Source organism: Amphiura filiformis, chromosome 8 (assembly GCF_039555335.1).
Source record: "Amphiura filiformis chromosome 8, Afil_fr2py, whole genome shotgun sequence".
Taxonomy (NCBI): Eukaryota; Metazoa; Echinodermata; class Ophiuroidea; order Amphilepidida; family Amphiuridae; genus Amphiura; species Amphiura filiformis.
Window position 1 is genome coordinate 65,889,452 of NC_092635.1, and position 138,486 is coordinate 66,027,937.

Genomic DNA, 138,486 nt, shown 5'->3' on the forward strand with positions numbered 1-138,486 from the left:
AAAATTGGGGCAAATCTTTTTCGATTGAATTTTCAGTAGAAATGATTGATTTTCATTGTTTTCAATCTTTGGCCGTCCCAAATTAGGGACAAATCCTTTCCAGATGAAAAAAGGATTGAAAATATTCACTCTAAAAAGTTTTAACTCTCATTCCAAACATATGCAACACATGCCATTTGGCAGTACATTAGGAGTATAAACACATGATTGGATAGTGAAATCAGTCTACAAAAAGAGTTAGAGTCAAACCAAAAAAAACATTTCAATCTATTTTTCAATCTATTTAGATTGATTCCTATCATCAATCGTTAAAAGATTGAAATATTTCAATCGGCCAATATAAGTGAACATTATTATTACCTAGGTGGGTTTACACCCACCTAGGTATTCTTTTTTAGTCCATTCCTTCCGCTGGCAACAGAGACTCAGAGAGGGTTAAAGTATGAAACCCAAGTTGATGTCATGAAAAATGGTTTTGCCTTTGTTTACTAGAGGCTGTTCCTCTGTGGTAATAGTGTGTGTTAGAACCTGTGAGGGTTAATATTGTGGGCAGTCTCCGTGGGACTTACAAAGAAAGTTTAGTAAAACCATAAATAACTGATGGCACCTCTGGGATAGCTGCTATGAGGAAAGTGGAATTTGTTTTTGTAATTCTTTAACATGTCTAACATCTGATGTTTGTTTGCAGCAGCTATTATCATGATGATGCTCAAATTGTTGAGCCGATTCAAGTGATTTAATGCTTGTGGGTGACAGTTTGGAATTATGTGCTGTGGTCCAGCTTTCTGAAAATAAGGACAAAATAACTTGTTGCAAGTATTTGTTCTTTGCTGTAGCTACTTCAATAGCTTTTCAGTCAGTGCCCCAAACATTTGTAGATTGGTTTTTGATTTGGTTTCTAAAATTTAAAGATGTCTTTTCCAAAATTGCACATATTTGCTAACAAATCGCGGCTTTGCAGCAATTGCAGGCATACTTGTAGTATGTCTTTTTGAATTTGTACTCATTTTGTGGGACAGGGACAAATAGCATAATTTTGAGGTTTACTAAATACTTGCTAGCCCAGCCAGGGTACAATGACATGAACGATCTAGACCCAGGGTCTTTGATGTGAAAATAATGGCATATCCAGTGGAGTAGTTTTCACTTGGAAAATGTGTTTATACCCTCTATATCACTGAATCATGAAAAAATAATAATACAAATTCATGTAGGCCTATACAAAATGTCCCAATTGAAAAATCGTGTACAGATAGGCCTAATACTGATATCAGAGACATGGCACACTAATTACCTAGGTGGGTTTACACAAACCTAGGTATTAGAATCAGTCGTGTTGTACTTCCGCTGGCAACAGAGACTCACCTATCATGGCCCAGTTCTTGAACCCCAATATATTTGTATATTCATTGAATAACCTTTGACAAAAAAAAAAAAAAAAAAACTCATACTCTGTAACAAATTCAAAATGCTATGTCACTTGCACATATAATATAATCATGGAAGTATACTATATAGTGAGCATGGTCAGAACAGAGATCAAAAGTAGAATCAGACTTGCAGCTGGAAGTTGATTCCCAATTGGGTAATAAAACCACCCCTTGCTGCAACCCAGTCACAACTCTAATTTCACTGACCTCCAAGCAGGTGATGTCAGCCACTTACTCCGATTTCACCATTCAGAAGTTCACTGGCGGTTGTCATGGTTGTTGTGGATATTATAATAATGTGCAGATGATGAGCATTGATCATGTTGATTATTACCTAGCTGGGGATTTACAACCCCCCCACCGAGCTAGGTACTGTTTTGCTATTCGATCTTTCTTACCTATCTGGGGGGTTTACAACCCCCCGAGCTAGGTACTGTTTTGCTATCCAATCTTTCTTTTTTCTTCTTCTTTCTGACAATAACTTCAAATTGCTTCTCCTCCTACATGTAATTGAGGTCAAAGGTCATTAAGAGGGCATTTCCGGTATTTAACCAAATACCTTCAAACTGCTTCTTCTGTCACATATTATATATAGTACAATGATGTCATTTGCATGCATCGGCTATACCACACGCCTATAACTTGCATACAGAATTGGGGTCAAAGGTCATTAAGGGGGTAAAATCTTACAATTGTATTATCTGGATATCTGTAAGGGGTATGGGGCTCAAAGTCGGTGACGACAAATCTCATGACCAGGGGGACGTTTTGCAGGGGTCAGGGCAAAGGTCATGCAGATGTGAAATTTTAGAAATGCATTTCCTGTACATCTGTAAGGAGTACGGCGCTCAAACTTGGTGACAACAAACTTAATGATCAGGGGAACATTTTGGGTCAAAGGTTATCTGGGGTTAAATCTTAGAATTCACTTTCTGGATACCTGCAAGGGGTATGGGGCTCAAATTCAGTGACAACAAATCTCATGATCAGGGAACATTTTGCAGGGGTCAGGTCAAAGGTCGTATAGAGGTCAAATCTTAAAATGTCTTTTCTGGACATCTGTAAGGGTACAGGACTCAAACTCGGTGACAACAAACTTGATGACCACGGAAACATTTTTGAACATTTTGCAGGGGTCAGGTCAAAGGTCATCTGGGGTCAAATTTTAAAATTGCATTTTCTGGACATCCGTAAGGAGAAAGGGACTCAAACTCGGCGACAACAAACAACATGACCAGGGGAAAATTTTTGGAAAATTTTGCAGGGGTCAGATACCTCCACAACACCAACACGCCCCACCTAGGTTTGTGGTCTATGACCATCATTTGCCTCTAGTTATTATTTTATTCCCATCCAAAAGTTGTGCCAGATTAGAGCACCCGAATCCAGAAGAAGAACTTGCAACAGCTTGCAAAGTCGAAATGGAAAGTCAAACAGTGTGATCAGGCCTTTAAAATACAACTAGGCCTATTATTATAGAGGGGGCACTCTTGCCAACTTTGTCGATCAGGCCAGGCCTAGGCTGAATTTAGAGTTTTATCGGCTTCCTTAAATTAGAGAACATCCATCGTATGATCAGATCATCAGCAGCCGCCGATGAGATCACTCACTTTCCTTTTTTCATGTGAAACATGGTGGTGAATTCCAGCCTAGGAAGACCAGAAAACATGTATTCAGAGATGTTTTTATCACTATTGATTGTCTTTCTGACATGGAATCTGTCAAGTGCAGCTCCTAACTACCTAATCGGAGCTGGTATAGCAGATATGACAGGACCTGCTGCTGATGTGAATATGGTAAGCTTAAAATTATTATTATTGAATGCTTCATCCCCTGCCTTGGCCTTGGCTTGGGGCTTGGCTCATCTTTAGCTCATCATCTCAGTTGATGTTTAATCATGTCACATAGTTCGGATTAGGATTTATAGATTTAATATAATAATATAACCCTAGCCTGGCCCTAAAAGTAGCCCTAAAACTGATATCATGAGATTATTGATAAAACATTTCTGATTTAAATGTTTTTGGATCATCAAATGATCAATCATTTCCCTGCTGCGATTTTCCTGTAGGGGTGTGCCAAAATGACTTGCACCCCCCTCGTGGCTTGCCAAAAATTGCCCCCCCTTTAGTTGGTCATAAGTTTCTTGCCCCCATCCCATTTTACCCTCCCACCAGGGTTCATAATTATTGCACAGCCCCTCAATTATGGTTTTTATACTTTAAGTTTGATATTATTTATGACGTGTTTCGTCTGAGATCACAGATATAAATTGGTGTTAATTTGGAAACAAATTCCAAGCGCATAATAATAGGCGACTTGTTTGATTAGTAGTCTTGGTTTTCTCTGTCTTACATTGTATAGTAAATAGAGGGGGAAGAATCTTGTTACTCATATTATCTTTACTCAGCATTACAATTTGCCTGCCCACAATATTTTTTTTCATGCATGTTTATAATGCCTGTGGTAAAATCGGTCGATTTTTTAGAATTTTTTTTCCAGTGAGTTTTATGGAAAAAAAAAATATCAAAATTGACAAATATGATGTACGAAAATAAACATCGCTGCGGGACGCTGCCTGCCCATAAAGATGGGAATTGATCAAATACATTAAAAAAACCAAAATTATATTACCAACAAGAGCAATTTTAATCAAAAGCATAATGCAAAACATGACTTGTTTGTAAACCTTTCAGGGCCCATCCCATGCATCCCTACATGCAAATTGTGCAGCCTTCCTCAGCCAAGCTGAAGCTTTTTGCAACAACAATGTTTGACTTTTATTCAATGGGTGCGTCTTGTAAAGAATTCACGTAATTTGATTGGTTTTCTGGTGTATAATATCTCACAATAGTTGATAGTGATATTAGTCAGGGCGCTGCCGCCACGCAAGGGCTGCACACTTGTTGCTCCTCAATGATCGCGCGAAATGCGTTCGCGTAATACATGTGCGAGAACTAAGAACGCGATTCGGCGGCTTAGATGTTCGTGATGGTTTCGTTCATTTAATACAACGGGGATGTCCTCCAGGGTCTTAGCTAGCCACCCGTCTGGCCGTCATTTTAGACGGCCAGTTTGCTCCTGGGACGGGCAAAATTAATGCCTTTGACAGATGCTCTATTATGAATTGTATGTTTTGAGAAGCTAATTAACCTTTTTAGTAGACCCTATTTGTAGAACAAGGCCATATCAGCACATATTTGAACTCTTTGAACCCCCAATGGGCTATAGATGTCTGGGAAATGTTTTAAAGGTTAAATAAGGACAGGCAATTTTATTCAAAATGACGGGCATCCCACAATTTCTAGCTAAGAACCTGATGTCCTCACAAAAGTAACTTTATTTTTTTCTGAAAAAAAGGCAGTTTTCAGGGTCAGAAATTCGCAACCAAGTGGATTCTCTCAGTGGAAATTTGTGAGAATCCATGCATTTTCACCATATAACTTTGTATGATAAACTGAAATATTTAAAATGAGAATCCATTTAGATCCTTGCAATTTTGTTGACGAGAATCTTTGTGAGAATGGATTCTCGGATTCTCGCCGAATTTCTTACCCTGGTTTTTCTCGCAAAAATTACATTAAAACTGAATAAGAATGAGAATAAAAGATAGGATTTTTGTCTTTTGCCTATCAATATCGTGTCATAATGGATGGGCTGGCCAATATTTTTATCGTAGTCGCCGGCATCCACTACTCAAAATATTGGCCAGCCCATCCATTATGACACGATATTGGATAGGCAAAAGACAAAATCCTATCTTTTATTCTCCAATTAAGCTCCCATTCAATGAAGGATTTACCAGCCAAGCTGTGCACTGGTATTTAGGTTTGGGCCCTTAAATGACCAATGTTTAATGAGATCCAAAAAAGGCATTTTTTGAATAATAAAAGTCACAAATTCAATCCAAAATTAGTTTTAGAATACAGTTCATGGTAAATAAACATCAATGCATAAAAGTATAAGATGCAGGGGTGAGAGTTCCTCTTTTCAGCTGATTTCCTCTTTTTTTGTCGCCAAAATTTATGCATTTTCTTTTATTTATAGTACATGACGTTTTTGCATTGGCGTTTTCACTGATTTTCAGCTTTTTAAAGTAAATCTACTTGTTTGGTCTGTGTTCTCACACACCCCTGAAGATGGCTCAATAACAATTAGTAAGTTTTTAGCGGGTTCACTTTTGGACATGTTTGGAACTGTCAAGCTTTTGTCAGGAGTACGGTACATAATGTAGCTCGGACTTTCAAGACAAAGTACGGTACCTAAGAATGAGACATGTAGGCCATCCTACTTTAAAGAACCGTTCACTGAAGACTGTCAACAGAGAACAAGCAGACATGCTTGCCTATCTGTTAAAATGTAAAAGGTTTGGTGGCTCTGAAAAGAGACGTTCATTGAAGAATGTGCCCCTTGTCAACAGAGAACAAGTAGACCTTGCATAATCTGCTGGTGCAATTGCAGAGAGTTTGCAAACTGTTCAGTGAACAGCTCTTTTCAGAGCTACCAAACCAAACTGTTTACAAAGCAGATATTTATACATTGTAGACTGTGAGGTCTGCTTGTTATCTGTTGACAAAGGGGCAGTCTTCAGTGAACGAATCTTTTCAGAGGCATCAGTAGGCAAGGGGCGACCTACACGTCTCATTCTTAGGTATTTTGGTCCTGAAGAAGTTCGACTCGTTACGAAAGTGTGACTTGACTTGGCAGATGGTGAACCTGCTAAAAACTTAGTAATTGTCATGAATTCCCATAGCAAAAGCCTAGATCCCCAAAATGGCTCAATGATTAAAGAATTTCTGTTGAACTGTATAATCTGATACCAAATTTGCCATTGGAGTTCTTATCCCGGGGGGGGGGGGGGGGGCACTCCCATTTTGGAGGTGACGCATATGTAGGGCTGTTAAGACCCCCTTTTTCTGCATTGTTGTCACCCAAAGACCTCATATTTGTTTACAAACACATGTGTCACTCGAAGACCTCTTATTTTTCCATTTCATCTGTCACCCAAATTATACCCTTATTTTTCATTTGAACAGCAACTTTCATTTATCACTGATTTTGTTACATATTTTGAAAAAAACAAAGAAATTTGAAACCATAGAACTAGAATTTCAATGTTGGAGGTTTCTGTGGCACTTTTTCGGCTCTCACCCAAAGGCTCCATTTTAAAAAAGGTCATGAATGTTCTCACCCAATGACCCCATATTTACATTTTCCTCTCACCGAATGGCATGCCCCTTACTGTGAAAGTGCCAGCCCTACATCTATTAGCCCACCGGGCTATTATACACATAGTTCCAAATTTCTAAGCCATACAATGTAGACCAGCTCTACAATAGCATATTTCCATACTACTGCCAGATTCATTTGTTTTTGTGCAATCTTTGCTTTTTGAGCTCAAAACTAAGACCTAAATTAATGCATTTAAAACATTCTGGAGTTTCAAAAATGTTTGCAAATTTGCATTAGTCATGCCCTAAATGAATATAACTTGATTTTTAAAGGTAAAAAGACCTTTAAACCTTTTAAACCAAAACATGTGAAACATTTTTGTGTTTGCAAGGATAAGTTTAAGTGACCGCTTTAATAGGTTCGAATTTCAAACAGCCTTAAATCATGAAGCTCCCGTGGCTGAGTGGTTAAGGCACAGGTCTTGTAAACCTGAGGTCATGGGTTCGATTCCCAGGCGGAATCACTTTTTCTACTTGTCTCCTTTATTATTTGCGACGGCGAACCTGGTAAAAAATCATGTTTATAATTCCTGTCGATCATGCCACTGTTTTATAATTCCTGTCAATCATGCCACTGTTTTTTCTGTGTTTTTGTGTTTGCTGGGTAGGCCCCTAATTTTCTTTTAACATTGTATTCCTTTCAGATGGGCTATGCAAACCCAGGTCAAGTAACAGGAGGAATACATCTACGTATGTATGCTAGAGCTTTTGTTATTGCAGAGCCAGACGATAGCAAGCGCTTTGTGTTTGTTAGTATCGATGGAGGCATGCAAGGACAGGGTGTCACTCTAGAGGTAAAATTAACATAATCTGTATTGTTTTATAAAATCTACAGTATCACAGTAAATTTTGAAATTATATGGGAAGCATAGGGGAGCGGGTATTTCCCTTAGACTCAGGCCAGTGGCATACTGGCCAGAATTTTGTATAGGGCAAAATTGCAAAATGTGACACGATCAAGGGAAATGAGTTGGATGTCGCTAATATCGATTTTCAGATATTGGCAAAGAAAGTGTTAAAATTCTTTTGTTTTATATTGTTTTCAGCAATTGATAAATTGATGTAACTTCGCAACGAAAAGTTGTATCAACATGTATGTAAAACTCATTTTCGATCAGGGTCGACACGTGACTCATTCCCCTTGATCAAGTCACAAATAGTCCTGCAGGTAAGGGGACAAATACACACAACAAATCAGGGGTGTATATTTTTTTACAGAAATACTTATTTTTGTTTTATGTTTATTTTTCCAGTATTTGACATGTTCAGTGGGTAAAACTGACTTTATTTTACTTCCAAAAATGTTTCAAAATGAGGATATTTTTGACCTAAAACAAGCTAAAAGGATGACGCACATCTCATGGTATTTTGAGCCAGAGGCTAACCATAAACACTAGCTTTAATCCTAACCCTAAATTATAAACTTGTACCCTAATATCCTAAACCTAAAACTTATGTTCTTTATGCAGGTTGTAAAACAGCTGAAAGCCAAGTTTGGAGATCGATACACAGAGAAGAATGTAGCTATCAGTGGGACACACTCTCATTCAGGACCAGCTGGGTTCCTTACTGAAGTTCTATTTCAAGTGACATCTCTTGGCTTCATTAAAGACACATTTGATGCATTTGTTAATGGAATCGTAAAGGTATGTCAGCTTCACTTAATTATTATTACCATAACCACACGGGTATAAGCCCACCTTCGGCTATAAGCCCACCCCCTATTTTTCAAAACATTCTGGGAACACGGGCACACTCGGGTATAAGCCCAGTTGTAATTTTGGCTAAGTCCTTTAATGCTTTTCCCTCACATTTATGAATAAATTAAAAAAAATATCAGATGATAACTAACATTCCATACCTATAATTAAAAAACATTGACATAGATGATAGAAATTACTGGTACATCGGGCATATACAAATGGGGATGATTGTTCTTATTTTTAAATTCAAGTACTAGCCCCTCCCCTGTTATAAGCCCACCCCCATTTTTTAAGTGAAATCTGCCATATAGTACCCGAGTGGTTACGGTAGTAGTAGAATTATCTTTATATTTTAACAATCTTGGTGTGTGGATGTTTCATTACAAAGAAACAAGACTGAGTAGTAAAAAAGGGACTATGACTAATGTATTAATTACAGGAGATCGCACTCCACAAAATGGTGGCCTGCCTCAGAGAGTGGTGTACAAAATTTGCTTAAAATATTTTTCTTCACAGATCGATTCAGTTCTTAGCAACAGCTATGATGGTTGAAGCCGTTTCCTGCTCTGCAAAAAACAATAGTATGACTCATTTGGTTTTTTTTGTGTTTTTTTTTGTTTTTTGTAATTTGTTTTTGTTATGACTGGATCGACCTCAAAGTCCATAGTGACTTGCACTCAAGCACAAGGTGTTGCCTGTCCACCTGTCATTTTAGACAGGCAGTTTGCTCCTTGGACATGCAAAATTAATGCCTAGATGTAAAATTATATGCTTGAATAAGTTCTGTGAACTCAAAACAAGACTAGACTAATAAATCAAGGCAATAGCAATAGCTATTTTTTACCAACTGAACCCCCAGAAAGTGGTCTGGTTTATGTTTTCAGGGTCACTTTTCACACAGGTAGTTTTAGTGAAAATGACGGGCATTTGTCAAATCCTAGCTAAGACCCTGCTCATGCACAACCACATATACAGTGTTCGAATTAAGGAAAAATAAATGGTTGTCCCACGGACAACCAGGTTACAATTTTTGGTTGTCCGTCTAAGTTTTTGGTTGTCCGTATAAAGTTTCACATTTTAAATATTACCATTGGCATTGTACAAAGGTGAATTTTGACTACAGATTTATGGTTGTCCGGAGGACAACCGAATCAGTATTTTTGGTTGTCCGGCGACATTTTTAGTTGTCCCGGGCGAACGGATAACCGAAATTTCGAACGCTGCACATATATTACAATGAGAAGTCCAGAATCTTGACATAAAACAGAAAAAATGGATCCTTAAAATCATTTAACGTTACTCACAGGGTTGCCATGGTCCTTGAAAGTCCTTGAATTTGAAAACACCTTTTCAAGGCCTTGACATTCTTGGAAATTTGCACAATATCCTTGAAAGTCCTTGAAAGTCCTTGAAAATTGGAATTTTACCGAAAGTATAATTTTGACAAAATTTGGGGAGTGGAGAGGAGCTATCACTTTCATTAATACGCAGCTTTTTGTGTTGTGTTAAGTCCTTGAAAATCATGCTTTTGGACCTTGAAAGTCCTTGAAAAGTCCTTGAATTTTAAAGGCTTTAAGGTGTGTGAACCCTGTACTCAGGATCTCTCATCTTACATGATGGATACTAGCAATCATAATGGATTCAAATGTTGGCCACAGTTGATGCCATTTTATGCTCTCTTTTGATATTGAAACTTTAAAAAAAAATCTTTAGAATAGAACTGGAAATCAATTGCCAGACTGACAAGATTTTCTATCATCAATCAAATTAACAACATGGTTCAGGAAATGTCATAATTTCCGTTCTAAATGTACTTATCATGTTTAAATGCAAGTTACGTTTGTTGTTTCTGTTTATCTCGTCTGAAAGGAAGAGTTTATGTAATCGCCTTTCCTTTTGTATGTGATCCAAATGAGAACACTACTGTCATAAAAAGGTCTATTTTTAGATTTTTTTTACATGATAAACAACAGCTTTAATTTTAAGTAAATGATATCAGTATCTAGAAAGCTAAGTTATAGTTGAGGTCAAAGTTTAGTGGAGGATTTAATTTTGTTTCAAATTTTAATATTTTTTCTTTTAAAATTATTCTGCAAGGAAAATCGCTTGTGGTAAAATGATGCATGTCATGGCGCCAAAGGTACAACATTAGAAACATGAGCAATATTTAAAATTTTGTTGGTATGTTTACTTATGTTTTTTCTTGCTTCTTCCCTATGCAGAGCATAGTGAAAGCTGATGAAGATTTACAGCCAGGAGACATCTATATGAATCAGGGACATTTGTATAATGCCAGTATCAATCGTAGTCCATCAGCATATGAGAATAATCCAGCGGAAGAGAGGGCAATGTAAGAATTTCTACTACTCTAATGTGCCAAAATTGCCCCATGTCCAATGAAAAACACTTAAAATAGGGATCATCACTTTGCAGAATTTTAAAATTTCCACTTGCCCACCGGGCATGTCCACATAGGAATATACATGTCAGATTTTATTTTACTTGCCCTGCTACTTGCCCTGCTACTCCCAAGTCTGTACACATAAACCTTACCAATTTATAATAGTCGATACGGAAGTCACCAGACAAGGCGCATCATGCAGACTTTTTCTTTTTTAGAGGCACCTTATTTATTATACTGAATTACTGCCTGTTGCTGGGAGTTGGTGATAATACTGAAGTGATGCAATAGTACTTTGGCATGGTTTCTTTTATCAAATGAAAGTTTTTGATAGCATAAGGCCAAATAAAAAATTGATTTGTCTCATGTCCCATGGGAGAAAATATAAAGCGGTATGTGTTTTTTTATTTTATTTTTTAAAATTCAACAATGCCAATTTGGGGTATCGTGTTATATTCCAAATGCAATTCTAGTGTTGTCATAGAGCACACCCCATGTAGGTAATAGTAGAGCCTACAGAATAGTATTGAAATGGCATTTCACCCTACACTGCTCCAATTTCATGGGTTTGTAGTATTCATGTTGCATTTAAGCTGTATGTAATACATTTTTGAAGTTGCTGATTCGATCGGAAGCAAATTTGAAACTGAACATTAATATTATAGCAGATTTTCAGCAAAATTTTTGTTAAAATGAAAAAAAAGAAAGATTGGAATTAAAAATTCAATTTCTGCAATTTTTCATGAATAATAAATCTAATGCACGCGGGGGACATGAGACAAATCCATTTTTTTATTCTGCCTAATATGGGATTTTTTTTCTTCTTGGAATTTCTTGATTTGAAAATCATAAAAGAGTATGACACTTTAATTCCATTTTCCCACCATCAGGCTTGTCAGCCTGTTTTTGGTTGCCCTGATGTCAGTCTGTGCTTTTGGTTGCCTGGCATCGAATTTTAGTTGTCCAGTACAGCCGGGCAAGCCATCCAGCGAGCCCTGGCCACAGATATGCATATGTCCTTGGGTATAACAATGACCCCATAAATAACAAAAAAAATATGGGTTTTTTTTTGTTGAAAAATACCACATTTTCACCTGTTTGGAGCCCAAATTTCAGTTGTTTTAAATCTTGCAAAATTGTGTTCAATCCGGGCAATCAGGTATAAAAACAGGTCATTTTTTTTTGTAAATATGGGTCTACTTGCATATTCTTGGGGCAAATCCCTACCCTAACCAAACCTTTTCAGGCACTGCACCATCCCTAACCATAACCTGAATCTCAAACCTGAAGATAATTTACATCCTTATAAAATTTATAGTATCATAATAATATAAACTGAGCTCAAAAAGAAACTTATAATTTTTTACAACGTGTGAATCACAAGGTCATATCTTAAAATACTGTCAATCAAAATGAACCAAAATTACACACAAGATTACTTTAATACTCTACTCAAAACATATGTCAGTAACCAAGCATTTGTCCAACTGACACAACAGCAAAATGCACTCCACTTTCACAGCCCAACATTTGGCACCCAGCACAAAAAATCTGTGAGAATGCACACAAAATCCTTGCACAGATGATAAAACGGTGCTGCTTTCTGCTTTTCATACACTTTTTTCATGAAGCAGGGCTGGGCTGTGAATGTGTTCCAGGAAGCTCTTCCATGTCAGTACATTCTGCTGTTGTGTCAGTTGGATAACTGCGTGGTTACTGACATGTGTTAAGAGTAGAGTATTGAAGTAAACCTGTGTGTAATTTGGTAGAATTTGATAGACAGGATTTCAAGATATGACCTTGTGAAAGTTTCTTTTTGAGCTCAGTTTAGATATACTAGGCGGTTACCCGTATTTGGCGGTTCTTGGCTGGGCGCGATTACCTGGCTGATGGTGACTATACCCAAGTTTCATGCCCATACGACAGTTTTAAGTTATTTGACCTCAGGTGACCCCAAAATGACCTTCAAAAATTTGGCTCTAAATGTTGACTGTACCCACCAAGTTTCATAGCCATACAACAGTTTCTGCTAATTTGACCCTAGATGACCTTGGGTGACCTTGACCCACTAACCGATACAAACTTGTTTTGTATGGGGTCAAGATGCACCCACCAACCAAGTTTGAGGAACGTGCGGCACTGCGACCCCTAAAGTTTGTTCGGTTTATATAAGGCGGAAATTATTCAGCTTTTGTTACTGCGCGCGTCAATAAATTCCCAACTGACGCTCTCGTAAATTCACATAAGCCTGCGCTAGTCACGCATTACGCAACGCACACCTAGCGTAAGCATTGCGCCAAACAGCATGCACGCCATTCTATATCAATACACAGTGTTATGAGTCATATTTTTTCCGCCTTATGTGAACCGAACAAACTTTAGTCTCTGAGAAAATAGGTGGACAGACAGACTCACAGGCAGACAGAGTCACAGACTACCAGTTTATTATATATATAGATATATATAGCCAACAGCGCCCCCACGTGCCAAATATTGGGGCTGAAGACGTCCAAGAGAATACTGGATGAAAGCTTCCTCTCGGTAAGAAATTTCAAGTTTGTGAGAAATAAGAAAAGTTAAACATATATCTGTTTTTATTTCAGGTATTCCCACAATGTTGATACCAACATGACTGTTTTGAGACTTGTTAGTGAGAAGGGTGAAGACATTGGAATGATCAAGTAAGAATCAATGCATTTTTATGTGTGATTAAAAAATAAATTTCAGATTGGCACCGGAGCTAGGTTAATTAGTATTAGTAGGGTGGTCACATGAAAATTTCAAACCCACCCCTGGAATTACTTTTTCTGTCAGGATTGTTCCCTCTGCAAAATGATTTAAAACACCTTTTGAATCAACTCAATCGGACAATCCGTTGCGAAGATACAGCCTTTCAAAGATTCACAAAATTGGCAATTTTTACCCCATTTTTAGGAAAATCCTGATTTTGTCATAAATTTGCATGTTCAGTATTATTCACGGAGCGATAATTGTGGGAATAAAGCCAAAGAAGGCATGAGATGTATTGTTTTGTTTATTTAATGTTCATTTATGAATATTAAAAATCCAGGGTCATAATTGCTATATTTGCTTCTTTACAATATTTTTAAAATGGCTGAAATCACAAAAATAACTCTTTTGCCAGGACTTTTAAGGTAAATATGTGTGATTTTCACCGTTGAGGGCGCTATTATGTGCCAATTATGACCTTCAAAGGCCTGTATTTCCTAAACTACACAACCAAATTGTCTGATTTTTGCACAGGATTTTGCTCTGAGGGTCTAGATTGTAAAACTCAATATAGCATAATTGTATATCATTGGGAAAATAGTTTTATTTGATGACAAAGAATTATTTTGCGCGTAACTTTTTTATGTGTGACCGTACAAAAATGCTATATTCACCTTCATTACGAGCAGCATATTTTCTATCTAATTAGGTAGTCGGGTTTGCACAGAAGTTACTAGGAGACAAATTATATGGAATTCAATATGCCCAAAAGTATTCCAACTGCTGCCAAATCTGTTACATTTCCACCATACATTTGTGTATGTAGGCAGGGGTACACACAATAGCTAGCATTGTGGCCACCCTAGTATTAGTATTCTTTTCTGTTGCAATTTGGATATTTGTGATGTGATCAAGCTAAATGAGTCTGATGTCGATCGATATCAACATTCAGTTTCATCACATGGGCCATTTTCGGAGCTTTAAAAGTGCATCATAATTAGACTTCCAGAGATATGACCATTTTAAGGTTGCTTTGAACAGTAAAATACAAAGAAAGTTGAGCACTGTTATTGGCTATATGTCAAAATCAATATTCCCGACGGCTGACTCATTTTGCTAAATCACATTACAAATAACCTTACAAGTAAAGCAGAGGACCCAAACTAGCTTCGGTATCAATCTTTCAAAAATGCCCTGTAGAATGCTGACCGTGGCTCAATACTATGGGAAACTAGTGCTGTAATCGATAAGCTTTCTGGGTATCGATATGTCGGGAGGCAAACATCCGACATGTCGATACTATTATCGATACTCACGCAGTTTGAAACACGGATTTGAGTTTGCCAATTTTATTATCAGTAAGTTCCAGAAACAAGTTAACAACAAGTGTATGATGCATGTATTCTAGATGTAAAGCTCACCTTGGAATTGGGAGACGGTAATTTGAGTATTTGACGGTAATTTGAGACCTGATTTGAGATAATCTAACCATGTGTGCCATGTCGTTTGTGTATCGATACTGACATTGAGTGTTTCGAAAGTCGGAAGTCTATGTATTTTCCGACTATCGATACTTACGACAATCGATTACAGCACTATGGGAAACATACCATATGGGCCATTCTTTGGGATGTCAGAAACGTTAATAAAAAGTAACATTGACCCCTATTGTAAACTATATTTCGTTTCACATAAAGTGTGGTAGTACTGTGATGTCAATGCTTTAATATGGAGTTGTGCCTTCAGCAAGCTGACAAGTTGCTCTTGCACATTGTTATATACACTCTGTGAGTACATGATTTGATACAGCGACCAAAGAAATAGGTACATCACTACTAAACTCAAGGTGAATGAAACAAGGCATAGAAGATTGTTAAGAAAATTGGGCTGTTCCAGTAGATATCCACAACCCCCTATATGGAAGACATGACCTTTTTTAAAAATCTCCCACACAGATTGTATGTGACTTTATTTGTCAACAACTTAAAAATGCTAAACATAAGGCCAAAAAAAAAAAGGTTCGTCTCAAAGCTTTGCAGCGTTTGTAAAATCCACGATTTGACAAAAAACAAATGCAGAAATTTTTTATTTCACCAAAAATTTTTTTAGTTTTTTCCAGAAAAATCGGCAAAAATCAGACTTTTTCTCAAAATACCATGAAAAAGTCGGAATAAAAAAAAAAAAAAAAAATCGCATTTCGCATTTGTTTTTAAATTTCTCGTGAGCTTTGAGACAAACCTTTTTTTTTTTTGCCTAATCTATTTCCATTACATGATGTCACTGTTACCTTTGAAAAGTATTTTTGATTTGATTTGATTTGTTCGGCCTTTGACAACACTAGAGTATCCAAGAATGCCTCTATTGAAGCTTATTGCCATTTGAACTCCAGGACGGGTTGGGAACTGGCTGCAAGAACATGTACAAGTATATGGCTTTCTGTACACGGGACCGACAGCTTAACGTCCCCTCTGAAAGATGGAGTACTTTCATGATTCCTTGACCCAATTAACATTATTTAAAGGATGTCTCCGGCAATCACATTATATGAGTTTGTTTTAAATAAAACCATGTGATTCGTGCTTGATAATTATTTTACTAAATATATAAGGCATAATGTTGTGATTGCCGGAGACATCTTTTAACAACCTAAACAATTACCCATAGGTATCTGTGAAACAAACAACATCTCAATAAGTTTCAACTAAAATAACTATCAAATAATTATGTTTTTATTAATCTCAATTTTTGATCGGGATTATTTGTTGTTTAATTTTAAATGCTGATAAATACCCGCTAAGAAATTTGCTTTAAAAATCTGAAAAATGTATTTTTAATGAAACGGAGCAAAGGAAATTTGACATTTAAATTAAATTGTCTAAAATGTCAAAAATATGTCAACTCATATCAAATTGAAATTTTGCAGATACAGTTGTTTAAAACAGATATTTTTAAAAGATAATTTGCATCATATCTCCCAAATTAAACTGCTATTACATATGTAATTTTGACGTTTATCAAAGTTTGATGTTTAAGTAACACTTTTCTTATCTCTTGTTATCTCTTCTGTGTATTTAGCTGGTTTGCTGTACATGGTACTAGTATGAACAATACCAATAAGTTGATTAGTGGCGATAATAAGGGCTATGCATCATATTTAATGGAGCAGTATTACAACAAGGGAGCTCGACCAGGGAAAGTGAGTTGTGTAATTATAGAGATAATGATGTGCTATTGCAGTTGATACCGGTACCCCCTATGGAAGACATGACCTTAATCATGCACACAGGGAGTGTGGATTGTAAATAGGATTACCTGAATGGGTGGCTCCGTTTGAAATCTTCACCCCCTGTGTGGAAGATTAAGGTCATGCAGGGAGTATGGATTTCAACGGGAATACCCCATTGGATGAAAGTTTTCTTGTTGTGTAATTATAGAGATAATGATGCACTATTACAGTTGATACCGGTACCCCCTATGGAAGACATGACCTTAATCATGCACACAGGGAGTGTGGATTGTAAATAGGATTACCTGAATGGGTGGCTCCGTTTGAAATCTTCACCCCCTGTGTGGAAGATTAAGGTCATGCAGGGAGTATGGATTTCAACGGGAATACCCCATTGGATGAAAGTTTTCTTGTTGTGTAATTATAGAGATAATGATGCACTATTACAGTTGATACCGGTACCCCCTATGGAAGACATGACCTTAATCATGCACACAGGGAGTGTGGATTTTAAATGGGATTACCTGAATGGGTGGCTCCATTTGAAATCTACACCCCTGGTGTGGAAGATTAAGGTAATATGTTCCGTCAGGGGGTGTATGGATTTCAACTGGAATACCTCAATGGATGAAAGTTTGTTGCCATTTGAAATAGATATGGGACAGGATTCAAAGTTGTGTAACATTTTAATTCCCAAGTTGATAGTGGACATCGTTTTTTTCTCTAAATTCAAACATTTTCTTTTAATTTGAAAAAAAAAATTTCAAATTTTGATGACTTGTGGAGTGTATGCAACAAACCAACCAGAATGTTATAACAATTCAAATGGCAGCCATGTTGGAGGAAAGTTCTAAGATAGCTTAAGATGACAGAGGGACAGGTCTCTAGAATTGATTGATTGCACAACCATTCATACCTATCACCTGTTTTATTGTATTATCATGCAAATTGCCCAGTGTTACCTTTTGAAGGACAGAATTTTATTTAAATGAGGATGACTCTGTCATGAGTGCGTCATATTGAATATCCTGTATTGAAATTTTTTATCAAAGATTTGTCTACTTTTATATTTTGCCCTAAACTGTTTCCCAGTTTCACAGAAAGGCCCCTTTTTTGGCCTGCACACCAAATGACCCCCCTTTTTTTAGTGTCAAATCTCTCATCGAAAGACCCCTTGAACAGATGTCCACACATCCCAATCACCTCCAATGTTGAGTGCCCTCCCTAGAATTTTTTTTCTTATTGCATTTAGTGATTTGCAGTTATAATAATAATTTTCTAATAATGTCATATTTTACAACATTTCAGGGCAGATTTGTAGCTGCTTTTGCTCAGAGTAATCTTGGCGATGTATCTCCTAATACCAAGGGTGCTAAATGCATAGACACGGGGCTACCTTGTGAACGAAATAGCAGCACCTGTAATGGAAAGGTAAGAAAAAGGTGGCTGTTGGGATTGATTTCATTGAATAAGATTATCTGGGTGATGTATGCTTGGAGCCAGGGTGAAATTATACTGGCGACAGGTGTCGTTCCATGCCTGTGAGTCTTGTATTGTGACCCATTGAGGATAAAAATCATGGAACCAGGCAAGGGTGAAAATAAGAGAGCTTGATCCAGGGACCACTTTGGCAATAGAAGTGCCCCCTAGTTCACCAAGATTTGGAAGAACCAGGGGCCATTTCCAATTACCAAGGGGCCAATAAAAATAAAAATGTGCTAGATGAGTTAAATAAGCACTATTTGCTTGTAATTTGATATTTCTGGTTCGCTATCCAGGGGGCCAGTTTTGTGAGGAAAGTGTCCCCTGGTCAACTAAAATTGAGATGGAACCAGAGGCCATTTCAGAGTTTCTGGGGTCCAAACGGCTCCCCTCTCCCACTTAATTTCATCCCTGGAACCAGGCAATGATTTATGGCAACAATTTGTGACCCAAAGTGTCACTTGTCATGCCGTACGAAAGATAAACAGAAAATACTACACAGTGTCTGTACAAAAGAAAGCTTATTTTTACTCAAAATATTGGCCATTTCCAATGTGTTTTCAACAAAATGCAGTGCCAACTCTTATCTTTTATCTATTTATTTTGCCAACTGTTCTTGTTTTGTGGCTTCAGGGGTCATAATTTGGCAGTATTTTGTAATTTCACTGTTGATATCAGCAGTATTCCCCTATAGAATAAAATGGCAATGTTTAGCCGCTACCTTCAAAATACCGACTTCAGCATGTAGGCTAAGCGTTTATACATGTACGCACATAAGTTCCAGGCATGGTAAATTTTACGTACTCGCACATAATGCGTATGTGCTACTGGAAAAGTGATGATTCATCACCGATTAAAGGAAGGTGACCTGATATATTTGGAAAATCAAATTCTTTAAAACTTATGTATGACATAAACTGTTGTCCCTTTCAAGCATTCATGCAAAAAGATCATGTAAATGTTCATTGTAAATGCGACTAATTCTTTATGGAATTACTGACATTTAATACAGCATAAAACTGGTAGTCTACAGTGTTTTTATTAAATGATACTCATAATGATCAAGAAATAAATTGATATCAAATAAGAGATCATATTTTTCTCATTAACATACTGAAATTAGGAGTTCCAAATCGGTGTATTTCGAAGATATCATCAAAAACTGCTGAATTAGTCAAAATGTGGTATACCATATTTAAGACTAATTCGGCAGTTTTTTGACGATTTCTTCAGAAATATACCTTTGGAACGCCTAATTTCAATATGTTAATGAGAAAAAATATGAGCTGTCACCTGATACCAAAATCTGCATTTTGATAGGTTAAAGTTGGGGATGAGGCTGTCAATCAGGTCACCCACCTTTAATAATGTGTGGCTCCAGTACAAAGGTATAGGAAGAGTTGTTGACACATGAATCGACTCAAATATTTTAGCATTAATTTTTTTTTGTGTGTTTTTACTCTGTACAGACTGAGAATTGTATAGCCTTTGGTCCGGGAAGAGATATGTTTGAAAGCACAGAAATTATTGCTGAAAAGCAGTACAACAGAGCAATGGTGAGTGTGTATTCATGCTACCTACCGTATTGTTTGTAATAAACGCCCCCCTCACAGAAAAATTGACAAAAATTCCATGCTATATCGTGTGAGTAAGCTTAAAACTGGCATCCGTCAGTGTCTTGTCAGGGACAATCGGTAAATTGCATGGACAAAACCTGTTATGACTCACACTTCCATCCATTCCATTGCCTAATTATGGTAGAATTTCACTAGATTCTTGCTTGATGATGTACTTACGGGTGTAATTTTGATGCGTTTACCACAAAAATGATATTTTCCATGGGCGTCGGCATTAGTATAGTAATAAATCCCTCTTTTCTACAGGAGCACCATCGGGAAATTTAACCCAATTTTTAAGGTTTTTTTCACTGACAATTCACCTTCAATAAACGCCCCCTTTTGGAAAAATGCAATGCCCAATTGCCCATGGGGCGTTTATTACAAACAATACGGTATGCGCATCTTCTGTTTAATATACGAGTGAATATTCATATCGTCACTGGGCGGGATAAACCTCATATGCACTTTTTGCCCTTGAATATGGATGAAGCAAACCATTCAATATAAAGTCCACACCTACAAGGCTTTATCCATTTTCAAGGGCCAAAAGTAAATATGAGGTGTTTCCTGCATGTACTTTTGGCCCTTGAACATGGATGAAGTCGGTTTCGATCAGGATAGCAAGCCCGATTGTTGGCCACACTTGACTGTCCTGTAAAAAAATTGCCCCTAGCACCTATCTACGGCGATCCCCTTCGTTCACTTGTGCCTGGTCTAAGATTCGCCAGCGTTATCTCCTAGATTTCAGCTGTTAATGCCTATAGATATGCTTGACATAAAAAAGCAACCTTTTCAATATAAAGTCTATACCTACAAAGCTTTATCCATGTTCAAGGGTCAAAAGTATATATATGAGGCTGTTCCCGCCCAGTGACGATATGTAATAGTATAGAAAATTAGTCAAACTTCAACACTACACTATTTTTTGCTCACCTGGAACATATTTGCTAGGTCGACTAGGATATGCAGGAGATGGTGATGCAGTGATGATATCTTGTCGAGAATAGGGATAGTCCTTTCTGGTGACTCAGAAATGGTGACAACTCTCTAGTCCGAAGGTTCCGTAGTCCGAAGGCTTCTTAGTCCGAAGGTTTGCTAGTCCGAACACATAATTTACCAATTACCATTCGCTAGTCTGAATTCGGAAAAAGGTTCGCTAGTCCGAATATCGGGTTCTCTAGTCCGAGGGTTTGCTAGGGTTTGAATAATAAAGAAGGTTCTTTAGTCCGGATATAGAATAATGCTCACTAACCCTAACCCTAAACCCTAACCCTAACACTAACCCTTATTCTATATTCAGACTTACAAACCATTATCATTAAGGGATTGGATAGCAATGTTTGCACAGTATTTTTTGTGGGACATAGAGAGCATGTCAGACACACCAAATTGCATTCTGAATACGAGGAATGTCCTGATATCAAATAATTTAGATTGTTTGAAAGTAGCATTATAATACAAAGTTAATGGCAAATTATTAAAATTGATATTTTTGCCATTTAACAGTCCTCAAGTACATGTTATAAATCTAATGATATGTATGTAGCTGGGAGGAGAAGCCATCCATCATTTAAAAATTTTGACCTTTCGTATTGAAGATATACATTTTCTTACCAAAAGACATTGAAATTATACTCTCTTTGAGAAAAAATGTATAGATATTGAATAAAATTAAATCCCATCACATCAATTCAAAGCTACACCCTTTTTTGAAATACTGGTTTCCCATGCCTTAAAATATAATGTTCTATAAATTAAATTAAAATTAAATTGTTGATTTGTATAGCGCCTTTTCTCCAGATCTTAGAGGACTCAAAGCACTGTAATTTCTCTGCCATGGTTATAATCATCACAATCAGGTCGCATCAACTAGGCCAGTTGCTGCCGAACGGCGCAAACCTATCAGCATTTAGATTGTAACATCCACCAATTATCTGTGCAGCTCCCCAAATTCCATTGGGTGAAGGAAGTTTTTGATAACCAAACATCTAATCACCAATTTTTGCGATACAGGAGGAAACCGGAGGAAATTGGAGATCCCGGAGAAAACCTGTGAGAGCGAGCATGGAATCGGGACAAACCAAGTGCACATGAGTCCTTGGGCCGCGCCAGGGCTTGAACCCGGGACCTCAGTGGTGCAAGGCGAGGGAACAACCGCTGTGCCAACTCGCTCCCCTTATAGTTTGTTACAGTAAGCATTGTGGTAATCATTGTGTAATTCTTGTTTTCATTTTTTTAGGAATTGTATAAGAATGCAAGCATGAAACTTTCTGGGCATATTGGCTTTGTACATCAGTATGTTGATATGCACAACCAAACTGCACATTACAATGATAGCTTTACGGTAAGTTGATCATGAAATACCATAATTGGCATTTTGATTTGTATATGTACAACATGTTTACTAGCTTGTATCAACATACCATAAAAATTAGATAGTTATATGTGCTTACTATGGAGCGCCTTTAAAACATGCAAACATGAAGTGCCCCATTTTCAAAAGTGTAAAGGGTTTTGAGCAAACCATCAATGCACATACTTATATACAAACAAGTAAACCTGCAAATGTGTGTCTCAATCCCATTAGCTCAGTTGGTAAAGCGCAAGACTTTAGTACAATTTCATGTTTTCAAAAGCACTGAATAGTAAGCACATATAGACAGGTCAAAATTTGAGAATTTGTGCTTTATTAAAAGGTTGGAGGCATTTCAGTGTTAAAAGTGGTTAAACAAGCTTTTTAAGATAATTCGAGGGTGCTGAATTTGAAAATGCTGTTTAACCGGTTCAGTTTTGGAGTCTTAGCCCTCAAAATTCAAAAAACAAAATGGCCGCCATTTTCAACATATTTTTGTTAATAACTTGAATTTTAAACAACATAGGAGGTTAAAAATGGTGGCAATATCCATGTTTATGATACAGAGGAACCTAAATTGATTGTTACTGAAGTTTTAACTGGTATGGTTTTGCTGCCATGTTGAATTCCAAAATGGCCGCCATTTTCATCAAGTTTCTGCATTTTCTGCTATAACTTGGATAGTAGGCGTTGTTTATAGTTTATAAATGACGGCAGTACCCATGTTTTAATACTAAGGATTCCAAATTATCTGTTACCTACTATCTGTTGTAACTAGTTAGGGTTGCCACCATCTAGAATTCCAAGATGGCCGCCATTCATTAGGTAATTTCTGGAGTGTGTTTCAGAAAAACAAAATTGTCATCATTTTCATAAGGGTAGATTACTTTCTCTGGCTAAATACACTTTTAATTTCTTTAGAACAAAAACAGTGATATTGAATTAGTTTTCCAAGTGCATTTTAAAAGGTTAAAGATTTCAAAATGGCCGCTTTTTAGCTCCTAGGCCTATACTTTACACCGTACAACTCATAAAACTGGTAACATTGGCACTTGATTTTACTTACGGCTAATTGTTCCCGTTAGGATCTTGCAACTATTTGATTCTTTCTATTTGACCTTTCACTTCGTAGTACAGTGATTCCAAACTCTGATTAATGGCTTTAGCCTCTTCTGTTTTTGCACTCTTGTTGGCTGTTAAATGTGCTTAGCCTTTTTGCAACTGCAATTGCCATTTATACATGCTTTGGGAATTGGAGGTAGTGTCATCAGTTGTGGAGCCAGGTTCTATCAATGTAGGTCCATCCCATGTCAGTTACTTTGGGGAGAATTGGAGAAATGGTGACTGCTTGTTTCCAAATACAAGCCTGGTAATGTGCATACTTTGTATGAAGCCTTACTGCATCAGATGTTGGTGGTAGATTCTCCTGTGGACAACCCTTGAAAATAGTATCACCCGTGCCTTATCGCATCTGTCCACATCATCTGGCAATATATGGACATGGTGAGCATTCTCTTGCTTTCATCAGAGCACACCGTGATGGTGTCTGGGATCTCCACTTGCATGCCTTCAGTAGGATGCTAACTTTCTTTTTTAGGTATGATCATACCACTATGCCAAATGGGGTACCACTTATATGGCAGAAATGAGCTACCTTCCACCATGTCCACCAAAAGTCCTCCTTGAATTCCAGGCAGGAAATTTCGTTGTAAAGGAGTCCGGGCGGAAATTCAACCAAGTATCCCCTGATTATAGCCAAGAATGGTTGAATGGTACTGGGAAGAGGAGCGGTGGGATTGTAGGTATCACAAGAAGTATCACTGCATTAGGCAGATGGGTGCTCTCTTATATAACATGAGAACTTGCATATCAAGTAAATTAGGCAAGTGCTGATGATGAAACACTCCCAATTGGAAAGTTAGTATGTGTACAACGAGATTACACCATCCAGCGTGACAACCTCGATGAGGAGAAGTCGTCTCAGCTTTCGGATGATTCAATGTTTTCAGCAAGGGGGTACCATCTCCTGTACTGTAGAATATTGCAACCAAAGATTTGGCCAGTGCTAGTGGCATAGATTTCTTTTTGACGACGTGGGGGGGGGGGGTGGTCGAAAAATGTCTTGAAGTATAGTAAATCCAGCACCTTTTGGCAACAGAATAAGATGATGGTACAAATGCACGCAAAAATTTGCACTTTTTACAGTTTTAGGCTAAAATGGCCAAATATCATGTTAATTTGGCTGGAAACACACATATACAGGCGTCAACATTGGGAGGGGATGATTGTATGGACCACCCCTGGCAAAATATTGGGGAATTTATCCCCTATCCCCCATGGATGATTTAGGATCATCCCAGGTCAGTCGATGAGGAAGTTGCTTGATGACCTGATCCCAACCATGTGACAGATTCACTCTAAAGCCCCCGCTCCTGTTGAGGGACGGTTGTTCGGCTTGTACCCACACTTCTTTGACTCCTTGCTCGAACCAACATCATCCAAAATGACAACTTTGTCAATGTCAAAGCTGTGGCCGATGCCCTCAAGATGTTTGTAGACTGCTGAATCGTTGCCACTTGAACTAGCGCGTCTAAGTTGGGATATATGCGACTTTGCAGGGATTGGTCGGTTTTACCAATGTAAAGTGCATGGCACTCCTGATCTTCAGCGCACTTGACACCATAAACAACAACACTAATACGGCCCTTAAAGCAGATAGAAACATTCTACAGCAATTTGTGACAACCTCTAAGGCAGGACGTACAACTTGGACCAGATTCTGCAGCATGAACTTATGCCTGTTCAAATTTCACTTGCTGCCATGAATGGGAGTCTGCATATAAGCAGTGGCGGCTGAGTTTCAGAGGATTGAGGTAACCTTTGACAGATACCAGCATGATTCCATCAAGACTAGAACCAGAACAAAACGAACCTTGCTATCGACCAGTATGCCGGGTAATAGAAAACCACAACGTTCTCTACCGAATAACTGGACTAACTTTCTCTCACTTGGAGAGAATAAAGCAAATCTTGCCGCTCCTATCTCAACAGCTTATGACAAATGCTGTATCAATTGCACCCACAACACTTGCAGTGGCTGAAGGATTTGCACATAACAGAAGTTAGATCTTCAGATTCAGGGATGGACACAACAGCCCTAGACGCCATGAGGAGGCGGGTACTCACTTTGTACTTCATTGCATTAACACAAATGCCGAAGCTGTAGTGGTTTCAGTACGTGACACTGACATACTTGTCTTGCTGGCTGCTTATTTTGATAAGATGCTATGTACTCAGCTGTGGATGAAGGCAGGATTTGTAAGAAGCCCAAGTACATCCCAATGCACAAAATCCATCAGGAACTGCTGCCTTGCCAAGTGAAAGCTTTGCTTCTATTTTATAACTGGTTGTGACAGTGTGTCACAGCTTGCTGGCTACGGCAAAAAGACAGAGGTGTTTCAAGCAATTGTTGACAGCTCTTAGCACAATTCATTTGCAAGGTGCATGCCAGATGATGTGCACAGATGCGATAAGGCACGTGTGATACTATTCTCAAAGGCTTGTCCACAGGAGAATCTACAACCAACATGCAAATGTACCAATGGATGTATAAACAATTGCAGCTGCATGAAAGCTAAGCTAACATGCATAGATGGTTGTGCATACGTGCGCATTTAACAACCAACAAGAGTGCAGAAACAGAAGAGACTTTCAAGTCTCTTCTGTTTCTGCACTCTTGCCTTAAAAGGCATCAATTAAAGTTAGGAATCACTGAACTACAAAGTGAAAGGTCAAATAATTACAAGATCCTAACGGGAACAATTAGCCGTAAGTAACATTAAGTGCCAATGTTGACAGTTTCATGAGTTGTACGGTGTAAAGTATAATAGGTAATTTGGAAATCTTTAACCTTTTTAAATGCACTTGGAAAACTAATTTAATATTAAATTAAAATTAAAAGTGCATTTAGCCAGAGAACGTAATGTACCCTTTATATGAAAACGATGACAATTTTGTTTTTTGAAATACACCCAGAAATTACCAAATGAATGGCAGCCATCTTGGAATTCTAAATGGTGGCAACCCTAACTAGTTACAGCAGGTAGTAGGTAGCAGATAATTTGTAATCCATGGTATCAAAATGATGGGTACTGCCATCATTTTTTAAACTTCTATGTTGCCTACTAATATCCAAGTTATAACATGAAATGCAGAAACTTGATGAAAATGGCGGCCATCTTGGAATTCTAGATGGTGGCAACCGTGACTAGTTACAACAGATAGTAGGTAACAGATAATTTGGAATCCTTGATATTAAAAACATGGGTACTGCCATCATTTTTAAACTTCTATACTGCCTACAATCCAAGTTATAGCAGGAAATGCATAAACTTGATGAAAATGGCGGCCATTTTGGAATTCAACATGGCGGCAAAACCATACCACTTGAAACTTCAGTAACAATCAATTTGGGTTCCTCTGCATCATAAACATGAATATTGCCACCATTTTTAACCTCCTATGTTGTTTAAAATTCAAGTTATTATCAAAAATATGTTGAAAATGGCGGCCATTTTGTTTTTTGAATTTTGAGGGCTAAGACTCCAAAACTGAACTGGTTAAACAGCATTTTCAAATTCAGCACCCTCGAATTATCTTAAAAGCTTGTTTAACCACTTTTAACACTGAAATGCCTCCAGTAAGCACAAATTCTCAAATTTTGACTTGTCTAATATGCTAACTATCGAGTTTTTATGTATATTCAGTAAAGAGATTCATTTGGTAGGATTGTTGAAATCATAAACTGGTATTTTTGTTAGCCAAATCCAAATAGAAATTACTCACGAATCTGAGCTTTCGCCATCTTGGCTGATGGCTTGATCACAGATGAACTGGTCCACTGCTTTTCCCTTGAGACTTGGTTGCTAAGGACGCATCCTCGTTACCGGAAGTGATGTTGATTTTAGCAGTGGGTCATATACATGATCTAGAAATTTGTTTTAACTACGACATACTTCAGCTTCCGTGGATCTATATATCGCCAGGTTTTCGGGGCAGCGATGGGCAGTCCCGTCAGTCCAATTGTAGCAAACCTCTTCATGGAATGGTTGGAGCAGGAGGCTATAACAACAGCGCCCTAGACTGCAAGCCTAAGCTATGGAGAAGATATGTCGATGACATATTGGAAATTATCAATAAAGACTCTACACAAAAGCTCACTGACCACCTCAACACTACCGATCAATCAGGAAACATAAAGTTTACCTACGAAGAGGAGAAAGAGGGCCAAATACCATTCCTGGACACTTTGCTCATTCGTAAACAAGATGGTACGGTCAAACTGCTGAAAAAAAAAAAAAAACCCACACCGACCAATATTTAAGTTTCAAATCCCAGCACCCACTTCACCAGAAACTGGGTGTAATCAGGACGTTGATGGATAGAAAAGACAAGATTGTGACAGAGGAAGAAGACAAAAAAGAGGAGGAGCAAAGAATCATTAAGGCGCTGGCGGTCTGTGAATACCCCCGATGGGCAGTGGACAAGGTGAAACAACAGATGAAGGACAAAGCAACAGCATCAAAACCACAGAAAAAGACAAACGAGAACCCAATTAAAGGCATGGTTGTAATACCCTATGTGGAGGGTACATCTGAGAAACTCCAAAGAGTCTTCCGTAAACATGGGTTTACAACGGCCATGAAACCAACCAACACGCTCAAAAGTATTCTTGTCCACCCCAAGAACAAAAAGGACATTGACCAAACCAGCGAAGTCGTGTATGACATTCCATGCAAAGGTTGCAACAAATCCTATATAGGAGAGACTGGAAGGCCGTTTGGGGTAAGAAAGAAAGAACACCAGAAAGACGCCGACAAGATTGCGACTAAGAACTTTACAAGAGCCAACAGAAAGCTATCCACCACAGAGCAGCACAAATCGGCAATAACCGACCACATAGCGCAAGATAACCATGTCATCGACTGGGAGGGTGCCAAATTACTCGACAGAGACTCTAATGCGTTCACGAGGAGAGTCAGGGAGGCCATCCAAATCAGAAGGAGGGGCAAAAACTCACTCAATCGTGACGAAGGTGCACACTTTCTAGATCATGTATATGACCCACTGCTAAAATCAACATCACTTCCGGGTAACGAGGATGCGCCCTTAGCAACCAAGTCTCATGGGGAAAAGCAGTGGACCAGTTCATCTGTGATCAAGCCATCAGCCAAGATGGCGAAAGCTCAGATTCGTGAGTAATTTCTATTTGGATTTGGCTAACAAAAATACCAGTTTATTTTTATGTATATTGTTTTTAATCATGGGTGACATTTTGTTGCCCATTCGATGATAAGAGTCCACCATTTTGCCTATCCAGAGATTGTTTCATATAGTCTCCTTTAGAGCCATGTCTGTTATATATGTTTAATTCCATCAGTCCAATATAGTTATTGCGTACTGTGTCTACGGCTACGGCCTTCGACATGTCGGTGAACAATAATCTTTTGTCTTGTTTTCTCCTTGAAAAATGGCCAAATATTGGAGTTTGTTCTTGCTAATCTTTTGTCATATGTCTAGGGTGGTCACATTAGGAATCAAGTTGTGTTTTGTGTGGGGTGTTACATTAATTAGACAATAAAGGGGGGGAGGGGTTCCCTAGTATACAAATATTGAGTGCCTGAGCATGAAATGGTAATAAAAAATATAGCATCGTTTCACGGTGAAATGGATTAGATCAATTTTTGACAAAAGTGATATATTTTTACCATTGCACAAACATAGCCAGGCAATATTTGTTTTATATACATTATAATGATACAAAGCAAATGCTTTGCCAACCGTTGAATAGTCACTGTTATATAATACAGAATCATATATAAGGGGATACACACATGTGATGCACACATATGAAGTCCCCACTTTTCCAGCATCAAATAGCATTCACATTCGACAGCTTTGACAAGAATATGTGGGTAAACTCATGTTAAGATACACATTCTCAGAATCTTGCATCAAAACCACTTTTCACTGTATCTGGTGTGTTTTCAACCACTCTCACTCAGGTTTGGATTTCATTTTTCTTGACAGGGCAAGACATGCAAATCATCAATGGGTTTCAGTTTTGCAGCCGGTACAACTGATGGGCCTGGTGCTTTCAGTTTTACACAAGGTAAAGGTATTAAGTTAAGATACTAGTAGCTTACTATGTACATGGTAATAAAACATCCATTTGAAAGGTGTGCGTAAACACAAAACCTACAAGATGGCCATGCAAAGGATCAACAGGAAAAAGCTGACACATGTAAACTAAGCATATTTGAGTGGTATTGTTTAGCTTTCTTTTCATTTTAACTCAAGTATATATAATATTCTGTACTTTCAGGTGATACAGAAGGCACTATATTTTGGAAAATCGTCCGCGATGCAATCAAGACGCCGTCCAAAGAATTAATCGAATGCCAGAAGCCAAAACCTATTCTACTACCCACAGGAGAGGTAAGACATGGATGATTTTGTTTATTAGCAAGATATTTTTGTGAAATTTTTTTCCCAATATTTTTGCATTGAATTTCTGAATAAAAATGTAAATACCCACTATCCCAAAGGGTTTAATGTTACTATATAATCTTTTGGGTCATTGAAATTGTAAATAAATAGCAAGATATTTTTTTGAGATTTTTTTCCAATATTTTTGTGGTGAATTTCTGAATGGCAGATTTAAACACCCAACTGTCCCATAGGGTAAAATGTAACTAATAAAGCATTGGGTCTTTGAAATTGTGAATAAATTGGTAAACAATTGTTTATAAATTAAATATATAGCATGGCACTGAGAGTGCTTCTCGTTTGGTAGCAATAAACCAATACCACAAATGCTATATTTGTTATTGTGTGTATGTAGTCTGATACATAGGATAGTCATAATACACTAAATTACCCTGCTATGCAATAGGCTTACCAAACCCTCATCTCTCCAGGCGGCAGTATTTTTTCTGTGGAAGACATAACCTTATAATTTTCCACACAGGGAGTGTGAATTTCAAATGAGGTTACCTGAATGGGTGATGATTAAAGCCATGTCTTTCACAAGGAATGTATGGAATTTGCCTGGAATAGCATAATTTGACTCCCTATTTGATTTTAAGGGGAAATGGGAATGTGAAGTATACCAAGTAAAGCGTAGTATCCTACTTCAAAGTTTGTTACATCAAACCTCTTTTTTTTTACATTTTCCTGCTATATTTTCACAGATGGACTTTCCATATGAATGGCAAGCTAATATCGTTGACACACAGATTTTGCGTATTGGCTCATTTGGAATCATTGTAGTACCAGGAGAATTCACGTAAGAATGTAATAAACTGAGAACAGTCCATTTCATGGTCAATAGCTTTAAATGGGTGTTTGGGAGTTAGGCATATTATTTAGCATGATATTGATATAATATTGGATGGCTGAGCATGATACCATAACATATCGGATGAGTCATAAAAATATCGGACGAGCCAGCGGCGAGTTCGATATTTGTATGACTCATCCGATATGTTATGGTATCATGCGAAATAAGCCATCCAATATTATCATTATTAGGTTTTCTTAAGGGGGTACTACACCCCTGTGGTAAATTTGTGACCATTTTTGCATTTGTCTCAAAAAATATTAACACACTGGTAACAAAAGTTATGTATATTATTGGGGCAAGGAATCCAATTACTACACTGAAATTTAATTGACTCAAGACAAGCGGTTCAGTATATATGATCGGATCTGAGGTACATCCTAGCGGTACCTCATTTCTTATCCTAAATAACGAACCGCTTGTCTTGTGTCACTGAAATTTTTTTTACCAGTGTGTTATAAGTTTTTGAGAAAAAGCAAAAATAGTCACAAATTTACCACAGGGGTGTAGTACCCCCTTAACTCCTAATAACCCTGAAAACATAATAATGATTGTAATCGGTATATTTGGCCTTGTTGCTTTGTAAACACATACACTTCGAGATTCTTACTACTGCTGCCCCCAGAGTTACTATTGTCATGCAGCTACTTCACTGGTACTCGAGTACCTTTGTGGGTACACACATTGCAATCGCACATGCAGTACACACACTGGTACTGGACTGGTGCTGCACTGGTACTCTAGAGTAGCCACAATGTAGCTGGGTAGCAGTATACCTCTGGCAGGCAGCAGGAAAATGAACCTGGTTGTGTCGTTTTATGATGCTTCATATTTTGAAGTGATTCCACTTTTCTTTGACGTTATACTTATACAGTCAGTCTACTCTGAAGTACAAAGTACTGACGCGGACGCATACATTGTGCCGACTTTGAAGGCACGCATACCTGCAGCAGAGACCCAGCACTACGCACTGTTAACGCGCTGTATACTCGCGCGTTGTCACTTTGTACTTCAGAGTGGACAAACTGTACTGACTTAGAACTGAAAGAGGATTTACATATATTGTAAATTTGCTAAGAGTGATAAACAGTTTTTTGGAATAATTTTCTGCTGAAAATCTCAGTTAATTTGGGAAGAAAAAAGATAGGATCCATTCCATATTACAGGGATGAGATTCTTCCTCAGATTACAGGAATTCCTCCTTTTGGGGTTTTTCTTCCCTGTACAAAAGTATAGGAGATTTTTCCTCCTTTGTGGTGCTTTTCCTCTTTTTTGATTGAACTCATGCCTGGGTCGATCCTTCATGTAATTATTTCGTGTAAGCTAATCCTAACCCTAATCCTAACCCTAACCCTAATCCTAACCCTAAACTAACCCTAATCCTAATTTCGTGTATAATTACATGAAGGAGTAACCCATGCCTGATATTAGTTTGCGCTATCTATTTTTGATTTGAGTTTAAAAAAAATTCCATTTCTTCATTTACAGAACAATGGCTGGAAGGAGACTAAGAAACACTGTCCGTGAGGTAAGATTTGGACAATTGTAGCTTGTGGTGACCAAGAGCTGGAAACAATTATGTATCTGAGTTGACCTATGATGTCACATGTTTACATTCAAGATGCCTCCTCTTAGTGCTTCACACAAGACAAAATAATACAGCAGTGTCTATGGTAGACCACATAAAATCTTTTCAAATCCAAACTTGCAAAATCTTTGTGATATTATATAGTTTGTATCAGCTGTAAGCAAGTTAATAAAATGTTTGGTATTATTTGCTTTGAGGCCAAAGTTAATACACAAAAGTCAACTTCATTCATGTAGACTATAGGGTACCATATGAAAACACATGTCTCTTCATCTATAAAATCTGTGAATTCAAAGTATTTCTTTATATGACATTTCATGGATACAGATGTTGTGAACTTAAGAATTTACACAAATGTTGTACAATGGTAAAAAAATAATGCTTGTATTTCTTTAAGAATTCCAAAGACAAATTTGTGCAAGTGATCAAGCAAAATGAGTCGGATGTCAGGAATATTAATTTTGAGATATAGCTAACAATATTATTCAACTTCCTTTGTATTTTATTGTTCTGAACAACACTAAAATTGCCATATCAACAGAATCGTATTAAAGTCTAATTATGATGTGATTTTCAGCATAATAAAGCTCTGAGAATGTCCGGTGTAATATGTAATTGAAAACTGAATTTTGATTTTGATTGACATCAGAGGGGAAAACTCTTTAATTTAAACTCTAACTTTGACTGCAAATCAAATTCAACATGATCTTAAATTTTAACATAAATCTTAAGATTTCTTTTAGATGCATTCAGTGTCCAAAGAATTCACGGATCCAGTGTTATTAGGCAATTTACTTTACTGTATTAATAGAATGTATAATAGAATTTTTGTTTTGAAATAATTTCTTATCCAGGCCATGATAGCAAGCGGAGCTCCTAAGAACACCACTGTTGTTATCGCTGGTCTGAGTAACACCTATGCTGATTACATTACAACATATGAGGAATATCAGGTACAGTGTGGAGAGGAAAACATTTGGGGTGACTTTCTGTACAAACAGGGTCTGGGAAAACATAATTTTTCTTGACTTGAGAGCAACTCAACTCTTCAAAACTTACATGTTCTCTTTCTGCAATTTGAAGGTCAGGTAAAGACAGCCAGTGCAGATAAAACTTACGGAGTCCTGTGATTTTACGCAAAAAATTGCCCTATAGGCCATACAGCTTATAAGTCAGCTTGAAAATAGCTTGGTGTTTCTGAAATGTAATACATTTTGAAAGTTTTTAGCGATCGTCAATGACATGACTGATGCAAGTTTTAAGCTTACTCAAAGTCAAACGATATGGCATGGAATTTGGAAATGTTTGCATTTTGTCAATTTTTCATTGAAAAATTGGAGGGGGTGTTTATCAGAGGGGGATTGTTTATTACAGACAATACGGTGGGTCCAGTAGTTCTCCAAAGTCGCCGAAAACTTTGAATTTTTTTTTTTTAAAGATTTTTTAAAGATTTTTTTTACATACGTTTACACGGTTAACAGACCGGATTGTGGTCCGTTTAAATGGTTAGACAAATAACTGTTAATTACCACCCCTAGTTATGATGCCCTTAACATCTGTTGTCTCACCACATAGATATATAAATGGGTACCGGCATAATACAGGCATGAGAATATTTCTGTTTAAATAGGAATTCCTATTTTGTTGCTCAAATTTCCATGTTTATTTACTTTTAGTCCATGTTGGAGCACTTTTACCAGACTTTGCATGCTTTTCCCTGTTTTTTCATTGAAATGTATTCTCATACCTCATAATATTGTGCTGGGGAAGTAAAAACAGACTTGTGTGGGAGGACTGACAAACCCTGCACAATAAGTTAATTCAGTAAAATGCAAAGGAAAATGAAATAGGCACTTTGGCCTTTAAGCAGTGCTCTGGCATGACTTGACCTTTATCTTAGCTGCAAGTATCCCCCTCCAGATTAAAGCATGACCTCATGCACCAGAGGCAAGTGTCCTAACCACTTGCTCTGATGCTCTGATATCTAATACAGGCATCCACAAATAGCAGCATGCTCCACTTGTGACGCACTGTGGGTTCCCGAGTTGCGTCCGGCACTTTTGATAATTTTGAAGTGCATTTATCTGTAATATTATGTCTGTTGAAATACTTGTAAATATGAACAAAAACATGATAGGACATCCCTCTATACCCCTTTTTATTAGCCAAAAGCCACAAGTCCAACCAGGGCCCTTAAAGACGGGACTCTGGACCTCATCCATGAAATACTACGCTCTATTTGGTTAACCCTAACACTTGACCCTAGTTTTTGATATCGATGAACAAAGAAGTCACTTGGCACCCCAGGATTCGAACCTTTGACCCCCCGCATGCCAACCACACGAGCACGGACCGGTAGCTAGACGGGTTATTGCTGCCTGGGCAGCAATTCCGTGAGCATGTAACACTTAGGGTGATTGCATCATCGCAGACCCTGGGATTCACGCATGCGCTTAATTTTTCATCATGATTTTTTGTGGTATTTTTGGGTGTTAGGGTTAATGTTGCACTTCACTGAATCTATTTGAGAATGCCTGATCTAATATTTTAAGTACTTCCCCATTACTATTTGCAGGTTCAAAGATACGAGGGAGCATCAACTATATATGGGCCACACACTTTTAGATTTTATGAAAATCAATATGAGAGGATTGCTAAGGATTTGGTCAAGGTATGTGAGTATGTTTGCTAGAATCAAATAGATGTTAGTTTATTCCAGAGGAATTGGATAACAAGAACAGCGGCCCAATAGTCCTGTGTTTTATGCTATGGAAAATCCACCATTGTTATCACCCAACACTCATGGGCATAACAATTGTGGCATTTTCTACCCCTCCCCCCCCCCCTCCCGAAACATGATATGGTTTCATCATGAAAAGAATTATTAAGGTTGTATGCAAGTTGCGTTACATCCAGAACAACCATCTTCACTTTAGGATTTGGTTAAAACTCAAGTTTGCATATATATACTCTGTTGTCGCACATAAACTATCTACATACCTGTCTCAAATCAAACATGTAGGTGATGTAAATTGAGTTTGTTTCAAACTAAACATATGAATTATTTTTTCTATCCACCAGGGTGTGGTACCACCTCCAGGTCCAACTCCACCAGATCTCCTGCCTAGTCAAATCGCTCTTCTACCTCCAGTTGTTTTTGATCGAGTACCATTCCGTAAAAACTTTGGCGATATTGTGACAGATGTAAAGTCCTCATACGTTAAGGTAAGTAAACAAATTTGAGTGTTAACAGGCCTTGTCTTTTGAGGCGAGTGAGAGTGATCACTCACCTAAAATTAATCTGAGGAGAGCTTTTTATCACTCGCCTACATTTGGTGTAATAATTATACAAGTGATTAAAATCACTCGCCTACAGCTCAGCCTGGCAAGTTTGAGGAGAGTGATTTGTCACTCGCCAGCAATTTTCAAAAGACAAGGCCTGGTGTTAAACAAAAGCGCAATGATTTATATTGCGCTATGCACAGGCACACAACACCTAGATGTTGATACACAAGCCTCAGCACACTTCACAGGTTACATTTATGTATTCTTCTCAAAAACTGCTTTCTTGAAATCTTGCCTCGTCCCTAACTCGAACACTAAACATGTGTACCAATCTTACCCTATAAATCTTAATTATTAAATATGGCCAGGCCATAAACCTGAAGATCATTGCGGGCCTGCTGACAACACTTCCCTGGGGCCCGTATGGCATGAGAATTGTGTCAATGGACTCAATGCCGACTTTAACACCAATCCTTCTATTTGGTAGTACATGTTGTTCATTTCTGCAGAAAGTGTCACATTATAATGGACCAGTGTGACATTGAAATATTCAAAGCGTTAAACATGTAGGCCTATTATTTGTCATTTGAGTTCAGGCCCGTAAAATTTTAAGAGGGCTTGTAGGTTTATCACTTTTGCAGTTCGAATGGCCCTTGAAAATGTTTGATTATTTCTAGTGTGCCTATACTTTGAACTGCTCGTAATCGGCGGGACTTATAACATTGCGGATTAATATCAAATTATTTTATTTTAAGAATTGTTATGTGACATCTCCCCAGAAGCATCAAGAATTATAATTAAAATAGATTTGAATGCTACCACCGCCACTGCTCCAAACACTCACTCATTGTCTTTGTGAATTGCTCTTTTGTTTTTAGAATTCTACAGCACTTGTAACATTCCGAGCTGGAAATCCTAGGAACGACCTCAAGGTATGATATAACATGTAGCCAATAATTATAACCTTCATCTGAACATTGTTGAACAGAATGCAAGTAACCACTATTAGCCACTTGCAGTTCCGCCATTATGCACTATGTGCGGGAGAGCCTCGAACTGGCAGCATACATGAATGGGAATTGAACCAGTCATATAACATTCTGTGTAAGGTTACGTAATTCTTCCTTTCATGTATGCTGCCAGTTCGAGGCTCTCCCGCATATAGTGCATAATGGCGGAACCTGCAAGTGGCTAATTGTATTCTTTACTCTGCATATTAATGAAGACAAGTATGCTGTAATTGTTAGTTGTAGGTCTAATCGAAAGAACCATGGTACACAAATCTCTTTGATCATTTATAGGTTAATAACTGTGTATTACTTGTTGGGAGTGGAATTGTACAACATAATGTGTGTGTACTGAGATGTTGATGCATCTAATGCACGAGCGTGCGGGGGGGGGGTGCATTAGACACATCAACATCTCAGTAAAAGTGCATTATTTTGTACAATTTCTACAATTTTGTACAAGTACAATGTACTACTCTCCTATGACAGGATTTTGAATAGATTGCACGGGGGTTCGATACGTACGTTTGGAAATCGCAATCTCTCTATTTAACCTGTTTCTTACACAAGAAACCAATCTCATGATTTTTGCTAATTTTATAACAAAATTGTCACTAAAAATGTCGAAATGTGAGTAAATTATAAATGTATCAACCCGCAAGAAAAATGAACCCATCCGAAAGCAGTGCACATAGTGCGTGTCTGTGCAATTATACACGATTACATATTAACATATCTACTTGTAATTTTACTCCAAATTTATTCTTTCTTATCTTTTTTTTCAGACTGATAAAACATTTTTGTCAATAAAATACCAAGACCCAGTAACCAATGAATGGAATGAAATATACAATGATGCAGACTGGTGTACAAGGTAAGTTCCTCCATGTTAATTTTATTTTACCATACCTCATGAATATTTATAAGGTAATCATGACATCATATGCATGAATTGGAAGGAGTAGCAGACAAGTGCACTATTTTGACTATTTTCTTGCGTGACTAAAAGTTACTTAGTACTTATGCGCATAAATTCACCCAGCTGCGACGCTGGACTTCATGCTTCCAACACAACCCCATACCATACCTTGTTAACTTGCTAAAAAAATGGTGTTTTATTTTTAATACTCCTTGTATCCTGCATGCACAGTGTGGCGCAATCCCTCATTTTTTAAAATTCCCATTTCTAAAGTGTATTTTACAATGTTTTTCTTTCTTCTTTTTTTGTATAAATTTTATTTTAAAATTACAATAAGGGGGCTATCATTTTCTTCGGAAGGGGGGTCCCAAATTGACAAGTCGACATCAACAAAATTGCACCCCTCTATTTCGACAACAAAAATTGTATACGCCTTACCCCCTAAACAGGCTAAAATTGTATTGAAATCAGTCTTTTTGAATAAAATAAACACACTATCTATGGTCATCTTGTGACTCCCTACATTTTGGTCATCAAAAATTTTATGATCCCCATATTTTTCTTTCCAAAAATTTATGACTCCCCCTGTATATTTGGGACCCCCCTTCCAAAGAAAATGATAGCCCCCTAACATTCGACAGCTATGAGGCAAAATTGTACTGCTGTACATTGTTTATCTATTTTATATAATTATAATTTGCATTTGTCTTTCCAACAGGTTTTACTGGAATCGTACCAGTACCCTTTTTGGTCTCAGTGAGGTAACCATTCATTGGGACATCCCTTATAATGCAGCTAGTGGCAATTATCAGATCCATCACTATGGCAATGCTAAGGACTTATTCAGAGGGATGAAGTCCTATGAAGGAATATCATCAATCTTCAAGGTTCAGTAGTAATTGTATGTGTTAAGAAAATCTTCATACTTATATATATGAATTTGGCAGAATGCCAATTAGAGATTTATCATAAAATTCCTGTCACGCATGAATTCTCTTGAATTACGAGGGCAGTTACATTTAGAGAGCCAGCTTATCAATTATGTAACAGTGATTCAGTGCGATAAGAGCAAAAGAGGACTGCACTGGTGGATCCCTGTTTTGTAATTCAAGAGAATTCATGCGTAACATGAATTTAACAAAGGGATGAAATAAAAACTCGACCGGTGGTCAGCAGCCGGTTCCGGGCAGGTTCATCCGGTTGCTATTGTTCTAAACAATGGAAACCAGACGGAACCGGCGGTCGACCACCGGTGGAGTTTTGATTTCATCCCTAAGAGACAAACTGATATTTAGCATTCTGCCAAAGTGATAATATATGTACACATAACTTTATTTTTTCTCTCATGATGGATTATGAATAATTTCTTCCTTTTAGACAATCAAACTGTAACATAACTTGGGTCCCATTTACCAAAGAGTTACGATGCTTTGTACATTGCAAAAATCCAAGTTTTGGCGCATCGTTATTTAGATTTCACAATGAATAAAAAACTTTCATCTTTTGGTTTAAGTTTCCCTGGTTAAGGTTTGTTCAACTCATTATGGTGTATGTAGCAGCTGATCTGGCTATTTGTTTTTCAAATTGATCCTACGGGTCCTATGTTTCAATAAATTATTGACGGCATACATATTGCCGGATCCCTTTCTTGAACGCAGCTGCTGATTTGGTGCTAGAATAATTACTTACGTGGTGTAAGATGAGTGTAAGAATGAACTATGATTGTCTTCTGATGCAATGAAATCTGTTATAATCACACAAGTAATATTTTGAGGATCAGATATTATTAGAAATATTTAGATGTTAAATATCTCGTAAGTTTATTTAAGTGTATATTTCATATTTCTCATGATGGTAAAGGGCTTTTCCATTTAAAATTCACAGATTTTGGAAATATCTTCCATGGGGGAGTATGGATTTCAAATGGAATTAGCATATTAACCAACTGTATTTGAAACTCACCCTCCCTCTGTGGTGGATTTGTGTTGAATCTTTCTCAACAGGTGTATGAAATTCCAATGGAGCTGTCTAAAGTGTTCCATTTGAAATTCATTTCCAAAATCTTCTACAGGGGGAGCATGGGCTTTAATTGGTATAACCCATAATTTCTTCTCAAGTACATTTGTATCCCAGGATTTTGTATGATGGATGGGAAAGTATTTTTTTGTCTTGATGTAAATTGTACTTGAGGACTACATGAATTATATTACACAGCTGTTTTCTGTTTTAAATTTGTATACAAGGTATTGATTTGGTGCTTTAAAACTTATTTTACAATGTAAGGATTACATTTTTTTTGTGGAAAAATTGCTCAAAATAATTTATTTAAAGTGGAATGGCTGTGAGTGTTGCATGAGATAGAAAAATATTGCACAAGGAAAAAACAAGTGCAACATAATTATATGTGTATTACTCGAAAAAGACAATCAGCAGTTTGGGTGATACAATAAATCTGCATATTTCAGATGTCTTCGAAGTACCAGGATGACTACAATATTTAAAAAATATTGTATGCGCAGATGATGTGTATGTGCTTAAGTTTCGATGGTCGGCATTATTTTTACCAAGTCAGTTTGATAAAAATAATAATAATATTGAATGGCTTATTTTCGTGTGATACAAGAATATATGTGACCCCTCAGCACAACTGAGCCCTGAAGTCGCCAATCATCATTTTTGAGATATTCAACCAAAATATTTTGCTTGAACTTAGCTTTAAAATGATGTATATCATGTCTATAGTACTTGATATTTAAGTAGTGAAAAATCAATAAAACAGTCAATAAATCCTTTGTTTCCTATTGTTGTGGGGATTTGGGCTCCTTGCACAAAGTCCACACAAACAGATGTCTCATGTGTTTCTTGTATACAAAAAAGCAGACAAACGAAGGTATTTTTTTCAGTGACACTTTCAGGATATGTCAAGTGTGTGCTAATGATGAAACCTATTAAATTTGAATGGTAGTCGACATCTACAAAAAGAATAACGAAGTATTCAGAATTGTACTAATTTAGTTGGACGTTCACAAAGTCACCCAATATTATACCTTATTAATCTGCATTGGCAACTCTGTATTCCGTTCGATCCAACCAGAGGTTGGTCCATATAGTCGTGCACATAGTCGTGCATAGCCGGTTTTGCCTACCGCTGCCATTGGTTACGAATTTATACTTCTATCTCAGACTGGCTGAGGGCCAATCAAGTGGAAGTTGCCCAATAGTCATGATAGTATATCCCCCATTGACTCGGTCGCTTTTAGAGTCGTGAACGATGTGGTATAGACTTGCCAGTCTCGTGTCGCCGCTTGTACACAGAGACTGGCTTATGCCACTGTGTGTGTCATTGGGATCTATACAAACGTAGCAACATTTTTTTTGCCATTGAGTCAATTTATATAAAATTGGTACTCACATATCTGATTTCTAAATCATAATTATCCTGTTTAATGTATCCAAGTACCTAACACTTGGAATTTGTGATACTTCAAAGATAATTTTGAGCCATCGACCTTACGAGATGAAACAATGCAAGTCACAAGATCTCATGAGATGACCCACCTCTTTTACAGCCGGTTTCTGTCTTCAAGTCATGTTCAAGCGATACAGCCACGTTGCACTCTGGGGTCGAGACTAATCAGTTACGTCGTTAACAACGAGTAAACAAAATGGCTGGGAAAACGGAGGAAATTGTGTCCTTAAAAGTGTTTCAGCGTGACGATCAGAAACCTCAAAAAACTATTTTTTTTTTTCTGTGATTGATATGCTAAAGATATACAGGTACATTGTAGGATATAAATTGGATGGTAAATAAGCCAAATATTGCAAGAAATCTACTCGCTAGACTCCTAGCGACCCCGCAAAAAAAATGACCGTCCATGCGAATGTAATATTGAAATCGTAAAATCCCTACTAGTAATAGACCTACTTGTCACTAATCGTGGCGCGTGATCAAGTCGTGATAAAAAGGTCAAAGTGGCTGATCAATGTGTGGGCAAATGTTCAAGTGGCTTTGTGACCAATCGGCTTTCTAGCAGTAAAATATGGGGACCAATCAGGTTGTATCAATGTGATACCAATAAACTATGATGTATGACTCATCTTGTTAGGCCTACTCAAATAAAATTCGGTTTCCGGTAACCCGCCCGCCCTCTTTTTTGGTGCCGCAAAAAAAATAATTTATGCCACTTTTGGAAAAAATAAAATTTTTCAAGAGTCGTCCGTGTCGAAATTCTGACATGAAATAATTTATGCCACTTTTGGAAAAAATAAAATTTTTCAAGAGTCGTCAGTGTCGAAATTCTGATATGAAGTTGTTGGAAATCACATTATTTTATTTTCCCCCGACTTTCTGCCATTCAATGATTAAAGAAATACAGTTGAATTGATAGATAATATTTATCGCGATATAGGCCTAGGCCTATGCACAACTATTTTATTTATGAAAACAGCGTGCAGCAGGACTCGTAATATTAAGTAGGCCTACAACTATTGAAAAACTATTGAACTACCCAGCAAACACAAAAACGTTTTAAAAACGTTTTAAATAAGTTATATTTTGGCTTTTGGTTTAGAGTCGTCCGTGTCGAAATTCTGACATTAAATAATTTATGCCACTTTTGGAAAAAATAAAAATTTTCAAGAGTCGTCCGTGTCGAAATTCTGATATGAAGTTGTTGGAAATCACATTATTTTATTTTCCCCCGACTTTCTGCCATTCAATGATTAAAGAAATACAGTTGAATTGATAGATAATATTTATCGCGATATAGGCCTAGGCCTATGCACAACTATTTTATTTATGAAAACAGCGTGCAGCAGGACTAGTAATATTAAGTAGGCCTACAACTATTGAAAAACTATTGAACTACCCAGCAAACACAAAAACGTTTTAAAAACGTTTTAAATAAGTTATATTTTGGCTTTTGGTTTAGCTAAAACGTTTTAATAACATTAAAATGTCGGGTTATATAAAGGTCATGATAACGTTTTAAAACGTTTTGTATGAAAACACAATACAACAATATTTTTCAATGTTTTCAAAAAATGTTATTGTAAACTATTTTTACAAACATTTTTGCCAAATATTGTGTCAATACTTAAATAATTAGGGGTTCATTCATATATTTTCATGACTAAACGGTTGTTTATGCCCGAGGGCCGCCCCGTTCATACATACCAGAACATTTTGTGATTCTTATTTCATCAAAATAATGACAAAAGATAACAAGGAACATCATAAAAAACGATGAATTTCCTTCCAACGAGATTGCACATCCGGGCCACCGGGCATAAACGCTGTTTATGCCCGGCTCTCGACCAATCACGCGCGCCGTTATATAGCGAGTATGTATGAACATTATGTTAAAATGTTTGAACCCAGCAAACACAGAAATGTTCTTAAAATGTTTTTTCAAAACCTTTTAATAACATTTAAATGTCGGGTTATATAAAGGTCATGAAAACGTTTTTAAAACGTTATTGAAAATATTTTGGGCAAACATTTTTTCGCAAATATTTTTCAACCCCAAAATAACATTCTGTTTAGAATGTTTTGTATCAAGTTTTCAAGAATGTTTTTGGAATGTTATTAAAACGTTTTTATACCCTTTATATAACCCGACATTTAAACGTTTTCTGTAAAACATTTTTGTTTGCTGAGCAGTAGATTATCAAAAATGTTTTTAAGGTTATGAAAATGTTTTATACTCTTAATATACCCTTTATATAACCCGACATTTAAACGTTTTCTGACAACCTTTTATAACCTTTTGCGAATGATGTCGAAAACGTTTTGTGTTTGCTGGGTATTTTGTCTGTGTCCGCAAAAATTTGATAAAAACGGTAATAGTAGGCCTAACACTATAAGACAAAGGCCTAACGCTCATTAAATCGGTGTTGTTGTCGAACTAATTCCCATAAAGCTCGTATTAAAAAGAGCAAGTAATAAAAAAGTTAAAATGCTAAAAATGATGTAGGCCGAAAAATTGTGTAATCTTGTCCTAGACACTCAACGATAAACCCCTATCAAGTATGAATAAAAGACTGTTCATTTCAATTTATAAACGTTGAGGAAGTTGTGCATTTTTTTAGCACCGATATAATAAAAATTAAAATAACTAACCTGGCAGATTACAGGATTAACCAACATTTATTTTCTCATGCCGCTCGCCCAGGCCTGCATATTATCCCGTCAAGAAACTCAACCCTAGGCCTACCTTTTTCAACATGTAAATATAATTCCATAGCGATAAATAGTGAACGTTGCATTGAAGATGAGGATACTTGGATGATACAGATATTAAGCACATGTTAAATGGGGGGTATGGGGATGTCCCAGTTTGTTTTACAAGGGCAATTATTATTTGACCCAAACTTTTTGGTGGGTGGGTTCATCATGACCCGAGACAGAACAAGTTTGTATTGGTTAATGGGTCAAGGTCATCCAGGAGTCATCTGAGGTCAAATTAGTAAAAACTATCATATGGGCATGAAACTTGATAGGGTAGATTCAATATTTAGAGCCAAATTTGTGGAGGGTAATTTCGGGGTCACCAAAGGTCAAATTAGTAAAAACTGTCACATCACATTGGCATGATACTTGGTGGGTACAGTCAATATTTAGAGCCAAAATTTTGGAAGGTCATTTTGGGGTCACCAGAGGTCATCTGAGGTCAAATTATCAAAAACTGACATATGGGCATGACAATTGGTTAGTACAGTCAACATTTAGAGCCAAATTTTTTGAAGGTCATTTGGGGTCACCAGAGGTCATCTGAGGTCAAATTAGTTAAAACTGTCATATGGGCATGAAACTTGGTTAATACAGTCAACATTTAGAGCCAAATTTTTTGAAGGTCATTTCGGGGTCAACAGAGGTCATCTGAGGTCAAATTAGGTTAAACTGTCATATGGGCATGAAACTTGGTTAATACAGTCAACATTTAGAGCCACATTTTTTGAAGGTCATTTCGGGGTCAACAGAGGTCATCTGAGGTCAATTAGGTTAAACTGTCATATGGGCATGAAACTTGGTTAATACAGTCAACATTTAGAGCCAAATTTGTTGAAGGTAATTTTGAGGTCACCAGAGGTCATCTGAGGTCAAATTAGTTAAAACTGTCATATGGACATGAAACTTGGTTAGTACAGTCAACATTTAGAGCCAATTCTTTTAAGGTCATTTCGGTCACCAGAGGTCATTTGAGGTCAAATTAGTTAAAACTGTTATATGGGCATGAAACTTGGTTAATACAGTGAACATTTAGAGCCAAATTTTTAAGGTCATTTCTGGGGTCACCATATGTCATCCGAGGTCAAATTAGTTAAAACTGTCATATGGACATGAAACTTGGTAAGTACAGTTTACATTTGAGCCAAATTTTTGAAGATCATTTGAGTCACCAGAGGTCATCTGAGGTCAAATTCGTTAAAACTGTCATATGGGCATGAAACTTGGTTAATACAGTCTACATTTAGAGCCAAATTTTTTGAAGGTCATTTGGGGTCACCAGAGATCATCTGAGGTCAAATTAGTTAAAACTGTCATATGGGCATGAAACATGGTTAGTACAGTCAACATTTAGAGCCACATTTTTTGAAGGTCATTTTGGGGTCACCAGAGGTCATATTAGTAAAACTGTCATATGGGCATGAAACTTGGTGGATACAGTCACCATTTAGAGCCATATTTTGGTAAGGTCATTTGGGGGTCACCAGGGGTCATCTGAGGTCAAATTAGTAAAATGTTGTATTGGCAAGAAACCTCTGTCGAGATTTGATCCCCAAGTCAGGTAAACTTAAAAAATTGGTTTGATTTACACTTATTGATTTCACGCTCAAGTCATTAACTGTTTACAAGTTAATATTATATTTGACTATTTTTGGATCCCAAAAGTTTGGTTATGGACCCTATTTTTGGATTTAAGATAAGAGGGTCCATTTGGACTCCTTACTTTTTTCTACCCCTAATTATGGTCATTTCAAAATATTATTTTATCTGTTTAGTGTTTTGTATTGCATAAATTTCCAAATTGTATGTAGCAGTTTTCTATAATTGCACAAACAGAAAAAGCTTTTATATATAGACAAGAACAGTGAATGACAGAGAGTAGGTAAATGATATTGGACAGTACGACACACTTGTGTAGTATGAGAAGAGCTTTTTGCGATTGAGACCTTAGTCATACTGTTTTTCTATTGGCTAGCCTTCAAGTGTTAAATTGGGTGAAATTTCAGTATGTGTAAATAATTTTTTTTCCTTCCTTCCGTCCCAATTTTTTCAGAGCATGTTACCGGAAACATCATTTTATTTTTATTTAGCCTTATTTATATTATGGCGTAGTACGTTTTGTGCATTCCCGTCCACGGGATATTATAAAAGAAAAATCGATTTTGCCCAAACCTGTATAATAAACACATCAAGGAAATTGGTACTTGACTTGATGAATGACTCATCGTGTTGAGCGAATTGATGATGATGATAGCGATTACGTAACGCTATGACACAAGTTTTTGTACATTGAAACGCCTACAATGTTGTATCGGTAAATAATAATAAATTTAAATGATGTTGCGCACGCCTATGCTATATTCCATGTTTTTGTTTACACCACGCCAAAGAAAGCGTCACATGCGCTACCGTCAGTGAGTGAGGATTGCCAAACCCAGCGATTTGGTAGCCCAATTGGGCGACTTTTGAAGATTTTCCCCGCGACTTTTGACAATTTCCTGTCCCATAGAAACCAATGGTTAAGAAAAAAATTGGGCGACTTTTCAACATTGGCTCCCGCGACTTCCGATCATTTCATGTCCCATAGAAACCAATGGTAAAGAGAAAAATTGGGCGACTTTTTCGCTTATTTGACCCATAATTCAGGCTGAAATCTTTTGGCAACCCGGGCCGTCACTTCCCTTCAAAGTATCCACTGCAGACAGACGTGTAATTAATTCGGTCAAATCGGTCTCATTCATCAACAAACATTATACACAGGGTTGCCAAACCCGCGATTTGGGCGCCCAATTGGGCGATTTCCGACTTCCGTCCCGCGACAAAGAAAGTGCTCCCGCGATTTCGCGACATTTGAGCTACTTTGAAAATGTCACCCATGAAATATATTAAATGTTGGGCGATTTGTGACAATGCCGACTTCAAAACTTATTTTTGACCATGATTGCCAATTCTTTCAATGGTCATTCAACAAAAGCACCAAACAACTAGTTCAATAAACAAAAGTTACAAAATATTTTGTGGTAAGTGTGCTTCCCATGACAATGGCACGCACAGGGAGGGGGGCTGGTTAATCGCATCACATGTTGTTGCTCAAGGCCACTTGAGCTGGAGGATTATCCTTAAAATATTCCCCATCTAAATACTCACAAGTGGTTTAAGACGACTTAAGTAGCTTCTTAGATCTTAGTGTCAGCGGGGTGCCAAGTTTCTACCAGGAATAATAGACAAAGGGATAGGCATCCTAGTTTGCTGCCCTCTTTCGAAATATGTATCCTAGGTCTCACAATAGGCGGATTAGCGGCCATTTTGTCTTCGACATCACGTGTCCTTATATTTTAGTACACAAATATAAAAGTTAACAGGTTTACTATTTTAAAATTATATTTTGAGTATACAATATATTCTGTGAGTAAATAGATCATATGACGATGATTGTTTAGGTATTATATGCTTGATAGAATTAAACTGTTTGACCAGCTAGTATTCTCCTCCGCCCGTCAGTGTGATTCCAGTCACTCCACGCACTGCCGTGTTGCGAAGGTGGAGGAGTCTAAAGCTGTATTGACGAACACGCATGCGTTAAAAATATGTAGCCTAGGTCGAACAATAGCGTGGCGTAGTTTCCGGCATTGTTCCTATGCACTTTCACCCTCCTGTTTCTACTTCAACATAAGTTTTTTTTTTCCGTTGGCGGTTCTTTTGAAATAAAATGTGCAAACACCTACCGCATATTATCATTTGAAATAGCATGATGATCAAAAGTACCACTGAGTCATTATCCACGGACCTGGCCATTTTAGGGTTGATTATAAATATACATGCACATGTTGTTATCACTCGGCTGAAGGCAAATTTGTGTAGGCCTATATTGTAAATGAATGGCATGTCTATAATAAATGTGTTTGTTTTCTTGGCATTTTTTTAAAATAATTTTTGTTCGTTTGTTTATAATTGTTTCAGCATTTCCCCAAAATTAAAAAGGTTGTGCAGAACCCCGTCAAAAGTCAACATTTTATTTTCCTTGCAGTTTATTTTTTCTTAAATTTTTGAAAATGTTTGTTAGTTTTTCATTATTTCAGCATTTCCCCAAAATGTCACGTGTGTTTTCTTGCAGTTTAAACATTTTTTTTTTTCAGTTTTATTAGTTTATAATTTATTTCAATATTTCCACAAAATTCACAAATAAATTTTTCTTACAGTAAGCCTATAACAAAAAAATCAGTTTTTGTTAGTTTATAATTTATTTCAGCATTAAAAAAAATAGAAAGAAAGGGGTGTAAAACCTCCTGAGCCGTCTTTTAATTTTTCTTTTTTTTAAACTTTTTTTCATTTTTTGTTAGTTTTTATAAAATTTCAGCTTTACCAAAAATTCCAAAATAAAGTGGGATGTAACCCCCCCTTCAAATCGACTTTTTTATTTTTTATTTATTTTTTCATTTTTTTGAGTTTTTGTTGTTTTTTAGAATTTATTTCAGCATTTTCCAAAAATTTCAAAATAAAAGGGGGGTGTAGAACCCCTAAATCGACTTTAAAATTTTGGGCGATTTTTTGGCTATTTGGGCGACATTTCAAGGCTAATACCCGCGACTTGGGCTAAAAAGTTTTGGCAACCCTGATTATACATTCAACTTCTATTCAACAACTATTTCACCAGGTCAAGTGTCCATGCTCCTATGTTTTCCCTTCAACCTTTACAAACCTCTACCGTCTACCTCATTTTAACTCTCTAACCTCTCACTTTCCCTTCTTACAAACATTTAACTAATTACCCCCACCCATCGACTCGCCTAAATCCCCACAAGGTTCTGAACAGAAACAAAACATACATCACCCAACCTAAACCAATCAATCACAAACACCATCAATGATCACCCAAACACATGTACCATTCAGTACCAAAACAAACCACCAAAGCAGAGAACCGCGAAGCCCGAGAACCGCTCTAGTTTATTGTTAAGTTCGATGGAGCATATCTCAATAATGGCACTGGCGACATCCGGGCTCAGTTGTGGAGGATGGTCACATATTGCACTTGATAGAAAAATCAACTTCAACTCATGCAATGTTTTTCTATCTCATTCAATATTTTTCTAAATATTGCACTCGTCTTCGACTCATGCAATATTTTCTATCTATTGGACTTTTAACTCAGTGCGAGTGTAAAGCCCATCAGCGAGCTGTGTGCGCATATCTTGGCATACAATATTTTGTATACTCTTAAGAAACTATGCGAAATGCTGATATTGAGTAAAATTTGATTGTATAGTATTATGTCTCGTGGAATTTATCATATCACATTCAAGACATTTCAGAGTAATTTTCTCATTTTTTGATTCATGAAATCCAATCATGAAATATTTATTACACAAGTTTACACATAACAAAGACATATATAATATAAACTATATAATGAGCATTTATAGAAAGATTGATCGCGATACTAAAATATGTACCTCCGTATTTACGTAAGGTCTATGACCCGATCATTATGTCACACTTCAAAAAACCTAGATCGGGTCATTCTGCTAACAACCACTGGAAATTACGGCTGTAAATATTTTTGTATTGAGATCATACAGATTCTGCTCATTCTCAAACATAACAATTTTAAAGCTATGCAAACCTTGTCAATGTGCTATTTTACAATATTAATTTTAATGACATTGTTACCCAACCCAAATGAAGAGATGCATGTACTTACTATTAATGAATAAAATGATAGTTCTGAAGCTTTATATTTGGTGGCAGTGTTTTTCCTGAGGTCCATTTCACTAAACTTTTAACCCTTTGTAACTCAAGTAACCATTTGTAAAGTTACAAATACCCAATACTAGACGTAACTTTACGAAAGGTCCCTATTACTTACGAAGGGTACTGTTCGTAAGTTTACTGAAATGGGACTTATGATTCATCGTAAGTTACAAACAATTTCGAGACTTACGAAGCTTCATAAAATTGAGTGAAATGGACTCCTGGTATAGAATCAACCCTTGTGTTTATTTATTTATTATTATATAAATATTGCAAGATGATTTTTATATGATATTGTAATCATGCTCACCGATGTGAAATAAAATTTATTTTTTTTGTCGTAAGTTTGTGTTTATTGCCTTTTATTTATTACAAGTTGTATCATGGATACATGTAGCAATGTAGCATCACATTTACTGGGATAGTTTTTGACTTCATATTCACCATATCCTTTAATTAATGTAACAAAAACAGGCATATGAAAGTATATATTAGAAAAGAAATGTCATATGAACTGGGAGGTGGGGGACTGAAGTTTGGTTTGGGTCTAGAGAGGTGCTGCTGAGAATCTCATGAAATAGTGAGTCTCAGATTTCTCAACCAAATTTAACACAAATTGGCAACATTTTTGTATTCTCCTGTTTCGTTTCAATCGAAATCAATGTGGATATAAACACCTATATACAGATATAAGGCAACTGAAATTGTCCAGATATCAGTGCCTGTTGTGCATTGTGGACATATTTTGACACATACATATGAAGAGTCGGATAAACAGATAATACCATTTTTGAACTTTTTAAATTCGGGCCACCAACATCTGCCAATGCTGGCTTTAAACTAACACCCAACTTTAAAAATTCCAAAAGTAAATATTTCAAAATATGATCCAAGGTAGCACATATTTTGTTATTATTTACTGTATATGTGACTACTTGTGAAAAATAGATAGGTTTTTACATCTTAACCTATATATCTCAAGAGCTCCAGACCTTTAAAGCAAGATAAAAATGTTTCTATGATTTTGTTCCATCATGGCACAAGAAGTCACTCCCATATATTAAATGTCAAACAATTTTTGATCTTAAGATGCAGGGTTCTTTGATCATTTGTAGACGGGGAGCTGGTTATATCGTTGTTGGCATAGCTGTGGTCGGTATTGGAGACTCTCCACGTTTGTAGTTTTTGCGAATTACCTGAAAGAGAAACAAGAGAGATGAAATGCAATTTAGGCAGGTTTTTATATTGTTTTGTGTATGTTAAAGCCATATTATAACATTTCCAAACAAAATAGATTAGCATTTCTTTGCCATAAAATGTTAGCTTTTACTGTCAGATATATCCCATTTTATTTTTGAGCGAACAACTAAGCCAAAGCAAAGAAAATTGGAATTTACTACCAGCGCACATGTCGCCAATACGTACCACTCCTTCGGTCATGTTATGGTACGACCCTTTGTTGTGTATATCACCTCCCGCCCGCCGTGTGTTATGAACATCGTGTATGCGTTCGACTAATAATTCCATCGTAATAATAAAGCGCTGGTTCCGGCGTTTTATTCAAAATCTCAGATTTTGACAAAACTACAGCACCTAGAGCCTTGATTTTTGCAGGGTATATTGCTTTAATAAAGTACAATTTAATCTTGTAAAAAAAAGAATTTGAAAAATTCAGTTGAGGGCGTCCTTCTCAGCAAATGTTATAATATGGCTTTAAGATGCGTTAGCATTAATTGGTAACAAGGTCAGCCAACAAAGGAGAAAACGGTTTGAACTGTGATGTCCTCCTTGCCTAATAGTAATACACAACTGGGCGTTTTTGAGAAAACGAGACAACAGTAGCAAAATGAGTTTCTGCTCAATCAAAATTAATGGTTTCCAAAATGAAAATAATGCGCACACTGAAAACAATCAGCTAAAGTCATAGGCAGAGCTAAACTTGGACGTTACATCTGACGTCATCTTTGAGGGCCGTCGCAAGTTTCCGCACTCAAAGGATGTGGCACATACGATCCATATCCATGTATAAGGTCAATTGGACAACCAATCATAGCACTTCTTTTCTACTTTGAGTGTCAGGTGATGTCAGACCCAACATTCCAAGTTGATCTGTGCCGGTGACTATATTAGGCAAAAAAAAAAAAAAAGTTCGTCTCAAAGCTATGCGCTTGTAAAATCCCACGATTTGACAAAAAACAAATGCGAATTTTTTTAGTTTTTTCCAGAAAAAATTGGCGAAAATCTTTTTTCTCAAAATACCATGAAAAAAAGTCTGGAAAAAAAAAATTTTAAAAATCGCATTTCGCATTTGTTTTTAAATTTCTCGTGAGCTTTGAGACAAACCTTTTTATTTTTGGCCTAAGAAGAGAATAACTTTTTTACTTCTCTTCACTATTCCAGGCAAAAGTTAGGTCCAATTAATGCCTTCCAACAGGCCCGTAGCCAGGGGGTGCGACGCATCCCCCTAAATTGGCAAAAGTATACAAAAAGTCTAAAAAGTTAAGAATTTGTGAGCGTAGCAAGCCAAAAATTTGATTTTTTTTGAAAGCTTTTTTGGTTAAAAAAGGTCTAAATTTGGGGAAGAAAGTCCATTTTTCACAGAATTGCCACCCCCCTTGGAAAAAAGTCCACTTTTTCAAAATCAGCACCCCCCCACAAAAAATCCTGGCTACGGGCCTGCCTTCAAACCCTTTTTCCAAAACTGTAAAAATCAATTGGAATCTATCATAACCCATGACAATCCCAATGGATTTCTGGATTTGCATCAAGCTGTGTTTCTGCATCCTGAATACTTTAAAGAACACTTGGGACGCATTCATTTTGCTGGACAATTTATTGCATCCATGTTGACGCAAGAAAATTCACCAATGAATAGGTTGATTAATACGAAAGGGTATGTCTTTGTGCTCTTGTGCATGCGGTCTTGAATATTAAAATCTAAGCACTGTAAGTCCGTTTCAATGTCATATTGTGATGGACAGCGTTCAAATTTTGTTGTCCGGTTGCCGGGACAACTAAAAAGTCGCCGGACAACCAAAATATTGATTCGGTTGTCCGCCGGACAACCATAAATCTAGCCAAAAGTCACATTTGTAGGCCTACAGACAACCAAAAACTTAGACGGACAACCAGAAATTGTAATCTTGTTGTCCGTGGGACAACCATTTATTTTTCCTAAATTCGATCACTGGTGATGGATAATAGATATATCAAAAATGTTACTCCAGAGGAATCTATAGGCAAAATCCCATTGTTGGATATTCACAAGTACCGATATAACCTGCATCAATGTTGCACTCAAAGAGGAAGTGAACTTATTCTGATAGTCAATATAGAAGCATCACATGCGATGCCCCATACATACATAGGGGAAGGTGCTACACATATTTGAGATTCACTACCAGATCCCAATTGCTGCTACTGCCCCCAGAGGTACACTGCTGCCCAGCTACTTCATTGGTACTCTGGAGTACCTGTGTGGGTACTCTAGAGTACACACATCAGAATCACATGTACAGTACAGACACTGGTGCTGGATTGGTACTGCACTGTTACTCTTTGAGTAGCCACAAAGTAGCCTGGATGGTGTACAGGCCAAAATGGGAGTGACCCCCCTGGGCAAAGTAGCTGGGCAGCTGTGTACCTCTGGGGTCTGTAGCAATATGAATCTGGTAGTGCAGACATGATAGACAATTCAACAACTCGTCCTATACCTTTGTGCCAACCATTGTTAATCTGTGATGAATCCACACTTTTACTGTAGCGTATACACGAAAGCAAGCGAGACTACGCATTACGCGAGAGCGCATATGAATTCGTCATGCCTGGAACAATCTGTAAGTTGAATTCAGTATTTTGCAGGTAGCGGCTAAACATTGCCGTTTTATTCTGTAGTTTTACTCGCGTCCGGCATGTCTGCATGGTTTAAGCAAAGTAAACCATGCAGACGACGCAGCCACATCATTGTTAAATGGTGATGAACAACGGTGAAACATGATTGAATCCCTAATTAATACCTCAAATGATGAAGAAAAGCCTTCATAATGTTGTAAATTTCCATCCTTTGTCTTATAGAATCCTTGATGCCTGATGCGATAGGTCCCAAGAGGCATGTCTGATGGAATTTCAAATCGTATTGTTGCTAGACTCTGAGTAGAATCCTCTGTAACCACTTTCTTTTCCCAATAAAATCTATGAAGTAAACAGAGGTTAAGTCAAAGTAAAACATGGAAATTAGCATGAGAAATCCGCTCTCAACTAAATTGATATTAAGGGCATTGGCTCTAAAAATGTTAGGCCTTATTATGTAAATAAGACAATTTCATGCTCCATGACTTTCACGCTGGATCTCGGAGCTTGTTCCTTTGTTATGCTAATCCCTTTCCCTATTTTCTGTGCCCATGGTCCTTCCTATACAGGTGAATGCACATGAAAAGAGTGTATCGCACAAGTATAAAGTGCGATGTAAATATCACAATAGTAGTGTCAAGAAATGTAATGTGCATGGAATGAGAATTTACAACGACGATTTCTGAAAATATGACACAATTTGGTAAGTAGGACTTGTAAAGGATCTGTTCCTTAAATATAGTAATTTCTATTTGTATGTTGGTCCTCAGAACACAAGTGAGTGTTATAGACGAATCCGACGAGCCAAGTGATGGTCAGGATTAAGTCGGCCATAGCTGGGGGCTATCCACACCAAACTAGCTTAATTCGTTTGGATTGCGATCCAAGACATCTACTATCGCAAGCGCATCGGAGTGCATAGCAATTGTGCCGTGTTACTGGAGCGGTAAACGCTGCACGCCTATGATGCTGCCGTCACATAAAATAGATGGATGGCCCCAGCTATGGCCGCCAGTGAGGTGTAGGAATACCGTCTATACCAGGAATAGCAAATTTATACCACAAAATGAAGTAAAGTATTGTGTCACGCAAAGTGGACCAATTTGACGAGGAGAGCGTGGATCGGGTCCTCACTTCCGTTTAATGAGGTCTCAGGTTCAATTCCTGGTGGTGGAAAACTTGCTGGGATATTGACTTGGAAAAGAAAAGTATGAATTTAATTGGCAGCATCAATAGATTATTTAGAGTGGAATAAAATGAACCATGAGAGAATACTGTCCTTCAGAGGGGCTGTTAAGCCGTCCCATGTACAGATGAGCCATACCTGCACATGTAGCTTGCAGTCAGTTTTGAGAAGAGTAGGGTGTTAACCCCTGACTGTCCTAAACCATTCCGTGTTCAAATGGACCCCAATGGAAATAAGCTTCACAAGAGGCTTTCCTGAGTTATCCTGGGTCTGGTTGTTGAACCCGAACATGTCAATAAAAAAAAGACAAACATTACGATGTTTCGGATTCAAATGTGAGCTTACCTTGTACTCCAATCTGCATCATTGAACACTTCTATCCACAAGTGTGTATCACCTGTATGATGTAATTCCTCCACTGATACAAATGTGCTGTCAATCTAAATATTAAACAAGAAAAGAAAGACCATTTAAATAAAAAAAATTTAATTACTCTGCAACTAATCAGTTCTTCATCAGACTGATCAGGGATTTGATTGGCATTTAGACCATGTGATAGTAATGGGCTAAAAAGTATTCCAACATTGATTTTCACATGTGCCACAACAAGAAAACATCCTCCTTTCTTTTTGAGCTCTACTCTTTCCTAAATGGCTTCTTTCATCCCCCATTTTGGTATCATCTCCTGCTCAACAAGGATTTAAAAATAGGATACTCAAGTTGCCACACTTTTGAAAACTCTTTTCTCAGCTTATTTAGAAATGTTTTCATCTTTTATTTATGTGACAATTTCTTACCATAGCTTTTGCATCATGTCGTGGACTACCTGCCCAGAAGGTAGCAGAAGCAACACCTCCCTGAAGAAGAAAGAGATAAAAATATGTTGAAACCAGGCAAATGTGGTCCCTAGTTTTATCCAAAGAGGAGCTATTTGACAGGCACTGACTAAAAAATTGTGGTTTTTTTTAATGTTAACACATTCTGAATTCAATAATTTGTATCATCTATATTTTGAAATCACAATTCTGCTGTCCCCCTGATGTTCAGCAACTGAACCACAGGTGTTTTTTCTTTCTTTCATAGGGTGGTTTTAAGCTGTGTGTGATCACAAGACCAAAAAGAGACACACATGTAGCTAGCAATGTGTTTTTGTAAGAGTGGTGCTTTCTGACATTCACTTCTGACATGATGGCTGAAGTTCTACAAGAATTAACATATCCAATCAAAAGCAGCAGTACACTTCTGCCAAAAAGTGTCTATTGGGAACAGTAATACTGGCCCTCATGGAAGAACAGAGGATTACTATAAGCATTATCCACTGAATAAGTAACCCAAGTTAAAGAAGAAATAAAGCAAACAAACAGTTTAACCCAAGAACTGTGAAAAAGACTAACCTGCCTATACCTACGATCCGTATCGATATACACATCACCAATGGACACACCTTTTGGTACAGCATCTACAGATGGTGGCTCTAAGAAAGACTGCTGCTCATCCAAGTAGTTCTCTGATGGTGGCCCTGGGTCAGGGGAAGTATTGTCCACCAGGAATTCAGCTAGCATTGCGTACTGTTGTTGATAGGCTTGAAGCGTGTACTGACCAAACACGGTGGAGGCACCTTCGTATCTTTGAATCTGAAATAAATAATCACAGCCTTTTTTTAATCTTTCTAGCCTGTGAGGGTCTTTATTAAAGTGACACAAAAAACAACATGTATAATAACAAAAATCACAAAAAATACTACATCAGCCAGCAATGATTTTTACATAATAAACGACAAAACAATAATCAGCCTTTGCTATATTAGTAGTCAACTTAACCCTAATACATGTACTCCCAGTATTACAAAATATTACATGATAGGCCTATATGATGTGATGTGATGTGATATATATGCACGCTTTCATTAACCAAGCCAGCGAAACATCCATGGTTATACCAGTCACCAGCCTTGTGCTTGGCAAGCGAGGTGTCTCGGGTTTGAATCCCGACCAAAAAACAACAACTTCTTTGTTTTCTCTCTTTATTCCTTCTTTCCTTTCCAGTTGCCAAAAACACTAGCACTGAGCATTAGGGTTAGTATATATTGGATCTCCATATACTCTCTTAACCCTAACACTCCCAGTTACAAAATACTACATGATACATGCACTGTGCATGCATGCATCTCACGTGATGTTATAATGCAATCACCGCAAGTGATATATGCATGCTTTTGTTGGCCGCACCAGCTACAATCCTCCAACCTAGTGTTTGGCACACAAGGGTCTAGGATTTGAATCCCTACCAAAACAAACAACTTCTTTGTTTGTTTCTTCTTTATTCCTTCCTTCTTTCCCTTCCAATCGCCAAAAAGCACTTTGGGCGTAAGTGTTAAAATAGCTGAATCACTGATAAGATGTCATGTGCAAAGATGTCAGTTTTTAGTGTATCAAACAAATCCTGTTGCAAGTTTTCTATAGATTTGTAAAGAATGTATTGGGTAACATAGTCCTTAAAATTGGCATCCTGGCTTTTTACTTGTTTAAAAATAGCTAACGTCGCCCTCTGCTGATGGAATAAAACAATATAAAGTGTGATCTGTATTCTTGCTTGGCGAATCACATGTCTTGACTTGACATGTTAGGTACGCAAAGTTTATAGCAAACTATTTCTTGTCTTTCTGCCAAATTCATAATAATATATGTGAAAAAACATAACAGGATTACAGATACTTGATAAACTCTTCAACAAAATTTTGGAAAGTTTTTTCAAGCATCTGTATCTCAAATTATTTATGACATATTCATATCGTTTTGCATATCAATGGATAGCTACAATACTCCCCTTTACAATGACACCCCATTTGACCAGTGGTTTTTCCATTTGCTGTTGAGGTTAGTGGCTAGCGTTGTTTGGGCACAGAATAATGGTCAATTTGGCAAATTCTGTTTGAGACCCCACTACATTTACAAGGCGTGTACTCAGCTGTGAAAAATGTTATTGTTTCAAACGGGGTGTCATTGTAAAGGGGAGTATTGTAGCTATCCATTGATATGCAACACGATATGAATATGTCACAAATAATTTGAGATACAGATGCTTGAAAAAACTTTCCAAACTTTTGTTGAGGAGTTTATATGACACAAGGAAAATAAATGAGGCTGATACCTCAGAAATAGGTCTACACACACATGAAGGTGTTACTTTTTCAGATAATATAATCTATAGTGATTTGAAACTATTTTTCCACCTTGAAAGAAAGGGGGGGTCAGATTTGAATATTTTGAAAGTGGCAAGCATCACAAACTTCACTATAATTTGGTTCACCTCAAGTTTGGTAGTGACGTATGTGCGTATTTCGTTGGCCTAAGCAGTGAATCGCGCGTGTCAAGTTAATCACGCAAAGTGTACACTCACTCGCACAAGAGCGATTTGTCGGAACGCTTGCGGCGCAATCGTGAAAAAGCATTGACGTCACTACTGAACTTGAAGTGAACCAAATTATAAAATACACTTTATGGTTAGTTTTATTACAACAACAGTCGAGCATAATGAAAGCAATATCAAGGTATGAGTTCTTGAAGTTTCCACTCATCATGCATATGTTGGCTGGAAATTTCTTTTTTCAATACACCCCTACTTACTTGATATTCTTCAAATGTTGTGACATAATCAGTATATACATTGGCTAAACCAGTCAGTACTGGAACAACATTCATCACTCCATTTTGTCGGAATACCTGCCAATACGAATCAATAAAAAAAAAATCTAAAATATAATGATGCAATTATTAAAGAAAATACATAACCTCATGATCATGCGATCCAATCATTTTTATTTATTTGCCAAAATGCAGACGCTAAACGCAGTTACAGTCAACAGTGGACATCAGCATAAATATTAGTAACCTCTGCACGAAGCATTCGGTTCACTACATCATCGATCAGTTAAGACATAACCATCAAAATTGATATAGCATTTATTTATTTTATTTTTTTATGATAAGGATTAGGCATAGTAACCAAAGTCACTCACATCTCTAACAGAATCCCTCAACCTTCTTCCAGCCATGGTCCTGTATTATACAAGAATAAACATTTGAAACTCAATGATTTCAGATAAATACAATGTACACCTCATGATTCAAAGTGCCATCCAAAGTTTGAAGAGTCCCTGATGGTATTGAGGAAAAGTGAATTTCAGTGGGGGCTCTGATGGGGAAAAGCCTGAAGTGTGTGTGTGTGTGGGGGGGTGTCCCTATAGGCCCTACTGGTACCCTCTCCCGTATGTCCCATGGTGCTGCAACTAAATGTTGCTGACACTAAAATAATAAAATAATCATCAAGTTTATCATACTTTTTTTTAAGTTGAGAGTAATACTATTTGTGTATTTCACAGTGGCAGTTTTGAATTGTTTCGTATTATACACACAAAAAATCCGCCATTTTAGTCCACGGTTAGGCGATGAAAACATCATACACACGTCCTCGGTTAGATAGCAAAACACAATGTCCACATTTGGAGGCAAACACAGACAGGGGTGTGTGTGTGTGGGGGGGGTGTCCCTATAGGCCCTACTGGTACCCTCTCCCGTATGTCCCATGGTGCTGCAACTAAATGTTGCTGACACTAAAATAATAAAATATTCATCAAGTTTATCATACTTTTTTTAAAGTTGAGAGTAATACCATTTGTGTATTTCACAGTGGCAGTTTTGAATTGTTTGCGCTAACCTAAGCCCACAGCATATACACACAGAAGGGTGGCTTGTCTGCACGTTGGCAACACACCCCCACTGACGACACTCTCAACTTGAGATGAGACAAGGTATAGTGCAGGTCGTCAAATGCCTGCAGATTCTTTTAGGGATTCAATCATGTTTCACCGTTGTTCATCAGCGTTTAACAACAATGCGGCCGCGTCGTCTGTGTGGTTTACTTCGCTCGGGCAGCTTTAGCTGCCCTCGCGAATCAGGGACTTGTTTTCACTCGAACATCATCAACCGGAAGTGACGTGACACGGACCGACAGAATATCAGCAATAAAACTAAGAATAAAACGGCAATGTTTAGCCGCTACCTGAAAAATACTGAATTCAACTTGTAAGCTGGCATACGCACAAAGGTTCCAGGCATGACGAATTTTACGGCGCTCTCGCGAACGCGTAGTCTCGCTCGCGTTCGCGTATAAGCTACCGTAAAAGTGTGGGTTCATCACGGTTTAACAACGGTTGGCTCCTGTACAAAGGTATATAGGAAGAGTTGTTGAATATAATTTTAATCACAAAATGTTGATGTAAATGACTTACGTGAATTCACCCGGTACTAAGTTAATAGCCAGTTGACCGATTCGTAAGATTTGTGTTTGTACTACGGCAGGGGCCCAAGTCCAAGGTGTAAACATCTGAAAAAAATTCACAAAACTAAACTTGTGATCAAATATTTTATAATAAGGCCAAAAAAAAAATTGTTCGTTTGTCCACGTCCCACCGACCGTGTACACTGGTCCCGGCCGCTTTTTTTTTTTTTTTTTTTTTTAAATTTGCGTTGAATGTGCTAGTAAAACAGTGGTTACTATAAATTTAAAGAAAGAACACGTAAAGAAAATGAACAGTATAACATGCAGAACCATCTCAAGAGTTAAACCAGTACTGTGTGTTTTGACTTTTTCAAATTGTCGGTTTCAAGTGCAATATCTGTAAAAAAAAAAAAATGCGACCTACCGACCCAACTGTTTCATAAGCCTCTATGGACAAACAAACAATTTTTTTTGGCCTAATAATAGATATGATCATTGTGCACTTGAGACCAAAGAAAGATTGAAGTATTTGAGGGCCAATTAAAGGTGTGTGATCCTAGCATTCTCTTTTTATGTTATATTTCAGTAGATATCCGCAAAAAAACTTCTTCCAAATATTTCAGTTGATTTTGATTTTGCGTTTGCGAGTTATGGATGATTATGTGTATTACACTGCTCCATAGATAGGCCACTGTTGTAATTTCATTCTGGTACACCAGAACATAATTTTAAACTATTTCAGTGGCTAGCACTGCTTTCCAAGCATGCCCTCATGCATTAAGTAAAATGATATTTACCAGATTCATACAGAATGTTTACAAAATAACATATTTACAAGAGTATACAAAAACAAAGACAGTTAAAGTTGTTTTTTTAAAACTTCCGTGGTCGGGGTACGCGCTGGTGAATTGCGATCGCGTAAAAGTGACAAGGTCGCCTACTACGCGCCGAACAGACAACCAATGGGTCAACGGACTTGTTGTCAAGTGCGTTGATCAGCCAATCGGCGTGATTGCTTATTTTTTCTGTGTGTACGCTCGTAGACGCTTGGCGCACAGCTCGGACCACAGAAGTTTAAAAAAATTAACTTTAATCAAGATCTGCTTTGATACAAGAGCAAACAAGAGTACAGCGATTTCACATATTTAACATATAACGTGATATTCTGCTTAAAATTAGCATTGGCATCAAAAATTGCAGTCTCTCAAATAGCAACTTACCTCTCCAGTTGGCAAGAGTACAGGCTTAGGTGCTTGACATTGAATTAATTCATCACTTGGTTTCTTTATCAAATCTCTAATAGCATCCCATAAGTCATTGCCTGTTGTGTCACCTGCGATATGAAAAGAAAATATTATTTTGTATTAGTATTATCATACAGTGGGAAGCGGCTGTGAAAAGGAAAGCATCTTGGTCATTTGGAAGGGATAAAGTTTGGTCATTGAGAACTTAATCCAACTTGAGTATTAGCTGAATGAGAGAAAGGAAAAATATATACACATTATTTTATTTGAATCAATGAAAATTTTAACACTAAAATCAATAATATATACATTTATATATGTGACCCATCACATCAAAACCAACCACCTCGAGGCAGAAATGAAAATTGAGATTTGTGACGTGTCATGTCAAAAGGAGACACTTTTGGGCAGGATCGTAAATGGAGAAATAGCCAAAAATCTGCCCGGTGATTTTTTTTTTTTCACAATTTGGGTTTGTTGCGAATTTGTGATGCTATTAATATTTAAAATATTGTCTGAGAGTTTCAGACCGGAATATAACTGGCATCTTGTATTTTTTGAGACATTTTTCAAAGCTAATTCCTACTCTCAACATTGTCAATAATATTTTTAAAGGCCGATATCTCAATTTCCAATTTTATAATACCATAACTTACGAACTCAATATCTTTGCTTAGGATTGTCCGATTCCATTGGGAAAACCGGCGTTGTGGAGCAAAATATCTCTTTATTTAAGATATGTAAAAAGCTCAAAATTGATAACCTGCCCAAAAGTGTCTCCTTTTGACATGACACGTCACATTTAAACACCAGGATAAACCGCTGTTTTTTAGCTTTAAAATGACACCTTATGTTGAAATCAGATACAGTGAAAATGTTTTATGCGGCAAAACAACCTCAAAATTCTTTTTATTTTCTTCATATTTTCTCATCTTCTTCATTGTTATCTGCCAAAGAAGCCAGCCACGAAGTGGACAGTTTTGATGTGATGGGTCACATATGTTGTAATGTTACAAGCAAAATTTCTTGCCCCCCTCAATTTACTCTCCCACCAGGACTCATAATTATTGCACAGTCCCTATCAAAATGCACTCACTGGTTTAGGATTGCCGAAACTGAATGGAAAACGTGAGTTTTTTCTTGGAATTTGTACTATGAAAACTTTGATATCTGATAACTGTATTCCTGATGAATCTCTTCAATAACTCACTGGTTTAATAAAATGAGGAAACAGAGAAAGGGCAGTCCAGGTACTTCACAAAAAGAATAGACTACCCCGTAGTCCACTTGCCCATTCTGCATATACTCTGGATATTGTATTTAAGCTTAAAACTCTGATTTAATTTATGTGTGCACAATTGATAGATTTTCACATCTGATCTTTTCAGTCACCATACACCCTCTGTTTGTTAGCTCCCCAAGTGGACTACTGACATTGGATTGCGGTCAGAGATGCTTAACACGGCTGTCTATGAGCTTCTATGGATGAGATTGTCGGAAATCTGGCCTACTAAAATTGGCAATGATGTAATGCATCTTTAAATGGATCTGGGTTGTGATTGGTCGCCCAGATCTCGTTATGGTTTAAATCCTCCGGGTACCTATCATTACCATTAATAACTACATGGTACACAAGTATGCCGCCATTGTGATGTGTAATTGCATGAACGCGTCAATATGTGCATGAGCGCGTATTGTATTTGCTTGCGGTTAAATTTGATTGATAAACAAGTATGATTGACAGTGTGAGTGTTAGGGACTTTGCCGGCTCAAAATCCCGTTTTAAATTGAAAGTCCATAGTCTATTTTTAACCTGGAATTTCGCGATTAATAAACTGGCAGATTTTAAAATCAGAATTGTTCAGTGAAGTGCCAATACAATCATGACATTATGATATGTTGCATTCAATAATATAAGCCTACGTACACTTGACTTTTACTGTCACTAATATAATTATATAAACTTTTTCATAACAATTTTATACTAGTATATATTTTGATGTAATAAATATCAGTATAATTTCGAGTTCAACTGAATGCTTTCATCATGATTAACATTAATAACATGCTTTTATTTATCAAAAATAGACTATGGCATAATCTACAAAAAGAACGGAAAGTCGCAACAATATTTTTATTATAATGGGAATGTTACAGCACTCTGCATGGTTTGAATAATTGCAACAATGATTTTAAAAAATTTGTAAGAAATTTTTCCACAATTTTCAAACTAACCTTGGTAAAAATCAAAGAATCCTGCTCCATCAATGCAACCTGCTGCAAATGAATAACCCATGGCTGCTGCACAGGTGTACGCCTACATGACAATTACAAAACAAGAACATCAAACATGCACGCCACACAAAAAAACTTACCCTGGAAAAAAGTGAATTCACCCGGACCATCAACGGTACCTGCTGCAAAGGAATAGCCCATTGCTGCAGCACAGGTATATGTCTGAATATGAGGGGAAGTGGAATTTGAAAAAACAATGATGAATCAATTTGTACCGCATTTAACTTGAGAATCAAACAAACAAATTGACTGCTCAGTGCCAGAAGTGGGTAAGTGCAATAGCTGCCCTGTGAACATTTGGCAATTTACACACTTCGCACATACACACAGCCTTATTAGAAATAATAAAAATCAGGAAATAAGATGGTTGCACACTGTCTTTCTTTTGTCAATTTCGTCATTTTTTGACATACTTTTTAAATTATAATACAACGAAGTTTTTGCTCTCAATGAGAGAAGACACAACTTATTTTGCTCTGAGTTTGCTGTCTTTGTTTGCTACTTATTTCAATTTGAACTTGCCTTCAATTTTTGACTTGAATTTGTTTTTAAACTACAGCATGTAGTTCTTGTTGTTTGCTTTATATTTTGTTGTCTGTCCCTGAAGAAGAGCAGTTTATCTGCTTGAAACGTCAGTTGTTTTTTGTCTGTTTAGTGTTTGACTGCTATGTACACAGTGATTTTCATCACTTCCAGTGTACTGTTTTCCTGACACTTTTGTGGGCTCTGGAATTGGCAGTTTTTGGCCATCGAACTTTGCCTGTTTTGTGCCTACTCTGGATGTTTGGTTTAGCGTGTCTGTTTATATGCACAGTGATTTTCATCACTTGTTCTAGTGCAGTTTTGTATTACCATTGATCCTTGTTGTTTTTGCAGGTTCAGCACTTACTTCTGTGGGCCTTGGAAATGGTAATTTTTGGCTATCGAACTTTGCCTACTTCTTCTGCCTAAGTTTGCTGTTTTTGTCCCCCTGCATACTGTCTAGTCTGCATTTTACTTGTTTCCCCACATCAAGTTGGTGTACCTTGCTTTTTTTCTTTCCTATAATACAACGAGTATTTAAAAAATACTTACTGTATATGTTTCATTTATTTTTACTGGATAATGAGTCATGTTGGCATTTTGGTAAACGGATCCAACAGGCCCAGCAACTTCTGTAGTCGCACTGTTATATAATTCCTGAATGTGGATGATAAAACAAATTGAGTGCTTGAATTGTTAATTTAAATAATTTACATAAAAATGATTAAACAATAAGCAGAATTTAAAAATATGTTCACATAATGTACATTGGCACTGTTTATGATCCCAATGTTTAAGCTATTCGTATCCTCACCCAATGAATGATCTTTCCAGGGCCGTAGTAAGGTTGAAAAATGTGGGGCGGCCATCACAAATATGGGGCGGCCAAATTACAAATATATGACCAAATTGAAATAAAGATATAAAGAAAGACATAACAAATTTCTCAAAAGGTGGGGCGGCCATGGCATCCCCGGCCACCCCGCTTGCTACTGCCCTGAATCTTTCCATATATTTAGTGTTATATCTCACACCAAAAGATCCCATTTTAAATTGCTAGTTGCACATCACTTCAAAAGTTGAGTGTACCTGGTCTATTACCATTTGGTCTAATACCATTTGGTCTAATTGCCGTTTAGTCAATTCAATTGTTCTATTACCAGAAAGGCTAATTGCCTCTTAGTCTATAAATCATTTAGTCTAATGTCCATTTAGTCTAATATTGTTTGGTCTAATAACCAAAATGTCTACTAACCATACAGTCTAATAACCATTTGGTCTAATATTTTTGAAATAATCATTTGGTCTAATAACCATTTGGTCTAAAAACTGTAAGGTCCAATACCTGTATGGTCTAATAACCAATTTGTCTAATACCATTTTGTATATTTGCCAATTTGTCTAAAAAATTGGCATTTCGTCTACTACTGGTTATGGGCTATAATGTATCAAAAAAATATGAATTTATAGTAGACTGAATCGGGTCACATATAGGCCTAATATTTATAAGTTAATGAACGCGTTGAATGTTGATGCGTCTAATGCACGAGCCCTGAAGGGGGGAGTGCATTAGACTCATCAACATCAGCGCAAGTGCATTATTTTGTCTAATTTCTCGAGCAATAAGTAATACAAGTTTATTAATCTATTTCATACACGAGAAGAAAAAACATGTGGTTTTTACTTTTTTTTTATATAACAAATTATCACTAAAATGTTGGAAAACAGAACCAAATATAAATCCATCAACCCGCCCGAAAAATGAATCAATCCTACGCACAATATACACAATCAATGCATGTTTCGTACTTTTCTAACAGCTTTTCTGATTGGCTGCTTTGATATAAGAGTGTATGAAAGGCTCATCATGCATCACTGGGGTGTCACGGGTGCAGGACATGCGCTATCTGCCATTCCAACATTAAAACACAATGAGGGTTTCCGGTTTTTGTCAGTCATGTGTAGATAATACATGTATAGACCTGTTACACTGTTTATGAAACCCCGAGAGCAGAGGCCATGGTGACCCCGGACTATGACCTCATAGTATGTATAGTAGCGTTATTGCCCATATGCAGCCTCACATGTGCTATTAGACCAATCGGTTTGTAGACCAATTGGTTAGTAGACTAAATGCTTGTTAGACTAATGGGTATTAGACCAAATGGCTATTAGACTTATTGGTTATAGATCAAATGGGTATCAGACTAAATGGTTGTTAGACTAAATGGTTTGACTTATTGGTTATTAGACTAAATGGTTATCAGACCAAATGGTTCTCGGACCAAATGGTTATAGGACTAAATGATTATTGGACATAGTGGATATAGACCTAATATAGACCTTAAAAACACATCTGTTTAATATCGCTTTTGCTGATGACTTGTAGTGTAGAATGTTTTTTATGGTATGTTGTATATTATCTGTATTTGCTCTGTTCATCATGTTCCCCTTTGTGGTCATATTCCTGTTGTTGCGCAGTGAGCGGCTCTGACGGATACTTGCGCATTATAAATTTCCATATTATTATTATTATTATTATTAATGGGTTTAGATGAAATGGATGTAGACGAAATGGATATTCGACGAAATGTTATTAGACCAAATGACAAATCCCTGTGTGCCCATACCCTCCTTTTTTAGTGTCAAATTGGTCACTGAAAGGCAAATTTGGAATTGTTGAGTCTACATCCTGTTATCCCCCTCCCCTGCCCCCTCCATAACATATTTCATTTTCCAACTTCCAACATACCTTAGCTTTGACATACTGGTTTTCTCCTATGATACGTGTGCTGTCAAACATATCTTCACCTGGCCCAAATGCTATACACAACTGAGCCTGCATAAAAACAAATGCACAATATCAAAAGCTAAAATTATAACAAAAACAATCCAGTACACAAACTATAGGATATCTGCACATATCATATCAACACATAAATACCATGAAATTTATGTAAAAACTAAATCATAGGCAAGAAAGCAGAAAGGAAAGAGAAACAAGTATAGTAAATAATCTTTTAACTGGGCTCTAAAAGCACAACCAGAAATGACAAGCGAACATTTCACACAGGTATACTTATGTGTCTGTGAGACTTGTGTGACTTTTCTTGTGTATGTGTCTTTTTGACACAACTGACACGCATGAAGGACATCTTGTGTGTCTTTTTTTTTTCCATCTTGTGTCTTTTTTTTTGCTTGTGTGCCTTTTTCAATACCTTAAATGGCCTCTTTACCCCCTCTATACCCCCTCCGAAAGACCCTGGTTCTGTGCCTAGACACACAAGAAAACAATGACACACAAGCATATTTTGTACACAAAAAACAGGCATGAAAATGGCTTTTTTGACAAATGCCTGAAAAAGGGTGTTAATTCAGCCTTAAAAAGGCCCAAAAACAGGCTAAAAAGAAATAAAAATGCATAAATTTGGACAACAAAACTGTCAGAATTGAGGCAAAAGCCTGAAAATTCACATGCCTGAAAAAAAAAAGACACACAAGCATAGCGTCATGAGAACAGACAGACAGAAAAAAAAGAAGACAAACATTCCATAAAGACTTACCCTATCATTACAAGTGCTAGTTTGATATCTACATGGTCCTCCTGTATCAATACATCTTGGTCCTGCTGTATTGGGGCTGGTATCACCATGATTAGCATTGGCAAATATGGCAACAAAATCACCCTGCAAAATCACAGCAGAATAAAAAGTACAAAAATTAACAGACCTACTGGTATCTAGACAGCGCAGTGACATACAGATAATTAAAGGAATTCAATAATATACCGAGGGGTCAGTGACACAAAGACTTAACTCCATTTTTTGCGAAAATGAGATTTTGGTATCAAAATTTTCAGAAACATGAGCACTTTCCAATAAACACATAGAGGTAACTTCATTCAGCACCCATTGAAATCAATGGCCAGTGAAACATAGGACTTAACTACAGTCAATATGGATCATTATGTTTAAACTCATTTTTCTCAGAATGGCCAAAATGGAGTTACATCTTTGTGCCACTGACCCTTGATATATCATAATGCATATTGTTCCTCTGTACAAGAAATATTTTTAGTTCATCATATTTATATTTTCAACTTCCAAAGTTTATAATTTTGACTCTTGCATCACATAAATAACCATCGCCATTTTAAGGAGGAAAACAAAGAGAGTCACACTGAGTGTGCTTTTTAAAACTTGGTGTATTCAAGACAGAAGATATGCTCTCTACACCCCATTACATGGTAAAAGAAGACCTGCAAGGCACAGAACATCCTTCTTGTCTGATGTGCAAAAACTGCCAGGACAACATTTTACTGCCAGATGCCATTACCACCTTGGCTTCAAATCGTAGTACATGAAGAAACTTTGTAGTCGCCTGGTTCACAGCCTAATGAAATGAATGAATGTATTAAAGGTGATTTGCTCATTGAAAGGATCATAAAAATCACCATAATTAAGGTTTTGGCCTCTTTGTAACTGTCATAGATGTGCTAACATAGCCTGCTAGTGGTTTAGCTGAAAGCCACGTATTAAAGACAATAGAAGACATTTACATGAATCTGTAATTTAAGAGTAGAGACATTTAGCTACATGTATATGAATGGGCTTCAACTTTGTCAAGTCAAGACAGAGTAGTTCAATTAAAACTTAGTCATGTTTTTAAAATTTTCCATAATTGTTGTCCTGAATATATGAAAATGCATTTTACTAAAGTATCATCTCTTCATAATTACAGTACCAGGGGAAGTCCATTCAACTTTAAGGTTCCTCACTCCAAGGGACAAAATAGCTTCACTTTCTTTAATAGTGCAATTCATCATTGGAACTCACTGCCAAATGAAATCAAGAACATCAATGATTTTAAATTGTACAAACAATCTGTCAAACAGTTTTTAGCTGATCAAGGGTCCATTTGATTTTTAGAATTTGAGCTGGTCTCACATATCTGCTTTTTGCGTCCTTTGTGCACGTTGTCTCTGTTTTTGTTTTTGTATGGCAGTTTGTTCCTATATTTTCTCTTGCTTGTAAAGGACCCCAATGGAAATAAGCTTTTCCCAAGGCTTTTTGGGCTATCCTTGGTACTTGTGTTGATTTGTAATTTCGTTATACAATTTTGATGTGCAATTTATTTTATTTTGTTATAATAATACTGTATATGTAGTGTAATTTGTATGTTATTCTTATAGTACCAAATAAAATATACTGCTGTTTTCTCCCTTTTTTGCCAAAATATACAATTTGAATGACTTATCCTTCACTTTTACTCAATTTATATACAATTAATTTTTTTTTTACACATAGCTTCCCACTTGAGCTCACTTGGGTATATCATTGAAAGAAGTGCAACATTCCTTTTCGTATAGCATACCTATTGAAGATGCATGAAGTCCTCGGTTTATGAAGCTATCGATATCGATTGTGTTTTCTCCTTGCGATCACTTCATGCATCTTTACTTTGCTGTGTCTCGTCTCAAGTTGAGAGTAATGCCATGTTGGATTTCGTAATGGCAGATTCAAATTGCTTGCGCTAACCTAATCCCGTGGGGTGTACACACACGGTAGAAGGACAATTTGTTGGCAACGCAACCACGTAAACGCACTGATTCAAGACTGCCACTATAAAAACCAAAATGGCATTACTCTAAACTTGAGATGAGACACAGTATAGCATACATACCTAATAGTAGAATTTTCTTATAGTCCATAAACCAGTATATCTGTGGACGTTTCGGTGTCTACCAGATGCCTTTTTCTACACTATTGTTTTTGAGACGATCTTCTGTTTACCATTGATACTGATGGTTGCTTAGTGTTTGACAATCTTCATGGAAATAGAACTGGCAAACACGTTGCTAAGCAACCATCAGCATTTAGTGGTAAACAGAAGATCGTCACAACAAAAAGAGTGCAGAAAAAGGTGTCTGGTAGACACCAAAACTTCCACAGTGAATACTGTTTTTTGGACTAGAAATAAGAAAATTCTACTATTATGTTTCATAACAGTCCCGATGAACATTTCAGTAAAGCATACATACCTGTCCCATAGGTGCTCCATCATTCATATCTTGCTCAAATAAATAAGAAGCATAACCTTTATTGTCGCTACTGATGAGGTGATTGGAGTTGTTCATACTAACAGGGTGTACAGCATACCAACTGCATGGATAAAGAGAGTACAAGTTAGACTGGTTAAACTGAATCTCCAGAATACCTTTCAAACCGGTGGTGTACCCAGGACTTATCCAGAGGAGGGGAAGATTATGACAAACACAAGTTAATGCTATCTTTTGAAGATAGCTATAGATTATGTCAAACACAAGTTCATGCTATCTATTGAAGATAGCTATAGATTATGTCAAACACAAGTTAATGCTATCTACTGAAGATAGCTATAGATTATTTTAAACACAAGTTCATGCTATCTACTGAAGATAGCTATAGATTATGTCAAACACAAGTTAATGCTATCTACTGAAGATAGCTATAGATTATGTCAAACACAAGTTAATGCTATCTACTGAAGATAGCTATAGATTATGTCAAACACAAGTTAATGCTATCTACTGAAGATAGCTATAGATCATGTCAAACACAAGTTAATGCTATCTACTGAAGATAGCTATAGATTATGTCAAACACAAGTTCATGCTATATACTGAAGATAGTTATAGATTATGTCAAACACAAGTTAATGCTATCTACTGAAGATAGCTATAGATTATGTCAAACACAAGTTAATGCTAGCTACTGAAGATAGCTATAGATTATTTCAAACACAAGTTAATGCTATCTACTGATGATATCTATAGATTATTTCAAACACAAGTTCATGCTATCTACTAAAGATAGCAATAGATTATTTAAAACACAAGTTAATGCTATCTACTGAAGATAGCTATAGATTATGTCAAACACAAGTTAATGCTATCTACTGAAGATAGCTATAGATTAGGTCAAACACAAGTTAATGCTATCTACTGAAGATAGCTATAGATTATGTCAAACACAAGTTAATGAACAGGAAACCTGATAAGCAAAAGAATGACAGAAAAGCAGAATGCAAAGTATTGAACCACGATCGAAACAATCACCACACAAAGTATATGGCACTCGAAGGCATACCAAAATAGCGTGATCCGGTAACCAAGAGAATTACGTAACCACTTCGATGGCGAATAGTATCTCACCATCCCAGGGGGCTTTAATGCGATCAGAAAATCTCATTCATCCTTTTAATAAACCAATTTTAAATGCAGTTGTTAAACTTGACATACTTGAACCTACCTTATAAGTGCAATATCTGTACCATCTTCACCGACAAATTTGGCAATGGTCATATCTTTGTCAGTGTCATAGTCATACCTGAAGAAAAGAATTCATACCACAAAAAATCAAAAATATTCATTACGTTTCACTACCTAGAATGAAAAAATAATTAGCTATTACCTAGAATGAATATTAAAATGTTATTTTAATACAATTGAATTGGATTGAATTGAATTGAACTACCTGGAGAGAATTGATCAAAAATTGAATTCCCTCTGAGGTTCGTATCTGTCATTGAGTTGACCAGATCACAAGGATGTCATTATAGCTAGAGGCAGTATATAACACAAATGGGTCAATGAGTTACATAGGGATGACCTTGTGTGGTATATGGTTCCCAGGAAATAAGTTTTGCCTGAGGCAATTTTGGTTAAATGTTGATCCCTCACTACAAGAGTTATTACCATCGATTTGGTTGAAAAATGAGGTGAGACATGATTCAATCTCTCCAGGTAATGAAACGTAATGTTAGAAATAATTCCCTCCAAGTAAAACCCATTTCTGCTGAGTTATTACTACTTGCATTCACTTGCAAACACGAATTCAGTTTAAAATCTGAAAAGTGGTATCTCTGCACATATATAAATTTGGTATGAAACAGTTTACAAAGAATAAAATCACTGTTAATAAACTGGCCTCAAAAAGAAACTTATAATTTTTCACAAGGTCATATCTTACAATCCTCTCCATAAAAATGAACAAAAATTGCACACAGGATTACTTCAATACTCTACTCTAAACACTGGTCAGTAACCAAACAGTTGTCCAACTGACACAACAGCAAAATGCACTGACACGGAACAGCTTCCTGGACCACATTCACAGTTCAATAATTGGCACCCAGCAAAAGAAATCTGTGAGAATGAGTACAAGATCCTTGCACATGTGATAATTCCCAAAGAGTAAGTGGAATAGTGTGGAACAAGACCTGTTTCTTTAAGAAAGTGTGTGAAAAGAAAAAAGCAGCTGTGCCAGGATCTTGTATGCATACTCACAGATTTTTTGTGCTGGGTGCCAAATGTTGGGCTGTAAAAGTGGTCCAGGAAACTGTTCCATGTCTGTTGTGTCAGTTGGACAACTGCTTGGTTACTGACATGTGTTTTGAGTAGAGTATTGAAGTAATCCTGGGAGTAATTTTGGTTCATTTTGATTGACAGGATTTTAAGATATGACCTTGTGATTCACAAGTTGTGAAAGTTTCTTTTTGAGCTCAGTTTATATAAATTTGGTATGAAACCAGTTTACAAATTTAAGAATAAAATTACTGTTAATATGTTACATATTTTTGAGACCCCCTGTATTTTGTTGTTTCGCATACTTACCTTCGTCTTTCAGATGAAGGATTGTTCATGTAAGCAGGAGGACTGCGGTTGATGCTGGTATCCAGTAGTTCCCCTTCATTTAAGTAAACATAGCCCTCTTTCTTGTTGTTGTGAGCTCTCTCTATACTCTGCACAAAACAAAACAAAACTGATATTACACACAAAAAAAAAAAAATTGGGCTAAAACTAAAAAAATGTTCTGGGGATTTTCTCTAAAACTAAATTTTACCTCACAGGATTCATCAAGTCTTTGCCATTGTAAATATGTATACTTTTATATACCTTAGACCAAAAAGTTTGCATTTATGAGGCCCAAAAGTGTCCAAACTTCCAGGGTTAAGACCACTGAACAGATTTTCATTCTTTCTACCCTGATGTTACATTTTTTTGCAAGCAGTAGTCTGCCATTTCATATACTGCGCCAATAAAGTATCCTTACACTTAGAAAAATAATCACAATTTCCAAACTGAACAATATTGGGGTAAATTAGTTTTTTTAATAGATGCACTATTTAATAATGAACATTATGACCCCACATTGAATACAAAAAAAAAACAAAAAGCAAAGTTACAAGCATTTGATTAGACGAAGGTCCAGTTTTAAAAGTGACACTGGCCTATTCAAAACTCCAGACTAGACATCTGGTTTGAGAGCGGTGAATGGCTAATTTATGCGTTTGGCTTTATTTTAAAACAAAAGGAACAAAAGAAAACCTAAACAAAAGAACTGACAAATAAAATGGAAGTTATGAAAAGTACAGAGAAGCAAAAACTGAAATAAAAACTGCTTTAAATAACGCTTCATTGAAGAAACTGTGTTGTCTCTTTGTTTCGCTTGTTGGAATCTTTTTGCGCCTTGTATAGACCAGTTTGTCACTTTTAAAACGGGAACTTTGTCTATTCAATTGCTTGTAACTATACTTCATGAGGTCACATTGGATTCAATGTGGTGTCATAATGTGCAGGATTAGATAGTGCATCTATTAAAAAACAAATTTACCCCAATATTGTTCAGTTTGGAAATTGTGATTATTTTTCCAAGTGTAAGGATACTTTATTGGCGCAGTATAGTTATGTTCCTGATTTTAACTTACCCTGACAACCCCTTCTACAAGGATATCAAAACTATCATCCTGGAATCCACTTGTTGTGAAGCTAAATAAGAAGAACTGATGATAACCACCGGGCCCTGAGTGTGTGTGTGTGGCACTAATTGCTGTGTTCTTTTCATTGTACAACTCACCTAAGCCTCTGTCTCTTAACATTTCAAACACCTAAAAGAAACAAACAGACAAACAAAGTGAGAAAATATGACATATTATATATTATTTTTCATTAAATGTAGGATCTGCAGATTATCTGAGGAGGCTGTAGGATACCTTGTCCAGTATGCTAACCCTTGGACATTATTCAGAAAAAGTCAAATTCACTTAGGCCACAAAAAGAAAATTGTTTGATTGGCGTAACATAAAATAAAAATTAAGGTAGGTAGGTCGGGATCTTTTTCTACTTTTAAAGCTGTAAATTGTGTTTGATAAAGGCCTTGGAACTTTTTTCTTGCTTTTTTTTTAATTTAATAAATAAATTAATAAATTAACAATTTTTTTTTCCAGGGTCAGGCCTAATTTTAGGGTCGGTCAGTTGGGTTACACCAATCAAACAATTTTCTTTTTGTGGCCTTATTGGCTTGCATGGTCTACTCCTGATTCCAGAAAAATACAGCAGTTTTTGCCAAATGAAACATAGCTAAATCCTAATCCTTTAGTTTTAACTGGCAATAAAAGTAAAATTTTAATAATTTTTCAATTTGAGGAAAAATGGGCCAAAATTCTTACAATTGCGGCCACAAAATTCTAGATCTTGAGTATAGGCCAAGAGTTCGCTCATAATTTTCATATTTTACGTTATTTTTGCTAATTGGTTATGAAAAAGATTAAAAAAATGTGTCTTTGTACAAGTTTATGGCTTGATTGTCATAGCATACAAAATTGTCCTTAATGGCCGGCCCTTATTTCCAAAAATTGACCAAAAATTTAAATTTGATTTTCATTGCCAGATGGAACGACCTAAAATATTAGGATTTAGCTATATTCATTAGGCAAAACAGGATAATATTTTTTAATCCTAATTTTTTTTTTTTCTGGTATAGGGAGTAGTTTATGGGTTATTCCATTTAAAATCCACACTACCCCTGTGGAAGATTTAGCTAAAGTCTTGCACAGATGGAGTATGAGTTTTGAATACAAATAGACAATTGGGTAACTTTCATTTAAAATACTCACTCCAGTTGTGCAAGATATATATAAAGCCATAATACAGGGGAATATGGGTTTCAAAATGATTAACTCTGACCAATTACATTTGAAAAACATACTACTTAGATATTTCCAAAAAACTTCCACAGGGGTAGTGTGGATTTCAACTGGATATGTGATTCAGTTTAAGTGTGATTCCAAAACTTCAAAGTACTTTAATAGGCCAAAAAAATAAAGGTTTGTCTCAAATCTCACAAGTGGTTTGAAAACAAATGTGAAACACAATTTTTTTTTTAATTCACGACTTGGTATGTTTATGGTATTTTGAGAAAAAAAATCTGATTTTCACCAAATTTTTCCCCCCAAAATGATTTTTTTTTAAATAAAAAAATTTCAACATTTCTTTTTTTCAAATCGCGAGCTTTGAGACAAACCTTTTTTAAATTTGGCCTTACCTTAATATTAATAGCAGAAGCACCTGTGGCGATATCCATGTTAACAAACACATTACAATTACTCTCATCTAGTTCACATGTTATGATGGTTCTGCTGTATAAGCGTAGATGAATACCACCTGCATATTGGTCTGGTTTTGCATACCCCATCTGGAAAAAAATGGGAATATGGTAAATATTGAGAAAATTGATTTTGTTCAAACTTTACTTATGTGACCAAATCTGATCCACTCAGGCTGAAGTAAATAATTTTGAAAATTGAGTTACTATTTATAATAGAGAAGCCACATTGGTTTATCTATTCAATACAATACAATACAATACAATACAATACAACCAAGCATTTATATAGCACCCTCCCAAGGACCACAGCGCTTTCCGAAAAAGAATAGATATAAAAATAATATAAATACAAAATACAATGGCATTCAACATATTTTAATATGTTGAATGCCATTGTATTGTTCTGAAAATTGTTTAAAAACAATTTCCAGAACAAATCTGCTCTATTTAAGATTTTCGTGCAACATTTTAAACAAAGGTGCCAGCCGGGTTTTTGAATAACCTGGCTGGCATTTCTGAAAAGTGATGTTAGCTGAGATATTTGGGTTAAAAATATGTTTTTCCATTCTTTTACCAAAAATGTCAATTACTAAAACAGGTATAACTGTACATACATGTAAATAAAGTATGAACTTCATATTTGCTGTGGAGAATATATATCACATGTTTATTCAATATTCATTAACAAAAAAATTTCATCTTTATATCTTGATGCAATATTTTGAATGAAATGTGTTATTTTGATGATTTTGTTTAATTTAGTTTAATTCAATTTATCTGATATGTGACACAATCTGGTCCATGGGGGCCAAAGGCGTCAAATTTGAAACTGAGATAAAGGTAAAAATATGGAGTAAAAAACAATAAAATATATAAGAAAATACACATCAAAAAACTTCATAACTTTAGAACCAAGTATGCTAGGCCTTTGGTGTTTTCAGTAAATGATAGCCTATTGCAAGTATAATGTAATAATTATAGTAACTCAATTTTCAAAAATGCCTCCTTTGGCCCCCATGGACCAGATCGTGTCACATATAGGGTAAGGTAAAGATGAGGCTGCTGTTTTAAATAAAATACATTCTATGAATATTCTATGGCATAATATACGAAAATATCTTCGGTTGAGAGCCCCGAATTAGAATACGAGGGTCATTCAAAAAGTTCTACCTGTTGGGTCATAACATTTGTTTTGTTAAAGGTAGCTACTTGAAAATTTGCATACATATAGTTCGTAATATCACCTACAGGTGGTGAAAAAATCATGTCAAGACCATTTTCAGATTTTTGTTGGTGACCTGAAAAACACAGTAAGATATGGTAAACAGGAAACGGTGACGCATCTTTGGATATTGCACTTGAAAACATGCGTGCAGCCAATGTATGAACTTCCCTCTTTAAACAAAAAACTCATATTAGTAACAATATAAATTTTGAATGACTATACACCTTACAGTCCAAAACATCATCTGTGACTGAAAAAGTAAAATTTTGATGGACAGAAATTACCCAGAATTCCAATTTTTAGAGGGATATCTTGTAACATCTCTGGTATTGATAATCAGCATAGTGTACATTCCTACAGCGTGACTTTTCTAGCTGCGCTTTTAGATCAAATATAAAAGTTAGAGCTACTATAACACATTTTTCAGTCAAAAAAGTAAATTTAATTACCTTTGTGATCTATTGTGGTATTTTATTCCAAAGAAAGCAAAATAATGCCACTATTTTACACCATGTTTTATTAAAGTCAATATCTTCATAAACCGTGTTTGTGGTCATTTATACTAATTTTATTACACTGGCTATTTGTTGTATTAGTTTTGTGCATATTAATGTCCATCATTTTCAGTTTGTGGCAACCGTTTAACCAGTACATATAAATTTATGATTATTCTTGTTTTATACAGGTTTTACTGTATAACATGACCAAATGGAATAATTATGGGATCTTCAACACACTTTACTTGAGACGCCTTTGTAAATATTGTACATATTTTGATCGTTTCCGGTGAACCATATCTTACTGTGGTTTTCAGGTCACCAACAAAAATCTGAGAATGGTCTTGACATGAATTTTTCACCACCTGTAGGTGACATTACGAACTATATGTATACAAATTTTCAAGTAGCTACCTTTAACAAAACAAAAGTTATGAACCAACAGGTAGAACTTTTTGAATGACCCTCGTATATTGATGTACAGTGTGGGCCAAAAACAACTTTACCCAATTAAAAAGGTTCATATCTCAAAATTGAAAAGTCTGCTTCAAATTGTTTTCACATATTCGTAAAGAACATCTTCCCAAGAGTATTTGGTGAAAAACTATCCAAAAATGTATTAAATTAAAACCGTGACGCTAGTTTTAAATCAAAGGGTCAAAATTAACTTTGTCCACGTGAAGGCATACTAGCTGTCGCGTCGCATTACTTGCAATACCGAATTCGATAGAGAATGAGAACCACTCAGTATGTAACGCACAAATTTGTTCAGCAATTTTATATTTACACAACCAAATAAATCAAACATAAACAATTTAAATAAATTTATTTCAAGCTACGATATTTCGTCATGATATGCAGCTTTCATGCTGCAAAGATATAAAAACAATTTTCTTCAAATATGCGCAAAAGCAATTGTAACCTCAGACCTAATTTTTTGTCATTTTTTGTCAAATATTATCTATACAAGTAAGTTTGCACTTTTTGCGTTTGTGGTATGTTCAGCCGGCAAATTGTTGCGTCGACAACTGACTCTGGGGTTAGTTGCAAGTTCCCTTTGAACCGCTGCAATATTTGCAGCTGAACGGTCAGTTCTTGGACGCCCGCTCCGTGCTTTGCATCTATTCATCACATTTCCGAGGTTGTGAAAGTTATTCATGTGTAGAGTTATTGTAGATTTTGGCGGGATTCTTACGTTCGGGAAACGAATCCAAAATTGACGCTGCACTTCCAAAAAGCTTTCTGTTCTTAAGTCTGCCATAAAAGTCCTCTCTTGTGTTGTGAATTGCCTTATCTTGACACCTTACAAACCTATTTAGCATTAAGCCACAGTCTCAAAATGCACGAAGACCTATTTAAAATTCAAAACTTGCCCCAGATGGAACCTTTGTAATTGTGTAATTTTTATGCTAATTGTTGGTCAATGACAGGAGTGAAGTTCGAGTACATGACAAGTAAATGGGGATTAAAATCTATTGTATTCCTTTCATGCATATAAAACAATAATCACTTTTCAAAGACAAGCCAAACGTGTTTACTAATTCATGTATGCCTAACGCATATGTATGCCTTACTCTTAGCAATCGAACAAATCCCATTGAATTATGTGTGGACAAAGTGATTTTTGACCCTCGGACGTAAAACTAGCACCATTTTGTTAATTTAGCTTCTTTTGCTTTTATTTCTTCATCACATACTCTTAGAAAGATATACATTTAGAATATGTAACATTATCATGAATAGCTCTTCTATAATTTGAGCAACGACACTCTGAAATTGGGTAAAGTTGTTTTTGGCTCACACTGTACTTTGCGTTACATAATAGTATGACTATACAGTACAATACTTCACTCTTTAATATATTTCCATCGCATAATATTGTAACTGGAAACACTCTACCTGTAACCCATTTACACTTCCCTAACTGCATAAAAGTGCTTATATGTGTAGCAATCAATCACTACATTACACTTCCAAATCAATAACGTTATCATATGTTAATATTAACAGCTGTTGATTCTAACACTGTCATTAATGGCCATGCACTGGCAGGAAGAAAATAACCAAATATGTGTTGCAATCTCATCCAATCAGAAAGTCTGCAATAATAAAAGTGAGATTTAAGGAGCAAAAAAAAAACAATTTTAACCCTAACACTGAATACTGCTTTTTGCTATACGAAGTTAAAGAAGAAACAAAAAAGGAGAGAATATTTACTTATTCCACTGCATTTACACCCACAAACCTCCTCTGACAGTGAATGGAATTTGTCCAATGTGACATCACAAGGTGTCACTGAAGCTGGAACTTATAATACACCACCAAATTCTATGGCTTTTGTCTCTTTCCTAAAAAAAAATCACTTTAAACATAAGTGCTTGTTGATGAAATGCTATGGTATTTTGTGAGCTGGAGCAATATTTTAATGAAGAACACCCTTTGTTCGATTTTGCAAACATGTGGTTTGAAAGAAAAAATTACCCCGCACATAAATATTGAAACATTGATATCTTCAGTCTTATTTTACAATACACATTTTTCGGGACATTTGTGACCCATCACATCAACACCAGCCACTTGGCTTCAGAAATGAAAATGGAGATTTAAACACTAAGATAAACTTCTGTTTTGTAGCTTTAATATGACACCTTACTTGTTGAAATCAGATGCAGTAAAAATGTTTTATGAGGCAAAACAAGCTCAGAATTCTTTTTATTTTCTTTATATTTTCTCATCTTCTTTCATTGTTATCTGAAAATGAAGCCAGCCGCAAAGTGGTCGGTTTTGATGTGATGGGTCACATTTTAATATTTTTTTTGTACAATTATAATACACATTTTTAATATAAAAATCAAGTCACTATTTGGAATTATCACATGAAAATTATGCACCATCATCACCATTTTTATTGTCATAATAATACTACTACTAATAATACTACTATATTTAAAGAAACATGACCAGTTCCATTTTTCGATTTGTAGTAAATAAATAATATTTGTTACTGCATCGCCCTATTAACATCGATCAGGTCATTATATTGATACTCCATATAGATAATTTGGAAATCTATTCTTAGACACTAACCAAAGGGCACCTGATCAGGTCAGGGAACTTTATTGCTATGGAATGGCTGACCAGTTGCCAAAAAATGGCCTAACAGGAATGGGTTACTTTCAAAATGGTTTTCCAAGTCACTTTTATCACCTACTTTGCGTGCCGATAAATATTTGTGCCAAGATAAAATAACATAAACAATGACCAACGACACAAATGATTATGGTATAATGAAGTGGTAATACTTACAGGGTGGCCCAGTAAAAGCAGGCCCAACGAATGTGGTGATATTTCAAAATATGTACTCAACAAACATTCAATGTTTATATACTGTCTTTTAGCTAGATGTAATGCCTACACTAAAAATGCTAAATTGATCCTGCAACCATTTTAACATTCCAGATCATATCTTTAAAATTATTTTATCAAACGAGCACTGGATTTTGGCTAATGATGGCCAGGGTTCCCGCTAAACCAAGTTTTGGGGGTATTTTAGCACAGTAAAATCATGAGGGACTCCGTATTTGTCAAATTTTGATAATTATGGGTTGAGACCGAAACATGAATACCGTGCCAGAATTTGTGTCTAAGACCCAAAAAAATTGTTTGTGACCCCATACTTTTGAAATTTTGCAGATTATGAACTGGACTCCATAATATTTGGACCTCGCGGAAACCCTGATGATGGCTAAAAGATGTGACTTCAACGTATAAACACCAATTATTGTTAAAACATTGTTTAAGATTGCATAAATTAGTTTGACTTGCTTTTTTGGTACATCCGGTGTAAAAAATAAGTGGCAATTTATTTATATAAATTTTCAATTCTGTTGCCATCCAGAGATGTGACAATTGCAAGCCATAGGGAGCATAGCAAGAGAGTAGCGCCTCACGGCCAAGGGCCACGGTTCAATTTTTTTTTTTAATCAACCACACTCCAAATCCAAAAAAAAAAAAAAAAAAAAAGAATTAGAAAATTCAGGAATTTTTTGGAATTTATAAAAATTCTGGAAACTGGCATCTCTGTGCCATAAATAACAATATAAATTTGTATGCGCAAAGGCATTTCTGACTCAAAGTTCACAAACCATAAAAAATTCTGTACACAAATAATAGAACCACAGTACCATACAAGATATTCTATTAAGAAAACCAATTCTACTCACCAATGGCACATCTGCCGCAGGACCAGTGATATCTGCTATACCAGCTCCAATCAAATATAAATCGCCTTGTCCTAAACCTTCCTTTACACAAAAACACATTAAAACTATAATCCATGATCTCCCCGACATCTTGATCTCCTTAAGTCTTGTAATATTACGGGTGTCACCTTTAACACACCTCCCGTCCAAAGCTCATATCATATGATCTCATACGCTATCAGTGCAGAGTGGGTAACTAGTAGTGGTATTGTTTGTTTACAATATAGTCGGTAAAGTGTATATATTGGTCATAGATGAATGAAATGTCAATAGAAGATAATCACGGGTCCAAAAGTCATTTCCAGTGGCATGATGAAGATATAGTACGACACAATCTAATCTTATCCGACCAAAGGAGGCAATTTTGAAAATTAAATCATTATCAGGATCAACTTCACAGTAACAAACCATACAACATTACAATATTCCTATTGGGGCTGCCTACACCATTGCCAACATTGCCATGTACAGTGCAGTGCCATGGGAGTACAAGTGTGCAACAGTCAGCTACCCTGGCAATGGGGTAAAGTCTTATTCAGATTCCCTTTTACAAATTAAGCGTACTGCTAGCCGTCCAGCGCATATTATTTGCACAAGGTCTAATGCACACGCTTGACGTCGCGCGCATATACGCTATGGTTAAGCTGTCAAAAGAAATCTGAATAAGACTTTACCTGTGCAGACGGCTGCAATGAGAATCTTGCAGTGTACAAATTGCTATAAATAGTATAAAGCATTGGCGTGTCCAGGGGGGTGCTTTGGGGGTTGAAGCCCCCCTCCCCCGCATAACTCTAAAAGCTAGCATATTTGGTTGCCAATCTATAATGTAAGTTATTATTATTACTATTTTTGGTTTATTATTTTTACTATTTTTGGTTTGTTTTACTTTCCCTTTTTCTCTATTTTTTGCTTGTATCTGAATATCACAACTGACATTCCAGTGAATTTGTACCTTGCAGATTTCAGCATAATATGTTCCTGGAAAATGGGGATTTCAATTGCAGAGTTTGGAACAAATCGTTGACAGAGTTCATTGCTGGACATAAAGGGTTCACAACAAATAACTCCCCCCCCCCCCCCTAAAATTACAAAACATTTCTTTGCATAACTAGACATACATTTCGTTGATTTGAAAAATTGAAAAACCTGTGAATAAAGGAATCGTATTATTCCAACCCTCCCAACATTCTTTTTTTTTTAATCATTTTGTTTTGGCCAAAAATAATCACTTTTTCCAAAAATTATGCTTTCAGAAAAAGTTGCATTTTTCCACATCCAATACATTTAATGTACGAAAACATTCTCAATATCAATGTTTTGTTTGATTTAATGGCGTTTTTTGGTTTCTTTAATTTTGCAGTATAATACAATGATTCATTGACATGTACGGGGTTTAAGGTTTTATTGAGCCGGTGTTTCAAAAATGGTAAAATCAATTTAGGAATTGCAAAACGTTTCTTTGCATAACTTGACATTCATTTTGTTGACTTAAAAAAGTTATCCCTTCTCAAAATCCTTTTGTGTTGGTCAAAAATAAGTACATTTTTCAAAAATGATGCTTTAAAATAATGTTGCACTTTTCAACATCCCATACATGTAATGTAAAAAACTTTCTCGATATCAATGTTATGATTGATTTAATTGTTTTGTTTTCCAACAACCATCATGTAGTGCAAAATAATGATTCGTTGAAGCTAATTTTGACATAAATGAGGATGTTGAAAAGTGCTACTTTTTCTGACAGCATCATTTTTTGAAAATGTTATTATTTTTGGCCAAAACAAAAATATTTTTAGAGGAAAGAACATTGGGAGAATATAAAAACAATTCCTTTATTCACAGGTTTTTTAATTTTTCAAATCAATGAACTGTATGTCAAGTTATGCAAAGTAATGCGTTGTAATTTTAGGGGGGGGGGGGTATTTTTTGTGAACCCTTTACTTGCAACATAAGGAGAGTGGAGACCAGGGGAGGGACTTACATTTCAAATTACATGTCTTGCTCATGTGTAACAACAAGTAAATAGATTCTAATATCAAAGTGCTTGACAATGACAACATACATGTATTGGGTTTGAGTGCCCCCCCCCACCCACCCATCATTTCCTACGAACAACTTAAGATACACATTTTATTGACACAAATATGCCCCAGAGAATAGTCAAACAACATTCCATACATACAATGTATACCTTTCACATTTATTTTTAAGCTCCCACATGTCCTTCATAATTAATGGCAATTGCGGAGAGTCATTGTACATTGTATTCCAACATGTGAACATATTATCATACATTTTAATCCAGTTTTACAACCATAGGTGTTTGATAGTTAGCCATTTCATAGCAATTATTTATTGGTTTGAGTTTATGACTAAACGTGCAAGGCAATTTTGATGTCTTTTTCTTCATTATAATTTCATTACCTTCATTAAAGTAATTTATGTCTAGAAGGAGCCTCAAACTGGTAACAAATGAAATATTTAATGAGATATAAATATAAAATGAGATATATAAATATTAATTGCCTCCCTTTCGCTCTTGAAAAAATAATATTAGAGATTAATAACTGCGCATAGGCTATTAAAAAAATATTCCAAAGTCCAAACAACATGTTTACATTTTTCACAATTTGCAACATGCAATTGATGCAAAGTTATTAACCCAATTCATAAATGTGACTGTTCACGGCGAATGAGCCTTAAATTCCTCCCCCGGTAAATTTTGTTTTATTTCGTGTTTAAAAAATAAACATCATAAACTTAAAAATGGTATATCATTTGACTTCAAACGATATCCAGAAGCGGGGTTATAGTTTGTTAAACTTTGCTCCTTCAACAAAATTATAGCTTTTTACGTTTTTACATGTGTCTCTTTTTCCACATTGCTGGCAATAAATATCCAACAGTCATAATTGGCGGTCATTTCAAATCATCCCCAAGTCAACGAGGTTTAAGAAAAATCTCTCATTGTTAATTGTTGGTTATGCATACCTGTACAAAATACAATGCCCACCACTTGAACAGGATTTAGCAAAAGCAAACAGAAGACCAGAGCTATTAAAAGTTCTATAGCCATCTAAGGTAGAAGCTTATTATCCACTTCAACAATAGGATTATTGATTAGTTTTTGACTATCAAAATGAGACAGATGTCGGGCCAGCTTAAGTTACCGATGAATACGACCGTCGTACACATTTTAGACCGTAACTCAGAATACAATTTAGGGAATTTACGGCTCATTTGTGCTGCCGGGTCACATATGTGACCTGATCTGATCCACTTAGACCAAAGTCAGACATTTTGAAAATTGAGTTACTACAATTACTAACTTGTTCAGTACATACACTTACTGATGTTGAATCCCCAGCCTGAGGTCTCTTAAATACTTGGTTGCAAAGTTATGATCCTTTTTTATATGTCTACTTTCTTATGTTTTTATTGTTTTTTCTCACTTTGGGCTATTCCATTTAAAATCCACACTACCCCTGTGGAAGGTTTAGATAAAGTCTGTCACAGAGGGAGTATCAATTATTAACAGAATAGACAATTGGGTAACTTCCATTTGAAATACTCACTCCAGTTGTGGAAGATATAGGCAAAGCCATAATACAGGGGGGAGTATGGGTTTCAAAATGATTAACGCTGATCAATACATGCGAAAAACATACTCCCCTTGTGGAAGATACTTCCACAGGGGTAGTGTACGTGGATTTCAACTGGAATAGCCCTTTTTGCTTTTATATCAGTTCCATTATTGCCAACTTTAGCCTAATTGGACCAAATCTCTTTTCAAAATACCAAGATATTTTTTACTGAAATTTATAAAAAAAATAATCCTTTTTAATCACAACTTGCATATTGCCTTTCAAGAAATTGAACAGACTAAAATAGAACGACTAAAAATCAGTTTAACAGCACAAAATAATGCCTAGTGCAAAACTGTAGTTACACGAGTGTGAACTGTTCCGTCACATAAGATGCAAGTTGCGTAATCCCACATAACATGAATCAACTAAATAACAAGCAATTTGGTGGGACGCACATATGTCATACGAGGAGGTGATGAATTGAATAAATAATGAATTAAAGCCATGTGAATATCTTACTTTTGAATTTTTGATATTATCCCTCACTGCCTCATTTACAAGTGTTGGGTCACATCAAGGTTGCTCAGTAACTTGTTTAGCTTTACACACCCACATATCCCACCTTTGTTTCTTATCTGAGGGACATTTGATTTTTTAGGGATCTCCCATCAAAAATAATTCTGCAATAAACCATTCGGAACGGTATAACAATTGAAATGACAGTAATGTTATAGAATTCCAAGATGACAGAGATATGCATCTCTAGATTGATTCCACAACCAGACATATAATTAAAGACAGAGATAAGAAGAATTTATCGCGTCTGACGTCATCTGTCAATCAAATTCGAGCACGGTTTGTTTACAAGTGTCGTGATGATGACTTGCTGAACGCGGCACCTTGTTGTTAATTTTGCACCATTAAACATGCAAACCATCTCTAAAGTTAGGTCTTTATAGTAGGAAACTTTCTTAACCGAAGGCACCATGTCCAGTATTGTCCACAATGCCTAGAAAAGCTGCTTTTTGCCTTGTAAAAGTACGTAATTTTTTGCCATTTGCTGCTATTCCTTTCTCCGATCAGCACCAGATAGATCGGTCTTCCTTTTACGCGCTGATTAACCGCTGATCAAGACGCGATAAATTCTTTTTATCCCTGTCTTTAATTATAGCTACTACCTGTTTTATTGAATTATCATATGAAATTTCCTTTGGAGAACAGAATTTTATTTAAATGATGATGACTCTGTCCCTCTACAGCCTCCTCTTAAGAACCAGTGCATTACATACATGCATATAAGTAAAATTCATGGAGATCACGATTAGAGGGCACTATATAACCTTGTTTTAAAGCATTTAACGGCCTATTTTTTTAATTTCTATGTAGTGTGCAGATTTCAGGTGTAACTGCTATATTTCTTGAGAGGGGCTATGGTAGCCCAAACATAAAATATCCTACACAGCAGTGTGTTAGCTAGCCACCCGTCCACCTGTCACTTTGGACAGGCAGTTTGCGTCTGAGACCAGAGGATGTTTAAAGACATTCCCACAACCCAATGGGGTTTCTGACCTTGGCATGTCTGGCTTTTGTACACATGTGGAACATTTGACCATACCTTGCATTGGGATTGTGTGCAACTATCTGGTGATTTCATCCTATTATTTAACATTCAAAACATTGAGACTTATGAATAAAATTAATGCAGTGTGACAATATGAATGTTTCCTGTAAGAAAATCAAATTTCAGTCATAAGTCTGAACTATTAGCTTGTTGGCTGCAGTTGTAAAATTACCATTTTGTGTGTGTGGCAATGGGGACTTTGCCTTTAAAATTAGGTTATATTGATCAAATTTCCCAATCATAGTGCATTGTAGGAATGCCTTTAAGCCTCCTCTGGTCTGTGACATTATGCTAAATTCTAACAAGGCGGTTCTCGAACCACGAGTCTCGCCTGCTTTCGCAACCGCCTGCTTTTGTGATTACTTTTGGTAGAGGTAAATGAATTTGGCGGTTATCGGCTAGGCACGATTATCTGGCTGATGGTGACTGTGCCCACCAAGTTTCATGCCCATGCAACAGTTTTTACTAATTTGACCCCTGGTGACCCTGAAGTGACCTTCCAAAACTTTGGCTCTAAATGTTGACTGTATCCACTAAGTTTCATACCCACACAACAGTTTTTACTAATTTGACCTCAGATGACCCCTGGTGGCCCTCGAAATGATCTTCCAAAATTTGGCTTTAAATGTTGACTGTACCCACCAAGTTTCATGTCCATCGACAGTTTTTACTAATTTGACCTCAGATGACCCCTGGTGACCTCGAAATGACCTTCCAAAAATTTGGCTTTAAATGTTGACTGTACCCACTAAGTTTCATGCACATCAATAGTTGTTACTAATTTGACCTCAGATGACCCCTGGTGACCCCGAAATGACCTTCCAAAAATTTGGCTTTAAATGTTGACTGTACCCACCAAGTTTCATGCCCATCCGACAGTTTTTACTAATTTGACCTCAGATGACCCCTGGTGACCTTGAAATGACCTTCAAAAAATTTGGCTTGAAATGTTGACTGTACCTACCAAGTTTCATGCCCATACGACAGTTTTTACTAATTTGACCTCAGATGACCTCTAGAGGTCCTCAGTGACCTTGACCCACTAACCAATACAAACCGGTTTTGTCTCGGGTCAAGATGCACCCACCCACCAAGTTTGAGAAATGTGCGACTCCTAGTCTCCGAGAAAATAGGCGAAAACCAAAACTTTAATCAAATTTGTCACACACGCACACACACACCCCCACCCCTACATACGGAAAAGTGATTATATAGTCTCCTGCCTTATCAGGCGAGACAAAAATAATGCTTGAATATGTTCTGTGAACTCAAAACAAATGAATAAAGGCTATAGCAATATAAAGCTATTAGAACTGATTGACCCCCCCCAAAAAAAAAAGAAAAGGTGCAGAGGTCTGGTTTATATTTTCATGGTCAAATTTTGGACAAGCAGTTTTTGTGTAAATGATGAGTACTTGTCAGATTCTAGTTATGAGACCTTGCTACAGTCATTCTAGTCTGAAGTACAAAGTACATGGACATACACATTGTGACGACTTTGAAGGTACGCATACCTGCAGCAGAGACGCAGCACTGCGCACTGTTTATGCGCTGTATACGAGCACATTTTCACTTTGTACTTCAGAGGGGACAAACTGTATACCATAGTGGTTAGGAAACAGGTGGTCGAGTCAAGACAAAGTACTGAATTTGACCCTAATTAGCACCCTTGCCGTACTTACAGTTACACCTGTTCAAGTGCCCCTTTTCAGTGTGCTTTTTGATTGGGTCAAAAATCTAAATGAAACCGCAGGAAGACTATTTTATTTGGGCATCTGGTAACAATGCCTCCAACATATATATACAGCTTTCTATTCCTATACACTGAACTGCAACATTATATCTAGTTTGACTCCCTCGCCTTGCCCCACTGCGTTCCCGAGTTCAAAGCCCTGGCCGTCAGTGGACAATATTGGCCCAGTGAAAATTATATTTGGCGCACAAAACATTGCAATGCTGTATTGCAATTAGTCAATTTGAGGTATTCTTCCGTAACGCGGAAGTGAAATTACAGCACTTTGAATCCTCTAGAAAATGCGCTATATAAATTCAAAATTTATTTATATTTATTTATTTTATAAGTCAAGCTGGATATTCAGTACTTTGAGTAACATCAACAAAATGCCTCTTAGCCCAGTGTATCAAAAGTCAACAAAAATTGCATATTCTTGCACATTATCGTCAACAGAAAATATGCCTATACTATACTAGAAATTTCAATTGAACGAACACAGCTGTCAACAGCATGATAATTCTCTGCTTAGGCTGTGTGATCAACGCCCTTGTGTGCGTAACACGGAAGTGAATCCAACCATGCCAACTCACTCATGATTGGTTAGTATTTTCATTATTGTATCCATGGTCGTGCATCCGCGTTGTACTTTGAAAAACGCGACATACGATCACTGTCAGATCGCGTACAGCTTTTGGCAGCTATGTTCATTCAATTGGAATTTTTACAGTAGTGCTACATGTGGTCTAAAAAGTGTGGTTGTCCTTTTTGTTCCCTTCGTATCGTTAGGATGTCACAGCCAGTCTCTGTTACTAGTAGAGTGTGTTCAAATTGAGCCGATCTCTTGCCATCTTCCGTTACCGCAGTCCAGTTGTCAGGCCATGTCTCGTCCCTCCATGTGCCTACAGTACACACACAAAAGTAGTAGATTGTAAGTTTTAGTTCTAAATATGTTTAACAACTGTGACTGCTCCAACAAATACATCGCCAGGGTGCATTAGATACTGTCCACTGAACATGATAATAGACAACATACAAAATTCTGGAGAAAATATTGATTTTTGAAGACCAAATCAAGAAGCAGCCTTTACATGTTTGGTAGGCTTTTAAAGCTTATGCAATAAGAAAATCGAATCAGGCATATCTTGTTTTAATCGCTGCCGTAGTGCACTAGTAATCATTGGTTACTGGTTCAAGCCTGGGCTCATCATACACCTGCTCTGAATAATGGTATGCCATAGGCTTTGTGTTGTGATCATTTCGATCACTGGTTCGTCCCAAAGACAGAGTGAATTTTGTCAGCTTTATGCCCATTTTATGAGAGCAGGTCACAATAAATGCCAGACTCATCTCAAGTGAAGACACTTTATATTACCCCCAAGTCAAATGGTATAGGATATAGAGAACATATCTAAACCATGTGACTTGGGGATGATTTGAATTGATATCCCACTTGACATAAGTCTGGTATATATTCCTAGCTATAAATTATAAAAAGAGACACATGTAGCACCCGACAAGTTCATCCTTTTGATATGGATGTACATACGAGGGGTATCCAAAAGTTTTTGACATCACTAAGAAGTGAAAGAGCTATACCGATGAAATTTTGTCAGTGTAATCACTGGTCCTTATGTACATTATGGTCCAAAAATGGGCTCATAAGTATGTTTACTTTTTTACAGGTGGCGCTAGATGGGCAGTAGGTGCATAACCTGCAAGATGGTGAAAATTGAGGCACGCAGCGTGATTAAGTTCCTGCATTTGAAGGGTTAGGCCTACAATGCTCAGAAAATCTATGATGAAATGAAAGCAATCTGCGGTGATGATTGCCCATCATATGGCACTATTGCTTTTTGAAAAAGGAATTTCCAAACTGGCCTCATGTCCCTCACAGATGAGCCAAGAAGTTGACGTCCATCACTTATGGATGATGCGGCCACAGTGAAAAAAACTCAAGAAAGTGGAGGATCTTATCATGAAAAGGTTATGCGCCTACTTCCGATCTAGCGCCACCTGTGAAGAAAGTAAACATACTTATGAGACCATTTTTGGACCATAATGTACATAAGGACCAGTGATTACACTGACGAATTTTCATCGGTATAGCTCTTTCACTTCTGGGTGATGTCAAAAACTGTTGGATACCCCCTTGTATGAACTAGCCACATAGCATTGTGTGATTGGGGTCATGTTACAACAAACAGCTCGACTGGTGCCATTCCACTATGGCAGTAACTGTAGAGAGGGTATTACCGTACTGACGCGAGTATAGTCCCACCTTTGAGTAAATTCCCACCCCCAAATTTCAGAAAAATTTCAGGAATTGTAACCAAATTTTTTTTGAAATCCGAGTATAATCCCCCCCCCCCAATTTTGATAAACGTTCACCTAAAAACGGGGTGGGACTATACTCAAGTCAGTACGGTAATTTAAAATAATAATAATAATAATAATAATAATAATTTATTCTTATATAGCGCATTACATCAAAGACCACAAGGCGCTTTACAATTAAAAACACAAGTACGTAAAAAAAGAAAATGCCCACTGAATTATAAATATATATACATCATTAAGAAATAATAAAAAATGAAATAGGCACACAATGAACATTGCACAAATCCCTGTTCCTACATGTCTTGGTACCATTTCTTGTAAAACATCGCAAATCTTATAAATTCATTGCTTACACCTTGCTTACCTTCAGATATCATTGGTTCAATAGTAAAGGCATGCCCTGGCTTCATAATACCTACAGCCTTGTTCTCTGGAAAGGGCACAAAAAGAAAGCAGAGCATTTATATAAGAATATGGAGTAAGTTAATAAAGTAGAATTCAGTATATGAAAGCCAAGGTAATTATTATAGTAACTCAATTTTCAAAAATACCTTCTTTGGCCCCCATGGAGCAGACGGTGTCACATATATGTGACCCTCAGCACAACTGAGCCCTGAAGTCGCCAATCATCATTTTTGAGATATTCAACCAAAATATTCTGCTTGAAATTAGCTTTAAAATGATGTATATCATGTCTATAGTACTTCACATTTAAGTAGTGAAAAATCAATAAAACAGTCAATAAATCCTTTGTTTCCTATTGTTTATTGTTAAGTTCGATGGAGCATATCTCAATAGTGGCACTGGCGACATCCGGGCTCAGTTGTGGAGGATGGTCACATATGTGATGCGATCAAGCAAAATGAGTCTGATGTCGATCAAAATCAAAATTCAGTTATCAATTTTATTACATGAGCTTTATTTTGCTGTAATTAGACTTACAGTTCCAGAGATATGGCCATTTTAGTGTTGCTCAGAACAATCAAATACAAAGAAAGTTGAATACTTAATTTATTGGCTACCGTAAAACCCTGTCTACAAGCATATATAGTGTTTTTTATAAAAGCTTAATTAATTCGAAGCAAGCGTTAATATACCAATACAATAGATCAGTCTTAAAATAACACCTGTTTGTATATATGCTTGGATCCGTAATTTATTTGCTCAAACTCCATAATGGCGACTGGATTAATGTAGCTTTCATCAGAAGCACACTATATGCTTGTAGACAGGGTTTTACCCGGTATATTATCAAAGACAAACATACACGTTTCTGTGTTATAACCCAACATCCGACTCATTTTGCTTGATCGCATCACATATGCGCACTGTCATGTTGTATTTCTACCCAGAACTCACATCTTGCGAGTTCTGGAAGTCATATTTTGTGAGTTTTTCATAAATGTCCCCCTTTTCGAAAATTTGACAAATTCGGAGCATTAAGTAGACACTTACTTGCATAGTGCGGTACACTTGGAGCAGTATGGAAGAGCTTGTGTATACCATGACCACAATAGGTTCTGACCACTGAATAGCCATGGGCCTGGGCGTGTTTCTGGATTACGTTGCCTATCTCACGGTAACGCACACCTGGCTTCACTGCAACACAACAACAATAATGCACGGAGATACTGAATTGATTCTTTTTATTTTATAGAAATCAAGAGATAAATCAAATGAAGAGTTGACAAATTAATTTTTTGATATTCGTTAATACACCTACATTTTTGTATCGTATTTCGTCAAATAGTCGCCCCCCTCAAATAAACGCCTCCCCCAACCACTTTTTTCAACCAAGATGTTTCAAAAATGCCGATGTTTCCATGCTATCTTGTGTAGTAAGCTTACCAAGTTGCCCACATGGTCGATAATAGGGTCACTTTTTGGCGAAAATCTGGATTGGAAACTCGGAAGTGAACCAGAAGTCAGTGTTTCTAGTTCATAGTTTGTCATTTTAGCGTGAGTTTTAAGTTTACCTAATGATTTTACTAAGGGGAATTATTGTTCTAAAATTGACTTGAATAAACGCCCCCCCCCCCCTTGGGAAAATGTAACGCCCGGGGCGTTTATTTGACAAAATACGTTAGTCAAATAAATGAAAATAAAAATCCCTTTAAAAAGGGATGTGCTGGAACAAGGTCGTTCACAATGAGAAATATTATATTCTTTTTATAAAATGGTGCAAAAAGAAGTGCAAAGATAAGGGTGCTTCAAAACATTTTGGTGGAAAATATCTTCTATTTATTACCATATTATGGTACTTGAGACTTAATTGTCATATTTTGCCAGGGGGGATAGTCCATACAATCATCCCCCCAATGTTGACGCCTGTATGTGGGTTTCTGACCAAATTAACCTCATATTTGGCTATTTTAGCCCAAAAAGTGCAATTTTTTTCCGCGCTTCACACAAATCTATTCCACATTGGCACCATATTTGATCAATTTAGCTCACAGTTCAATATGTCAAAATTTTTCACGCGCATTTGTACCATTAACTTTTTCTGTCGCTAAAAGTTGCTCGATTATATACTTCAAGAAATGTATCCAACCCCATCCCCCCAATGTCAAAAAGAAATCTACGCCACTGTGAATTGTGCATTGCGCTTTATAAGCATGGTAAAATTATTAATATCATTATGAAGGTCTAATGGCTCCTTACTCAATATCAGTCAATATTATGTACGTCAAGAGTCATAACAGTATTAGAAGAAGAAAGTAGACCGTAGGGTAAAAAACCTTTTAATACTCACCCAAATCTATGGCTTGTTGTAGACACTCATGTGTGACTCTGACAAGATTCTTGTATTGTTCATCTACCTCTCCAACAAAGAATGTTTCATTCAGGTCGCCATGGTAACCCCCGTGATACACGGTAATATCAACTGAAAAGATTATCATAATGTGTGCCAATTTATTTTATTCAATGACTTGGAAAAATTCATTTAGACTTGGGAACCAGATAATAAACACATCAAAAGAAATAAGTTCCCCTCTGAAAATTTCGTCATAACATCGTTAAGTAAAACTTAATACCAATAAAACTTACTTAGAAATAATTATGATTGTTTACTAAGTGTTTTGTGAAAATGAAAGATGTCCATGAATTCATGGCTGAATGAACCCAAATTGAAGACAAAACTGCCCTTTCCAAAAGTCGCATAAAAGTAGGCCTATGCTTTTAAAACTGCAAGGCGATTGGGACAAGGAATGGAACTGGCCATCTTACAACTCACTGTGCTGAACTCTGCACCAAGGGGATTTGCATGGCTGAATGCTCAAGAATCGATACACATTACAGTAAATGTTCACTTGGTGAGGATTTTAAACTGCACTAAAACACATGGCAGTCAACCGGCCGGTCACAGATATAGGCCTTGGTTTCTTTTTTTGAGTGCATCTGACTTGGTCTATCCTCTGTTAAATTGTAGAAATTAAGTGGAGATAACCTTGTATTTATTTAATTTTGCAATGCTATTAATTTTCGAATGACAAATAATAAAGGTTTTCTGGTTGTAAAGGGTCCAATCTATCATTACCAGATTTCACTTTAGCGAAAATGAGTGAAGAAATGTGATTTTTGGAACAAAACAGATTGCTCAATTTTTGGGTACAAAGTCGGGTAGTTTTTTTGTCTTAAAGAATACCCCAGCAGACAGATACTTCTGGTTTTTTCAGTGTACAAACTTTACATCATTCCCTTCCAAAAGCCATGAAAATCATATCATATCAACGTTGTAAACGGTCAAATCCACGAAAATAGTCCAAAAACGCATATAAAATATTTTGTCAAAATTTGTCTGTGTGGAAGCCACGGAATCAATCAATATTGCTTTTGTAGTAGACAAGGACATAGAACCAATCGTGCGTGGAGTTTATACAGGCGCGTGAATTCAACCGATCGGATTGACTCGTGGTATTCGGAAAACTGTGTAATATCAGACCTGCTACAACAAAACATGCATAAAGTCGCAATGGCTTTATCAGACAAAAATCCAGTGTGATACTGCCCGACTTTGTCATGTTTATGAGGGTGCAGATTCCATAATATTCTATGGCGTAAAAAGCCGATCTAGTCGTAATTTTATATACTTTTACTTCCATTTTTGTCCTAATGAAAACCGTTGAACACTTCTGATTTTGTTATTAACTGACAGATCAATGTTTTATGAGCAATTTATTTACCTATGGTTATTTTCTAGGGAAGGTTGTAAACGGTCAGGTCCACGGTTTATTTGGGCACAGTTCATGAAACCTTCAAATTTATCATATTATCTTAACGCAATTATTTTCCAGAAATATTTTATGAATACCAGTTTTTTGCATGATAAGACAAGGACAAACCTACAAACATAATTTTGAGGCTTTTAAAACAACTGATGACTACTCCACAACTATCAGAAAATGGTTTTAAGATGGGCCTTTACTTCGGCAAACTTCGGAAAAATCAGTGCGGTGACTGGGTTGAGAAATTGCGAGCATAGAAACTGTGACCTCGTAATGCATAGATCGTGACCTGCCGTTTGACTGCATGGGGTTTTCCATTAGTAACAAGCCATGAATCAACTTTTGTGACAAGCATAGGCCTACTTTGTGACTTTTGAAAAGGGCAGTTTTTGCCTTCAATTTAGGCTCATTCAGCCCTGAAGTCATGGAAATCTCTCATTTTCACACAGCACTTAGTAAACAGTCATATAATTTTTCAAAGTTAGTTTTATTGGTACAAAACGAAACCTTACAATGTTATGACGACATGTTCAGAGGGGGACTTATTTCTTTTGATGTGTTTATATACACCAGACTCAATGAAGTAACAATGACTTTCAATGTAAATAAACAGTTAATACATCTTTTATTCTTTTGATAACGTCCATTTGTAAAAGAATGCTGTGCAGTAGCATATCAGGTGTGGGAGTAGGGTGACCCCAGGCAACTGCTACCAGACTTGTATTGTGGTAATCCATGCGTTCATCCAAAGTTTATACTTGCTGCATGTGTATTGTAATTAACTAGATATTTCTGTATTTTTTCACAATTAACTCTAGGTACCGGAATATAATAATAATATGAATATACAAACTTACCATTAACAATATCTCCATTTTCTAACGGCCTTTTGTCTGGTATACCGTGGCATATTACTTCATTAACAGATCTGAACATGAGAAAGGAAATAATGATGTCAGAGTCTCAGCTAACACAAGTTCAGGATTTACAGTACACAGATATTTACAAGTTGATTGCCTTCTTCGTGGTCAAAGCTGAATTACTACACTTTTTACTGCCAACATTTCCATACAGACAGATGGTTTAAAAATGAAAAGCGCATCCAACCGAACCGCAATATCTCAAAGTGGCATTATTAGATTACACACAAATTGCGCCCTCAATTTTGATCAAAGTACAGTTTAGTTCTAAAAGGTAAAAAAAAATGTATGCAATCTGAAATAGTTAAGCTTAAGGGGGTACTACACCCTTGGCCACTTTTGTGCCTATTTTGCATTTTTCTCACAAATTATACGGCGTTAGTGACAAGTAAGATATGTATATTATAGGGGCAAGGACTACAACTATAGTCCACTGAAAATTCAGCAACTCAAGGCAAGTAGTTATTGATTTATTGATCAAATATTGGGTTTTCCCTCATTTTTGACTGTAACTCCACAACTGTTATCTGTGTTGAAATAAAATTTCCAGTGCAGTAGTTGTAGTCCTTGCCCCTATAATATACATATCTTACTTGTCATCAATGCTCTATAATTTTGAGAAAAATGCAAAAATAGGCACAAAATTGGGCAGGTGTAATACTTATAATGTTCATATACTTTTTGTGAGTAATATATTAAACTAAGTCTATCAAAATAAGCCAATCTTGTCTCATTTTTTTAAAAATCTCTCAGAGCATCTTTAAAAGCAACAGTAATCAGCTTTACAGGAACTCCAAATACTTTCCTGTTAACTTTAACCCATTGTCTACATATAAGTTACGACACACTTAATTAATACTACATGTACTTACGTGCAACATGACTTTGGGAATTTGTGATAATTAAGGGGCGACGGATAACAGTTCCTTTCTAAACAAGCCTTGTGCACAGCCTCATCTATCTCATCGGTGGTCACTCCTGCCTTGATCATGCCCGCCGCTATATCAATTACTTCACGACCATACTGAAAAATTAACCAAAATTAAAAGGAAATTACATTAATTAAGAGAAAACCACAATGCAGGTGTGCTGAACTCAATCAATTAGGTCCTAATCCTTATGACACTGATAAGACTACAACAACAACAATAAGGATTAATCAAAAAAGAATCCTTAAATTAAAATTATGACCAATTCTTTGCTTGGCTCCATCCTGTGCTAGGCAGACCCTTGCATAAGCGAGTTCCAAACCCTTTCATTCTAATCTTGCCATCATTCCATTTCTTCGAAAAAATGACAACTTAAGTTTGTTTCGAATTACATGTATATGAGGTCGAAAATTATTTGGCTTTTGTTACTGCGCACGTCAATAAAGTCCCAAATCACACTCGCGTAAATTCACATAAGCATGCGCCAGTCACGCGTTAGGCAGCACAACTAGCATAAGCATTGCACCCAACTGCGTGCACGCTATTATGAGTCTTAATTGTTCTGCCTTATATAAGCCGATTAAACTTTACATTTATTAAGCCTTGATCTTTTTGCGGGGGGATTTGTGAAAAGTATGGCCTGCCGTAATCGCAAGCTACAAATAATCTCTGGGGGAAATGCGATGTGCACCCCTAAAAAGACCAATACTGTATTTAACCTAATTTCCACCCAAAGTGCTTAATATCACCTCGAAAGAGCGCTTATTATTTAATCTGTTATGAAAATAATACTGGGAATTTTGCATGTAAACCAATGCTGCCATTCAATAGAAAGGATTAGGAACTGAGGAATAAATGTTGCCGTCAATCAAATCTGATGCCCAGATTTTTTTATGTGATTTTATGAGTTTTGACCCAATCTCATGTAAAAAATTTTTTTTTTAACAAATCGAAGTTAGAAAAGTTATAAGGAGGCACTAACTAGGGAAGGGTGGTAATTAGGCTGTATATATCGCACACCTATTCCCTATTCCAGAAAAATACAGCACTAATTATTTTGGATTAATAAAATATTATCAAGTTCTGCCAAATGAATCATAGCTCAATCCTAATCCTTTAGTTAGTCCTAACTGGCAATAAAAGAAAAAAATCACTATTTTACTAATTTCTTGAAAAAAGAGCCAAAAACATGCATTTTCGGCATATTTTCTGACAATCGAGTCACAAAAATCAAAGACTTGGAACAAGTCTAAGCATTCAAAATCTTGAGTATATGCCAAAATTTTGCTATAATTTTCACTTTTTGTGTTTCTTTAATTAAATGATTGGTTATCAGAATAAAACAAGACTTTTCCAAAAATTAGACTGCATAAACTGAAATTAGTCTTGGTACAAGTCTTTGGGCTTGATTGTCACAGCATACGAAAAACATCCTAAAAACGCATGTTTTTGGCCCTTATTTCCAAAAATTGACCAAATATTAAAATTTGACTTTTATTGCCAGTTAGGACTAACTAAAGGATTAAGATTGAGCTATGTTTCATTTGGCAGAACTTGATAATATTTTTTTTAAAAAAAAAATTAGTGCTGTATTTTTCTGGAAAAGGGAGTAAGTAATCTGCACAAGGCATGGACATTGGACAGTCAAATAAAGCCACCTTTAATCAAGGTCACACAAGTGTCATTAGCACACTTTCTTCTTTTTAAACAATTCTAATGCTGCGAAATGGATTCTTATGCACTTAGAGAAATCCCTGGAGCATTTTGAGATTGTTTAATCCTCTTTCTTGCGAAATGTACAGGATTTGAGAGTAGATGAGGATCTGTGGACTTCACTGCATAAAATGTAAGATTTTGAAATGAGGGTAAGACAGCTTAGAAGTGGGGGTCATCATAATGCTACTTCCCATTAAAAAATCCTATGGAATGCTCTCAAATAAAAATGTCTAAGAAGCAAAATCACTGGTAAACTTTGGGGAAAAAATTCCATCATATGATTAATTCTTGGAGTTAGTTCTATTATTTGTCTTATAAATGGGGGAGGGGGTTCAATATTGGCCTCGCTTTCATAACATTTTCAACAAACAATACAGTTTTGCTACACCAATTAAACCACTGACCTACAGCTGGGTTGTGATGTAAAATACTTCTGATTCCTGGTAACATGCATCTAAAAGCCGGCAAACATGAAGTGGACCTTAACCCTGACACCCTGGGGAACTACAAAATAGTACTTGATATATGCGCTGTTCGTGCGTGCATCCCACGTGGTGTGATGACGCAATCGTCCTATAGGCATGGTTTCGCTGGCCAGCGAAGCCCAAGGCCCGTGGAAAAGTGTCGCTGAGCCAGTGGTTGGCATGCGAGGGGTCTCTCGGGTTCGAATCCCACCCGGAGCAAACAACTTCTTTCTTTGTTTTCTCTCTTTATTCCTTCCTTCTTTCTCTTCCCGTCGCCGAAAAGCGCCTGGCGGGTTAGGGCTAAGGACATATCAAAGTCCTTGACGACTATTCTTTAGCATGTGATTGCCTTGGCGCCCTAGCAGACCTTAGCAGAATTGCCTGGCTACCATCGCAAATGCCAAAATGAACTTTTTTCCCAGCTGGTTTTGGTATGTGGAAAATGTGGTAGGCAAGAGTGAATTTATTTTCTCATGTTTTAGTTAATGAACAAATGGCCATTTTAGTATTACCTGACAAGCTAACCGTAAGCCATCAATTTCTTCCTTCCTGAGCTGTTTGATCTGTGTCGCGCCCTTGATTTCCATCTCACTAGCTGGATAACCTACAAACATAAAAACAAACACATCCTTTATGATATGATCTGATCCTGTGTCCAAATTAAAGAAACAAAATTAGGTTGCCCAGAAGATAACCCGAGCGTGGATTCTGTTTGTCCTCAAAATATTTCACTTATCCTCAAATTGTGAGATTTTTTTTGGTGCTATTTATTTTTAGATCAAATTTGTTCAAAGATTTTCTAAACCGGAAAATCCATATTTTACTAACACAATAAGAATATACCCAATGCACAATAAAGGGTTCACAACAAATAACTCCCCCCTAAAATTACAAAACATTTCTTTTTCATAACTTGACATACATTTTGTTGATTTGAAAAATTTAAAAAGCTGTGCATAAAAGGAATCATTTTTCAACCCTCCCAAAGTTCTTTCTTTAAAAAATCTTTTTATTTTGGCCAAAAATAATCACATGTTCCAAATATATGATGCTTTCATAAAAGGTTGCACTTTTCCACATCCAATACATTTAATGTACAAAAACATTCCCAATATCAATGTTTTGATTGACTAAATGGTGTTTTTAGTTTCTTTTATTTTTATACATGTATACGATTACCCAGTCACCCATGCAATCATTTTGCAGTATAAAACAATGATTCATTGACATGTACGGGGTATTTCTAGAAGGTTTTATTGAGCCGGTGTTTCAAAAATGGTAAAACCAATTTAGGAATTACAAAACATTTCTTTGCATAACTTGACATTCATTTTGTTGATTTGAAAATTTTAAAAACATGTGATTAGAGGGATCTTTTTGCTACCCTACTAGAGTTCTCCCTTCTCAAAATCCTATTATGTTGGTCAAAAATAATCACATTTTTCAAAAATGATGCTTTAAAATAATGTTGCACTTTTCAACATCCCATAAATGCAATGTAAAAAAACTTTATCGAAATCAATGTTACGATTGATTTAATTGTTTTGTTTTCCTTCACCTTTTTGTCTCTCATTTCTTAGTCACCAATGCGACCATCATATAGTGCAAAATAATGATTCGTTGAAGCTAATTTTGACATAAATGAGGATGTTGAAAAGTGCAACTTTTTCTGACAGCATCATTTTTGGAAAATGTTATTATTTTTGCCCAAAACAAAAAGATATTTGAAGGAAAGAACAATGGGGGGGGGGATAGAAAAAACAATTCCTTTATTCACAGGCTTTTAAATTTTTCAAATCAATGAAAAGATATTTGAAGGAAAGAACAATGGGGGGTAGAAAAACAATTCCTTTATTCACAGATTTTTAAATGAAACATATGTCAGGTTATGCAAAGAAATATTTTAGGGGGGGGAGTTATTTTTTGTGAACCCTTTATCTTCAATATTGAATATTTGATACTGGATTACTGATTCCATTTGATATCTGTTCCCTTATTTCCATTACATTACATCCTCCTCAGTCCTCATCATCACCATCTTCCTCCAAAGAAGAGTCCCCATAACCATCCTCCTCCTCCTCCTCCTCCTCATCATCATCATCCTGCAAAGAGTCCTTTTCCTCCTTCACGACCACCAACATCTCAATTGACTGAATTCTCCTCAGACTGATGACTTTTGTCAGAGTCCTCTGCCGCCTCAGCTTAAAATTAAACTATTAAAATGTCATGGAATAATGGATGAATACGACTCAATTTCGTGGAATTTTAGCAGAATAAAGGTGTCTACAATCATGTTAGTTACAATTACATCATCTTATAACATACAAGTTTGCTAATTCTATATGTAATTAAATTCAGGTGAGTTGAAACCATCCAAAAGGAAAGTGCTCAATCATGAGGGGTGCAGGCGTGCAGCCTCAATGGATATTCCGAGGTTCAAGTAATACGTTTAGCATTTCACAATACCCGAAAAATAACTGATTACAAGTTAATGACTGCGCATCACTTGTTTTCAGGGTATTGTGAAATGTTGTGCTTTGGCACCAAGAATACCCCAAGGGATATTCCGAGGGATGGTCTTCATACTGACACTACATTGTACATGCAAGTTGCTCCATCTGACCTACCTTCAGGGTGGTCAGCGTAGTCTGGTTTCTCTATACCATCTGTTACTGTGCGAGGTGGTGACTGTAATAGTAATTTAAACATCATATGATTTTAGTTACATAACACTCATAATGATAGAAAAATAATACTTAATATCGATATTACATCAAATATTGGGAGCCCTGGGATCAAAAGACAAAGAAAAATGGTCAAATTATGTCTCAAGGGTCATCACCATGACACTCAAATGACCGTCCACCTATTGATCAAGAGTGAAAATAAGAGAGCTTGAATCAGGGGCCACTTCGGCAAAAAAAGAGGCCCCTGGTTCACCAAGATTTGAAGAAACCATGGGCCACTTCCATTTACCAAGGGACCAATAAAAATAAAGATATGCTGGATGGGTTAAGGCGATATAATACCCCGATTTTCATCAGTACCCCTCTTCTTTTTTTTCTTGCAAATTTATTAAGTACATATATATGTTTATCACCTCATGTCCTGAACTTATAAAATATATCTACATATAAAGTGAATTTCAACAATTTTAGTAAGTCATTTTAGCCCTATATATTTTTTGTTTACTGTAACCTAGTAACTCAGATCTGTGTTTCATAACAAACCATAATTTATTCTTTTGAAAATGTTCAAGTAGGGTACATGAATAGAATACATTAAATCCTTTGTTATACTCTCTATAGAAAATCTATAGTGGTGCATGCAAAATACCTACCATGATATAACACTGAATAAATTAAATAAACACTTATACAATGGATGCATAGTCATTAGTTGTTAGGAGAAGAAAAGGCTATTAGGTCACCGTATGTCAGGTTATAGGTCAAATAGGTCAATTGGTTCAGGTCAAATTTAAGCATCAATTTTGAATACACATGTGAGAGTCTGTGATATCATATCAGGCATGATATTCTGTCTTTAACTGGATATATATCGAGAAGTGCATGGTGGATATACTAATATACCTTGGGATGTAAATGGTGAGTACAATTTAGAATGCCTAGTTGAGACGGATTTCACAAATAAATATAAAATAGTTACCAAAATCACAAAACTTAAGCTTACGGAAAACTACCCAATATGGTTGTATAGGTGACAAGAAATACAATTTTTTCATCATTGCTGTAGTATGGTTGTTGTAACCTGTTACCTATGGCTTAATTAAGTTTCAGTGCAATAATGTCGCAAGTTAAAAATGCAAAATATAGCTCAACATTGAAAATAGAAGCATTTTATCCAGTTCCTTTTTTGATAGTTGTGGAGCACCAAGTTCATGAAGTCATAAAAGAAATCAGGAACCACTTATTCCCATTTTACATATCAACTTTATTTCCCTAATGTGTTAGCAACACATATCCAAAATTTTAACGAAATCCGTTGATAGTAAGCTTTCCAAAATGAAGTGAATTTAAATCATCAGTGATGTACCTCCTTTTGGCTTCTATCTGTAAAAGCATGTAAGCTACATTGATACCGATACCACCAATAAAACAAGAAGAGTCGCCCCTTCATTTTGCAATACCACTTAGACCAATTTTTTTTTGTAATTTCTTCACAAAAAAAAAAAAAAAAAAAAAAAAATCAATGGGTGTAGTACCCCCTTAAATAAGCACTAGTTGCTTTGAATTTGATACATTGGTTGGGCCAGTTTTGTGAGAAAAGTGTCCCCTGGTCAACTACAAATGAGATGAAACCAGGGGCTATTGCAGAGTTTCTGGGGGCCAAACGTCTCCAGTTTCCCGCTTAATTTCACCCTTGCTATAAAATTTGTATCTATTTACATGCTAATTGACATGGTCCTCGCACCTTCAAGCCTTTAAAATTCAAGGATTTTTCAAGGACTTGCAAGGTCCAAAAGCATGATTTTCAAGGACTTACCACAACACAAAAATCATGATGCGGCTCTCTCTCCACGCGGCACATATTAATCTCATATCCTCTCCACTCCCCAAATTTTGTCAAAATTATACTTCAGGTAAAATTCCAATTTTCAAGGACTTTCAAGGACCTTGTGCAAATTTCCAGGACTTTCAAGGCCTTGAAAAGGTGTTTTCAAATTCAAGGACTTTCAAGGACCGCAGGAACCCTGTAATTAGTCAATTCTTGAGGCAGACAGGCAAACTATTTTGTTCAGAATAGCTTTGCATGTCCCAGTAAAATTCAGGGCCATGCTTTATGAAAATGGATCCTTTGACATCAAAGTCAGGTGAACTGCGACTCAACATTTATCTATCAATTGGTTTACCCACTGTGGTTTATCACTGGATTGGGCTTGGCCAGCTGGGAGTGAAATTGGCCAAATAAAAAAAGGAGTAATCGCCAGTAATATATTATATCCTTTTTTGTAATATGTCAGCTTTCTACTGATGAAAACAATAGAATAATATTAAGGGACGACTTCAAAACCCAACCCCTGGTTGGCTATACACGCCAGTTTTAACTCACTCTGCCAAAGGAAGTGCATTTTGTCATAAATTGGCCCAAGTTTGGCTCAAGAATTTCACAAATTGACTTAAATTGTAATACAGATAAATAAATTTCGGCTTTTATAGTGCCTTTTCCCAGATCTGGGAGAGTTCAAACACTGTAATTTTGCTGCCATGGTGAATCATCACAATCAGATTGCATCAACTAGGCACTGCACAGCCGGACTGGCGCAAACCTATCTGCACTTAGATTGTAACATCCACCAAATGCACAGCTCCCCAAATTCCATTGGGTGAAGGAAGTTTTTGATAACCAAACAACTAATCACCAATTTTTGAAAGCAGGAGAAAACCGGAGATCCCAGAGAAAACCTGCGAGAGCGAGCATGGAATCGGGATAAACCAAGTGCACATGAGTCCTTGGGCCACGCAGGGGCTTGAACCCAGGACGTCAGTGGTGCAAGGTGAGGGTAGAACTAGTTCTAGTTCTTTTGTAATTTTAGAGAGGGGTTGTCATGGTCCCATATAGGCACTGAGCAAGTGCTAGGTGAGGGAACAACCGCTGCGCCAACTTGTTCTTTCTCGAGAGAATCTTGTGCTCCAAATCTAATTTTCACTGGGCCAAAATTGGGACATTATATGGTCTCTGTATGTTCTACTGTTCTGAGAAATAGAGACCTGGTCCCATCAGCTGATCTGTCAGGGCACCAGTGCTCGACTAGCGGTTGAGATTTGAAGTCATCCCTAAAAAGGTAGTTACATGTACCTATTGATAAAAACATGGTACCACCGTTATTTTCACCACTGTCTTCACATAATTACTCACCAGAGGGAATGGCCTTAATTTGCCACTGAATCCGTAGCCAGGCCAGGGATTATAGCGTGCCGCATTCATCTGTTCTTTCATCCTCTCTTTCTTGTGGACCTTCTTATGTTCTGACCAGTTGCCTTTGAAGCATTCCTACAAAATAAATAAATAAAATATAAAATAAACATGGGTGATTTAAAGGAGCATATAAAAATAAACGATGTGGAAATAGGAGTATAAACAGTAGACCAGTAGATACCAGTTGTATACTGTACATGGCATATTGGATGGCCTAGGGGAAAGTTATAAATTAGCCCATTTGCAAGACTATCCTTGGCTTCAAGGTGAACCAAACCTACTCATGTTACCCTCTGGCCATGGGCTGGCCTGGTGTCATATCTTACCCAGGGAAAGATGACATTCCAATATGGGCCTTTAAAAGGGCATTTCGTAATCCACAGCCCCACCACCCCCCCCACCCACTTTTTGGAGTTGAGATTTTTTACCACTGGTAACCTCTGGCTACATAATGTTTATTAACCAAAAAATTCTTGCAGATTTATTAATTTAGCCAAAATATCATCAAATTTGAATTTCGTTCTGGATTACACACAGTGGCCTATGGAGCAGTGTAATATCACATACATATGTATGTCATGCATAACTTGCAAACGCAAATTCGGAATCAAATGATATTTTGGGAATAAGCTTTTTTCGTGAATATCTACTAAAAAATGTCATAAAAAGAGGATGTTAGGATCACAAAATCCTCCTATAATGGGCACTTCACTTTTATTTTGAACTTTTACAGTACACACCTGTGAATACAAAGCCATCTGTGCCAAAATAAACACAAAACTATATGCTTTAAATACAAACTGTTCCAGTTGCAATGATGTACTTGCAAGAAGAGATACAATTTGTGAAAATACATGTGTCTGTAACCTTCTTTGAGAAGTCTAGCTCTTTGAATGTGCATATGATTGTTAAGCATTTGAAGCTATCGTTTTTCTGTAGATAAGCATTGACATTCTTTGCAACGTATGTTTTAAAATTCTGTTGATGTTTAAATTTGGATGAAAGTTATTTTGTTGAGTCTTTTCTTTATCTTTTAGAGCAATTTTTTTTTAATCACTTTAATCTTTTACCAGCGAAAAACCAAAACCAATAGATGATAGCAATGGACTCTCTCTAGCCTTGAATGCATACAGGGTCTGCATAAAGCAATTTTATTTGTGTAGCAAAAATGCTCACTAAATTTGGGAACAAAATGCTTATGAATGGTACAAAATTGTTACACATTCCAAAATTGTGTAGCATTTTGCTACTGCTTTTTTTAAAGTTTCAATTTTGTTTTAGTGCCAGCTGGCCGGCCGGCCTGGCCATGCGCCAGTGTAGCTACAATCTTGACTGATAGTGATACCACATTAGGCTAATGAAAGTCAATTCCCAGTTTCCCGTTACATTATTTTTCATGACTGTGTAGGTGACCATTTCATTATATTCATTATTCATTATTTTATACCATTTCATTATTGCATCTGTTACAGGTGTAAACCAATAACTACCCATGTATAGACGAATCCAAATTCACGCATTCCTACACCTGACTAGCAGCCTTTAGTTGGGTAGCCGTCGGCTACAATGCACTCAAAATGTGAAATGATTCGCCTTGGCGGAAATTTTAAACTGCATTCCATCACCCGTTTTACACCTTCGCATGAAAACACAGGTAGACAAAAGAATAACACAATATAGTTCCCTTCGACAAAACACACAGCATGGTCTATTCGCTGTTGAAGTGACATAATAATCGGATTAACTATACGCGGTATCTATGCATTGATGTACTTGCAAACAAAAGGACTATGTACATGTAGATGCGACGGGATTACCTGCGGAATTATCTCCATTATATACATTATTAGCTATTATTCTATTAACCCTCCTCGTCCTTACATCTTCTCTAGGTGTTAGGCGGCTTTTATTTGCACAATTGGGACGCTCAAAACACCAGGTTGGTGCTAGCGGCTACCCAAAGATGTCCGACCAAATCCTGACCATGACTTGGCTACTTGGATTTGTCTATACATGTGATAAATCACAGTTTGTAGTTTACAGATGTAGTTTACAACCACATGAAGGTGATTGTACAAGTATTATCAAAAGTTTCACAATATTTTTTAAGGGATGAGATCAGAGCAGATGAAAAAGTGTGGGACAGAGAATTGAGTAGGTATTCATTAATAATTCATTATTAACCATATATACCATGCTCCTACTGCAAAGAAAATCCCTGAAAATCAACAGAAAGAGATTTATGATATATTTAAAACCACAATTATTTATTTGTATGTTAAAGTTTGTTAGAAATCAACATTTTATTCAAAATAATGGAATATTTGACCAGCAAATTGTTTTGAGCGGAGTAGGGTAACGGGAAACTGGGAATCAACTTTCACATACCTGCCAACTTTTGAAAACCAGAAATAGGGACACTTGCGAAGCGGAGCGAGCGAAGCGAGCGTAGCGCTCGCGACTACAGCCGGGGGTCCAGGGGCCCACTTTAGGGCCCCTGGTGGGGGTTGAGGGGGCGAAGCCCCCCGAAGCCAGAGGGTTTCTACACATTTTACACTACAGGAGACACCATTTCTGAGGGGAAATTACATTTAAATGGATTAAAAAATAAGGTTATTTTGAAAAAACAAGCCTAGATAACAGCCTTGAAGAATATCTATTATATATGCAATCTTCTTCAAGACTGTTATCTTGACTTGTTTTCTCAAAATTATACCGTAAAATATGCAAATTAGGTACCCAAGCCCAGGCAATGTTAGCAGATTTAGCACCCCAAAACACCACTTTTGACATAAAAACCTGTTTTAGACTTTTTTGAAAAAATGCTTCCTTCATCCTAAAAACGTGGTTTCAAATGTTCAGTTTCCTATACTTTTGTACATGAGAGACATTCTTCAAAGAGTTTTTTTTGTCTAATAACATGGCCTACATGGCTGAAATTGATATATATAATGCGCAATATAAAAATGATGATTCATCAAATTTTGACCCCCACTTTCAAACAATATTTTGAGAAAAAAAAGCAAGTTATAGGCCCTAAATTACTTGCTATTCAAGGTTGGAAACCAGAGAAATATTGCAAAAAAAAAAAAAAAAAAAAAATTGTTAATTTATTTTTACAACATTGGATAAAGTTATACAAGTTAATTACTTTTGCTTCTATTGAACAGCTAGCAATGTATACTAATTCAATGTGTCCCTGACTGCTCAATAGAAGCAAAAGTAATCAAAATGTACAACTTTATCCAACTTTGTAAAAAAAAATTGGCATTTAAATAAAAAAAAGTAGCAGTATTTCTATGGTTCCCAACCTTCAATAACAAGTAATTTAGGGCCTATAACTCGATATTTTGGCAAAAATATTTTTGAAAATTAAAATAAAAAAAAATAAAAAAAAATATTTTTTTATTTTTTTTTAGAAAATCGGGACTTCCCGATTTTATGACGTTTTCGGGGGTCTAAAATCGGGATGTCCCGCCAAAATCGGGACACTTGGCAGGTATGCTTTCATTAGCCTTACCAGTTGATCATATGATATGTAATTATAATGTAAAAAAACCCAAAAACTAAAACTAGACACTAAATCTTACAACTATTGTAATATTTTTCTTTTACCGTCGACCGTGCATGATTGCACGACTACGGTACATGTAGGTACAAAAGACAAACCTTAGTTTTAAAACACATTTGCTAGTCAGCCAAATTGGCCCAAACACAATACACCAGGCACAAAAAGAAACTCGTCAGTTATATTCATCCTCGCTGTTTAATAACTTGATCATTTTGGATTATTATGAAATATACATTTTGTTAATTGGACTTTTCTTTCTCATTTGACACCCTGTTCGTGAACATTGAGCAAGAATTGACTAAGATATCGCCTCCAAACTCTCAAACCCCAAAATGAAAAGTTGCAATTTTAACGATTCAATTGTGCCTGTTACACTGTGTGCTTTATTGATTGGCCCGTGGTGCTTGTGTGCAATACAACGATGCTTTCCCATTGAAAATCGTTGAAAATGCAACTTTTTATTTTGGGGCTTGAGACTTTGGAGGCGCATATCTTGGTCAATTCTTGTTCGTTTTTCACGAACAGGGTGTCAAATGAGAAAGCAAAGTCCAATTAACAACCTGTATATTTCAGAATAATCCAAAATTATCAAGTTATTGAACAGCAAGGATGAATATAACTGACGAGTTTCTTTTTGTGCCTGGTGTATATACATGTATATGAAAGGATAGGTCAAGGAAACCCACTTAAATACATGTAGACCTATGTCGATACTTCACGAATCACTTGACCCATATTACATTGTATTTTTGTTATGAGAGAATCGCACATGGTATTTTATATGGATTTTAATAGCAGTTCCATAGAAAAGCTGCTCTAGTAGGCCTACTTTGTACATTGTATGTATTATGAGACTATGCCGTTTTGTTTTTCAATTGATGCATTAAACGTTGACTGTACATTTTGGACGGATGTCAATCTTTGGGAAGGTGTAACTTTCCTACGGAAAGCGCTACGTCAAAACTGTTTTCAGTTCTGGAGCCTTTCTTTTAGGCTTTATCACAATGTGGTTTGATGACAAATTTGATTTTGAATTCACCTCAGGCCATGGGAATTAAAGTACCGGTAGTAGATTTGCGTCCAGAACTTTTTGAAATCACATGCGGAGTTTTTTCATTTCTTGACTATAGTGGAATTCCAATTGAATGAACGCAGCTTTCAATAGCATGAAGATTTTTTGCGTACACTGCGCGATGTACACCAGCGCGTGCGACTGTGCATGAGTAACGCGGAAGTGAATCCAACCATGCCAACACACTCGTCATTGGTTAGCATTGTATCCAAGGTCGTGCGTTCGCATTGTAATTTGATGTGATATACGATTGCGGTTGGATCGAGTACAGCTACTGAAAGCAGCGTTCATTCAATTGGAATTCCTACTATAGGAAGCTTCTCGTATTCACAGCAATTCAGGCTCTAGTGCACACTATCATGGATACAAGGGTAGCCTAGCTCACATCACACACTATAGGTGGCGCTATTCGTCCATAGGGAAGTGGAATGTGCCTGTACGGTCCAAAAAAGGCCTGTGGGGCTCAATGGAGAAAATCACTAAAAATTAATTTTGACAACCAAAACCTAAGTGATGTTGACTTATGTTGGTACTGGCATGATACTGGATTCATAAACTATCACATAGTGCAATCCATGTTCCACCAAGTTGACACTCGATTTAGCTCAAAAGCAATTTGTGGGTAAATCAAGACCATCCAAAACAGCTTTCTTACAGTAAAGAATAGGAGGTCATCTGGGGTCACATACAGTAGCCTACATGTAGTGTGCATTGTACATGTGCCTGCTGTCACAATTTCACACACAAAATTTTGGGCAATTTGATGACACTATTTTTGTCTGTAACTTCAAAAGTATGCACTAGAAACATGATTGACCCCTCATTGAATATTGTTTAGGTAATTTAATTCTCTTTCAAATGAAAGAACTTTCAGCGAAAAATGTTGAACTTCAAAATTTTATGAGCATCCCTAACAAGGGCCGGCATTGCCTTGCTGAAGACAACGGATCAATTTTGATGTTGATTTATATTTTTTTTTGTACTATCCAAAAGTTGGGTCTATCTTGCTCAAAAGATACGGTTGACTCATAATAAATATCGAAATAACTTTTCACTTTTCATCCAAATTTCAACATTAAACAGAATTAATGAGAATAAATATTAAACCTCCGGTGCAAAGAATTGCACCGCTGTCCAACCGAAAAACCATAGCAAAGTAGGCTACTCTATTATTAAAGACACAGATAAAAAGATTTTATCGCGTCTGATGTCACTGTCAATTACGATCCTTGATTGGTTAACACAGGTTAATAGCGCGTAAAAGGAAAGCCGATTTATCTGGTGCCGATCTGAGAAAAGGAATAGCAGTAAATGGCGAAAAATTACGTACCCCGATACTTTTACAAGGCAAGAAGCAGCTTTTCTAGGCATTGTTGACATGGTGCCTTTGCGAAAGAAAGTTTCCTACTACAAAGACCTAACTTTTGAGATGGTTTGCATGTTTGAAGGTGCAAAATTAACAATAAGGTGCCCGGTTATACAAACTGTGTTCGAGTTTGATTGACAGATGACGTCAGACGCGATAAAATCTTTTTACCTCTGTCTTTAATGCGTAACTATCGTGTGCAAATTCGAAGCTAGCGTTCTGGAGTAACCCCATGCATGCCACGACTAGCCCTAGAACTCTGGCCATAGTATCCGTTTTTACTTCCACTAGGGCCAGAGGCACTTACATTGAAAAATTTGTTGGAGATGCTTGAACGATCCAGTACAAAAAATCAATGCTTGATCGAACCAATACAAATATGTGTCTGGTCACTAATTAACATGATAAAGCCCACTTGAGAACACACAATCGCCAGTCATTTCTAAAGATGCATTTATACTCAATCGCTTTTGCAGAAATCTGAATCGCACGCATGATCAGTGTACTAAATCGCTGTCGTATTTGCCTGCTGAGCATGCGCATGAATCGCTGTTTTTCAAAAGCGACACGTAGGCCTACATGTATATTGACACCCTCTGTCGGTCAACGTTCTCTAGAATTGCACACATAACTTGTGCAGTTAACGACAATGATTCAGTCTGATGATGAGCAACCCATGGGTATAAACACAGCTTTGCACAATGACTAATTTACATCTATAGGCACAATTCACAAAAGACCGTGTTCATGTACCGTTACTCAGCCAAACATGGCAGAGTAGGTCCCGGATGACGGTACATGTTCCTATCTCGTCAACGTTATACCTTTCCAACAAGGAAAGAGATACGAAAAGCGAACGTCTAGCCACGACTAAAAAATTGCGATCACTTCGGACTTCCGAATTTTGCACCATCATCAAGTCAATTCAATAAGCTTAAGCTTAAAAGCCATCTTTGTCATAATTTTTTTTAATAACGTACTTGAGAACAGAAATATGATCCTTCAATCCCTAGTTTTATGCATGTTGGACACTGAAGCTTGGACCCTTTACCACAACCAGGAGTTTCACAAATTTTGGAAGCAGCGACATCTCCCGAATCGGCCATGCTTGCAAATAGCAGAGATGAATATAGGTCAAAGGTCATTCCAAGTCAAAACCTAGTCTTTTTCCTATCGTTTTCAAGAGTCATTTAGGGAGTGTTCAGAAATACTTTGGTGGGGGGGGCCTGGTAAAAAGGAGGGGGCCCAAAATGTTTTGGACCTTAAAAGAGGGGGGACCAAAAAGTTTTAGGTGGTAGGAAAGGGGGCCAAAAAAGTTTTCCTCTTCAAAACCCAAAATTTCCGCGTGCTTCGCGCGCAGACCCTCTAGGGGCCTCTAGGCCTATATCACTTTTAACATGGGCAAAGTTTGGGTTTTCAGTGCTTTTGTTTAAAAAAAATTATGGCACTTTAATAGTGTACACATATCTCTTAATTAATAACATTAAAGATGATCAGCAACCCGGGATCAGCAACATGCCACATCTGGTTGGTCTAAGAAATGCTGGCACTTTTTATCATAGAATTTTTATCTCTTCAAAGTAGGCTACAAATATGATTATGTACCTATCTCATCAAAATACAACTAACTCAAGAAAATATTGCAAATAAATTGGATTTCTTTGCACGTAAACTGCACACTTCAGTTTACTATTTCTCCAGTTGCAAAATTATTTTGTACACATGGGCCCATGCGGGGTAGATTTACCGGGCAGAGTGGGCACAGGCCCAGGTAGGGGTACCGCGGTCTTTGGGGCCAAAACTGACTCTGATACCCTGTGTACATTTGCGTAACCAAATTAATCTCATATTTGACCATTTTAGCTTTTTGCATAAATTAGTTCCAATTTTAACAATATTTGACCATTCCAGCTTCAATATGGCCACATTTTTTGCGAGGTTCGCGCGCATTTGTACTATCATAATAGCCACGGATCCAAATTATGCTGATGTGCCTATGAACCTCCAAATAAATCCTCGATTTCATTTATCCCTGTAAAATCAGATAAAGATCCTGATTTGGGACAAATCAATATCTAAATTGAGTACGTATAAAATGAAAATATCCTTGTGCTTGTATTTCATGCGCAATTGTCCCACCAGGAGTCAAACATTTGTCTCCCTCAATGACAATGTGACCCAGATACCACACCACTGGAAATAACACTATTTAAGTATGTTTGTTATACGATAAGGGGGGGTCAAAAAAGTTTTGTCTGTCAAAAAAGATTAGTGGTCCATCGAGGGGGGGTCAAAAAGTTTTCCCTTATGTTGTGAAGCTTCTGCTTCTGCTTCTGCTTTAAAAGTACTGCCTCATCACCCTGTAGCAGGCCCGTACGCAGGGGGGGGGGTGCACCTCCCCAAATTTGCAAAAGTATAAAAAAAGTCCCAAAATATCAGAATTTGCGAGCGTAGCGAGCAAAAAAATCAGGTTTTTTGGTCAAAAAAGGTCCAAATTTAGGGAAGAAAGTCCACTTTTCACAAAATCGCACCCCCCTTGGAAAAAAAGTCCACTTTTTCAAAATCAGCACCCCCCCAAAAAAAAAAATCCTGCGTACGGGCCTGACGTCCTGTCTGGTCAGGGGTGGTGCAATAATTATGTGTACCCGGGGGGTGAATTATAGGGGGGCAAAGATTTTTGGCAGGCCAAAAGGGGGGCAAGCATTTTTGGCAGGTCGAAAGGGGGGTCAAGCGATTTTGGCAGGTCGAAAGGGGGGGGCAAGCAATTTTTGGCACAGATATTTTGGGCACCGTTTCTATATTACGCCCTAAAAAGGCGTAGGAAAACGTTATGAACACGTTCAAATATGCAAAATTTCCTGCTCGCTGCGCTCGCATTATATGTTAAGACGATTTAAGGTTTTAAATTCGGGTTTCCCAAAATCTTGCATGTGTAAGGGGGGGGGGGGGCAAAGATTTTTGCCACGTCAAAGGGGGGCAAAGGTTTTTGGCACGTCGAAAGGGGGGGGCAAAGGTTTTTGGCACGGCCAAAGGGGGGCAAGCGATTTTTGGCAGACCATTTTGAGAATTCACCCCCCCACATAATTATTGCACCACCCTCATGTGGGTAGCAGCAAATTAAATCCTGAAGTGTGCGCGGATGACTAAATTATTTATGTCCAAAGTATCTAATTCAGTTTTAAAACTGTCCACGCTCGGTGCCAACTTTATTTCCTCAGGCAAAAGATTCCATTCAGGTAAAGTTCTTGGATAGAGTGAATATTTTAAACAATTCTTGTTGAAACTGGGTGTTGTATATGAATATTGTCCATGCATACGACGAGAGTGGTAAGTGTTTTTATGAATAAATTGTTCTATAGTGTTACTGGGTAGTGGGTAACAGTCCCCGTGACTCCTTGTAGCCTCCTTGTAAATCAGGGCTAACCTGGCTTTAGTGCGACGAACTTCCCAAGTGTCCCATCGTAGGTCTTGAACCAAAGCAGATGCACTTGTTTCTCTGCTGTAGTCTCTTGAGACGAAACGCGCTGCTCTTCTTTGAATTTTCTCGACATTATTTTTGTGAGTTTTGTGGTGTGGGTCCCAGATAGTATTACAGTACTCCAACCTGGGTCATGGGGTCATACAAGTGCCTTATAGGCAATTGATTTAACATCTGCAGGGCAGCTGAATATATTTCTCCGTAGCAATCCCAGCATTCTATTTGCTTTGTTACTGATCTTGTTTATGTGAGAACCCCAGTTCAAGTCTTTAGATATCTCTACACCAAGATAAGGATAACTTTTGACGTCCGCCAATGGAGTGTCGTCCATGTTGGATTTCAGGTTTCCTTTTATGCGTAACTCCCATCGAAAAACATTTGTTTTTATTAAAGCTCATCTGCCATGTTTTCTCCCAATCAGAGACTTCATTTATGTCTGCCTGAAGCTGAAGCTGGTCGTTTGATGACTTAATCTCTCTATATACTATACAATCGTCAGCAAACAGCCTAACTCTGGACTTGATGTTATTTGGCAAATCATTAATGTATTAAAAACAGCAATGGCCCAAGAACCGTCCCTTGGGACACACCAGATGTCACTGTGGCTTCTGATGACGATGCCCCCTCCAGAACAACTTTTTGATGTCTTTTAGTCAGAAAGCTCTCAATCCAGGTGAGGATATTATTTCGTATCCCAACATTGTGAAGTTTAAAGCTGTTCAAGAAGCAGGCGTTTAGGCGGCACGGTGTCAAATGCCTTACTGAAGTCCATTATTATTAAGTCAGCTTGGCCTTTAGAGTCCACAATTTTTGCAAGATCATCAATTAAACCTGCAAGTTGGGTTTCACATGAGAGTCCTTTTCTGAAGCCATGTTGCTTGTCATACAGAATGTTGTGATAATCTAAATGATTCATGATGTGATGAGCTGTGATGGTGGATAATGTGCTCGAGTAGTTTACACGAGATAGATGTAAGGGACACTGGACGATAGTTCGTTGGGTTTGAACGATCTCCTTTCTTAAAAAGTGGCGTCACATTTGCATTCAGCCAATCTCTTGGGAGCACACCAGATGAATGAGACTTATTAAAGATCTTGGTTAAAACAGGAGCCATGCTCGATGCACATTCGCGTAGAACCCCTGCCGGGTATTTCATCTGGGCCCGCAGCTTTATTTGGCTTGATCTCTTTCAACAGCTTTTCAACACCAGGAACTGTTACAGTAATGCCTGACATGTCTGTTATATCATGAGTACGGATTCGTTGGAAGCTATTGGAATTTAAAAAAATGGAAGAAATAACCTTTTTTTTTAAATTTAGGGCTCAATTGGAGATACTCAAAGAAATTATATCTACAGCTATTCCAATATCTTTGGAGATACTAGAACATACCACCGGATAGCAACAGTGATATCATCAGCTACTTGGATACCAACACACACCGACATCGCCTGGCTAATAATTACTTGGTACACCAGAGATACTAAAATCAATACCCGGGATCGATACACGTGAATGTGCTATGCACGATTTTGATATTCAGACGAAAATCTTTGGATAACGGGGTAGAAAATGATGAATATCTCCCGTAAATGATTTTGTCTAAAGAAACCAGATGTGGTTCCTTGGACTTGAATATAGGCCTATGTGTTGAACAGATATGATAGTCGTTAGCTTGCGTTCTTGAGAAAGAAGCTTGCGTCTTGAACTCAAAAACTGACAATAATTCTGATTTTATATGTGCCGAATTATATAGCGCAGTGTATAGGCCAATCGTGGGTAGTCTAAAAGCATATGACCTATGGCGTACCATGCTCGACTTACACACAGCGAGGTCAGTCACCGGGCAATTGTCAGTAGCCTTAGTCAGATGTCCTTCGGCCCATTATGAATCTCAAAACTATTAAACAGGTCGGAACAACATGGCCATGCGTGGCGGTGGATTCAACCTACCATGGCGATTTCTGCCATGAAGATATCGGGGCGATGACACTGTGCAACACCTTGTCTAAACTGTTCAGCGCCCAATATAATTATGGTCTTACTTGGAGACTTCAACGTCCACCACATAGAATGGCCTGGTAGTCGCAAGACAGATGCAGCTGGCCGACGCACATTGGAGATGTCCAACTCTCTTGGGCTGAAATTGTTACTGAGCCAACTATGTATGGAGGAGTAAGGACCAAATCCTAGATCTGGTTCTGATCGACCTGTCTTCAACAACTACAACTTTTGCGGCAAGACTAGGCACAGACCACAATCCGAAGACGCACATCTACAGAGATAAACCTTACAAACGGAAGGTTTGGCGCTATGAAAAAGCTGACTGCTGGGGCATGAGAGGTTTTCTTTCTTCTGCAAACTGGACTCAAGTCTTCCAAACCGACGACCCTGTACAAGTTGCAGTTACTGACATTATAAGCGATGTAATGGATATATACATTCCTAGTAAATTTGTCACCAAAAAACTAGCGACAAAGTTTGGTTTGATGACAGCTGCATGCAAGAGAGCTGCAAATAGGAAGCGTTGCCTGTTCAAGAAGTTAAAGAAAAACAACACCAAGGAAAAGAAGGACAAGTTTGCAGAAGCCAGCAGGGAATACAATCAGCAACCAGCTGATGGAAAAGCTTTCAAATGGAATCCTGAGCATGATTTCAGAGTTTTAACATGGGACTTGAGATGTAAATTAAGAGCTTAGTTTCAAAACCCCTTACATCCACTTGCCCATTTTTGAGACCACATCAAAAAATAATCAAAAAAGTCACTGATATATGGGGGTTTGCAACACAAGCAGTTTTTGGCGGGATGCTTGTGTAGGATGAGCATCCCGCCAAAAACTGCTTTTGTTGAAAAACACCTTATATCAGTGATTATTTTGATGATTTTTTGATGTGTTGGCAAAATTGGGCAAGTGGATGTAAGGGGTTTTGAAACAAAGCTCTTCAATTATAATGATATCAGTTCCACAGCCACTGATGATGGGTCTACCAACACGGCCCCGATTTGGTAAAATGAACTAACTTGAAAATCGCTGTTTTGAGAAAAAGAGCTTTTATGTTTGAACACTTGACGTTTTTCGTTTTGAATAAGATAAATTATTAAACACATCTAATATCTTAGAAAATATAAAAATCTTATTATTTGAAACATTTTGGCTAATTTGGTTGAGTAATTTTGAAATAACAACCATTTTTAGGAAGTTAGATTCTTTTACATTGTATTTCCTCGTAACAAAAATAAACATAACGAGAATCATTAATTTGGTAAAATGATCTATCTTGAAATACACGGGAAGTGACAAAAAAGTGTCAAGAAGTGTCAAAATGAAGCATGGTGGTGATTTGAGGATGTCACCAATGGAAAGAGCACCCTCACATTACCAAAGATATGGATTTATCTCAAAATGTCCAAATTTCAAGTTAGATCGTTTTACCAAATCAGGGCCGAAGGAATGGTGTCGTATTTCTTGTGGATCTTAGGAAGTATATAGAAGCGACCAGGTCTCGGTAGCTTGGGATTCAGCGCAGATTGCATGTCTGTATCAATGACATCGCGGGCTTCCTTGACTGCAGCTGTAGCCTTCCGAGCGAATTTAGCTGTAGGGTTTTTAGCAAGAGGCTTGTAGTATTTGGTGTTATCAAGCTGGCGATGACATTCAGAAAGGTAGTCTTTGGTGTCCATGATGACGATGGGTGATCCTTTGTCTGCCTCTTTGATCACAATGTTGGTGTTGTCCTTCAATTTGCTGATGGCAGTGGATTCGTCTTTGCTGAGATTGGAATAAATCCTCTTAGGGCGAGCATTAAGAATCTCTGTTTCAACAGCAGTAATGTAGGCATCAAGAGCAGGATCCTTGCCTGGGGGAGGGGTGAAGTGGCTTTCCTTTCTGAACAGAGGGTGTTGGTGGGGTGTCAGTGTCAGTGGTGCCGAGATCGCCATCATTAGGAGAATCATCAACCTGGTAGAAATGTTTCCTAAGACGTAATCGTCTAGCAAACGGGGAGAGATCAGCCTGGACTTCTATGGAGTTGACATGGTGAGGTGTAGGGTAGGACAGTTATTGCTTCAGGCCTTTGGACAGGACCATCTCTTCAGGCTCAGACAACTGATGTGTAGAAAGGTTGACTACAGTATTGGTGGCTACAGCAGACGACCCTTTACCATTTTTTTGGCTATTCTTCGGTACCGGGAGCGTTTGATCCATCTTCTAGATCTAGGTTGATGGGTCCTACTCTTGGTGGTGATGTCACTAGTAGGAGAACTGCTACCTTGAACATGTTGAATATTTTCTAGTTGGTCTGTCTCAGGAAGGGTGTTGCAGATATTGGATATTCTGGCAGTGTACTACAAGAGTAATTGCTGGTGGTATTAGAGTTGATGGTAAAGAAGTGACCTCTCTTCAGTTTATCAGCTTTCCTGGCTTGAAGATCTAGTTTTTATTGATGATCTGGGATATGAATGCGAGAACACTCTGTATCTGTATGCAGATGACTTCACCCTATGCTGCGAGATCAGATCAAGTGATGACAGCATGGCTGTAACAGCGAGCCTCAATCGGGACCTGGAGAGAATGAGGATCTGGGCAGACAAGTGGAAAGTCACCTTCTTCGAGCCCTCCAAGTGTAAAGCCCTGACTATCTCAAGAAAAGGCAATCCAACCAGACTAGACCTTTATTTCGGAAACACTAAACTGGCAGAGATGGATGAGTTGGAAATCATGGGTGTTACTATTGATAAGAAACACACCTGGGCTAAGCACATTTCCAACACTGCTGCCAGAGCTGGACAGAAGCTTGGAGCACTAGGGAGGGTAGCAAACAAGCTTGATGTATATAAAAGGGAGAGCCACAGTTTACTAGGCCCGGGTTCGTAGTGTTATGGAGTATGCCTCACTATGCTGGATGAGTGCCTCAACCACCACTCTGAAGCCTCTTGACTCCTAGAGCAAAACATTGAGGATTATTGGTGTTGACGAGCAGCAGGCAAGAATGTCTCCTCTTTACATCACAGGCGACAAGTGGCTGCTGCATCTGTGCTCTACAAGATGCACACCGGCTTGTGCCCGCCAGACTTGAAAGCATTGGGCTATTCCAGAAAATTGGTGCACACCCCCTATAGAGGAGTAAATTTTCAACCAAAGAAATGTCCGGATTTCCAAGTTTGCTTTCTGAAAACGACTGGATTTCCAGTTGCCAATGTTAAAAAAAAAACTTGGAAATCCAATCAAATGAAGGAAAATCACGGAAATGTTGAAAATGAGCTCTCATATTGAGGATTTCTGATTTTAAACTATTTTTCTGCCGGATTTTTTTGCCTTTGGGCACTTTAAAAGTCTGGATTTCCAACAATCACGACTGGACAAAAAGTCCGGTATCCGAACTCCTCTATAGGGGGTGTGCATCTATTTTCTGGAATAGCCCATTGCTGCCCAAGCCTTACGTGATTAGACGAGCCACTCGCACCAGTCTCTCAATGCCAAGTCATGCACTGACTGAGCCAGTCTCAAGAACCTTGTCAACCGGCAGAACATTCGTCCATGTTGCAGTCCATGTAGACTATGCCGTAGTCGATTTTTGATAATTAAAAAATATGTTATTATTCATGATGAACGCATTCAGTTGAACTCGAAATTTACTGATATTTATTACATCAAAATACTAGTATAAAATGGTTATGAAAAAGTTTATATAATTATATTTGTGACAGTAAAAGTAAAGTATAAGTAGGCTTATATTTTTGAATGCAACATATCATAACTATAATGGTACTTCAATACTGAACAATTATAATTTTAGAATCTGCCAGTTTATTAATCGCGAAAGCCCGAGTTAAAAAATCACTTGGAAGCTAACAAACAGAGGGAGTACGGTGACTGAAATGATCAGATGTGAAAATTTATCAAAAATTGTGCACAAATGAATTGAATCAGAGTTATAAGCTTAAATGTAATAGCCAGAGTATGTACAGCCTGGCAAGTGGACTACAGAGAAGTCTACAGTCCATGTTTGGAATGGAATCCCAGACTGTGTAGTTCGACGTCGAGAGATCACTGATTATGGAGCTCAATCCTCCAAGAGCCGTGTACATCAACATCTTTTGGGATTATGATTTCGCAGAGGGTTCTTGTCACTCTCCTAAGCTACTGTGAACCATTGATGAGCCCATAAGGATTACTAATATAGTGCCCTGTTACATATAAGTGCTTGACATGGTCATTCCTATTGGGCTATTGTTCACCTTGCATTTGATTAAAAAACAAAACAAAAAAAACAAAAAATAATGGGCCACAATATGCTAACCCTAACCCTAAACCTTAACCCTAAATCGTCAGGCGGTTTGTTTAGTGACGGAGGAGCACAAGCGGCTGGGACCGAGACTATTTCTGACGCAGCTTGCTAATGCCCTGGGCCAATGCCTACCACGCATTTATACATAGGCCTATTTCAAAAATATTATCATATATAAAAACGTTTATTTCAGAATTCAAAACCATTGCAAAAATATTTGAAGGGGTTGCTTTCTGTCTAGACTCTGCCAGTAGAATTCACGTGATCCTGGTCTCAAAACAAACCTCACGGTTGATTTGTACACGCCGATTGCCTGTTAATATTCCATATCGCCTCTGCGGATCTGCTCAGTTCCCGCGCTAACTGGCCGTGGACGCTAACAACTACTCAATGACTGCTCTCTGTTTATTTCTACTGCTGTCCAAGAAAATGTTATCAACGCCTCATAAGTCAAACCAAATTTAACATACCCCTTAAGCGCTTCGTTGGATGTATTTTTATGTATATGTTTATTTATTTAACTGGCAACATTTCAAGGAATTGTGTTGTTTTGGTTTCAATTTCATTACATAATAAATTAGCCACAACGGTATTTGTCATTTGATTATAAAAAAGACGGAATAAGAAAGAGGCAGGGAAGAGAGAGTGAGTGGGGAGGGCAAGATCGAGAGAGATCATCAGAAACTTAAAATAATAAACAATTTGAAATCGCAGCAGTATTTAAAAAAAAAGGGGAAATTACCCCCACCCCCGAAAATTAAAACCCGAAATTGATTAACTTCCTTCTATTCCGATTAACGTTATAACGTTTCGGAATAACCAAGGAGCACCGGATTAGAACACTCAGTGTTCCAGTAATTCGAGTTGGAACTGTGTTCGAATCCGGTCTCTGTTCATTCGCATCACCATAACATCCTATCCTTAACCCTAACTTTAAGCCTAAACTTAACCCGAACCCTAAACCCGATTACCCTAAAGGTTATGTGTATTGCGGCTCAGTATGGTTGCACCGGCCCATCACGGGACGCAATATTTTATCAAACCCTAACCCTAACATTTACCCTAACCCTAACACTTACCCTAACCCTAACCCTAACCCTAACCCTAACCCTAACCCTAACCCTTTCCTAAATTAAGCGTGCGGGACACCCTACTCGACACCCTACTCGTATCAAAAATCGAACTGCACTGCGTCCTGCAAGTCAGATATATGTGAATACCATAAGGTACATGGATTAATAATGGAGCATTTTCGGTTTCATTTCCCTAATTCTAAAATGTAGCACGGGATATTAGATAGGAATACGGTGGTGATAAGGCGACGAAAAGAAAACCTGTTCTACGGGCCCGACCGACCCTAAAATTTCGTTTTGGAGAAATTTAAAAACAACTTTTAATAATCATCATATATCATGTAAAAGTCAGCCGTTTTGGGGCCAAAATTGATTAATTTTGGCTGAAAATGTTTAAAAAATATGTTTGCAAAAATCTTTTTTTTTTCAGCATATGGAAAGGTTTGGCTACAAAACGATTCTCTTATAAACGCATCTATGCACAGTTTTTACCTGAGCATACAATTTCGTCCAAGAGCTTCCAAGGAAGCATTTAATTGTCTCTACACAGTCTTTGTTTACACTACACGGTTGAGTGCATAGCATCATAAGAGCTGTATGAGCTTCTAGCTGATGACTAGTGGAAAATAGGTATCTGTGATTGTTTTTTTTATCAAAACCTCAAGTATTCCCTTCATCCAATCAGGATTTTTTCTATATCGAACGAAAGCTAACACCTCCCCCTAAAAACACCTTTTTTCATTAACAGATAACGCAATTCAATAGCAAGGCGAATATGGTAATGTAAATCTGTTGACAACGACCTATTCAAGCACATTTTTTGACCAAAATGCATATGTTTTAAAAGTCAAAACCTCAAGTGATCCTTACAATGTTTGTCAGATTTTATGTCATTAAATGAAAGAGCACACTTATATTGTCCATATACTAACTTCATTGCAATGAGCAATGACCAATTCTCGTAAAATTACAAATCTTTTGCGAAAAGTTACTAGTTTCGCCTGTTTTGTCATACGGTTGTAAGTTCAATGAACAATGACTTTGCTTAAAGAGTGCTTTAAAAAAAATGATTTGTCAGATTTTGGAGAAAATTTCAGGGTAATTTTAGCCTCCAAATCAATAAAATTAAAAAAAATAAAAAAGTTTTAAGTCCACATCCCTAAGATTAAATTTACCAGAGGGAAACAAATCATGGATTTTACTATATAAACCTATGGTCACCAAACCAACCCCATCCATCCCTGGCCCTTTCTGGTCGACTTCAATGGTGGGCCTCACCTCGGGTAAGGCCGTGTAATATGTGTATTCAGTTTTATCACTGAGCGCGAGCACAAAGGGTGGATCTACGATTAGCTTAAAGCATTTGGTTGTATAACAGCTAGAAGCGTTTCACCCGACTTTTGGTGTGTTGATGAACTGTATATACCGTGTAACGACAAGGAATAGAAGAATCTGCATTTCATACAGAATTTTGGGAGTAAATAGGCATATACTTTATAATTAATTATAAAGAGTGTTTAATCTTTAAAAAAGTTATCATAATATGTAATTGTAGAAGAGTAAAAAATTCGCTTTACTTGTAATTCACTAATTGTCATGTTCGGCTTGGTCAACATAATTATTGGTAAAGCCGATGTACGATCTCATAATATGTTTTCAAACATGATTTTTTGGCATATTTGTAATGTTTTCATATGTCCAATGGAATCAATTGTGTTTGTTAAGTAAACAGAATAATTCTAATTTCACAATTATTCTCAAAAGTCCCTCATCGTTAAACAACCAAAATGGTCAGTGTGGTTTTTTTGCACGTAATCTTGTTATTTGTGCTTAAAATGGACAGAAATATTTCTAACTGTAATATTTCTAATATGATTTCAGCAAAATGAGTAAAGAATAACAAAAATTAAAATTTGATGCATGGAGTGGGATATCTCATCATTTACTGTTACATTTAAAGAATAGTGCATGACTAGAATCTAAACAATTTCAGAAACTATCTTTTTGTTTGTTTTTGCTGGAGTTGTAAATTGCAACTAAATTTTCTAATACTCATGATTGTTCCCATCCCATGCAGTGTGGTCTTATCAGATGACGTGAAGAAATACCGGGGAATATGATTAGGTCCGTCCGCAAGAGGGACTAGATAAAGCGCTGCCGTATTTCCTCCCCTATGACATGGTTTTCCGTTAACTGGACATCACTCTGCACTATCCTTGTACATTGCTGACAAAATAGGATCATCATTTAATGTAATGTAATCCAGAGTAATACGATTCACTTGAACGCAAACACAATTTCTAATCCAATCGGACTTTTTGGAGGTAGTGACTTTTATGACATAGATCCGCTCAAATAATGCTGATTATGGCAAGATGAGATATTGTTTGTAAGTGTTACTTATCATACTTGCCTAAGACACTTTTGAATCTTTTGAAGACTTCAGGGTTGGTCATAATTCATAATTACAGTAAGCATATCTCATATGTATGTTTTTAAAATTGAGTTAGCTTGAAATTCCCCTGGACAAGGAACTAACTGCTAATTGTATCGTTGTAACCCGTACGTAACTCGGGGAGCTGATCCTGGTTGCGATGGTTATTTGTGGAATGTCTAGGGTATGCGCTCTTGAAGCAGCAAAGTCCCTGATTTGTTGAGGCTTGTGGATCAACGTCTAGGTGTTGTGCCTATGCGTAGCGCACTATAAATCACTGTGCTTTTTTTTTTAATGAAACGTTCTTTTCTTTTAAAATTATTATCGGGTTATTGCGATCTTCTTTTCTTCGCGTAGTTGTCTTGGACTTTATATTATGTTTCTTAAATGAACTTTTAATATACATGATATAAATGTATTGCAAAACTAGTACGAAAGTGTCACATAAAGTATGTCGCATACATTTGAGGTTGGGTTACACAATTGCAATGTTTTGACACATCATAGCATATCGTGCTCGAATCTGTTTTCCCTTTCTGCTCTGATTTACTTGAATTCACACATGTTGCTTCTCTTATTATGTCGTAAATAGTGACACTCCTCTTATCTTTTGTCGTTTGTCACGTGACCAATCAGATGCCTGATGAAGTTCGGAGTTACCGGACGCAACTGTCGCATGTGAGTTGCACATTTTATTTCCAGAATTCGATTTAACCTTACCTTATAATTATATGTTATTTACTGGATGACTAATCTACACCAAGACTCCTCTTCCTTCTCCTCCTCCTCCTTCCTCCTCCTTCTTCTTCCCTCTTTTTCTTTCTTTCTTCTTCTTCTTCTTCTTCTTCTTCTTCTTCTTCTTCTTCTTCTTCTTCTTCTTCTTCTTCTTCTTCTTCTTCTTCTTCTTCTTCTTCTTCTTCTTCTTCTTCTTCTTCTTCTTCTTCTTCTTCTTCTTCTTCTTCTTCTTCTTCTTCTTCTTCTTCTTCTTCTTCTTCTTCTTCTTCTTCTTCTTCTTCTTCTTCTTCTTCTTCTTCTTCTTCTTCTTCTTCTTCTTCTTCTTCTTCTTCTTCTTCATCTTCTTCATCATCATCTTCTTCTGCTTCTTCTTCTTCTTGCTCCCTCTCCCTCTTCCTCTCCCTCCTCCTCTCCCTCCTCCTCTTTCTCGTCATCTTCCTCCTCCTCTTCCTCCTTTTCTTCCTTCTCCTCTGCTGAAGTTCTTCATACCTGTACCTTATTCTATACCTAGTCATTGCAATGTCTCTTGCTAGAGGTGTAATACAAACTCCTCTCTGCAGTTTCACCTGTATTATTATTTTAGCAAAAATTGTAACATTTTGGAAAAATCGCACTAACTTTTTTGCACTGAATGTAAGCTAGTGCTCTTTTAGAAGCTATGATGTTTCTTGAATGAACTTTTAATAGAAATACATTGCAAAACTAGTACGAAAGTGTCACAAAAAGTATGTCGCATACATTTGAGGTTGGGTTACACAATTCCAATGTTTTGACACATAGCATATCGTGCTCGAATCTGTTTTCCCTTTCTGCTCTGATTTACTTGAATTCACACATGTTGCTTTTCTTACTACGTCGTAAACAGTGACACTCCTGTTCTCTATTGCTTCTCCTCCTCTTTCTTCCTCCTCCTTCTTCTTCCCTCTTTTTCTTTCTTCTTCTTCTTCTTACTTTTCTCATTCTTGCTTTTTTTACTACGTCGTAAATAGTAACACTCCTCTTCTTCTGCTGCTTCTCTTCCTCCTCCTCCTCCTTCTTCTTCTTCTTCTTCCTCCTCCTACTTCTTCTTTCTCCTACTACTTCTTCTTCCTCTTGCTACGTCGTAAATAGCAACACTCCTCTTTCTTCCTTCATCTTCTTCAGCATCATCTTCTTCTGCTGCTTCTTCTTCTTCCTCCTCCTCCCTCTCCCTCTCCCCCCTCCTCTCCCTCCTCATCTTCCTCCTCCTCTTCATCCTATTCTTCCTTCTCCTCTGCTGAAGTTCTTCATACCTGTACCTTATTCTACACCTAGTCATTGCAATATCTCTTGCTAGAGTTGTAATACAAACCTCCTCTCTGCAGTTGTAACATTTTGGAACATTTTGGAAGAATCGCACTAACTTTTCGCACTGAATGTAAACTGGTGCTCTTTTGTAAGCTATTATGTTTCTTGGATGAACTTTTAATAGAATACATTGCAAAACTAGTACGAAAGTGTCAGGAGAAGTGTGTCACATACATCTGAGGTTAGGTTGACTTAAGATCTAAGTTAATGGAGAAGATCAAAAACGTCCTCTGTTTTGACACATGGTATACCGTGCTCCAATTCAGTTCATAGTCCAAGAATTATTTGATATCGGCGTTCAAATCTGCTTTTGTTTCTGCTCTGATTTACTTCAGTTCACACATGTTACTCTTTCGTACTGCCCTATTTAATGATGAGTCTTTGAAATAAATATGTTCCCATTATCATGATTATTAGATTATATTAATACATGTTTTAACCATTGGCTAGTGATTGTTTCTTACTTCGCTCTTTAGCAACAAGATACGGGCTATTCCATACAATAGGTGTAACCCCCTATGGAGGGGATCCATATTTTGCAAGGAATGAAACGACTACATGTAGAATTCCAAACCTGCTTTCCATATATAACTTGAAATCTACTTGTTATTGTTTATGCTCATGAAAAAGATTGACATTAAATCAAATCCATGCAAAGAATGCCAGGATTTTCAAAACAAATCATGAAATAAATCAAGGTATCTGAATTAATTTCGGGATTAATTTCGCATGAGAAAATCATATTTTGCCCGATTCCGATCATTTGATTTGATTGTTTTTTGGAGCACCAGTGGCCAATGTACTTCGGTTAGGCCTATATATATAAATGCGCCTTTATAAATACGCTCGTGACCACCTCAGCTCCGCGCTGCCATAACAGGTTATGGACAGTAAGTCTCGAAGTGACATAGCGAGTGGTCTTTCTATACATTTGAATGCAAAGGCGGAACAACATGAGACTGCTGTGCAGCAAAATTGTCTATTTTGTTTAATTTTGTGATTATATTTGTAAACGTTTCCGTCCTTTTTATATTTTTTTCCGTTGTCAAATACTTTCAAAATGTTGTTTTTGATAACATATTACAAATTCGGAATTGCAAAATGTGTAATAATTTTGCAAATCAATTAATACTCAAATTTGATGATATTTATCTTCAGAGTTCCTAACCCTTTCTGTACAGTGGTCAACGCATGAGAAGCACACATGCCGGAGGGGGGGGGGGGGCTGTGGCACTGTCCCCCAAAACCTAAACTTTTTCAAAGTTTCCCTCAGTAGTTTCCCTCATTCAGAATCAAAAATCATTGAAAATCACATCTTTTGAGGCAAGAAATGCCAAATTTCAGATTTTACATCCAAATTTCGCCACTTGCACCTCGAAAAAAAGCTGGTGCCAGACAGCGCAATAATCTATAAACATGTTAAGAGGCAATATGAATTAGCAACAAATAATTCTACTTTAAAAAAGCTTACACTGGAAATACGTCCTTTATGTTGACTCATTTTTCAAATGCTCTTTGTTTTGAAGTCGAAGTAGGACAATGGCCTTTTCTAGCTGAAAGCCATGCACTCCTATGGAAGACTTTCATTAATCTCCATACCCCACTTTAAATTCACACTCCCTGTATGGAAAAATAAGGTCATGTCTTCCATAGGGGTGTGGAATTGAACTGGAACAGCCCAATTTTAAGTGTCATGGAGGATGACTGATTTTGAGGAATCCAGCAACAACTTTAAACGATTAAATCTGTGATTTCAAAATTAATCCTTCATCAAAGCTGCTCTTTCCAGTTACACTTTTAATATGACATTTATAATTGGAAGTGAAATACAAAATCCTCTGTTCTAAAGTATTTAAAATCAAGCCACCTATAATGACTCAGGATAAATTTGACAAAGTTATCGCTTCATTATGTGTTCTCTTACCATAATATGTCAGTGGCGTAGCGTGGGTCATCCGAGTGGGGGAGGGGGGGGGGCACCGACCATGATTAGGAGGGTCTATTGCCATTTGGTCTAATACCATTTCGTCTAATTCTCGTTTAGTCTATATTCAATTGGTCTATTACCAGAAAGGCTAATTGCCACTTAGTCTAATAATCATATAGTCTAATGTCCATTTAGTCTAATATTGTTTGGTCTAATAACCGGTATGTCTACTAACCATATAGTCTAATAACCATTTGGTCTAATATTTTTTAATAACCATTTGGTCTACTAACCGTTTGGTCTAATAACCGTATGGTCTAATACTCGTATGGTCCAATAACCAGTTAGTCTAATACCATTTCGTCTATTTATTAATAAACTAAATGCTTGTAAGACTAAATGGTGTGTAGACCAAATGGCTATTAGACCAAATGGCTATTAGACCTATTGGTTATAGACCAAATGAGTATTAGACTAAATGGTTGTTAGACTAAATGGTTTTAGACTTATTGGTTATTAGACTAAATGGTTATCGGACCAAATGGTTATCGGACCAAATGGTTAAATGACCAAATGATTATTGGACGTAGTGGATATAGACCTAATGGATTTAGACGAAATGGATTTAGACGAAATGGATATTAGACCAAATGGTATTAGACCAAATGGCAAATCCCCATTAGGAGCACCGGGTCTGATGGGGGGTGTGGGTGGGACACAATCCATTTTTGGCAATTTTCCTGTTATTTTTAATGTAATTTTTAAACTTTTGTAAAATGCTACGCCACTGTAATATGTGGTGTGATCAAACAAAATCAGTCTTAAGTCGGACAGTTTCAGGAATATTTGCAAAGAAATATTTTGCAGAAACCCCTATTGAATTGAGACAACCAGTTCAAAAGATATGAGCAGTTAAAGCATTCAGTGATCCCAGCGCAAGTGTAAAAAAATTAAAATTGTTTATAAATTGCTTAAAAGTGAAGGATAAGGCATTCAAATTGTCATTTGGTATTTTTGAAGGATAAGGCATTCAAATTGTCATTTGGTATTTTTGAAATGACAAATTTGGCCAAAAACGAAGAAAACAGCAGTACTGAAGAAGTTGAAGCCCATTCAAATACATGTAGCTAATTTAGATACTGTCAGTATCTAAATTATACATTCGTGTAAAAGGTCTTATTTTGTCTTAAATACACGGCTTTCAGCAGGTATCAAAATCTGAATTTGGATGATTTGTACGATCGTCCGGATCAGCAAATCACTGAATGGCCTTTAAAGAGTTTCCAAAACAATAGTAAACAAAAGGAAATGCGTTCTTTGTTAGGCTATATCTCAAAATCAAAAAATTCAGACTTCCGACTGATTTTGCTTGATTACATCACATAATTATGTTTGACATTATGTAATATGTCCTAATAAAAATATAAATAAAGACCAATTGGTACGTATGAACTTTAAGCGATTATGAAAAAGCCAGCAGCACAATCAGCACCGGAAGTTATACATGTATTTTGGTACATGCATTATTTCCGGTTACCGGGTTACTGCAAAGATGCAGTGCTTTGTGTTGTTTTTAACACAAGCACGACTTTTCTTGCGCACCGGTGTCGGTGTCATATTATGTTAATCTGTATGTTTTTACATAAGAACCTTAATATTGTTTATAAGAATTAGATGTTATCATGGTTAGACCTTAAGGTAATATTAATTTAAAAAAAAATGAAATGCAAAATGAATGCTTGAATTTTCAACTATTTTAAGCTGAAAACTATTTTTAGAAACATCCTAGCAAATACAGAACTTTTTGCAGAAAACGTTTAATGTCGAGTTATAATATAGGGTACACAACTTATAAGTTCCCCTAATACTTTTTAAAAATGTAAAAGGGTATGTATAGCCCTATTTGTTTTACACATGTGGACCAATTTATAGCGTCACACATCATTGCGTTCAGTCACAATGGTTAATTGTGTAAGAAAAGAGGCCGTATTAAAAGTTGCACCAGAGTCCATAGCAGTCAGGTTTTCTTTAACAAACACATGAATAGACATGACCTACTGTATTGTTTGAGAGCTGACTCCTATACGCTGGCGAAGTTACGTAATTAATCGGATTAACTACCATAGCAATAGGTACAAACAATTTTGTATATACCGCGCTGCACTACAAGCAGGTTGCACTCATCACCTGTCGTCAATCATATACTAGATTGAATACAATACCGCTCTTTTCAAAGAGACTAATCTTACAGGTGCAAGTGATTAGCATTTCTTTGACATCAATGGTTCAATGCAGAGGTACTGCATGAACGTAGTAGTGCAGCGCGATATAATCAAACATTGTTTGTACCTATTGCTATGGTAGTTAATCCGATTATTATGTAACTTCGCCAGCGTATGGACTCAGATGCAACTTTTAACACTGTTTAAAACGATCTTTCTTTATTTAACTTAATGAAACATTATGACTGAACGCAATGACGTGTGACGCTATAATTTGGCCCATATGTGTAAAACAAATAAGGCTACCAAAAACATTTTACATTTCGTCAAATGTTTTTTGATTTATTTAAAAAAGTATTTAGGAGCGAACTTATAAGTTGTGGACCCTATATAAAGGGTACATAAAGGGTATAATTCAGAAACATTTTTGATCACTTGCTGGATGCCGTAAAATATCCCAACGTAATGTTATTTAAGTGTTGACAAAATATTATAAAAACGTTTGGTAAAAAAGTTTTCATACATTTATTTTTCGACCTTTACATAACCCGATATTTAAATATTACTAACATGTATTGATCAAACCCAAAACAAGTTTATAACATTCATGAAAGTTCATCTCTGTTGGTAAAAATCATGATTTTGATTTAAACTTTTGATCCAAACACAAGGAATTAATTCCTACCTCAGAATTTATCAGGTTATCAGGTCAAAGGTTAAAAAGATCACGACCTGATTCGCTGATGAACGATGGACTACCATCTGAAAATTCCGAGGTAGGAATTAATTCCTTGTGTTTAAATCAAAATTAAAGTTTAGGTCTATAACATGCTTGTAATGTTTGAAAAATTGCTAGAAGACAAGATTGCTATAATTGAAGACAGAGAAAAAGACTAGTTTGCGTCTGACATCCCTGTCATTCAAATTCTCTACGATCCTTTTGAGATGGTTTGTATGTTCGATGGTGCAAAATTAACAATAAGACGCCCGGTTTTACCGCCGTGTTCAGCAACTCATATCCTCACGACACTTGTAAACAAACCGTGCTCGACTTTGCTTGACAGATGACGTCAGACACAAACTAGTCTTTTTTTTATCTCTTTCTTTAATTATAATACATACGTCGGCCCTCAAATTAAAAGTTATAAGTAAGTTTCCAGGTAAAGTGTCGGATACGTGCCTTTTATAAGCCTTTATGACACGGCGATTAGGCCGTAGATTTTATAGGCCTTATGGTCTTTAACGGCACGTATCTGACACTTTACTTGGAACCCTACTTTAAAATATGTTTGCTGGGATGACACGTAGGAATTATTTAAGATTCAAATAATCCCCAGGAATAATCCTCGTCATATATGGAACCATTGCTTTCGGTCGTATTAAATATCCACCTAATGAAACAAATACAGAACAAGTAATAATTATTTAGTTCGTTCTTGGGTTTTTTCTACTATCTTTGTGTTGGATCTTTTTCCATATAATTGATGTAATGTCCATGCTTCCTATTCCTTATTCCGTAATAGGAAATACTCTACTTCAAAATTACTATTGTATTTCGGGTCTATATCAAGATTTATCACTATGATCTAAATGCGAATATTTCCGTTTGTTAAATTACCGTATATTAACATTTGCCATATCAAATAAATTCGTTTGATATAACTTATTATTTTGACATTGTTTCGAATGAAATACATCCGTTCGCTGGGTATTACTGGTCCATCTACACGATTTTATACTGTGACAAATTGTTTGAATCATATACACTGTAAAAATGTCTGTAAGAAATACTATCTTGCAATTAGACACATCATCATGCAGTTATTGTAAACTACATGTATGCACACAACACAGGGGCACTCACAATAGGCAATTGACCCGTACTGGTAGCGCTGTGTTGTAGATATAGGAGATGAACTAGTTAGCGTCATATATCCAAAAGTATAAAAGCTATGATTTTAGTATTTGCTCTAAGTTTCAATTACTTATTCTTTTCAAAATATCTGAATTGTCAACCTGAATTGTACAAGCTTTAATAACGGGGGACCATACACGGTTGTTTGATGGGATCATTTATTAGTTTTTCAAATCAATCGCAAATTTAATTTCCCCTCTTTTTCAAAATTATTCACTTTTATAGCATTTTTTAAAGCTTTTTCGGATATAAAATGTGCCTATTAATGACAAAATTGTTGGCGCTAGTACTGGAAATTACTCTTTCAAGCTTTTAATACAAATAATTCCTTTTATTGTTTGATAAAATATGTTTATAAAATATCCTTGTTGCTTGTTTCACCTATTCCAGCTGTTTTAATGGCAGTATTAATCACCTACCTCTTGCAAATAAAGAAATATGATTTAGGATAAATAGCGCCATCTATAGTTTGCATTTAGTTAATAATGAAGCCAATTCTATTATACATCAAACAATCGTGTATACATTTGTATGAAAAAGAAATCCTACCGTTATATCCAAACTCCCGTGTTATTCCAATGCACATTTTGCTTCACCGGGCCGCCCTGGCTTGGTCGCATTTGGAAGAGGGGTGTCACGAAACCATAATAGGTACAAATTTAGTACTTTCTGTCAATTTTTAAACCATTAGCATAGTCCTTATAATAACGGGGGACCGCCTTGATGAGTAAATGACAGCAAACCATTGAAAAATACCTCGGTCAGTGGAGCTCCGCCCGTACATGTCAATAGCGTCATTATCGATTGGATTAGTCGACCGTAGCGGACAATTCATTGGATTAATATTATCACGTGGTAATAAATTTGCATTGGACAATCGATTACTATAATGGTTTAGTACTGCATATCTCGGTTTAATCATCACTAAGCGGGTTTATGGCTGGAAAGGTCACGGTGAATTTGCCGTGGACATAACTGCACTATTATATGAGCGATTCTCGTATAAATGCATCTACGCACAGTTTCCACCTCGATACACATTGTACACAGATATTTCCAGCATAGTGAGTCTAATCTTCACGCAGATTGTGTTATACTACACGGTTGAGTGCATAGCATCATAAGAACTGTGTGAGATATAGTGGAAAATAGACATATGTGATTGGTTTTTATCAAAACTTCAAGTGTTCCCTTCATCCAATCAGAAATTGTTTTTATATCGAACGAAAGCTATAACACTTCCCCCTAAAATATCTTTTTTCATTAGCTCAACAGATAACGCGAATCAATTTATAGCAAGGCGAATATGGTAAATCTGTTGAAAACTACCTATCCAAGCACATTTTTTGACCAAAATGTAGGTTTTAAAAGTCAAAACCTCAAGTGTTCTTAACAATTACAATGTTTTTCAAATCTTATGCCATTAAATGAAAGAGCACACTTATATTGGCATTATACTAGCTTCATTAGAATGAGCAAATGCCAATTCTCTTTAAATTGCAAATCTTGTGCAAAAAGTTACTGTTTTCGCAAAATTATGCCTTTGACAGATGCTATATTATAAATTGTATGTGTTGAGAAGCTAATTGACCTTTTTAGTAGACCAGATTTGTATAACAAGGCCATATCAGCACATATTTGAACACCTTGAACCCCCAATGGACTATTAACGTCTGGTAAATGTTTTAAAGGTCAAATTAGGACAGGCAATTTTATTCAAATGACGGGCAACCCTCAATTTCTAGTGCACCAGTCATATTGGTTTTTGTTTTTACAGTTTTAGCTATTTGAATAAAAGTCCGTAAAGACCAATGACGTAGAAAAACATAGATCGATGAGCTCGAGCTGGTACGTTGCTGTTTCATTGACAATCACACACTGAATAAGCCATTATGAAATGAAGGGACCTAACAAAATCAGCATCAAATACAACTAAAATGGAAACTGAATTTACTCTAGCATGTATGGATTAATAAAATAAAATAAATTACTTGTTTTAGCATATTCAACTTTACTGTGTACCGTTTTTATCAAGCAATTGCTGCATAATAAAGGCAAGCACGCTCCTAAATCTAGTTCATTCGCCCGTTGCCATGCAGCGCTACAGGAACGGCGACTGAAGGCGAAATTTCGTAAAGTGGTAGAGTTGTTTAGCGTGGCAACACTGATGAAATACCAGATTCAGGCGTGTTTGCCTTTATAATTCAGCAATTTTTGATAAAGACAATGGTATACTGGGAAATTTAATGCGTTTTAATACATGATTTGTTCAACTTTGTGATCTATACAGCACCCAAACCGGGACCCAAACCTGCTTCACAGATTCGGCGAGCAGGGCACTCTATCCTTTCTACCTCATTGGTAAAGACTAAACTATTATCGATAGCAACCTGTAATGTTTACAGTGTATTATCACTTGGATAATCCAACAAGCTTTTAATAAGCGTTCTCATCACCTACCGTTGACTATTTAATCTTCTAAATCCACCATTTGCATACCTAGTGCCCGTGATTTGATTTCATTTACTTTGACTTCCTATAAACGCATTTATATGACAGTTTCTAACCCCTCATTTCCCGATTATATCTTCGTCGTATTTGTCAGGCACCATTTGTAATATTGCCTGTCATTAATTAGGCGTTAAAACGTGTGTGGACATTTAAAAACAAATTGTCCAGAAATTGGAGTAGCCTGCCACGTGTACTATGAGGTTTTATATGCTTCATTAATATATTCTTGTTCATTAATTCACATGACCAAAAATAGTTCTAACCATCAGTACTCCTATCCGTAAATAGTACCTCTAGTCTAAGCCGTAAATGGTATTTTCAATGTCCCGGATGAGCCGTAAATAGTACCTCCAAGCCGTAAATAGTACTTTTGACCATGCCTTCCGCGTGCGCGCATTCGATGCGACGGAACAGTTCACGCACGCGAAACTGCCATATAATAGCGTGATTTCGCGGTGCTGTAATTGGTTAGCCCGATTTTAGCCTATTCGATTTTTTTGAAGGGCAAAAATAGGTTGTGCTTAAATTGGTCGTGCTGTTCACTCAGGATAGAAGCTGGAGAGTCAAAACGTAAAATAATTTTCTTTTAACCAATCAATGAACAAAGAACATATTTATGAAGTATATAAAACAAATATATACTGCCTTTATTCGAAGTTCTGGAACTATGGCCCCTCGTTGAGATCAATTGATACTAATAATAGTACTATTGATATCACCTCGGGCCCATAGTTTTAACCAGAACCTCTCATGACAGTATATATTTGTATATATATTATTTTTTATCTTTTATGATATCCATGGATCAAGTGATGTGTATTAATTTGGTAGACATTAATATTTTAAAAAGTTCTGATGAACGAACAAATAAGCATTTCACCCCGATTGCAGGCAATTACGTATGGAACTCAATAACTTTTCATTCACATCGTTTACCTGTCTAACAAATATGGATAAATTAGTCCAATGGGGAGTCGGAAACTCCCATACTGAGCACTTGCAACTATTGGAGTTCCAATATGCAATGGCCCCGAAGGGCAACAAAGTTCATATGGAAAGGTTTCTATACAAAAACGATTCTCTTATAAACCATCATGCGCACAGTTTCCACCTCGATACACCTGAGCACACATTTTCGTCCAAGAGCTTCCAAGCAGAGAACAACAAGCAGTGAATGTCTCCACCACAGTCTTTGATTACACTACGTGGTTGAGTGCATAGCAATGTAGGAGCTGTGAAGCTTCTAGCTAAAAATGGCCTCTTTGATTGGGTTTTGTCGAAACCTCAAGTGTTCCATTCATCCAATCAGAATTTATTTTTTATATCAAACAAAAGCTAACACTTCCCCCTAAAAACACTTTTCGTCACTAGGTCAACAGATAACACAATTGAATGTTATAACAAGGCGAATGTGGAAAATCTGTTGAAAACTACCTATCCAAGCACATTTTTTGACCAAAATTTAGGTTTTGAAAGTCAAAACCTCAAGTGTTCCTTACAATATTTTTCAAATTTTTATTTGTCCATATACTACCATATACTAGCGTCACTAGAATGAGCAATGGTCAATTCTCTTTAAATTGTAAATCTTGTGCAAAAAGTTACTATTTTCGCCTGTTTTGTCATATGGTTGTATTAAAATTAAAATTTAATTTAATTTAATTTAATTTAATTTAATTTAATTTAATTTAATTTAATTTAATTTAATTTAATTTAATTTAATTTAATTTAATTTATTGTTTAAGCTTGATCGCTATTGTATGTGGAGCATTATTGTCTTTTAGTAACCCTGCATGGCAACATTGAACAATATTGTTTTTGAGCGCTTGTTTTTACGGCCGATACCTCCCCAACCTTCCACTAAGGAATTTTACTTTTCAAATTACATGTTTTTATATTCTATGCTTTCAAATATAGCTTCAAAACGTTTTATATATGGCATAAACTTAATAACAAGATATGGCTATCGCTACATTGAAATGATTAATATGATCAATTTAAGACCAGCTGTAGAATGATTAATATGATCATTTTAACAGGGAGACTGGGTTGTTTATTTGGGCACTGGTTGGACTGAGCAGGGCGGCCTTAAAATATACGGTACCCTATCAAATAAACTTAGCCGGAACGGTATAACAATCGAAATGAGAGACATGTTGGTTCTAAGTTCTAAATGTGAGAGGGACGGGTCTCTAGTGCGATTCCACAACCATTCATCATACCTATCTCCTGTTTTATTGTGTATCAGAAATTGCCTACTTAAAAAGCGAATCGTTAACTTTATTAATATCGCATAAAATCTTTTGAATACATCAGTCACTTCAGATTATATCCGAGCTAAAACCCCCGCGGGGGGCACTCGAATATGAAAGTGACATACCTGTGCCTACCGGGAGTACAAAACTAGAAGTCTATCGGTGGCGATTTTGCCACAAAAAAAAAAGGGGGGGGGGTCATTCAGTGGTGAAATGCTAAAAATTGGGCGTCATTGACCGCAAAAAAGTAACTTTCTGGGCAAAAACTTGCCAAAAATTAGCAATTTTGTAGTTAAATGGCTACAAAAATGTAAAATTTGTTCAAAATGCGCGTGAAGCGCGCAAAAATGTGCAGATTTGGTGTAAAGCTGATGAAAAAAGGGGGTCATTGGGTGTAATATTAAAAAAAAGGGTAATTGGGTGTAAGCTGATCAAAAAAGGGGTCATTGGGTGGCAGATTTGCCTAAAAAAGGGGGTCTAATGACAGGCACATGACACGTACCAATATATATTAGTGCCCCCCGGGCTAAAACTCACCAATGTATTGATAAAAATTTTGCGGTGTAAATCTGTAGGCAGATATGCAGATATGGGTATTCTAGGTATCAAAACACATTTTATCTTGATCACTCAAGACTTCTTGTCAGCTGCAATCTTCTTTTCTCTGCACAATAATATTTTTCTATGGATAATAACATATTATAGGATATTCAAAACAAGAATTATAGAATCTCGCTTGTTGTTTTTCTTGACAAACAATATTATTGACGTACTATGGGTTTTACTTTTATTTCCGAATTATATACACTAATCCGTTGAGGCAGCCTGTTCGGTACAACACCGATATATACCAATAAAGAACGAAATAATTTCATCTCGTAGGACAGTGCAAGAACATTGTTGGTGTTGGGCGAAATTTAATGGATTATAAATATATAGGTATTAATGCACAAATTATTACGTGTGTCAGAAGCAATTCATTAAATTGGACAACAAAATTTTAAAAAAATGAAACATAAAAATTATTATTATAATGATGACGTTAATGCACTAACGACTTGTCGGCCACTCTACGAAAATAACACCACAAGGCGCTGCTGCCTCTCAACCGCCACCACAAAGAACATATTAATGAAGTATATAAAACAAATATATAGTTCTGGTTAAAACTATGGCCCCTCGTTGAGATCAATTAATCCTATTTTTCGACTTTCTTAATCAAAGTTGGGACATTGCAACAACAGGAGAAACAAACACATGAATCGAGTAGGATAGGAATGCCCAAGTTAGGAAGTAGCCTGAGTCCCTCGGCCCCGATCTCGAAACAGTAAACATGGCGGAACAAAATGGCCGTTTCTCGACTCGGGCAAGCACAACCCGATGACCGTGCGTAAGCAGTTGAAGGACTGGTGGATCAAAACTAGTTAGGAGGATCATACAGGTCAGCAAGGCATAGATTAATAAAGGGGTGTCATATGGAAAGGTCAGGGAAGTGTTAAAGTGTCTCAGGAGAATGTCCAGAATTTCCCCAGAACTCTGTTCCTCTCCGCACATTACAAACAGTTCAGTGTCTGTTTACTCGAATTTGAGGCTCATCTGTCATTAAATTTGATTGATATTGCCTGTTTAACTGAGAAACATTGGATTATTCCAGTTGAAATCCATACACCCCTTACGGAAGGACCGTGAGTGACCGTCAT

General features: G+C 36.8%; 3 protein-coding genes and 1 non-coding gene across 4 annotated transcripts; 2 read left to right on the forward strand and 2 right to left on the reverse strand.

Moving 5' to 3' along the window:
• Positions 1-2,998: 2,998 nt before the first annotated feature.
• Positions 2,999-40,175, forward strand: LOC140159371 (uncharacterized). The gene is made up of 19 exons (XM_072182821.1): positions 2,999-3,226; positions 7,306-7,455; positions 8,131-8,307; positions 10,587-10,714; positions 13,369-13,446; positions 16,571-16,691; positions 18,030-18,152; positions 19,673-19,759; positions 22,062-22,166; positions 29,265-29,346; positions 29,560-29,672; positions 30,428-30,522; positions 32,065-32,104; positions 33,019-33,117; positions 34,740-34,835; positions 35,246-35,389; positions 36,328-36,381; positions 37,242-37,330; positions 38,094-40,175. Exons 1-19 carry the CDS (start codon positions 3,062-3,064, stop codon positions 38,269-38,271), a joined length of 2,124 nt encoding a protein of 707 aa, XP_072038922.1. The 5' UTR covers positions 2,999-3,061; the 3' UTR covers positions 38,272-40,175.
• On the forward strand, positions 7,052-7,125 carry Trnat-ugu (transfer RNA threonine (anticodon UGU)). The gene has a single exon. It is a non-coding gene; the product is annotated as a tRNA-Thr (tRNA).
• A 10,263-nt stretch (positions 40,176-50,438) lies between the features above and the next one.
• On the reverse strand, positions 50,439-81,231 carry LOC140158411 (putative neutral ceramidase C). The gene is made up of 19 exons (XM_072181502.1): positions 81,103-81,231; positions 75,095-75,244; positions 73,479-73,658; positions 72,385-72,512; positions 71,021-71,098; positions 69,772-69,892; positions 67,295-67,417; positions 66,484-66,570; positions 64,284-64,388; positions 63,290-63,371; positions 60,891-61,003; positions 59,681-59,775; positions 58,409-58,448; positions 58,017-58,112; positions 55,785-56,024; positions 55,188-55,247; positions 54,736-54,830; positions 53,372-53,546; positions 50,439-50,551 (listed from the first exon to the last, which is right to left on the reverse strand). The coding sequence occupies exons 1-19, from the start codon at positions 81,229-81,231 to the stop codon at positions 50,483-50,485; spliced, it is 2,166 nt and encodes a 721-aa protein (XP_072037603.1). The 3' UTR covers positions 50,439-50,482.
• A 5,885-nt stretch (positions 81,232-87,116) lies between these two features.
• On the reverse strand, positions 87,117-111,767 carry LOC140159372 (methionine aminopeptidase 1-like). The gene is made up of 10 exons (XM_072182822.1): positions 111,603-111,767; positions 104,554-104,688; positions 101,304-101,364; positions 99,189-99,280; positions 96,440-96,591; positions 95,505-95,575; positions 93,174-93,305; positions 91,877-92,020; positions 90,786-90,851; positions 87,117-88,983 (listed from the first exon to the last, which is right to left on the reverse strand). The coding sequence occupies exons 1-10, from the start codon at positions 111,765-111,767 to the stop codon at positions 88,817-88,819; spliced, it is 1,185 nt and encodes a 394-aa protein (XP_072038923.1). The 3' UTR covers positions 87,117-88,816.
• Positions 111,768-138,486: the final 26,719 nt, after the last annotated feature.

Coding starts and splice junctions, on each gene's coding strand:
- LOC140158411 (XM_072181502.1), bottom strand. CDS start 81,231: ATGTCGGGGAGATCATGGATTATAGTTTTAATGTGTTTTTGTGTAAAG. Junction 71,099..72,384: donor CCTTCATCTGAAAGACGAAG/GTAAGTATGCGA, acceptor TCTTTTCTTCAG/GTATGACTATGACACTGACA. Junction 59,776..60,890: donor TACTCTTGCCAACTGGAGAG/GTAAGTTGCTAT, acceptor AATTTTTTTCAG/ATGTTTACACCTTGGACTTG.
- LOC140159372 (XM_072182822.1), bottom strand. CDS start 111,767: ATGACCTTTGACCTATATTCATCTCTGCTATTTGCAAGCATGGCCGAT. Junction 93,306..95,504: donor AAATGGAGATATTGTTAATG/GTAAGTTTGTAT, acceptor TAATCTTTTCAG/TTGATATTACCGTGTATCAC. Junction 90,852..91,876: donor AAGTGTACCGCACTATGCAA/GTAAGTGTCTAC, acceptor TGCCCTTTCCAG/AGAACAAGGCTGTAGGTATT.
- LOC140159371 (XM_072182821.1), top strand. CDS start 3,062: ATGGTGGTGAATTCCAGCCTAGGAAGACCAGAAAACATGTATTCAGAG. Junction 16,692..18,029: donor AGGGAGCTCGACCAGGGAAA/GTGAGTTGTGTA, acceptor ACAACATTTCAG/GGCAGATTTGTAGCTGCTTT. Junction 29,673..30,427: donor TTCTACTACCCACAGGAGAG/GTAAGACATGGA, acceptor ATATTTTCACAG/ATGGACTTTCCATATGAATG.